The following is a 144179-nucleotide window of genomic DNA, read 5'->3' as shown; positions in this document are numbered from 1 at the left end:
CAGGAAGCAAGTGGTGTGTTAAAATAATTCAGCTGACTCCTCCATGCATGATGCTGGGGCTAAGGCATGAATAGCTGTGGAAAAGGCGCTCTGACAGCTGTGGTGGACTGCACACTAGTCTCAGCTTGGGTGATAGAGAATGAGGAGGATGAAAATGGTTTAGTAAGCCAGTCCACCCCCTCCTCTGGATGCTGTCGCAAGAGCTACATCACTAAACAGAAACAAATGTGTCCTGCCTGAGAATGGATCATGTGCACCATTGCCTGTGAACACAGATGCTGCTGGCCCCCTCATAGTGGCATGGGAATGTCTGTCTCTCATGTTGGCCTCCAAGGCATGATGGATGAGGGGGGCTTATTACCCAAACTTAAAAGATACTGGGAAATGTGTAATTGGATGCACTTTATTATGAAAGCGGTGTTTGGCGCTCTTTAAATTTAAGAATGTCGTTGACAGAAATGTAAAACCTATAAAAAAATACATTCGAAAAAGGGGGGGGGTACAAGTGTCACAGTCAGAAAAACAAAAACTGTGGCTGACAATTTGAAAAAAGGGGGCAGGCATGGGATAACCCCCTGTCCCAAAAAACGCAGCAACCAAAAAAAAAACACTGCACTACACTAACGCTACACTATATTCACACTATACCGACATTACACTATACCCAGACTATACTAACACTACACTGACACTCTACACTCACAATAACAGTCTCCCTTCTTGTCAGCCCCTGCACAGTGCTAAATTTCTCACCCTGTCGTCTTGCTCCCACTGGTTATGACTAAGGCCTTATAGGCTGAAACCCGTCAACCATTCCTATTTGCCTTTGTCCACTCTGGCTTGTTAATAAACACTACTCATTTTTAAGAGCAACGACGAGATGATGCGGGTCATCTTTTCTTCATTACTCTACTTAGCCAGCGACTGTGGTTCGAGCACCCGGGAACCTTGCTTTCTTTGTGATGTATGGACAGCAGCACTGACTTTTTTGTTTATTTCTTGCTCGCACTGCCTCCCAGGAAAGCCTCCTTCCAGCTTATTTTGTTGTAGGATCCTTCCAGGCCAGCACCCGAGCCCTGGCCCGAGGCAGAGCACCCCCCCCCCCAGGCTAGGGAGTTCACCTCAACGCCCACCAACAGCCTCCTCAGCACTGCATTTCCAGCTTCCGACTCCCTTGCTGGAATGGCCCATATCTATACTTTGGAGTCCCCTGTCAGCCCTCTCGTGGGGACTGGCTGAGGTCCCATAAGTATTAAAGGCAGCTCCTCCTCACCCCCGCCCACTAGTTCAGGAACATTCTCCAATAAAACAGTGGGAGGAACCAGAGAGCTGTCAGGATGAGTCATCCAGTCCTGAACTCTAATAACCCTGACCCAATTAACGGTAAGACTCACAAATTTACAGCATGAGTCAGAGTAGAATTTGTATACACTACATCAGCCCTCAAAATTTAAACTTGCCTGCTCGCATTTTGCGAGTAAATTTTGAGGCCTGGCGAGTGTGGGCTGCTTGGGAGCGGGGGGGGGGGCGAGCAATAAGAGGAGAGCAGAGCCGCGGCGTTCAAACCGCAGGGAACATTACAGCTTTCAAATCAATAGCTGTGTTCCCCGCAGCGTGCGTCTTATACAGCCCCTCCCCTCTTGTCCGGGAAACTTTGATAGACAGATCAAAGAGGCACTGGGACTTAGATGTGAGTTCATACAAAGTAGTTAGAGAACAGAAACTTTCAAGCAGTAGTAAAGTCCCAATAAAAAAAGTTGGGCCCTTGGGTAGTTAAATGTCATATTGTGCTAGAATGCATTGCACATTATGACAGACTTACCTTAAAACAAAGCCCTCTAGCGGTGTGCTGTCACCACTGTCAGTGCTTCCAGCTTTACCTAGTCTTTCTTCCAGGTCTGCGCTCTCTGGCCGTTTGAATGGCCATGTTACGTTGATGTCACTCCCCTTTCCAGAAGCTGCCGAAAGTCAAAAGTCAGAAAGCCTGCTTCTTTTCCTGGCTGGAGGATATCCAGCATAATCTGACTGTTTCCTCCTAAACCTTACTGTCCCTGGCCTGTCCCTTTCATTCATTGGATTTCAGTTCTGGTGTGGGTGTTACCTAGGGTAATATGTATGCAAATGCAGCCTGTCTAGGAATATCCACCCCCTCACTCCTTTTTAATTACCCAGAAATTTACTGGTACAACAGCACTGCTCATAAGGCAAGAGGGTGGAAATGTATAAACGCATTGCAGGATTATTTCATGGGACAGTTTTAGCTATAAATTTGTAAATGTAGCACTCGATACAGATATTAATATAAAATAAGGTATGGTAACAAGCATAAAATGATTTTGTATCTTTTTAAATATATTTATGTAGTGCTTGGGTATGTGCTAGAGTAAGGATTTTTGTGAGTGCAGGTAAATTTAGGCAGGCCTACCTGAAACCTAAGCCTGTTTGTTTTGATCTGTGTGGGGTGGGAGTGGCTTGTTAATAAACACTACACTCAGAGGAGGCTGGTGACTCACAGTCAGCATCACTTTTCAGTTACCCCCCTCCGGCTTCTAGAGGATTCTAGGAGAGAGGAGAAGACAGGTAGAGCTGCCTGAGGTGTTCTAAGGAGCCCTGACTAATCCCCAACTTGGATTGGCAGGGGGCAGACCTTCTTAAATACCTAGAGTCAGCGCAGCTGGGGAGGAGATGTCGGGTGGAAGAACTGAAGATGGAGTACTAGGCTTTTTGGTCTTTGAGGCCACTCACCATTATAGGGGGGTGACCTTGGGCCTAGGGTTCGGGTGCAAGACAGAGCCCTTCTGGAAAGCAAAGAGGATCTGATCAGGAGACACAGAGAGGAACCAAGGAAGACAGCAGGAGCTGGTGCTGCCGGGCAAGTCTTCAGGAGGGAACCACCGGTGCGTGCGCAGCCAGGAGGTCTGGTGAGTGACATGTGCTATCGGGAGTACTGGAGAGGGGAGAGAGGCAACAGTCAGAGCTGGGTGTAGAGCCTGTGAGCATAGCTCCCAACTGTCCCTGATTTAGAGGGACTGTCCCTGATTTGGAGCAATGTCCCTCTGTCCCTCATTATCCTTATTTGTCCCTCATTTTGGTCTGATCTATATAGATGTATATAAAATGCACTTTTTATCTATCAAAAAGTGTTTCCCAGTGCTAAACCTTTCATCTGGTTTATAAATGACTGCATTTGTAAATTCCAAAAGCCAATATAAAGGAATCATAGTGGTAAAAAAGCACTTGTGGGTTTAACCAATGGTATTTTTTGTGTACAACTCTCCTTTAAGAGAGGCGTGGCAAGGGGTGTGTCCAATGCCTGCATACTTTTGCTGATAGGTGTCCCTCATTCCCATCTCAGAAAGTTGGGAGGTATGCCTGTGAGGATTGCAATGCCACAGGCAGTGGAGTCAGGTGGCTGCAGCCAGGAAGGCTGGCAGGGCCCAAAGAGGGATTGCTGGGAGCAGTAGTCCCCTATAGGACAGCTAGCACTAAAGGACTTCCTAATCTATATTTTTGCTATAATAAAAAGGGACCTGTGATCCCTGCCTGCAAATGGCAACTTTTAGGGCCTGACTGAGTCAGTGTTGGGCCTAACCATGTGCTAGGTGTGCCTGGAGCCAAGTGTTATGCAGGAGAGAGGGAGTGATAGTCTGCAAGCAAGTGTTGTGCAGAAGGAGTTGAAGAAATGTCATGCATAAGGAGTGTACATAGTTCGGTCCCAAAATTTACTGTTCTAAAATTCTACTGGGCACCCCATAAATTCCCATCCCTATCCAAGTTCAAATCCCTCAATAAAAATACAAAAACAAACATATGGACTGTTCATTGACTCAAGGTAAATGGGAACTGAATGCCGGGCTGGGGAGGGTGACAGGTGGGCCACAACTTTAAGCAGCCCTTAGGGGGTACCGCTACATTCATATAAAAGGAGAGATAGTAACAGTGAGCATAACATGATTTCATGTAATCTAAGTTGTAAACAACAAATGCATACAGGAAAAACAAAGATGCTCTTTTTTAACAGCCAATTTCTCAATGCTGAGGACCGCTCTCCAAAACATAAACTGGGAGGAAAGATTCTCAACAAAAGACACAGGATATCAATGGCATGGCAGTGTTTCAGATTCATTTTATGTAAACACATTACAGCATTCATTTATGAGGCTGAAAAAGATAACCACGCGTGTTAAAAAGACATAAACAGTAAGAAAAGGACATTTAACCACAATTTTCCTTACTGGGAACTTAAACCCCCTTCCTGCCCAGACCAATTTTCAGCTTTCAGCACCGACGCATTTTGAATGACAATTGCGCGGTCATACAACACTGTAACCAAATATTTTTTTTCCCACAAATAGAGATTTCTTTTGGTGGTATTTGATCAACATGCCACCCAAAACAAACCAGCAGCTCCTTCGGGGGTAGTGCTACATCTGTAAACCCTAGAGATGGTTGTGTATTAAAATCCCAGTAATCCGCATTTTTTTAAATACTCAGACAAGTCTGTCTGGCACCAACAAAAATGGTTCAAAGTCACTTAAATCCCATTTCTTTCCCACTCTGATGCTCGGTTTAAACGTTAGCAAGTTGTCTTCACCACGTCTAGATCCCTAAAGAAATTGAGTTGCTGCCATGTGATTGGCTGATTAGCAATTTGGCTATTGAGTGTAGTTCAGAGCAAAAGGAGGGGCAAATGAGAAGGAAAGGGGGCAGAGGGACTTTGTTTTGAATGAGGGACAATCCCTGCAAATCAGGAACAGTTGGGAGCTATGCCTTGGATGTCAGTGGAATAAGAACTGAGAAGAAATGGAATGTACCCAGCAAGGACACAGACAGTTAAACCCTGACAGAGGATATCACCCTCCTCTAAAAGCTAGAAAAACTCATTGTTTGGAGTTCAGATTTTCCTGAAACAAATAGAGGGGCAACGACTAATCAAGCAATTTATATAACTGCATTTTGTGTTAGTCTTGTGATCTCTGTTGTGTGTTTTGTACTATGCAGTTATTTTGTGGTTTTTATTTAAGCTGCAATCTGCTGCTTCAGTCTAAAATTGTAGTTTGGTAAAGTTAAAAACACTATGAAGTTACTTCAAAATAATCTTTAACATGTGGGTTTTAGTGTGGAATCGTATGTGGTTATGTGTACAGTTACATACTTATACTGTATATGCCAAGGTTTACTGGGTAGAGAAATGGTTAGGGTTTAATAAACACTCATACACTAGCAAAACTTCACTTACTTTTAAAACAAAGACATTTAAAGTAAACTAAAAGGCACAACTTTTCATTCATATTTGATAGAATAAGGGAGGGTTATAACCCCTGTAAGATTTTTTTTCCGCCATCTTTGTCCCATTGCAGAGATTTCCCTTCACTTCCTGTCCCATAGCCAAACAGGAAGTGAGAGGAAATCCCTGCAGATTAAGGGAATGCCATGGGGACCCCCAATTTTCTCCGCTATCATTTTCCTGGGGACAACCCAAAATGTGGGATCTTCTTTCACTTTCACTTTCAATGATTTTGGAAAACAGGACAAATAAAGAGGGTGACTCTCCTTAACCACTTCATACCCTGCCCATTGTCAAATGACATCCGCAGGAGGGATCTCCCATCCTGGGTGTCATATGACGTCCTGGGCTTCCCGGCCGTCTAGGGGGCGCACGCGTGCCCGCCGTGTCACTCAGGAGTCGATTTGCGTGCCCGGGAGCCGCAATGTTCGCTGGGCACCCAGCGATTGCCCGATAACAGAGTAGGACCGTGGATCTGTGCGTGTAAACAAACAGATCTATGTCCTGTCAGGTGAGAGGAGACCGATGGTGTGTTCCCAGTACAGACGAACACAGATCGATCTCCTCCCCTTGTGAGTCCCTGCCCCCTACAGTTAGAATCACTCCCTAGGACACACAATTAACCCCTTGATCGCCCCCTAGTGTTAACCCCTTCCCTGCCAGTCACATTTACACAGTAATCAGTGCATTTTTATAGCACTGATCACTGTATAAATGCGAATAGATCCAAAATAGTGTCAAAAGTGTCAGCAATGTCCATTGCAATGTCACAGTCACAGTAAAAATCGCAGGGGCCAGATGGAAGAAAAAATCTCCTTATATGCAGATGATATATTCATATATTTAGGCGATACGGCAGCGTCGCTGCGAACAGCAATGGGGATAATAGGAGAATTTGGAAGCTTCTCTGGGTTTAATATGAACTGGTCCAAATCAATATTAATGCCCTTAGATCCATTGAGGGAGCAGTTACCGGTAGGAGCAGAGCAGATTACTATATCAAGTCGTTTTTGTTATCTGGGTGTGGTGATTTCCCCGGATACGGCTGAATATCTTCAGCTGAACCTGGGTCCACTACTGGCAAAACAAAGAGAAAAATGTGACAGCTGGTGCAAACTCCCCCTATCAGTGGTAGGGAGAGCCAATCTAATTAAAATTAAAAAGGATTAGTTTAACCACTTTACAATATGGAAAGGATAGGGGGGGACTGGCGGTACCTCACCCCAAAACGTACTTTTTAGCCTCGCAGATACAACAGCTGGCGGGATGGGAACGGGAAGAAGGGGAAGATCCCAGTAGAAATATGGTGACCGGTACTTCTCCCTCATTAAAGGCAGCCTCCCATCTTGAGATGGGCTTGCCCAGTATGCCACAGTCAGCACCCACAGGAATCCTCATCAGAAAGGTATGGGGGGAGCTACGGAAGACTTTGGGGACAGAGGGGGTGTTACCATTTACTCCAATATGGAACAATCCTAGATATGTAGAGCTACAGGATTTGGGAGGCTTTACTTCTTGGAAAAAGAGGGGAATCTGGTTCTTTTCACAGCTGTATGAGGGTGAGGTACTGAAAACTTATGAGCAGCTGTGTAAGGAATACCAATTAGCCCCATGGGGCTTCTATCAGTATCTCCAGCTCCGGCATGCTCTACAGAAACAACAACAAACACGATCACTGGTGGTAACATCACCGTCACCCTTGATGACGGTGGTTTTGCAAGCAGAAGCTCGGAGAGGACTGATAACAAAAATATATGAGGGATTGTTAGCAACAATTCAGAATCATGCCTCCCTTAGAAGTCGCAGGAGATGGGGGGAAGACATTGGGGAGAAAGACGGAGACCAGTGGGAGAGGGGGCTTGAATCTGTTCCGGTGGTATTCGTCTCCGCGTTGCATAAATTGTCGCAACTCTTTATCCTACATAGGGCTTACAGAACAGCGCCACAACTACATAGATGGGGAAGAAGGGATACTCCTATTTGCCCAAAGTTTAAGGTTCAGCAGGGGGACTTCATACATTTGATTTGGAGATGCCCAAAGCTTCATAGGTACTGGGAGGAAGTATCACAGTGTATTACTAGAGTAGCACAGGTACCAGTTCCATTAGATCCCCTAGTATACTTGTTAGAGGCCATTGACCCGGGAGAGTATACAAAAGGAAAGTATTATACTGTATGATAACAAGACTGCTGTATCTGGCAAGAAAACTCATAGCACGTTATTGGATGGCCCCTGGGGTTCCCACAGGGAAGCAATGGATTGCATATGTCAACTCCCTGTTGGGTAAAGAACACTTGGGGCCGGATTCACAAAGAGTTACGCCGGCGCATCAGTAGATACGCCGACGTAACTCGGAATCTAAGCCCGTCGTAAGTTTAAGTGTATGGTCAAACTGAGATACACTTAAAACTAGCTAAGATACGACAGCCTGCGCCGTCGTATCTTAGGGTGCAATTTTTCCGCTGGCCGCTAGGTGGCGCTTCCGTTGATTTCGGAGTAGAATATGTAAATTACTAGATACGCCGATTCACGAACGTACGCTTGCTCGTCGCAGTAAAGATACGCCGTTTCCGTAAGAGATACGCTGCGTAAAGATAAACCTGCCCCCTAGGTGGCGTAGCCAATGTTAAGTATGGCCATCATTCCTGCGTCGAAATGTGAAAAATTTACGTAGTTTGCCTAACTCGTCCGTGAATGGGGCTGGAAGTAATTTATGTTCACGGCGAAACCAATGACATCCTTGCAGCGTACTTTGGAGCAATGCACACTGGGAAATTCCACGGACGGCGCATGCGCCGTTCGGGAAAAACGTCAATCACGTCGGGTCACCAAAAATTAATAAAACACGCCCCCTCATCCTCATTTGAATTACGCGCGCTTACGCCGGCCCCATTAAGCTACGCCGCCGTAAATTAGGAGGCAAGTGCTTTGTGAATACAGCACTTGCCTCTCTGACTTATGGCGGCGTAGCGTAAATACGATACGCTGCGCCGCTGTAACAATGCGCGCCCCTACCTGAATCCGGCCCTTGGCCTACAAACGAAGAAAAGCAGAGGGTAAATTTTAGGAGATTTGGTATTCCTGGTTGAGAGATGCGAGTGTTGCACCACCAAAACTGGTGATGGATAGATTCTCTATGTAGAGTGCAGAGGACAGGGGTGGTGGGGGGGAGGGGGTGGTATATAAAAACATAGAGACGTACATTGGAATTTTATAGGAATGTAAAAATGTTGTAAAATGTATGTCATTTGAATTGCAATGGATGCCGAATAGGCATATTTATGTACAAAACAAGAAAAGAAAAATGATAAAAATAAAGTGGATTAAAAAAAAAAAAAATCGCAGATCGCCACCATTACTAGTAAAAAAAAAAATTATAAAAATTTTATAAATATATCCCCTATTTTGTAGACGCTATAACTTTTGCGCAAACCAATCAATATACGCTTATTGCGATTTTTTGCATACCAAAAATATGTACAAGAATACATATTGGCCTAAACTGGTGAAGAAATTAGTTTATTGCATATTTATGGCATTTTTATTATTTATAATTTTTTTACTAGTAATGGCGGCAATCTGAGATTTTTAGTGGGACTGTGACATTGCAGCGAACAGATCAGGCACTTATGACACTTTTTTGGGACCAGTGACATTTATACAGCGATCAGACCTAAAAATAGCCACTGATTACTGTATAAATGTCACTGGCAGGGAAGGGGGTTAACATTAGGGGGTGATCAAGGGGTTAAGAGTTCCCTAGGTGGGTGTTTCTAACTCTGGGGCAGTGTACTGACTGGAGGAGGAGAGACATTGCTGTTCCTGATCACTAAGAACAGCAAATCTCTCTCTACTCCTCTGTCAGAACAGGGATCTGTCTGTTTGCATTGATAGATCCCCGTTCTGGCTCTCTGAGGAGCGTTTGCGGGTGGCAAGCGGACATTGGGCCGCCGGCCACGCGCATTCGCGCAGGGGAGCCAACCTGCCACAGTATAATGATGGCGGCTGGTCGGCAAGCGATTAAAGAAGCCCTGTTGCCAGACCATTCATTTCAACATCAATAGTCCCATAAGATTGTATGTGCATTCAACATATTTTAGCAAATTTTTTTAATCTATAAAAGCCTCTCTTGTTTAGACATCCAAAAGCCTTGAGACTGTTGCTGGGTGCTGCCATTTTGGATGTCATGTCTGCATAATTTACCTGACCAGGACTGGAAACATTTTGAAAATCTTCCTACAACGAATAAAAATGTAAAAGTGAAGATAGGTTAAATAGAGAGTTCCCTCCAGTGGTAAAATTTCAAATCTCTATAATTTAATACAATATAAAGTAATGGATGACAAGCTTGTAAATATATGAAAGTCACATTAAAAGTAACTTTAAAGGATAAGTTCACCTTTTTGTAACATGATGTTACATGTTACACCCATATTCAGGGTCATGCGGGGCTCTGCCTGACTGGCTGCATCACTTACTCACTGTCCTCTGTGAATAAAAAACTACAAGTCCTGGCAGCCTGTCGGCTTGTAGTTCTCAATGAACTATTACGGCGCTGTGGTAGTTTATTGAGTCTTCCTGTCAGATTGTATCTGACTGACTGCATGGCACCAGCAATCTTCTGATAGCTGGTGCAATGCTTTATAGGCTCCATTTTAAAAAATAATAAATGTACATTGTTTTACCTGAAATAAATTAGATGAAATTTTCGGCTGTGTAACTTAAATCCGGCCGGCGCAAGGCGTTTCTATTCAAATGGGGCGAGTCCCATTTAAATTAGGCGCGCTCCCGCGCCGGCCGTACTGCGCATGCTCACGACGTCATTTTCCCGACATGATTAGCGCGGTTTTACGTTGCGCCAGGTTTTGAGAATCGTGACGGGCGTAAAAAAAAAAATACGAGTTGCGGCGGGAAAAAAAAAATTTGAAAAAAAAAAAGACGGCGACGCGGGATAGAAGGGTCTACTTTTACAAGGCCTAACTAGTTTAGGCCTTGTAAAAGCAGCCCTAATTTTACGATTGCAAACTAATACTTACAGAGAAAAAACGAAGCGTAAAAGCTTCGTGGATCTCCGTAAGTGCTAATTTGCATACCCGAAGCGGCATTTCGACTTGAAATGCCCCCAGCGGCGGATGCGGTACTGCATCCTAAGATCCGACAGTGTAAGTCCCTTACACATGTCGGATCTTCTGCCTATCTATGAGAAACTGATTCTGTGGATCAGTTCCATAGATAGAAACAGGGATACGACGGCGTATCAGTAGATACGCCGTCGTATCCCTTTTGTGGATCTGGCCCTAAGTCTGCCTTTCACCAAAAAAGTAAATGAATGTATATTTGCAAGAAAATAAAATTGCATTTTATTTGTTTTTTTGCAAATCAGCCTACAAAGCACTGAAACTCTGAGAAGAGGATTGTGGAGGCAATGCCAGGCTCCTGCAGACTCTTCCTCCAGCTCTCTGTTAAAACTGATGTAAAGCCCGCCCAGTGAGGTTGCTAGCATGTTAAAGCGGAGTTCCGACTTAAAAAAAAAAATAAAAGTCAGCAGCTACAAATACTGCAGCTGCTGACTTTTAATAATTGGACACTTGCCTGTCCCATGGTCCAGCGATGCGGGTGTACGAAGCTCCGCTCCTCTCCACCTCCTCTCCGTGGCGCCATTATCACTACTGCGGTGGCTTCACAGACTGGCAAGCATCTGCGCATGCGCGAGCCTCGATGCACACTGTGACTGACTGGGCAATTATCTGGTACCTGCGACATGTCCCAGATGATTGCCGAGAGGGAAGGGGGGGGGAGTGAACTTCCTTCCGGTGCCGCAGTTCCCCGATGCCGCAGTAGGAAGTGGGAGCTGAAACCCTCTAAAAAAGAGGGTTTCAGCTCTCCCCAAAAAAATTACATGCCAAACGTGACATGTCTGGGGCCACCTTCCCTTAAAGTGGAAGTTCCATTTTTTGGTAGCCGAACGTCGGTGCGCAGGCGCCGTATAGAGCCGCACCGACGTTCGGCTTCTTTCGGCAACTCGTGACGCGCTGTATGCGACGGTCGGAAGGCTATCAATCAAATAGGAATGCCCAGTCCCGAAGACCATACCCGGAAGCGGCTGAGAACATCTATCTCTAAAACGGTAAGTACTGCAATGATTTAAAAAAAAACACCCGATTCTGCTTCCCACAATTAGCCTCAATCTAATGTTAAAAAATGTTTATCGGGTGAACCCCCACTTTAAGTAGATTTTGTTCCTTTTGGCTCCACTGTAAATCAGTGAAGCAGTTGTAGTTTTCTTTTGGTTGTTCTGGATTTCACAGGCTGCAGGTTTGATTGCTCTCCCCTGTCTTCTAGAAAGTTATGGAACATAGGAGTGGAGAAAGGCAAATGGACAGCATGAAAATGTAATGTATATATAAAGGGAAAAATTGTGATCAGAATAAGAGCGCTACCTCATGCTATAATAATACTTAATTGACACAAGTAAATTCATAAAAAAACTCATAATGACAGTGTGAATGCATAAATAAAGTACATCAATATAAAATACAATAAAGTTTGTGAACTTCAAAAATTCTGTTGTGCAACTTTAAATTATTCAAATGTGCAGTATAAGGTGCCAAGTGCTGCAACAAACATCAGTGTAATTTGTGATCCCCTCTGTGTGCCCTCTCACTCACCAGAGATTTAGGACTCCCATAACAGAAATCAGATGCGCTTTGAGAGGGTGGCTGGGCTTAGTGGTGCCAACTGCGGTGTGCGTGGCCCTCAATGAGCCTTCAGAGATCCAAGACTTTCATAGGAAGGTGCACAGATGTTGGAAGGATGGCTGGGCTCTGTGGTCCCACATGCTGTATCTCCAGCTGTGATTGATGTTGTCCTCAGCAAACCACAAGCGATAGGTACAAATGACAAAGAGAGCGATATAGCGTAATTCAGTTTTTTATTGTGTAAAAAACAAAAATTTCCAGATATTCCACTCGCATGTAAAATTTTTCAAAAACAGCATAAAAACGGAATCAGAAGTGGCCAATGGCTTGTGCCTCACCACCTGTGGTCACCTGGCATGTTTCGTCCCGCCCACGAGATGCTTTCAAAAGATCCTTTGAATCACCTATGCTGGCCCACCCAACACATTTAGTCACAATAGATGTCATTAGGGGGAGTGGCCACATACCTGGTAGACAGTGGCGGCTGGTGCTCAAAATTTTTGGGGGGGCGCAAACAAAGAAAAAAAAAATCGCAGCCTCACTGTGCCCATCAAATGCAGCCACTGTTCCATCAATTCGCACCACTGTGCCATGCCATCAAACGCAGTCACTGTGCCATCATATCGCACCACTGTGTCATGCCATCAAATGCAGCCACTGTGCCATGCCATCAAACGCAGCCACTGTGCCATGCCATTAAACGCAGTCACTGTGCCTTGCCATCAAACGCAGCCACTGTGCCATCAATTGTCACCACTGTGCCATGCCATCAAACGCAGCCACTGTGCCATCAATTGTCACCACTGTACCATGCCATCAAATGCAGCCACTGTGCCATGCCATCAATTGTGTTCACTGTGCCATCAATTGTCACCACTGTGCCATGCCATCAATTGTGGTCACTGTGCCATCAATTGTCACCACTGTGCCATGCCATCAATTGTGGTCACTGTGCCATCAATTGTCACCACTGTGCCATGCCATCAAATGCAGCCACTGTGTCATGCCATCAAATGCAGCCACTGTGCCATGCCATCAAATGCAGCCACTGTACCATGCCATCAAACACAGCCACTGTGCCATGCCATCAATTGTGGTCACTGTGCCATCAATTGTCACCACTGTGCCATGCCACCAAATGCAGCCACTGTGCCATGCCATCAAACGCAGCCACTGTGCCATGCCATCAAACACAGCCACTGTGCCAATTGTCACCACTGTGCCCTTTAATTGTCGCCACTGTGCCCATTCATGCCGCTGTGCCAATTGTCCCCACTGTGTCACTGTCCAGTCATCCATCCACCTCGGAGCTTTATATTATAACCTGCTGGGACTTGTAGTTCTACATCATCTCCTGGGGCTCAGGTGCATGCAATCCACCATCTTTGTCCAGTTTTTCTCACTGCTGGGACTTGTAGTCCATAGATGGTGGATTGCATGCACCTGAGCCCCAGGAGAAGATGAACTACAAGTTGTGATACATTTGCCTATATGTCTCAGTTTACTGCTCCCTGCTAGCCATATGGGTAGAGGTAGAAAGGAATTTCATGTGATTCATTCCTCTGACAGGTTATTGACGTGCTAATGTCCCCTCACTATTTCTAAAGGTTAATTGATCTATTGTGTTGTGTGAAGGAGAGCTGTGTTTAAGTGGCTTGTGTTAATTATTCTGATTGCTTCATTGTGATAATTATCTCTCTATATGCGGGGTCTAGCGGTCTGGTTGATGTATTCAGTACAGCTAGTGCTCAGCGTCACTGATGTCATTGTCTAAAGAAAATGTGTTTTCAGCATCGGCCCCGTCGTGTCTACCTAGTCATCTGTATGGAAGCCCCAGTGTGAGGGGGGCGGAGATTTGTCATTGTAACAGTTTTGGAAATGACATATAAGCTGTGTGTGATATAACATTAAACTCAGTCTTGTTCAAGCAGTAAGCTTGTCTCATGTGTGGCTTTCTGGGCGATTCCAGGGATATCCCTCCTCGTGGAATATTGGGGTGATTTTCGTTATGGGAAGAAGGGAACGTTGACGGGGATATCATACCGATACCGTCACACAAGTCCCAGCAGGTTATACATACAATAAGGCTCTGAGGTGGATGGGTGTGGATGGCATGCACCTGAGCCCAGGAGAAGATGGGGAACTACAAGTCCCAGCAGGTTATAATATAAGACACCCATCCACCTAGGAGCCTTATATTATAACCTGCTGGGACTTGTAGTTCCCCATCTTCTCCTGGGCTCAGGTGCATGCCATCCACACCCATCCGCCTCAGAGCCTTATTGTATGTATAACCTGCTGGGACTTGTAGTTCTCCAATCTCCATCTTCTCCATGAGCCCCAGGAGAAGATGAAGAACTACAAGTCCCAGCAGTCTAAATACAATAAAAGGCTCCGAGGTGGATGGGTGGGGATCAGGCAGTGAATGTGCATTTAAAAAAAACAATAACGGGGGTAGGGGGTGCTTCCTGACGGCAGACATTTAAAAAACTTTTTCAATCAGCAGGAGGGGGGGGGGGGGGAGGTGCTTCCTGACGGCATTTTGAAGTTTCAATAAGCGGGTGGGGAGGTGTGCCGGCCGCCGATACTGTTGCTGCTGCCGCCGAAGCACAGAATAGTAGTACAAACTGGGGTGAGGGGAAGACATGGCAGGCATTGCTCAGCTTACCTGTTCCACGAACAGGCGCACTGAGCTCGATAGTGCCGACGTCACTTCCTGTTTGTCCAGTGACGTCGGAACTAGCACAGAGACGGGCGGGTGCACATGGAAAGTGCATGCACCCGCTCGGCCATGACAATACTACTGTCCATCGCGCCGGAAGCATGTGGCGTGATGGGCAGCGCCACAAAGGCATATTTTGGCTGCCAATGTAGCGCCACGTCTGCAATCCCGTGATTGCACAGACGTGGCGCTACTCCTTGTGCACTGTGCCCGGCGCCGGCGCGCGGACACAGTGCACATAAGGACCTTTTTTGGATTTGTTTTCCTTCTTAAAGGCACAGGTTTAAATAATTTGTTTTTTCTGACTGGGGGAGGGGGGGCAGCGCCCGGGCACCCCCTATGGACGGGCCACCACTGCTGGTAGAGCTGACAAAGAGGCTTACCCTACACTTCCTGTAACGTTTTCCCTGGAGTTAATGACAGGGTATAATAGGCACAGAGTGGCACAAGTGCCTGTATAAGATGCTGGCCTGAAGATGCTTTAAATAACACAGGAATTCAGTGAATTCTGATCATCCTAGGAGCTTGCAGATGACTGACTGTGTGAAAGGGGCCTATGGCAGCCCAGTAAGCACTGCAGAACAGATATGCCCATATATACACTGTGATTTTAGTAATAAACTGACCTTTAATAACAGTATTCCCAGAGCAGGAGGTCACGGGCCACATGGCCACTGGTTGGGCACCCCTGCTTTAACCACTTCCCGACCTCCTCATGTACATATACGTCAGCAGAATGGCACGGACAGGCACATGTACGTACCTGTACGTCCTCTGCTAGACGTGGGTGGGGGGTCCGATCGGGACCCCCCCCCCGGTACATGCGGAGGTCGGGTCCGCTCGGGGAGCGATCCGGGACGACGGCGCGGCTATTTGTTTTTAGCCACTCCGTCGCGATCGCTCCCCGGAGCTGAAGAACGGGGAGAGCCGTGTGTAAACACGGCTTCCCCTTGCTTCACTGTGGCGGCGCATCGATCGGGTGATTTCCTTTATAGGGAAGACCCGATTGATGATGTCATTCCTACAGCCACACCCCCCTACACTAGTAAACACACACAAAGTGAACACTAAATGTTACAGCGCCCCCTGTGTTTAACTCCCAAACTGCAACTGTCATTTTCACAATAAAGAATGCAATTTAAATGCATTTTTTGCTGTGAAAATGACAATGGTCCCAAAAATGTGTCAAAATTGTCCGAAGTGTCCGCCATAATGTCGCAGTCACGAAAAAAATCGCTGATCGCCGCCATTAGTAGTAAAAAAAAATAAAAAAAATAAAAATGCAAAAAAACTATCCCCTATTTTGTAAACGCTATAAATTTTGCGCAAACCAACCGATAAACGATTATTGCGATTTTTTACCAAAAATAGGTAGAAGAATACGTATCGGCCTAAACTGAGGAAAAAAAAAAATTATATATGTTTTTGGGGGATATTTATTACAGCAAAAAGTAAAAAATATTGCATTTTTTTCAAAATTGTCGCTCTATTTTTGTTTATAGCGCAAAAAATAAAAACCGCAGAGGTGATCAAATACCACCAAAAGAAAGCTTTATTTGTGGGGAAAAAAGGACGCCAATTTTGTTTGGGAGCCACGTCGCACAACCGCGCAATTGTCTGTTAAAGCGACGCAGTCCCGAACTGTAAAAACCCCTTGGGTCTTTAGGCAGCAATATGGTCCGGGGCTTAAGTGGTTAATGAAATAGAGTAACAGGGGTGTAACTGACAGCAATTATCCCAGTTCTGCTTTCCACTTACTGTGTAACAAGTACTTTGAAAAATGTGTTCTCTCTCTATAAACAAAGTGTTACTTTCATGGGGTTATAAGAATATACCAGGATTTAATTTTATTTTTTTGGAGGGGGGAAGGGGAGTCAATTTTTAAACACTATACAGGTCAGTATACTGTGTTGTTTAGAGGCAAATTAACCACTACAGCCCTGGAAGAATTGGCTGCTCAATGACCAGAGCATTTGCGATTCGGCACTGTGTCGCTTTAACTGACAAATGTGCGGTCGTGTGATGTTGTACCCAGTGCTTTAAGTGGGCCAAAAGAGGTGCCGGTACTCTATTAGGCGCCGGTGCTCCCCCCCCCAATACTGATCATGAAAATACCCTTAGAAAGTACCCTGAAAAAGAGCTACTGTAGTGTGTGTGTGTGATGAGGGGGGGGGGTCTGATGTGCAGGGGGGTACTGGTACAGGGAGGAACGAATGTGCGGTGGTGGGGGGGTACTGGTACATAGAGGAACTAATATATATGTGTGTGATGGGGGGGTCTGATGTGCAGGTGGGTACTGGTACAGAGAGGAACGAATGTGTGTGTGTGATGGGGGGGGGGGGGTCTGATGTGCAGGGGGGTATGTGGAGCGGTCCGGTAGAGTCACACTGTGTGACACAGTCCACCGGACTGCTCCACATGCCCAGCAAATGCAATACTGTGTACAATTAATTATATCAACTCCACCTGCCCCAGTGCCCACAGTGCCCATGCCTACTGCCCAGGCTGCTCCAGCAATACTGACATGCGGGGTGTGCCCAGGCAGCACATCCTAATTACTTGTGCTCATTGCTGTCCCTGGCACTCCCTGCTAATTCAGCCATCGATACAAAAGTCCAATTCTTTACACCCACACCCCCCAGTCTGCAGCTATTTAAAAAAAAAAAAAAAAGATTCTCTGGTACTAGGCCGCTCCCCCCCCCCCCCAGGCCCCCACTCCCCGTTACAAGCAATCCGATGCCGCTCGGCTCCTTACCTGCGCAGGGCCACGGTCGGTCGGTGCAATGCTGGTAGGTCTGCTGGTGAGGTGAGGTGACTCCGGACCGGCGGTGGATGGTGGAGCGGAGCCCCCCCAGGGGCCGGGGAGATGTCGGCGGCTGTCGGCTGAGGTGAGGAGGTGAGCCAGACTGAGACTCACTCCCTCCTCGTGACATACATTGCTGCAGCCTCAGGGCGGGCGGGACTCCAGGCCGCACTGTTCGCTCCTCACAGGCGCGCGGAAAGGAGTTGACGTCACCTAACGTGAGGTCAACTCCCTGCCTGCGCCTGCCTGAGCCGTACTCTGCACGCGACCCGCCCCCCTCCAATAGCTGCCCAGCCAATGACATTAGGGAGGAGAGACGGCCAGCTCTCTGCTGCGCTCCGGTACCGGAAACCCACGTACTGGGCGCACGGAGAGGTGCTGGTACTCTCCAGGGCAATTTTCGGAAGTGGCGGTACTGAGTACCGCCGCGTTCCGGCCCACTTAAAGCACTGGTTGTACCCCCTAAAACATTGACCTCCCTTTTTCCCCACAAATAGAGGTTTCATTTGGTGGTATTTGAGGACCTCTGCGTTTTTTTCCCCCACTATAAACAAAAAAAGAGTGACAATTTTGAAATAAACACAATATTTTGTACTTTTTGCTGTATTAAACAGCCCCAATTTGTTTTCCTCGGTTTAGGTCGATATGTATTCGTCTACATATTTTTGGTAATAAAAATTGCAAAAAACGTATATTAATTGGTTTGTGTGAAATTTATAGCGTCTACAAAATAGGGAATATATTTATTGCATTTTTATTATCATTATTTTTTTACTAGTAATGGCGGCGATCTGCGGTTTTTATCGGTACTGCGACATTATGACGGATATATTGAACACTTTTGACACATTTTTGGGACCATTGGCATTTATACAGAGATTAGTGCTATAAAAATGCACCGATTACTGTGTAAATGTCACTGGCAGGGAAGGGGTTAATACTAGGGGGCGAACAAGGGTCTAACCGTGTTCCCTAATGTGTGTTCTAACTGTAGGGGGATGGGACTCACTATAGGAGATGACAGATTGTGGTTCGCAGCTTGTAGGAACTCACGATCTGTCATCTCCTCTCCTCTCAGAACAGGGATGTGTGTGTTTACACACACACGTCCCTGTTCTTCCTCTGGTGCCCACGATCGCTCGAGCATCAGCACCTCCGCTGTGCACCAGCACGCGCTATCCCGCTTAAAGGGACCGGCGTACAGCTACGACGGTCTGCGGGAATGAGCCGACCTGCCACAGTATAATGACGGCGTCGGCTGGACGGCAAGCGGTTAAGCTTTGTAGTGTTTTTCTTTAACTCCAGACCAATAAAGAACATTTCAAAGTATTTACAGCGCCACATACTGGAAAATGTTGACCAACCAGTAATCATTCTACTTTTAGCAATTGCTAAAAAAAAATTACTCAGCTGCAGCCTCCGGAGTGCTCATCCAGATCTTGCTTTCACAATCTAGTGATTCACTGAACGTAGGCATCACTGGCTGAATGCCTGTGTTTGGGCAGGGACTACTTTGCAGTGAAGACTGGATCAAGCCTGGGCACTTGCACCCTTAGCCTGGGTTCACACTATAACGATAACAGACATTGCATGTGATTCGCACCCGAATTGCTGTGCCGATCACATGGCTAAACTTGCATTGGATTTGCACAAAAAAGATGCAAGGACTTATTTTTTTCTCTAATTCACCGTCTGAATGTCTGAATTCACTATTCGCACTGCGATCTGTGAACCGATGTGGGGGCATCATTAACATTGTATTGACACCCACAGCGGTTCGCAGAGGGCCTGTGGGAGATATGCGATGTAGGAACTGGCACTGGAATCGCGCTGACCATCACACGCAGCCACTGTGCCCATCAAACGCAGCCACTGTGCTCATCACACGCAGCCACTGTGCCCATGAAATGCAGCCACTGTGCCATCAAACACAGCCACTGTAACCATCAATTGTTGCCAGTTTGCCCCATCAATTGCTGCCAGTGTGCTACCAGTTTGTCCTATCAATTGCCACCATGTGCCCATCAAACGCAGCCACTGTGCCCATCACACGCAGTCACTGTGCCCATTAAACACAGCCACTCAGCTGTGCCCATCAAACACAGCCTCTCAGCTGTGCCCATCAAACACAGCCACTGTGCCATCAAACACAGCCACTGAGTGGCTGTGTTTGATGGCACAGTGGCTGCGTTTGATGGGCACAGTGGCTGCGTGTGATGGGCACAGTGGCTGCGTTTGATGGGCACAGTCTGTAACCATCAATTGTTGCCAGTTTGCCCCATCAATTGCCGCCAGTGTGCTGCCAGTGTGCCCATCAATTGCCGCCAGTGTGCCCATCAATTGCCGCCAGTGTGCTTTGTTCTATTGCTTTAAGTATATTCTTGTTTTGAAACAACATTGATTCTTTATTAAAAACTGGGGGGGGGGGGGGCACAGTTTGCCATCTTCGCCCTGGGCACCAAATGTCCTTGTCCCAGAACTGCTGGTGAGGCTGCATTGATGGGCGCTGGTAGGCTGCATTGACGAGCGCAGGTGAGGCTGCATTTGATGGGTGCTGGTGTGACTGCATTGATGATGGGCGCTGGTTGGCTGCATTTGATGGGCGCTGGTGGGCTGCATTTGATGAGCGCTTCATTAAAAAGGTGGGGTTTACATAGGCAAGGGAAAGAGGTTGGAGTTAGGGGTGGAGTCGGTGGGGGGCGGCAAAATGAGGTTTCGCCTAGGGTGTCAAAAATCCAGCTTATAGGACCAATTCACACTATGTGTGGTGATGGACATTTAACTGCATGATAAAACATCTGCCACCCTAGGGACACACAGGAAACAATTATGTGTCCCATTTAAACTGCAACTCAACCCAGCGCTGCTCTAAAATCCAGATGTACTGCATTTTATCACAGCGCACCGGCCCGAATTTCACTGCCAGACATTGCAGTGAATAAAGTGTACGTTTTATACACTTCAAATAAAGCTTATACAAAACAAACAAAAAAGGGAGCGGTACGATTGATCGTGCACCACACCGCCCCCTAGCACAGCTGGCAATGCAGCGCGGCCAGAGCAGGAAATCGCTCCTGCTGATTTGCATTGCAGTGTGAATTGGCCCTGAGGCCGGCCATATACAGACAGACAGTGTTGATGTGGGAATCCCTCCTACCACGCCCTTGTCTTCTCCGGGCAGAGGGAGCCGTCCCCACTGAAAGAAGACAGTGATTATTGCTAGCGGCTATAGCAACCGCTAGCAAAAAATGCAGGTAAAACCCGGTGATGTGAAATTTCCTCAAACCTGTGAAAAAATCGGACCCGCGTCACTTCCGGTGCTCGTACGTCAGAGCACAGCTGATCGCGGGTCCACGGCGCATGCGCAGCGCATGCGCAGATGGGTTTTTTGAGTCTGAAAATATCCTTGACTGGGGTAGGCGGGCAGAGGCGGATCAAGCTCAATTCAGAGACTCGGGTGGGCGGGGCGGAGGCGGTGCAACATTCTCTATTACATTATCGGCAGCACCGCCTCCAGCCCCGTCCCTAAGCAGAGTTTCTTGAGGTCCGTGAAAAATATAGATTTGGGTGGGCGGGCGGAGGCGGAGCAACATTCTCTATTACATTGCCGCCAGCACCGCCTCCAGCCCCGTCCCTTTACACACAGTAGCCTGCTTCTTCCCATACTATTTTGGTCCGAGAATTTCACAGACTCGGGTAGGCGGGACGGAGGCGGAGCAACAGTTTAATGCGCAATATTAAAGTCTGTCAAGAAAATGTCTATTTAGGTGGAGAGCTTATGAATACATGACCAACAAACACTTTTCCATTTTATTACTCATTTTAATGGGACAGTTTAAAGTGCCAAAAAGTAAAGTTCCGCTCTTCTGTATTTTTTTAGGCTCCATGTACACGGGACCATCCTCACCCCCCCCCCCCCCACCGCCATCCTCCCAGCTGCAGGGATCAACCCCCCCCCACCGCCATCCTCCCAGCTGCAGGGATCCACCCCCCCCCCCCCACCGCCATCCTCCCAGCTGTACGAATCACCCCCCCCCCCCAACATCCTCCCAGCTGTACGAATCACCCCCCCCCCCACCGCCATCCTCCCAGCTGTACGAATCACCCCCCCCCACCACCCTCCCAGCTGCAGGGATCAACCCCCCCCCCCAACATCCTCCCAGCTGTACGAATCACCCCCCCCCCCACCGCCATCCTCCCAGCTGCAGGGATCAACCCCCCCCCCCCAACATCCTCCCAGCTGTACGAATCACCCCCCCCCACCATCCTCCCAGCTGCAGGGATCAACCCCCCCCCCAACATCCTCCCAGCTGTACGAATCACCACCGCCATCCTCCCAGCTGCAGGGATCAACCCCCCCCCCCAACATCCTCCCAGCTGTACGAATCACCCCCCCCCACCGCCATCCTCCCAGCTGCAGGGATCAACCCCCCCCCACCGCCATCCTCCCAGCTGCAGGGATCAACCCCCCCCACCGCCATCCTCCCAGCTGTACGAATCACCCCCCCCCCACCGCCATCCTCCCAGCTGCAGGGATCAACCCCCCCCCACCGCCATCCTCCCAGCTGCAGGGATCCACCCCCCCCCCACCGCCATCCTCCCAGCTGTACGAATCACCCCCCCCACCACCCTCCCAGCTGCAGGGATCAACCCCCCCCCCCCAACATCCTCCCAGCTGTACGAATCACCCCCCCCCACCGCCATCCTCCCAGCTGCAGGGACCAACCCCCCCCACCGCCATCCTCCCAGCTGCAGGGATCAACCCCCCCCCCCGCCATCCTCCCAGCTGTACGAATCACCCCCCCCCCCCCCCACCGCCATCCTCCCAGCTGCAGGGATCAACCCCCCCCCACACCCATCCTCCCAGCTGCAAGGATCAACCCCCCCCCCCAACATCCTCCCAGCTGTACGAATCACCCCCCCCCCACCGCCATCCTCCCAGCTGCAGGGATCAACCCCCCCCCACCGCCATCCTCCCAGCTGCAGGGATCAACCCCCCCCCACCGCCATCCTCCCAGCTGCAGGGATCAACCCCCCCCCACCGCCATCCTCCCAGCTGTACGAATCACCCCCCCCCACCGCCATCCTCCCAGCTGCAGGGATCAACCCCCCCCCCAACATCCTCCCGGCTGCAGGGATCAACCCCCCCCCCCAACATCCTCCCAGCTGCAGGGATCTCCCCCCCCCCCACCGCCATCCTCCCAGCTGCAGGGATCAACCCCCCCCACCGCCATCCTCCCAGCTGCAGGGATCACCCCCCCCCCCACCGCCATCCTCCCAGCTGCAGGGATCAACCCCCCCCCCACCGCCATCCTCCCAGCTGCAGGGATCAACCCCCCCCCCCCACCGCCATCCTCCCAGCTGCAGGGATCAACCCCCCCCCCACCGCCATCCTCCCAGCTGTACGAATCACCCCCCCCCCACCACCATCCTCCCAGCTGTACTAACCCCCCCCACCCCACCGCCATCCTCCCAGCTGTACGAATCACCCCCCCCACCCCCATCCTCCCAGCTGTAGGGATCACCCCCCCCCATCGCCATCCTCCCAGCTGTACGAATCACCACCCCCCCCACCGCCATCCTCCCAGCTGTACGAATCACCCCCCCCCCCACCGCCATCCTCCCAGCTGTACGAATCACCCCCCCCCCACCGCCATCCTCCCAGCTGTACGAATCATGCCCCCCCCCCACCACCATCCTCGGACCTGTGAAAAAATCGGACCGCGTCACTTCCGGTGCTCGTACGTCAGGAGCACAGCTGATCGCTGGTCCAAGGCGCATGTGCAGATGCTTTTTTTTGGTCCGTGAATATCCTACACTGGGGTAGGTCACTTGTGCCCATCATACGCAGCCAGTGTGCCCACTATTTGCAGCCACTTGTGCCCATCATACGCAGCAGTTGTGCCCTCCATATGCAGTCACTTGTACCCGTCATACGCGGCACTTCCTTCTTATTCTGTAGTGGCGGCTGTGGCTCCTGCGTCCGCTTGGCTCCTCAGGCTTCCTCCGTCATGTCTCCTTTTCCGCCAAAGCGTTAGGCATCCGATAGGATAGCCTAAAGCTTTGGCCAATCGGGAGACAGGTTTTACTGACCTGCCTGCTGATTGGCAAGGAGGAACTTTGGTGTGAAAATAGCTTCTGGCTCTTATCACGTGCTTAAAGATACACACCCCTCCTATTCCCGCCATAGTAGTTCATGCGTCCGGCATCATGAATAGGGAGGGCAGCAGAGGTGACGGGGGCGGTGCCCATGCGGGGACACCATTCTCTCCCCCAGAGGACGGGGACACCATTCTCTCCCCCGGAGGACGAGGACACCATTCTCTCCCCCGGAAGACAGGGACACCATTCTCTCCCCCAGAGGACGGGGACACCATTCTCTCCCCTGGAGGACAGGGACACCATTCTCTCCCCCAGAGGACGAGGACACCATTCTCTCCCCTGGAGGACAGGGACACCATTCTCTCCCCCAGAGGACGGGGACACCATTCTCTCCCCTGGAGGACGAGGACACCATTCTCTCCCCTGGAGGACGGGGACACCATTCTCTCCCCCAGAGGACGGGGACACCATTCTCTCCCCCGGAGGACGAGGACACCATTCTCTCCCCCGAGGACGAGTACACCCTTCTCTCCCCAGAGGTAGGGAACACCATTCTCTCCCCCGGAGGACGAGGACACCATTCTCTCCCCCGGAGGACGAGGACACCCTTCTCTCCCCCGGAGGACGGGGACACCCTTCTCTCCCCCGGAGGACAGGGACACCAGGGCTGGACTGGGACAAAAATATTGCCCTGGACTTCATACACTTTGACAAGTCTCTCCCACGGCGGCCGGCCCCCATGCACCTCTGTCCCCCTCTCTGCTCCTCTGGTTCTCCCCCTGCTTCTCTGTTCCCCCACATGCTTCTCTATCCCCCCCCATGCTCCTCTTACCCTCATGCTTCTCTGGTCCCCCGTGTGCTCCACTGATACCCCCCCTGCTTCTCTGTTCCTACACATGCTTCTCTGTTCCTCTCCTATTTCTCTATACCCCCCCCCCCCATGATGCTCTGGTCCCCCATGTGCCTCTATCCCCTGTCCCTCATGATGCTCTGGTTCCCCACAGCGCTCACCTCCTCTCCCTGTCCAGCCCTGGTGTCCTCGTCCTCCGGGGGAGAGAATGGTGTCCTCGTCCTCCAGGGGAGAGAATGGTGTCCTCGTCCCAGGGATGGACTGGCCATTGGGACTACAGGGAGTTTCCCGGTGGGCCGATGACTCAGTGGGCTGGCTTCAGTGACAGCAGACTGCCACCCCCCTCTGCTCCTCTGTCTCTCCCTTCCCACAGCGCTCACCTGGGGGGAACAGAGAAGCAGGGGGAGGACCAGAGGAGCAGGGGGGATGACAGAGGAGCAAGGGGGAGGAGACAGACAGCTGACTCAACAGCTATGGCCTGGGAGTTTCTCACTTCTGCCTAATCTTGTCCCATAAGGGGGGCACGGAACTGATTCTTTGCCCCGGGTGAAATAATGTCTAGCTTCCCCACTGGTACTGCCTATAAGAGTACTAGTACCAGCCATTCTACTCTAATAAAGTAGAACGGCTAGTGGCTAGTGAAGGGGGAGAGGGGGCTTGGGTGGCTGGGGGGGGTGCGGGAGTTGTCCGGCCGCCATGGGAGAGACCTGTCAAAGTGGGCCAGTCTGGATGAAGTCCAGGGCCAAATTTCTGTCCCAGTCCAGCCCTGCCTCGTCCTCCAGGGGAGAGAATGGTGTCCCCTACATCTGGGGAGAGAAGGGTGTCCCCGTCCTCTGGGGGAGAGAATGGTGTCCTCGTCCTCCGGGGAGAGAATGGTGTCCCAGTCCTCTGGGGGAGAGAATGGTGTCCCCGTCCTCTGGGGGAGAGAATGGTGTCCTCCTCCTCCGGGGAGAGAATGGTGTCCTCGGGGGAGAGAATGGTGTCCCAGTCCTCTGGGGGAGAGAATGGTGTCCCCGTCCTCTGGGGGAGAGAATGGTGTCCCCGTCCTCCGAGGGAGAGAATGGTGTCCTCATCCTCCGGGGGAGAGAATGGTGTCCCCTACCTCTGGGGAGAGAAGGGTGTCCCCGTCCTCGGGGGAGAGAATGGTGTCTCCATCATCCAGGGGAGAGAATGGTGTCCCCTACCTCTCGGGAGAGAAGGATGTCTGTCCCCGTCCTAAGGGGAGAAGGGTGGCACCCTCTCCTCCTCCAACCACCCAAGGATCAGCTCTTCCAATTTGGCCCACACTGTGGCCCATCTCCTTCTCCTTCAAACAGCCAGGGGCCCACTCCTTCTCTGCCAACCACCCAGGCTCTCTCTCCTTCTCCCCCGGCCACGCAGGGGCCCTCTTCTTCACTAAATGGCCACCAAGGGGCCCTCTCCTCCTCCAAACACCCAGGTGCCCTCTCCTTCTCCCACGGATACCCAGGGGCCCTCTCCTCCTCCAAACACCCAGGTGCCATCTCCTTCTCCCTAAGCCACCAGTGACCCCAAAGCGGGACACACATGCGCTCTGCCTTCCCGTGACCTGATACCCACCGTCCTGGGATGCCATGATGATGGTGTGCAAGTCTCCAGTGTGAGGGCTATAGGTAAACTCGCACTCAGCTTCTTTGGCCCGATTGGAGGAAAAGCAGCGGCGGTGATCCAGACCCCAGCACTTGACAGAGATCAAAGACCAGTGGTGGCCCCTGCATGGTGGGCCCACAATGCATGGGCACCGCCCCCGTCACCTCTGCCGCCCTCCCTATTCATGTGCGTGGCCCCTTTCAGGATGCCGGATGCATGAAATACTATGGCGGGGATAGGCGGGGTGTGTATTTTGAAGCACGTGATAAGAGCCAGAAGCTATTTTCACACTAAAGTTCCTCCTTGCCAATCAGCAGGCAGGTCAGTAAAACCTGTCTCCCGATTGGCCAAAGCTTTAGGCGATCCTATTGGATGCCTAACGCTTTGGCGGAAAAGGAGACATGACGGAGGAAGCCTGAGGAGCCAAGCGGACACAGGAGCCACAGCCGCCGCTACAGAAGAAGAAGGAAGTGCCACGTATGACGGGTACAAGTGACTGCATATGGAGGGCACAACTGCTGCGTATGACGGGCACAAGTGGCTGCAAATAGTGGGCACACTGGCTGCATATGACGGGCACAAGTGACCTACCCCAGTCTAGGATATTCACGGACCAAAAAAAAAGCATCTGCGCATGCGCCTTGGACCCGCGATCAGCTGTGCTCCTGACGTACGAGCACCGGAAGTGACGCGGTCCGATTTTTTCACAGGTCCGAGGATGGTGGTGGGTGATTCGTACAGCTGGGAGGATGGCGGTGGGGGGGATGGTGATTCGTACAGCTGGGAGGATGGCGATGGGGGGGGGGGGGGGGTGATTCGTACAGCTGGGAGGATGGGGGGGGGGGGTGATCCCTACAGCTGGGAGGATGGTGGTGGGGGGGGTGATTCGTACAGCTGGGAGGATGGTGGTGGGGGGGGGTGATCCCTGCAGCTGGGAGGATGGCGGTGGGGGGGGGTGATTCGTACAGCAGGGAGGATGGCGGTGGGGGGGGGTTGATCCCTGCAGCTGGGAGGATGGCGGTGGGGGGGGGTGATTCGTACAGCTGGGAGGATGTTGGGGGGGGGGGTTGATCCCTGCAGCTGGGAGGATGGCGGTGGGGGGGGGGGGGTGATTCGTACAGCTGGGAGGATGTTGGGGGGGGGGGGTTGATCCCTGCAGCCGGGAGGATGGCGGTGGGGGGGGGGGGTGATTCGTACAGCTGGGAGGATGTTGGGGGGGGGGGGTTGATCCTTGCAGCTGGGAGGATGGCGGTGGGGGGGGGTTGATCCCTGCAGCTGGGAGGATGGCGGTGGGGGGGGGGGGGTGATTCGTACAGCTGGGAGGATGGCGGTGGGGGGGGTTGATCCCTGCAGCTGGGAGGATGGCGGTGGGGGGGGTTGATCCCTGCAGCTGGGAGGATGGCGGTGGGGGGGGGTGATTCGTACAGCTGGGAGGATGTTGGGGGGGGGGGGTTGATCCCTGCAGCTGGGAGGATGGCGGTGGGGGGGGGGGTGATTCGTACAGCTGGGAGGATGTTGGGGGGGGGGGGGTTGATCCCTGCAGCTGGGAGGATGGTGGGGGGGGGTGATTCGTACAGCTGGGAGGATGGCGGTGGGGGGGGGGTGATTCGTACAGCTGGGAGGATGTTGGGGGGGGGGGGGGATTCGTACAGCTGGGAGGATGGCGGTGGGGGGGGGGGTGGATCCCTGCAGCTGGGAGGATGGCGGTGGGGGGGGGGTTGATCCCTGCAGCTGGGAGGATGGCGGTGGGGGGGGGGGGGGGTGAGGATGGTCCCGTGTACATGGAGCCTAAAAAAATACAGAAGAGCGGAACTTTACTTTTTGGCACTTTAAACTGTCCCATTAAAATGAGTAATAAAATGGAAAAGTGTTTGTTGGTCATGTATTCATAAGCTCTCCACCTAAATAGACATTTTCTTGACAGACTTTAATATTGCGCATTAAACTGTTGCTCCGCCTCCGTCCCGCCTACCCGAGTCTGTGAAATTCTCGGACCAAAATAGTATGGGAAGAAGCAGGCTACTGTGTGTAAAGGGACGGGGCTGGAGGCGGTGCTGGCGGCAATGTAATAGAGAATGTTGCTCCGCCTCCGCCCGCCCACCCAAATCTATATTTTTCACGGACCTCAAGAAACTCTGCTTAGGGACGGGGCTGGAGGCGGTGCTGCCGATAATGTAATAGAGAATGTTGCACCGCCTCCGCCCCGCCCACCCGAGTCTCTGAATTGAGCTTGATCCGCCTCTGCCCGCCTACCCCAGTCAAGGATATTTTCAGACTCAAAAAACCCATCTGCGCATGCGCTGCGCATGCGCCGTGGACCCGCGATCAGCTGTGCTCTGACGTACGAGCACCGGAAGTGACGCGGGTCCGATTTTTTCACAGGTTTGAGGAAATTTCACATCACCGGCATGCTGGTTGTACCCAAGATAATCAATCGATCAACTTGGTACATTCAGTCTGCCCATACATGGTTTGAATCTCAGCAGGTTCCTGCTGAACTGCTCGAGATTCAAACTATGTATGGCCTGCCCTAGCGAGCTATTGCCTGCTACCAGCAGATGTCACAGAGCTGCTTTAAGCTCTGGAAGGATCCCAACCATATTGTTGGGATCTGCCCAGCTGCCTGATTGACAGCTGGCTCTGGCTCTCAGCACTTGTCTAAGTGTCAAAGTCAGCTAAGCTTGCACCTTTACCAGCCTGATACTCCAGTGAGCACTGGAGGGGAAGAGCAGAGAGCAGTGGAGCGGCAAAGAAGAGAGCAGTGACTGACGATCACCGCTGGAGGGGCAGAGCAAAGAGCAGTGAAGGACAATCACCGCTGAAGGGGCAGAGCAGAGAATAGTGGCTGACGATCACTGCTGGAGGAGCAGAGAATAGTGACTGATGATCACAGCTGGAGGGGCAGATCAGAGAATAGTGACTGACGATCACCGCTGGAGGGGCAGAGCAGAGAGCAGTGAAGGACAATCACCGCTGAAGGGGCAGAGCAGAGAACAGTGGCTGACGATCACTGCTGGAGGAGCAGAGAAAAGTGACTGATGACCACCACTGGAGGGGCAGATCAGAAAATAGTGACTGACGATCACCGCTGGAGATGAAAAGAAGAGAAAAGTGGCTGACGATCACCTCTGGAGGGGGAAAGAAGAGAGATGAGAACAGTGACTGATGACCACCGCTGGAAGGGCAGAGCAGAGAGCAGTGACTGACGATCATCGCTGGAGGGGCAGAGCAGAGAGCAGTGACTGACGATCATCGCTGGAGGGGCAGAGAGCAGTGACTGACGATCACCGCTGGAGGGGCAGAGCAGAGAGCAGTGACGGACAATCACTGCTGGAAGGGCAGAGCAGAGAGCAGTGATGGACAATCACTGCTGGAGGGGCAGAGCAGAGAGAAGTGACTGACGATCACCTCTGGAGGGGGAAAGAAGTGAGATGAGAACAGTGACTGATGACCACCGCTGGAAGGGCAGAGCAGAGAGCAGTGACTGACGATCACCGCTGGAGTGGCAGAGCAGAGAGCAGGGATTGGTGATCGCTGCTGGAGGAGCAGAGAACAGTGACAGAAGATCATCGCTGGAGGGGCAGATCAGAGAATAGTGACTGACGATCACCGCTGAAGGGGCAGAGCAGAGAGCAGTGACGGACAATCACTGCTGGAGGGGCAGAGCAGAGAACAGTGGCTGACGATCACCGCTGGAGGAGCATAGAATAGTGACTGATGATCACCGCTGGAGGAGCATAGAATAGTGACTGATGATCACCGCTGGAGGGGCAGATCAGAGAATAGTGACTGATGATCACCGCTGGAGGGGAAAAGAAGAGAGACGAGAACAGTGACTGATGACCACCGCTGGAAGGGCAGAGCAGAAAGCAGTGACTGACGATCATCGCTGGAGGTGCAGAGCAGAGAGCAGAGACTGGCGATCGCTGCTGGAGGGGCAGAGCAAAGAGCAGTGACTGATGATCTCCACTGGAGGGGCAAAGCAAAGAATAGTGACTGACGATCACTGCTAGAGAGGCAGAGCCGAGAACAGTGACTGATGATACTGCTGGAGGGGCAGAACAGAGAACAGTGACTATCACCGCTGGAGGGGCAGAGCAGAAAGAAATGACTGATGATCACCGCTAGAGGGGCAGAGAACAGTGACTGATGATCACCGCTAGAGGGGCAGAGAACAGTGACTGATGATCACCGCTAGAGGGGCAGAGAACAGTGACTGATGATCACCGCTAGAGGGGCAGAGAACAGTGACTGATGATACTGCTGGAGGGGCAGAGAACAGTGACTGATGATACTGCCCGAGGGGCAGAGAACAGTGACTGATGATACTGCAGGAGGGGCAGAGAACAGTGACTGATGATACTGCTGGAGGGGCAGAGAACAGTGACTGACGATCACCGCTGGAGGGGCAGAGGAGAGAGATGTGACTGACGATCACCGCTGGAGGGGCAGAGAACAGTGACTGATGATCACCGCTAGAGGGGCAGAGAACAGTGACTGATGATCACCGCTAGAGGGGCAGAGAACAGTGACTGATGATCACCGCTAGAGGGGCAGAGAACAGTGACTGATGATACTGCTGGAGGGGCAGAGAACAGTGACTGATGATACTGCCCGAGGGGCAGAGAACATTGACTGATGATACTGCAGGAGGGGCAGAGAACAGTGACTGATGATACTGCTGGAGGGGCAGAGAACAGTGACTGACGATCACCGCTGGAGGGGCAGAGGAGAGAGATGTGACTGACGATCACCGCTGGAGGGGCAGAGAACAGTGACTGCCGATCACCGCTGGAGGGGCAGAGGAGAAAGAAGTGACAGACGATCACCGCTGCAGACGTGGATCTCATGCAATCAATCAATATGTGTAACTGAATGATCAGCAGTCATGGAATCGCTCAGACGTGGGACGGCATCACAGCGATTGTGCAGCATAGAGGCGAGTATGAAAGTTCTTTGTGTTCCCCAAACTTCTCCTGTAAGGGTTCCTCCTGCAGGATAAATACTGCAAAGCCCAGAAAGGCAGGTCTAGAGGAAATGAGACAAACAAATGCTTGCTTTGTACCCAGGACTGAGCAGATCGAATTCATTATGCATGCAGCACAACCTCTCACCACCTACACCATATATGGAGAAGTTTTCTCTCTGGGATCCCCCCCCCCATACACACTGCAGACTTGCATCTCATGCGATCAGTCAGCACAATACACATGCAGTATGATGCCAGATGGAGCCGTCTCTTCTTATATGTACTGTGTATGGAAAGTGCTGACGTTGAAGCCCAGCCCTGTGAGCTTGCAGGAGCAAAGTTGTGCAGGGAGGGGGCGGAGACACATGGAGGGGGCGGAGACACATGGAGGGGGAGGAGACACATGGGGTGGACGCATGGAGGGGGTAGTGGGAGGGGATCAGAGGCACTTGGAGGAGCCTGATTGCTGGAGAAGAACAGTCAATCGTTTCTAGAAAGTCCCTAAGCCAACCGGCTTGCCCTAGTGAAGGAGGCACATCTGCACTCTCCCGTCTAGAGAGAGGGGGCTCTGTGCTCTGGATCCAGCACAGGGGGAGCCCAGACACTTTCAATGGAGGAGCAGCCTGGTCACCACCACCATCATCATCATCACCTCCACCACTCATCGTCCTCACACGGCACCTACTACTACTACAGCACCCCCAGCCTGCAGCATGGAGCAGAGGGCAACCTCAGATATCAGCCAAAGCCGCTAAAACATGACCACAAACACGCCCTACAGCACCAGGAAGCACACCAGAAGAAAACAGGTCCGCTTGTGGAGGATGGGAAGGAGCACTGGGGGTAAAGGGTGCTGGAGGGGGAGGGGGAGGTGGGCTGCAAGCTATGCAATGTACATGTGTGCCTATCTCTGGCCTGTGGGGCCCGTATGGGATCTACACATGTAATGGGTGGGTGGACATTGTGGTGTGAAGGTTATAGGGCCGATCAGTGTATTTCTCATTGGATCGATGGCAGTGTCTGCATGTATTTCTACTGATCGCTGAGGATCGGCCCTACAGATCTGTCCGCTACATGAGTGTTCTGATACATGGTGACAGCTCGGCCTGACATCTGCATTCTGATACATTCAGGACTTCCGCCAATGGGAGATCGTGCCCAGACTGATACATTGTCATCCTGGCTTCTGTAGCAGATGTCAAAGTTCCATGTCACATCACGAACCTCCTTCCTGAGTGCCAGATCGGTGCATTCTGCGGGGTTGGTGCTCAGTGTTCTGATGACAATTAATAGGTGACCCAATGTGTGATCGGGAATCGATAATCACTGATCTATAGGCAATACAGTGTGCATTGATGATACATTACCTATAGGCCATACAATGTGCATTGATGAGCTCTGATCTATAGGTCATACAGGGTGCATTGATGATCTATAGGCCATACAGAGTGCATTGATGATCTATAGGCCATACAGAGTGCATTGATGATCTATAGGCCATACAGAGTGCATTGATGATCTATAGGCCATACAGTGTGCATTGATGATCTATAGGCCATACAGTGTGCATTGATGATCTATAGGCCATACAGGGTGCATTGATGATCTATAGGCCATACAGGGTGCATTGATGATCTATAGGCCATACAGTGTGCATTGATGATCTATAGGCCATACAGTGTGCATTGATCTATAGGCCATACAGAGTGCATTGATGATCTATAGGCCATACAGAGTGCATTGATGATCTATAGGCCATACAGAGTGCATTGATGATCTATAGGCCATACCAAGTTAAATTGATGATCTATAGGCCATACAGTGTGCATTGATGATCACTAATCTATAGGCCATACGGGGGGAATTGATAAGTACTAACCTATGGGGTGCATTGATGATATATAGGCCATACAGAGTGCATTGATGAGCTCTGATCCATAGGCCATACAGTGTGCATTGATGAGCTCTGGTCTATAGGTTATACAGTGTGTAGTGATGATCACTAATCTATAGGCCATACATACAGTGTGCATTGATGATCTATAGGCCATACAGGGTGCATTGATGAGTACTAACCTATAGTTCATTGCTGACCTAGAGTCAATATGTGCATTGATGAGCACTGATCTATATGCCATACAGGGTGAATAATTGAGTAATGATCTATAGGCCTAGTGTACATTGATGACTGGTGAGTTGATCTATAGGCTATGCAGTGTCCATTGAGCTGGTCTACAGGTCATACAGTATACAATGTGAGTGCTGATCAATAGGCCATAGTGTGTTTATTGATGAGTAATGATCTATATAGTGATGAGTAATGATCTATAGGCCATATGATGTGCATTGGTGATCACTGATCTATAGCCCATACCGTGTGAATTTGATTATCAGCTATACAGTGTACATTGATCTGATCTATAGAGTATACATTGATGATCTATTATTGATGATTTTATCTGTAGGCCATATGCTGTGCATTGATGAGCACTGATCCATATGCCACATAGTACACATTGATGAGCACTGATCCATATGCCATAAAATGTATATTGATGATTTAATATTATTGATGATCTGATTTATAGGCTGTACGTTGATGATCAATAGAGCACAGTGTATGATGGTGACTGATCGATGATGTGGTGTTGGGTGTTTACTGTGCAGTGTTCTCCCTAAATGGCGGCGTGCAGTCACGGATCTATGCTGACAGTGAGCAGCAGGCCTCGGCCGGTGTCTGTCGCCTATGCTCGGTATGCCGGTGCGGTGTACAATTATATAAAGCTCATTGTGTGGAAGGCCGCCTGCTGTAGGGGGTTCATGAAATCCTCCTGGCCTGTTTTGTGCTTCCTCCTCCCCTTTCAGTCAGCTGGTCGGTGCGGCCTGCCCCGGGAGCTGGAGCCGGGGACTCGCCTGCCCGTCTAGACGGGGCTACAGGCAGCCCGGTGCAGGTCCATGTGAGGTGTTAATAAGGACTCGCATGACCTGCTGGTGCAGTGTGAAGCTCCCTCGGAGCAGGCTCGTCTTCACATGAATATTCTAGATGTGTGTGTTACATAACATGCCACCCTTTTCTTGCATGGATTCATACAGCAAGTCCAGAGAGTTCTATGGAAGGGGGCTGCCATTGCTGACTGCTTTCTGTCACTGACCTGGAGCAAGCATGCAGCAAATCCAGTCAGAGCCCCTAATTATTAGTGACTTGGCTGCCATCTGTGTGACTTACAGGTGTCTATGCCAGTCACACCTGAAATCACTAAAAATAGTGCAGCAACAGTGCTTTGCACTGATTTGAACAGTTCTATTGCCAACAATAGGGTTGCGACTTGTCATGCAATTTACACATGTCAAATCGCATGACAAGTCACAGCGGTGTGAACGGGGTTCAGGGAAAGGATTGATGGCAGCCAGCGCTTTCCTCTCAGCCCAGGAGTCCTGTGTAGGGGCCCATAGTAAAGGATGAATAAAGCTTTAGGCCTATTCCTGGGCAGTCACCCCCTGAACACACAGCCCCAAACATAAATACCACTCAGTTTATGGTTCAGACCGTCCAGCCACATAGTATTTTAGTCAGCCATAGACTTTGACAGGCTGTGGAGCTGGACACTGCACCTGTGCCAGGATTGAATACAGGGGAGCTAAATGCTGCACAGCGGTGTGACTGGCATCTTAAAGTAGATCTTCACCCATATACCTGCCTCTGAGAACTTCAGAAATTACACAAAAACTGTGCTTGTAGTAGGTCCTTCAACGCTGCGCCGGCAACGTCTTCTGGGTGCCAGGCTTCATTGCTTGGCACAGAATGATGTCATGCCAGCACACATGGACCATGCTGACAATCGGTGGCAGTCCATAATGCAGGGCACTGCCCCCCCTAATCTACATCTGGGGTGCCACTGCCGGACACATGGATTCCAATACTGGTGTGTGTGTGTGTGTGTGTGTGTGGTCCGTTTACATCTGCTGCTCTATAGAACTGAATGGAGGGTCAAATTGGGTCCACCTGAAAAAGACACAGGCGGACCCGATCGAACTGATCATGGGAAAGGGGCCTAAGGCTGCTTTCACACTGATGCACTGCGGTTTATCTGCACCTCAACTGACCTCAGTCTTCACTTCTTCTTTAGGATTCCTGCAGGTATCGCTGGCTGCTGCTGTTCCCCAGGCGGATATGGCTTGTGGCTGCTGCTGGCGGGTCCAAGCATCAGTGTGACAGGAGCTGGCGCTAGAGGAAGCATGTGGCTGCAGTAGAGAGCAGAGCCGATGCTTCCGGTATCGCCCCTGTCAGAAGTGGAGCACATTTGGTATTAATCCGCCTGAGACAGGAGCCGGCGCTATACAGGAAGCATCGGCTCTAGTGCCTGCTCTGTTCTTTACACTGATGCTTGGGAATAGCGGGTCGGGAACCCGCAATCTGGGCTTGCCGACACGCCATCCCAGGGCAGAAGTTGGGCACCCCTGGTCTAGGGAGTAGAGAAATAAAGTGTAATACTTGCCTTATTCATTTCTGCAGCGCTCATCTCTAAAACTTTGGATTCTGAGCGAGTCCTTTCAGTCCTCATGTGCAATGAAAGGCTGTTGGCCCTGCATTGTATGTTATGACATCAATGTGCAACCGCTTTTTGGAGCATCTTAGACAAGATTCTTTGGGGGGGGGACCAGTTGCAGAGATAAGTAAGTTTTACACCATATTTCTCATCCCCAAGCGATAACTTGCAATTAACCAGGGGCTCCCACTGCAAGGGTAGTTTTAATTCCTGGAGTTTAGCTTTTAAAAGAAAGGTGCAGGAATTTAAAAATACATACTCACCTAGATGGCTGCAACATCAATCTGATGCTACAGCTGTCCCTTGCTGGTTCCACACCGAGAACTGAGCGATCAAAGACTTCTGATCACTAAGTACAGAGGGGTGGCTGTCACTCGCTTCTCTGTGCTCTGCCCCTCCAGCACTCTCTGGAGCACCAGGCTAAGAAGAAGGTGGGAGCGGCTGACTCGGACTCTTAGCAGCACGCTGAGAGCCTGAGCCAGCTGCTGGTCAAGCATCTTGGCAGATCCTGACATTATTATCGGGATCCCTGCAGAGCCTAGACTGGCTCTGTGTTAGAAGCGTGTAGAACTAAAAGAGCTTTGGCCATACTTCTCCTTTAGACAGTGCACCTTAATACACAAGAAATGGAACTGAATTTTATATATATATTACAGACACCTCACAAAAGTGAGTACGCTCCTCACATTTTTGTAAATATTTTATTATATCCTTTCATGTGACAACACTGAAGAAATTACACTTTGCTACAATGTAAAGTAGTGAGTGTACAGCTTGTATAACAGTGTACATTTGCTGTCCCCTCAAAACTCAACACACAGCTATTAATGTCTAAAGTGCTGGCAACAAAAGTGAGTATACCTCTAAGTGAAAATGTCCAAATTGGGCCCAAATAGCCATTTTCCCTCCCTGGTGTCATGTGACTCGTTGGTGTAACAAGGTCTCGGGTGTGAATGTGCAGGTGTGTTAAATTTGGTGTTATCGCTCTCACTCTCTCAAACTGGTCATTGGAAGTTCAATATGGCATCTCATGGCAAAGAACTCTCTGAGGATATGAACATTTTTTTTTTTTTGCTCTACATAAAGATGACCTAGGCTATAAGATGATTTCCAAGACCCTGAAACTGAGCTGCAGCACGGTGGCCAAGACTAAACAGCGGTTTAAACAGGACAGGTTCCACTCGGAACATGCTTCATCATGGTCGACCAAAGAAGCTGATTGCACGTGCTCAGCATCATATCTAGAGGTTGTCTTTGGGAAATAGACATATGAGTGCTGCCAGCATTGCTGCAGAGGTTGAAGTGGTGGGGGTCAGCCTATCCATGCTCAGACCATACGGCGCACACTGCATCAAAATGGGCTTTATGGCTGTCGTTCCAGAAGGAAGCCTCTTCTAAAGATGATGCACAAGAAAGCCCGCAAACAGTTTGTTGAAGACAAGCAGACTAAGGACATGGCTTACTGGAACCACGTCCTGTCGGCTGAAAGCAAGATAAACTTGGTTCAGATGGTGTCAAGCGTGTGTGGCGGCAACCAGGTGAGGAGTACAAAGACAAGTGTGTCTTGCCTACAATCAAGCATGGTGGTGGGAGTGTCATGGTCTGGGGGCTACAGTTCATTGAGGGAACCATGAATGCCAACATGTACTGTGACATACTGAAGCAGAGCATGATCTCCTCCTTCAGAGACTGGGCTGCAGGGTCGTATTCCAACATAACGACACCAAATGCTCCTCCAAGATGGCCACTGCCTTGACAAAGAAGCTGAGGGTAAAGGTGACCGACTGGCCAAGCATGTCTCCAGACCTAAACCCCATTGAGTATATATGGGGCATCTTCAAATGGAAGGTGGAGGCGTGCAAGGTCTCTAACATCCACCAGCTCTGTGATGTCTTCATGGAGGAGTGGAAGAGGACTTCAGTGGCAAGCTGCGAAGCTCTGGAGAACTCCATGCCCAAGAGGGTTAAGGCAGTGCTGGAAAATAATGGTGGGCACACAAAATATTGACACTGGGCCCAATTTGGACATTTTCACTTAGGGGTGTACTCACTTTTGTTGCCAGCAGTTTAGACATTAATGGCTGTATGTTGAGTTATTTTGAGGGGACAGCAAACTTACACTGTTATACAAGCTGTACACTCACATGTCACATGAGAAGATATAATATACTTACAAAAATGTGAGGGGTGTACTCACTTTTGTGAGATACTGCGTGTATACATATTCTGAAATATAGAGTTATTACGAACGGAGACAGAAGTGATCATGCCACCCCTGTGATCTCCGATAAAAGGGGCATTAGGGGGCCATGGGTGTTGCACTCGGCCTCATGTTATGTTAAGCCTCTACAAGTATTTCAGGTATGTCTTGTGTTCGGTGAAAAATGTTCAAACTTTTCTGTTTTGCCACGGGGTGGGTTATTCATTCAGTCTACAGTTATCTGCAATATGAATGCTTACATGGACACTTCTGCTGCAGATTCCCAAACGTTAGTATTTCCCAATAAAGACTTCTGTACAAGCTGAATAGATCGTTATTGCTAAGAATCGATTACTTAGGCTCACATTATTACTCTTGTTTGAAGGGTACAAAGTGTGTGTGTGTTGTTGTTTTTTTTTTTTTATTTGGTATAATTGTGGATAGAGCAGGGATAGACCTAGAACTTCTGTCAAGCTTTTACTGCTGTCTGTCCCAAGATAGGTTTACCCCTCTAATAATCCTGGTGACCACTGTCACTGGGCTAGATTCAGATAGGTTAGCGCAGGGCTCGACAAATCCTGGTTGCCAGGTCAACTAGAAATAGCCTCCTTGCGACTTGGCTTGGAAGGTGGGAGCTGGCGCCATCTGGTGGTGGCCGTTGGTATTACAAGTTAAGCAGCAATTCTAATGTCATTTTTCACTATTTTCACTGCCATCTCCTTCCCTCTAATTTAGAAACCCCTAAACATTATATATATATTTTTTATCCTAACACCCTAGAGAATAAAATGACGATCATTGCAATACTTTCTGTCACGCCGTATTTGCGCAGCGGTCTTACAAGCGCACTTTTTTGGGAAAAAATTACTTTTTTTAATTAAAAAATAAGACCACAGTAAAGTTATCCCCATTTTTTTTAATATTATGAAAGATAATGTTACGCCGAGTAAATTCATACCCAACATGTCACGCTTCAAAATTGCGTCCGCTCGTGGAATGCCGACAAACTTTTACCCTTTAAAATCTTCATAGGCGACGTTTAAAAAAATCTACAGGTTGCATGTTTCGAGTTTCAGAGGAGGTCTAGGGCTAGAATTATTGCTCTCGCTCTACCAATCGCGGCGATACCTCACATGTGTGGTTTGAACACCGTTTACATATGCGGGAGCTGCTCACGTATGTGTTCGCTTCTGCGCGCAAGCTCGTCGGGACGGGGTGCGTTTTCTGGCTCCTAACTTTTTTAGCTGGCTCCTAGATTCCAAGCAAATTTGTCAAACCCTGGGTTAGCGGATCTTTACGTATCCGCGGACGACTTGCGCAAACGACTTAAAAAATTCAAAAATCAACCTGGGAACGACGGCCATACTTAACATAGGATACGCCGCATATAGCAGGGGTAACTATACCCCGGAAAAAAGCCGAACGCAAACGGCGTAAAAAAAATGTGCCGGGCAGTCGTTCGTTTATGAATCGGCGGAAATCCTCGTTTGCCATATTCGTTGCGTAAAAAACGAAACGCCACCTAGCGGCCGGCCTGGAACTGCAGCCTAAGATCCGACGGTGTAAGTCACTTACCCCTGTCGGATCTTAGGGAGATCTATGCGGAACCTGATTCTACGAATCAGGCGCATAGATACGACGGACGGAACTCAGAGATACGACGACGTATCGGGAGATACGCCGTCGTATCTCTATCTGAATCCGGGCCACTGATGAAGAAAGTAAGGCAGCGAGTAAATATCCCCTTTTTTTCCGTTCAGCCAGTTAGTTGAATGAAAAACATGACTTGCCTTCTCCCGATCCACACATTTTAATGGGGCAATCCCCCCCCCCCCCCCCCCCCCAAGCTATTGTATTCTGACATCAGTAGTGCGTGGCAACACCTTTTTTAAATGCAATGCTGTGTTGCAGAGCCATTCATTTTGAATGGCGCACCAAAGCATCATGGAAACACACAGTATTGCATTGCCAGAATGGTGCATGTTCAATTTATTTTGCATGTTAATTTCAGTGGACTGCCTTAGGCCCCTTTCACACGTGTGGACCGTATGTCTGCATTTTCACCCATCCGTTGCGGATAAAAACGGCACATGCATTGGTCCCTATGTGATTGCGGGTGTCAGCGGATAACCATCTGCTGACACCCGTAATCACCCGCCTCCGCAATGATCCGATTTTTCGGACGGAAGAAAATCCTATTTTTCTTCCGTCGATCGGATCGGGGTGAACACGGACATACGGTCCGTGTTCATCCGATCCCCCATCGGGGAGAGCGGAGGAAAGACAGGGCGGTCCCTGCACAGTGTGCGGGGACCACCCTGTCAGCCGATGGCTCAGCTGGGATTTTACGGAGCGATCCCCGCTGAGCAAAGCAGACACAGGGAGGCAGATCATTACTGATCCGCCCGTGTGAAAGGGCCCTTAATGCAATGAGCAACATGACGTTGAATAAAAGAGAAGTACTGTATGGGATTTTTTATTTATTTTCCCATAATCTTACTTACCTAGGTGGATGCAGCATCTCCCCAGTGCCTCTGCACAGAGAACTGCTGGCTGTCAATCGACGGCTCTCCTGCTCTGCTCCTCCACGTTCACTGGAGCGCCGAGCTGTGGAAGGGCGGGGAACGGCCATCTCGGCAGCTTGCTGAGAGGCTGAGACGTCTATCAGTCCAGGCACCTGGCGAATCCAGAGTCGGGATGACGCGGTGCCTGGACTGATATTGGTGACGTCAGCAGAGAACGGACTTCAGACCGCTCTCTGCTGAAAACGGGTCACAGGAGTGCCAAACAAATTTCACTCCTGTGACTCTTAGGAGAAGCCCAACCAAACAAGCTCAGGCTGGACTTCTCCTTTAACATTCTGCAAGAATGTAAATGGGCCCTTTAAGCGAATGAAATAAAAGCCCTAGTTACTCTAGTGACTTGTCCTTAAGGTTCCCCTAACGGGGAAGTTCCTTCAAGGACTGCGCAGGCGCAAACTTGCTGACGGAAATCTCCGAACCTCGCCTGGCATCCAGGCTCATTCTTTAACATCCCCGTGGATTGGAGGATGTTAAAAAAAGAGCCAGGAGGCCGAGCGAGCGGAGCGAGCCGTCCGAGCGAAGCGAGGACGTGAGGCCGATTGGCCACTTTCCTCGAAATCCACGTCGCCCTGGATGCCGGCCGAGGTTTGGAGATTTCCGTCGGCAAGTTTGCGCCTGCGCAGTCCTTGAAGGAACTGTCCTGTTAGCCGGAACCATCTCAGCAGATCAGATTGCGCCTGCACAGGAACTTTCACGATAGCCGCAACCAGCTCGGCAGATCACCGGCTCTTCAAAGAGATTTTGCAGCCGATCTGATCCAGATTTTTTTTTTCTCAAGGCATCTACAGCCCTCCGCATTGGCACCTCCAAACAGCAGCGAGGAACTCCCCCGGCCACACACATTGTGATGTGCTAGTAATAGGATCTCAGAATATATAAAACTGGCTTCTCGTGTAAATCACTGTTTCATGTCAAAGGAATTTTGCTCATCAATACGAATTCATCATTGTCCTCATTAGTCATTCCCTCATTAGTAGGCAATCTCGCAGCTCAAGGTGTTGGATGACTAAAGTATTAATTCTGGTGACTTACACATAAATCAAGTCATCAAAAGCTTTGCATATTCTAAGATTTTTCTTGCATAAGTTGTCCTCTTGTGCTCAAATCACGAGGCTTTTTCCATGACCCTAAATTATTTTCTTCTAATCCACACATCTAAAATTTGAAGGGGTTGCAAAGGTACAATTTTTTTATTTTTTTCCTAAATAGCTTCCTTTACCTTAGTGCAGTCCTCCTTCACTTACCTCATCCTTCCATTTTGCTTTTAAATGTCCTTATTTCTTCTGAGAAATCCTCACTTCTTCTGTCTGTAACTACACACAGTAATGCAAGGCTTTCTCCCTGGTGTGGAGTGTCGTGCTCGCCCCCTCCCTTGGACTACAGGAGAGTCAGGACGCCCACTAACACACAGCTCCTTTCTCTCTCTGCAACGTAGAGAGCGTCCTGACTCTCCTGTAGTCCAAGGGAGGGGACGAGCACGACACTCCACACCAGGGAGAAAGCCTCGCATTACTGTGTGTAGTTACAGACCGAAGAACAGGAAGTGAGGATTTATCAGAAGAAATAAGGACACTTGAAAGCAAAATGGAAGGATGGGGTAAGTGAAGGAGGACTGCACTAAGGTAAAGGAAGCTATTTAGGAAAAAAAAAATTGTACCTTTACAACCCCTTTAATGGACCTGTAAATTATTTTTTTATGAACACTTATTGTGTTTATTCTGCCTCCTTGTAACATCTGCAATGAGCTCCAGAACCTTTCATTTTCCCCTTCACTTCCATTCTTTTAGAATGAGCGGTGTATGTTATTTGTGGACACATGGGGCTAGATTCACATAGATTTGCCTATCTTTAGGCGGGCGTAGCGTATCGCATATACGCTACGCCGCCGTAACTTTGACAGGCAAGTGCAGTATTCTCAAAGCAAAGTTGCGGCGGCGTAGCGTAAATAGGCTGGCGTAAGCCCGCCTAATTCAAATGTGGAAGATGTGGGCGTGTTTTATGATTTATTGTGACCCCCACGTAAATTACGCTTTTTCCGAACGGTGCATGCGCCGCCCGTGAAAGTATCACAGACAGTGCGCATGCTCCAAATTAACCCGCAAAAATTCAATGCTTTCGACGTGAACGTAAATTACGCACAGTCCTATTCGCAAACGATGTAAAATTTTACGCGGTCCCGACGTCCATACTTAATATTGGCTGCGCCTTATATTGCAGGGGTAACTTTATGCCGGAAAAAGCCTTACGTAAACGGCGTATCTGTACTGCGACGGCCGGGCGTACGTTCGTGAATAGGCGTATCTAGCTGATTTACATATTCTAGGCGTAAATCAGCGTACACGCCCCTACCAGCCAGCGTAAATATGCAGTTAAGATACGACGGCGTAAGAGACTTACGCTGGTCGTATCTTAGACAAATTCTGGCGTATCTGATTCTTTGAATCAGGCGCCAGGATACGATGCCTCAGACTCAGAGATACGACGGCGTATCTGGAGATACGCCGTCGTATCTCCTACCTGAATCTGGCCTATGATCCCTAGTCCATCTTGGGAGCAAGTGAGGGAGGCTAATGCTGGCCATACACCTGCAGATTTTCTATGGTTAGATGGAAAAAGTGCAACAGATTTCTCCATCTACGCTGAACTGTGTGGAAGGAAGAATCTCCCACTGGCCCAAGCTTCCATATCTTGCTAGTCGGCCCCGCTGGCTCTCCCAATACCTGAACATTCTGGCCACATGTGGTATTGCATGCCATTGAAGTCAATGCGGAACAAATTATTTTAATTTCCATTGACTTCAATGGGGAAACTCGCTTTTGATATGCGAGTACTTTGGATTACGAGCATTCTCCTGGAACGGATTATGCTCTTAATCTGAGGTTCCACTGTAGAAATGAAAGGCAAAACATGTATTTTTTTTTTTTTTACAAATACTATTTTTTATTTTTTCCCCTTTCTCATAAGTGATCACATTCCCTCTGTTCTCAGCTGAATACGAGATGGAGGGAGGAGAAGCAGCAGTACACTGATCTTCCCAGTGACAGCTGTTTAAAAAAAAAAAAAAAACGCTGATCAGTGTTAACAGAAAAAGCAGTGTATCGGCTTTTCCTCTACGCGCACTGACAGACGCGAGTAGAGGAGAGACAATTGGCTGCTCTCCTGATTGGGGGGGGGGTTCTGAATTGATTTGTTATCGGTGCAACTCTCTGAGGATGGCCACCAGGGATTCCCACCCATGACCACCAGGTAAGCCCACCAGGGATGGCAATCATTGCCCTTTAGGGATGGCACTCTGTGCCCATCAGCGATGCCTGCCAGTGCCTCTTAGTGCCACCTATAAGTGCCCATCAGTGCTGCATATAAGTGCCACCTCATTCGTGCCAATCACTACTACCTCATCAGTGCTTGTCAGTGAAGGAAAAAACTTACTTATTTACAAAATTTTGTAACGGAAACAAAAACGTGTTTTTGTAGCACAAAACATAAAAACCCCAGAGGTGATCAAATACCACCAAAAGTAAGCTCTATTTGTGGAGAAAAAAAAATTATAAAAATTTTGTTTGGGTACAGTGTTGCATGACCGCACAATTGTCATTCAAAATGTGATAGTGCTGAAAATTGGTCTCGGCAGGAAGGTGTATAAGTGCCCTGTATTGAAGTGGTTAAAGACTGAACATTTTTCTGACACTGAAGGCAACATTTCTGCACCATTTCCACCTATGTATGCGATCTGACATGGAAGGCACTGGTGATGTACTCTTCCAGGATGTATATGTATGTTGGGGGTGCTGTTTGGGGGAAAAAATGGCAATTTACCACAACACTCAGTTGGCATGTTTGTTGGAGATTGGGGGGGCTCTAAAACTGTTCTGGTGACCACTGTAAAATGTTGACTCTTGTGGCTTTCTGTGCAGGTGACAATTGGAGATGAGTTCAGGCGTCTTTAAGAATTCACTTCTATTCGAACTTCAAAGTTGTGCTCTTTCATAGTCCAGTCAGATGTGGGTCATTCACTGTCCTGTAGTATACATAAACAATGTGGGGGGGCTTTTTTTTAGTACATTTTTACTTGATATACAAGCGATGTCTTGATATAAGAGCATTGTCATGTCACAACTGAGTATAAAAGAGAGGCGCCTCTAAAGCCCTGTACACACGGGCCAGAATCTCGTTGGGGGGGGGGGGGGGTTTATGGGGGGCGTTGTTTTTCCTGACAAGATTCTTGGCAAGAATCTCTTGCCGCCCGAGTGTACAGACACTCCATTCAAAAGAACTGCGGTTCTTTTGAATTGCAATAATGCGGTGACGTCATCGCGTACGGTGAGAATGCGCTCGTTACATTCGATGCCATCGCCGTCCTCTGTTAGCGAAATCTGGCTGTATGCAGAGCACACAGACAGATATTGTGTCTCTAAAAGTAACGCATTTCGTCTTGGTGAAATAATCCATCTTTAAGGTAAAAGTTTCACTCACCATTCATCCCCTTCCATTCATACAATAAGACACCATCACCACTAGGGCTGCGCATCTTCACCGGTCTCACGATTCGATGCGATTACGATTATCAAGTCCACGATTCGATTCGATTCGGCGATGCATCACGATGCATCACGATTGCAGCGCAAGTGCGCATGGCTCTCCCCCCAAAATACTAAAGGAGATGATCAGAGACTGCAGACATGCTACAGGAGATGATCAGAGACTGCGGACATAGTACAGGAGATGATCAGAGACTGCAGACATAGTACAGGGAGATGATCAGAGACTGCAGATATAGTACAGGAGATGATCAGAGACTGCAGATATAGTACAGGAGATGATCAGAGACTGCAGACATAGTACAGTAGATGATCAGAGACTGCAGACATAGTACAGGAGATGATCAGAGACTGCAGACATGCTACAGGAGATGATCAGAGACTGCAGACATAGTACAGTAGATGATCAGAGACTGCAGACATAGTACAGTAGATGATCAGAGACTGCAGACATAGTACAGGGAGATGATCAGAGACTGCAGACATAGTACAGGAGATGATCAGAGACTGCAGACATAGTACAGGAGATGATCAGAGACTGCAGACATAGTACAGGAGATGATCAGAGACTGCAGACATAGTACAGGAGATGATCAGAGACTGCAGACATAGTACAGGAGATGATCAGAGACTGCAGACATAGTACAGGAGATGATCAGAGACTGCAGACATAGTACAGGAGATGATCAGAGACTGCAGACATAGTACAGGGAGATGATCAGAGACTGCAGACATGGTACAGAAGATGATCAGAGACTGCAGATATAGTACAGGAGATGATCAGAGACTGCAGACATGCTACAGGAGATGATCAGAGACTGCAGACATAGTACAGTAGATGATCAGAGACTGCAGACATAGTACAGGAGATGATCAGAGACTGCAGACATAGTACAGGAGATGATCAGAGACTGCAGACATAGTACAGGGAGATGATCAGAGACTGCAGACATGGTACAGAAGATGATCAGAGACTGCAGATATAGTACAGGAGATGATCAGAGACTGCAGACATGCTACAGGAGATGATCAGAGACTGCAGACATAGTACAGTAGATGATCAGAGACTGCAGACATAGTACAGGAGATGATCAGAGACTGCAGACATGCTACAGGAGATGATCAGAGACTGCAGACATGCTACAGGAGATGATCAGAGACTGCAGACATAGTACAGGAGATGGTCAGAGACTGCAGACATGCTACAGGAGATGGTCTATATTTCTCCTCCATACAGCCCAGTCCCTGCAGTGACAATAACTTATCACAGGTGACACATCAGATTCCACTACATGCCCGTACCCTCCCTGTGTCCCCGGATAACAGCACCCCCTCCTCCTCTGTACTTACATGCTGTTCTGCGCACAGAGGATGATTGGAGGGAACAATGAGGAAAATACATGATTTTGCCTGTGCATTTTCAGTGTGTTTTTATGTGCTGACATTGTCATCAATACGCCCTTTAAAAATGCACAGATGACAATGAACCCTCAATGAAAATATCAGTACAGCGAGGACTACCGTGTTATTTATTTTCTATTACAATTGACACATTTCCAAGTCCTTGCTAATATTTTTTATTGAGGGTTCATTGTCATCTGTGCATTTTTAAAGGGTGTAAATAGGGTGAAACTCCCCTTTAAAAAGTGCACAGGAATAGCACACTAGGAGTTAACACAGTGGAATGTGCAGAGAGTCAGAGAAATGTCAGCACATGCAGAGCACGTGTAAGAGTCAGACTGCTGATAAAATATCTGTGATAATAAATGCTGTTATAGCCAGGGCTGTAATATGCTTTTTACAACATATGCAGAATCATACCTCATGTCTCCGTGTGTATATTACTTTCCCCTCATTTGACTCCATGCTCAGACTTGCCTCTCATCTCCCCTGATGTCCGTTCTCAGCCCCGCCCATCGTCTATAGCTAAAGTAACAGATCACAAGAGAGGCGGGCGGGGCTGACATCAGAAGAGACTTTGGAGTCACATGATCGCATGTACAGTTACTACACACGGAGCTACGAGGTATGAATCTACATAAATTTAAAAAAAGCACACACAGCAATTGCCAAACAATGGATTACAAACCGCATTTATTACAAATAAAACATTTTAAAAGACCTGCTCGGAGCGATCTCCCGGGAGGGGCGTGGCAAGTCGGGATGACGTCACCCGACATCGATTATTGGGGTCACATGCATCGATGCAGAATCGGGGGGCCCCGAATCGCGATGCATCGATTATATTCAACACCCCTAATCACCACCAGTTCGTTCTCATCACAAGACTGCCTGCCGACACTCACACGGAGTCCTTTTATTACAACAAAAGCCTTCACAGACCACAGCTGATTGGAGGAGATCACAGCATGTGACCATAGGAAGTGATGTCGCAGCACGTGACCTCCTCCATGGGAGGCCAGGACACAGCATTGGGGCTCCACACAGCAAATGCCCATATATGGATGGGACAATAATACAACAGCATGATACAGTAATAATAACAATACGATACAGTAATAATACAATAACCAATGAACACAGTTCCTGAGGAGGGGAGCTTATCTGCAGGTGTATGCTCACATCACAAAACCACAAAACAGTGTTGATTAGGCACCGAGAGATGACAAAAAGCATACATCCGCTAAACCAACAATGCGTTTGCAGAGTGGACGCATCCCACAGGCGAATATCTGTGCATGACACAGGGGCCCTTTCGCTGGCCAACACCCTTCTCCAAATCAGGAAGTGCATCTAAACCAGTCTCAGTCCGCCCCAGTCAGTTCTTTAGAGCGGGCTGCGGGAGAACCAACAATGGGTGACACTATGACAATACATATTAAATACATCTTCATGAAATTTCTACAACACCTCTTGCTGCACCCTACCTATGCCTAGGAAGCTACTGCGCATGCGTCAAAGTAATTTCGAGCATGCGCTGGTTTCCACGGCGACAGGTAAGTATACACACTCGGGTTTCTCGGCAGGAAAACACTGCCGAGAATCCCAACGAGAAAATAGAGAGCAAGTTCTCTATTTTTCTCATCGAGATTTTAGGCAGTTTTCTTGACGAGAAACCTGAAAGCCTCGTACACACGCTCGGTTTACTCGCCAAGAAAGCTCTGCCAGCAGTTTTCTTGCTGGTTCTTGCCGAGTAAACCGAGCGTGTGTACGAGGCTTAAGTGTAGAAATATGGTTACATTTAATGAAGGTACAACATATTGCTACACTTAGGCCTTGTACAGACGGGCAAACATGTACGATGAAAACGGTCCGCCGTACCGTTTTCAGTGTAATGTCTGCCCGGGGATTTCTGTATGATGGCTGTACACACCATCATACAGAAATCCGCGCGTACTCGGCGACGACGTGCGCGGCCCTGCCAGTTCAATGCTTCCACGCATGCGTCAAGTCATTCGACGCATGCGAGGGATGGCGGCCGCTCGGACATGTACGGTAGGTCTGTACAGACGACCGAACATGTCCGGGCAGGATTCCAGCGGGCATGTTTTAAAACATGTTCAGAAATATTTGCCCGCTGGAAAAAGGCCCGGCGGGCAAATGTACGCTGGAATCCTGTCCGCTCGGGCCTACACACGACCGAACATGTCTGCTGAAACTGGTCCGCGGACCAGTTTCAGCAGACATGTTCGTTTTGTGTGTACGGGGCCTTAGAGGTGCCTCTTTTCCTTTATACTCTAAGCAGGAGCTACAATTTTGCTCCATAGATAAAGGATCTATGAATAAATAATTGTGGAACAAATCATTTGAGTTTCCATTATTTCCTATGGGGAAATTCGCTTTGATATACAAGTGCTTTGGATTACAAGCATGTTTCTGCAACAAATTCAAGGTTTTCCTGTATGTAGCTTTGTTAGATTCCCTTTGACCACCCATTGGCTTCATAAATGATAATGAAAACCGTGCTCTGTTCTATTTTTGAGTCTTCTAGCAGGTGATGTTACAAAGAAACAGTAATGCTCCAAAAAGTCAATATTTTTCGTCTTAATAGAGATTGTTAACGATGCCCCCATATTAAAAATTCAAAGCTTTTCTTGCCTTCTTTGTCACACTAACATGACAAGCCCTGCTGTTTATTCTCCTGCTCACAGCATCCTATGTGAGTTGGTTGTCACAAAGACTACAAAGAACTTCTTCTGAACTTCTATCTTATTGTGATCTTCCCAAGGTTTGGAGGTTTAAAGCTGCTTGTCAAATAGGATTGGATGTCTTGCTGATTACAGGTATAAAACAGAACGCTTTATACAGCAGTTCCAGGCAACACGTGAAATGAATTTGAAAACGGCAAATGTTGTTCAGCTGATGCTGAAACTGTGCTCAGTTCATTCAGCGAATCTTAAAACCCAACGCCAGACGTTTTTTATGGCTTCCTAGCTGGCTTTAAAGCGGAGGTTCACCCGATTAGGTCACTTTGGATGTTTCACTAGTCCCCCCGATGTATCTAACGATTTCGCTGTTCACAAAAATTTTAAAAATCTACATACCCTGTTTGTAGCAGCTCGACCAGACACTTCCTGGTTGTAGGGTTGCGGGACTGGGCGTGTCGCTTAGCTCCGCAAAGCATTTTGGGAGCTATCAGGTGTGCCTCAGAACGATGACGAGACACTTTTCATTTCAGCAGCCAGAGGAGAAATCTCGCGATATTTCGAACGTCACATGACTGCACCCGGTCATGTGACGATCATGTGACCGGGGGCGGATACAATTCGCCCATTGTAAACACAGCGGGGAGTGTCCTTTTCAGGACGCTTCCGGCCGTTGTCCTAGCAACTCTACAGTGTTAACGGCGCGCCTCGCCGTCACACTGCGCATGCGCGGGATAGAGCGGTGAATGCTGGGACAGCATTCACCGCATCCCGGAAGATCCTACAGGAGGGCTTCAGAGTGCCCGGAGTAAAGATGGCAATGTCCATCACAATATTTTATAAAATATCTTTCTGAGGGATATCGTCCTGCTAGCGGCTGCGAGGATGAGACTGGTGAGTACTATTTTCTTTGTACCACCAGCGTTTCAAAAAGGTATTTAAAAAAAAAAAACTGTTTTGCCGCGAACTCCCGCTTTAACCACTTGCTTATTGGGCACATATACCCCCCCCCCCCCCCCCCTCCTGCCCAGGTGAAATTTCAGCTTCCGGCACTGCGTCGCTTTAACTGACAATTGCGCGGTCGTGCGACGTGGCTCCCAAACAAAATTTACGTATTTTTTTCCCCACAAGTAGAGCTTTCTTTTGGTGGTATTTGATCGCCTGTGCGGTTTTTATTTTTTGCGCTATAAACAAAGTGCGTCAATTTTGAAAAAAAAATACAATATTTTTTTCTTGTCTCTATAATAAATATGCCAATTTAAAAAAAAACAAAAAACATTTTTTTTCCTCAGTTTAGGCCGATACGTATTCTTCTACATATTTTTGGTAAAAAAAAAAAAATCGCAATAAGCGCAAAAGTTATAGCGCCTACAAAATAGGGGACAGAATTATTTTTATTTTTTTATTTTTATTTTTTTACTAGCGAGCTGCGATTTTTATTGGGACTGCGACGTTATGGCGGACACATCAAACACTTTTGACACATTTTTGGCGCCATTCACATTTATACTGCGATCAGTGCTATGAATATGCACTAATTACTGTATAAATGTGACTGGCATTGAAGGGGTTAACACTAGGGGGTGAGGAAGGGGTTAAATGTATTCCCTGCATAGTGTTCTAACTGTGGGGGAAGGGGGGTGACTGATCTGTGTCCCTATGTACAAGGGACACAGATCGGTCTCCTCTCCAGAGACAGGACGCTGTCTCTGTGTGAGCCGGCAATGAGAGATGATCTCATATGTTTACATATGAGATCATCTCTCATTGGCCGCACAGATCGCATCGCAAACGGCCACTCTGATTGGCGGCCAGCACAGAGTTAACGCCCAAAGGGGCGGACGTCAATTGACGTCTAGTTGGATTTTCAGATCCGCGCTGTAGCCGTCATTCGGCTATAGCGCGGGTCTCAGGAGGTTAAAGCAGAGCTCCACCCTAAAGTGGAACTTCCGCTCATCGGAACTCCCCCCCCCCCCCCCCCTCCGGTGTCACAATTGTGGTCTGCGCGTAGACTGGGGACAGATCCCGTCCCCCATGTTGTGTTCTGGGAAACACACCGCTCCCAGAACACAGCGGGCACCAGTGAGCATGGCGCACACGACTTGCACATGCATCGTAGGGAACCGGGCAGTGAAGCCGGAGCGCTTCACTTCCTGGTTCCCTCACCGAGGATGGCGGTGGGGGCAGCAGAGTGACGAGCGATCGCTCATCCTCTGCTGCCGATGGCGCTGGACTCCAGGACAGGTAAGTGTGCTATTTATTAAGTGCACAGTCTCGAGTTTAGTTTGAGGGTATGTACATCCAAATCTGAGGAAGGGTTTAGGAATTACAGCTCATGTGAATAGCCATCCCCTTTTTCAAGGGATCAAAAGTAATCGGACAATTGAATCAAAAGCTGTTTCATGGCCAGGTGTGGGCTACTCCATTATTTCTTCATCAATTAAGCAAGTAAAAGGTCTGGAATTGATTCTAAGTGTGGTATTTGGAATCTATTGCTGCGAACCTACATCAAGTGTTCAAAGGAGCTGTCCATACAAGTGAAACAGGCAATTGTAAGGCTTCAAAAACAAAACAAATCCATCAGAGATAGCAGCAACATTAGGAGTGGCCCAATCAACAGTTTTGTAAATTTCTGAGGAAAGAACAATGCACTGGTGAGCTCAGCAACTTGAAAAGGCCTTGAAAACCACAGAAGACAACAGTGGTGGAAAATAGCAGGATCCTATCTATGGTAAAGAAAATTCACAACATCCAGACAAGTGAAGGACACTCTCCGTGAGGTGGGCGTATCATTGTCAAAGTCTACAATCAAGAGAAGACTTGGCGAGAGCAAACACCACAAGGTGCAAACTATTCATGAGACTGAAGACTAGAAAAGCCAAATTAGACTTAAACCTCTAAAAAAGCTAGACCAGTTCCAGAGACGCATTCCTTGGACGAATGGAACGAAGATTAATCTGTACCAGAATGATGGCAATAAAAAAAGTGTAGTAAAGGCTAGGAACAGCTTGCTCATTGAAAGCACACAACGTCATCTGTTAAACATGGTGGAGGCAGTGTAATGGCATGCATGTCTTCCGGTGGCACTGGGTCATTGATGTGACAGAAGACGGCAGCAGTTGGCTGAATTCTGCAGTGTTTAGAGATATACTGTCAGCCCAGATTCAGCCAAATGCAGCAAAGTTGATTGGACGGCTCTTCACAGTACAGGTGGACGATGATCCAAAACACACTGCAAAAGCAACCCAGGAAGTTTTGAAGGAAAAGAAGTGGAATATTCTGCAATGGCCGAGTCAATCACATAATCTCTCAACCCAATTGAGCATGCATTTCACTTTCTGAAGGCAAAACTAGAGGCAGAAAGACCCACAAACAAAGAAAAACTGAAGACAGCTGCAGTTAGAGCCTGGCAAAGCGTCAGAATGGAGGAAACCCAGTCTTTGGTAATGTCCATGGGTCAGTCATTGCCAGTAAAGGATTCTCAACAAAATATTAAACGTTTTTAACATTTTATTTAGGATTATATTCACATTATATTTACATCATTTCCAATTACATTTTGAGCCCTTTAAAATGGGGGGGATTATTTTTAAAAATGGTTGGAGTTCCTAAAATTTGTACTTGAGATTTATGTATAACCCCCTTGAACTAAAGCTGAATGCCTGCATTCATTTTAGATTGTTTTCGTTTCTTTTTTTAATAGTTTTTTTATTATTTTTTTCCCCGTGGCATACAGAGCTAAAAGTAGGAAAAGTGTGCCTGTCCAAATTTAAAAAACTAAAATAATAAATGAATGTAATATGTGTATTATTATAATAATAATAATAATAATAATAATAATTATAATATTTTTTGTGTGTGATATTATATATATATATAATATATTTAGTTAGATCTATATCTGCACCAATTTTGGCAAAATGCATCCTTTTAAATTCTATGCTTGTCTTCACACTGGTCCGTTGCACTTCCGTTTTTTAAAAAATCTTGCTTGCTGGTCAGTTAAAAAAGAACAAAAGACCGCACCTTTAAAATGAGGCAAGAACACATAACGGACCTGTATTACTTTGTTGATGCAGTTTTTGAGTCGCATGACCTATGATAAGCGGCAAAGAAGTGTGCGTTTTCATTGCCTTTTTTCTCTGTTGGCAAAATGAGGATAACACCATTTTTGGCCAATATGTTTCGGCCGCCAAAATTTTGATGCATCTTTACTTGATATTTAAAATATGCAGATATAGTAGGTTACAATTTTAATCAAATCTTTCTTTATATTGATCTATTATTCCCTATACAGCAACACCCCGACTGGGAGAAGGGAGGGTCAGCATTGTAATCCATTTGGACCTTTTCTTATTTGTGGACTCTTTTAGACAGGCGATAATGCTTACACAAATACTCGCCTATATGAGTGAGTGAATAACTTGTATAGCGCTGCAATTGCGAACTACATCACCTCAAGGCGCTTTGCATCCAGTGTCATTCTGATCCTTCAGAAGAGGTGGGTCCAGGGCCGATCCTAGGCAGGGTGCATTGCACCCAGGCGCCTGCAGAGGTGGGGGCGCCATACATCTAACAGACTCTAACATAAGCCCCCTCTGTGTCCTCTTCCTGTATTTCATTTATTGTTAAGAGATCATGTAAGGATCCCATGTTAATGAAGACTTCGTGGGGGAGCATCTCTGTGTCGTTGCCATAGAAACATTTGTAAAGGGGAGGAGTTGGTAACACGACGACGCCCGTGAGGGGGCGCCAGAAATATTTCTGCACCCAGGCGCCTGTGACCCTAGGATCGCCCCTGGGTGGGTCTTTAGTTTTTTTCCTAAAAGCCTGATGTTTTTTTTCCATGCGGATGATCGTTGGTAGAGCGTTCCAGAGCCACGGTCCTTGAACTGCAAATCTTTGTTCTCCCTTGTAGCGGGATTTGGAGGAGGTTTTGGTTGGTTGACCGGAGCATGCGTTTGGTGACGTAGGGTTTTATTTTCTCGCTTAAAGCGGTGGTTCACCCTAAAAACGACTTTCCCCTATTACACTGCCCCCCGCATTACAATACGATTATGCCTTTAATTTTTTTTTTTTGCTGCTGTACATACCTGGGTACAGGTATTCACTCGTGTCCTCCGGGTTGCGAGTCCCGCGGGAGTGGGCGTTCCTAACATGGCGGTGATTGACGTTTTGACAAAAAAATGAGCTCCCCCCCCCCCCCCCATCGCGTAAGCCGCGTCACGACTGGCGAAAGGAGCCGAACGGCGATGCGCAGGCGCAGTATAGCGCCGACTCGCCGTTCGGCTCCTTCCGCCAATCGTGACGCTGCTTACGCGACGGGGGGAGCTCGTTTTTTAGTCAAAACGTCAATCACCGCCATGTTAGGAACGCCCACTCCCGCGGGACTCGCAACCCAGAGGACACGGGTGAATAGCTGTACCCAGGTATGTACAGCAGCAAAAAAAAAATTAAAGGCATAATCGTATTGTAATGCGGGGGGGCAGTGTAATAGTGGAAAGTTGTTTTTAGGGTGAACCACCGCTTTAAGTATATACCTGCAAAATCTGTATATTCTGAGCAGAGAGTGGTGACCGTCAGCCACTGGCTCTCTGCTCTGTCCCTCCAGAGGTCACTGGGCTGGGGACGAGGCAGGAGTGACTGGCTCAGGATCTCATTAGCAGGCTGAGAGGCTGAGTCAGCTGCAAATTGGGCATCTAGTTGGATCTCAACATTTTTTGTTGGGATTCTTCCAGAGCCTGGAACAGCTTGTTAACATCAGCTGGCTTTAGTTGACTCTAGGTCACAGGAGTGCATTCCTTTTTTCACATTTATGGCACATGTGATGTGCGGTTTAACAAAAAAACTGCACCAAAAAAAACACCTCACTGCAATGAATGGAAAATGCATAATAAATGCACCCGCGGTTGTGTTGTGTTTTTTGTGCATTTTATGTCCTTTTTTCACAGGTGCAAAATGCACCAGAAATTCGTCAAAAACGTATATGCACTTCCGCATTGGAGCAGCGGCCTATAAATACACACTCTGTGCCAGATTCTTGTAGATAGCCGCATCTTTGCGGCCGCGTAACGTATCTCATTTACGTTACGCCGCCGCAAGTTTTACGGGCAAGTGCTTGATTCACAAAGCACTTGCCTGTAAAGTTGCAGGGGCGTAGCGTAAATCCTCCGGCGCAAGCCCGCCTAATTCAAATGATCCGGGTAGGGGGCGTGGATCATTTAAATTAGGCGCGTTCCCGCGCCGAACGTACTGCGCATGCGCCGTCCCTAAAATTTCCCGACGTGCATTGCGCTAAATGACGTCGCAAGGACGTCATTGGTTTAGACGGAACGTAAATGGCGTCCAGCCCTATTCACGGACGACTTGCGCAAACGACGTAAATTTTTTAATTTTGACGCGGGAATGACGCGTATTTTGCTAATTTGCATACTCGATCTGGAAAACGACGTCGGAGACACCTAGCGGCGAACAAAAAAAATTGCATTTAAGATCCGACAGCGTAAGAGCCTTACGCCTGTCGGATCTAATGGTTATCTATGCGTAACTGATTCTATGAATCGGGCGCATAGATACGACGGGCAGACTCAGAGATGCAACGGCTTATCAGGCGATACGCCGGCGTATCTCTTTTGAGAATCTGGCCCTCTATATCTTTCTTGCACAGGTTAGTCAGCATAGATGTTAGGAGGGGGAGGGGTGTTTGTAAGACTAGTTGGGTCTAGCATGGAATTCCACTTTAGGTTTGCCATTTAGTTCTTATCAAGGAGTTTGTGTGGCTTTTACACTTAAAAATTAGCTGTAAAGTACTGTTCCTGGTATGTAGTGTCTGTTGTTTTCTGTGTCAGAAGCGACTCTGCTTAGTCTGCAGAAAGACTTTCCAAACTCCCTGATAGCACAAGGACAATCCAACATGTTGCAGTACTGGGGTCATCCAAGGTTCTGCTATTTATTCCATATTGTGTTTACATGTTGCATAGTCAGTGTGTATATAGATTTTTTAGAATTTTAGGCATGTGATGTGGTCTGTTTATTCTTTGTAGCATTAGCTGGCGGGGAGGCAATTCCATCTCCTCCCCCTTCTTCGTGTTTTTTTTTTATTTTTTTTGGATCTCTGATGTGGAAAATGCAGGCAACACTGTATTATTTTTTGTGTGTGGTGTTTTTTTTTTTTTTTTTTTTTTTATAGTATGTTGTGATTTGGACTAATCTAATAATCATAACAATAACTTAAAAATATATATATAAAAAAAAAAAATTATATATATATATATATATATATATATATATATATATATATATATATATATATATATATATATATATATATATATATATATTCCCCCCCCCCCCCTTAAATAAAAAGCTTTTTTTTTTTTATTTATTTTTTTTATTTACAAAAAAAAAAAAATTCTGAGATCGGACCTGAAATGGGGAATGGAGACGCACTGGACTCCTGCTGTGAGCCGCTGCATTCTCCTGTGTGAACTTTGTCATGAGAGAATCATGATGGTTACCATTGCTGCACTCTTCTTGAAATGCTAGATTCCAGGCTGTCGCATTGAGGCTTTGACTTCAATGCTGGTTGAGTCCATTTAAAGTGATGCTAAACAAATTTTGTTTGCTTAGCGACTCTTTAACCGCTTCCGGACTGCCCACCTTACATATACTGTGGCAGGGCGGCCCAGCTGCGCAAAATCGTGTACCTGTAGGTGATTTTTGTGCACGCGGTGTAGGGTGCGCGCCGCTCTTGCTGTGATTGGACACAGCGGGAGCCAATCAGCAGGTCCGGTGGCCGCGACCCACTGATCTTTCACAGGAGGCAAGGAGCAGCGGTATGCTTGTTGGTGAGGAAAAGCGCAATCTTCTGTTTCAACTAAGCTAAAACACGATCTCCGTTTTCCTCCCCACAGTTAGAAAGCACCTTCCTAGGACAAACTTAACCCCTTGATCGCCCCCCAGTGTTAACCTCTTCCCTGCCAGTGTCATTTATACAGGGATTAGTGTGTTTTTTTTTTCTTTCTTTCTTTTTTTTTTCTTTCTTGTATAGCACTGACCACTGTATTGGTGTCACTGGTCCCCAAAAAGTGTCACTTGGGGTCAGATTTGTCCACCACAATGTCGTTTTTTTTACCAAAAATATGTAGCTTGATGCCTTGTACACATGACCGGTTTTCACGACGAGCAAACTGCAATTTTTGTTATATTGGTCGTGAAAACCGGTCGTGGTGTATGCTCCCTAGCAGTTTTCTCGATGAAAAGAACTGCCCGCAAAAAAATTGTAACCAGCACTCCTTTTTTTTTTTTCGTTGTTTCCCATCAGTCTTTTTTGCGTGTGTATGCTTTTCCGAGGGGGGGGGGGGGGATGCACATGCTCAGAATCAAGTATGAGACGGGAGTGCTCGTTCTGGTAAAACTAGGGTTTGGAATGCAGATATCGCATTCGTCACGCTTTAACGGACTGAAAAGCATAAATTGTCTCTCGCCAAACTTTTACTAACACAAGGATCAGCAAAAGCAGCCCAAAGGGGGGCGCCATTTGAAAGGCACTTCCCCTTTTTATAGTCCCGTTGGACGTCACCACACTTTGGTCAGACATTTTTTTGCATGAACGTGTGTATGCAAGTCAGCCTGGAGAGCAATCACTTTGGGGAAAAACTTTTTTTTTTTTTTTTTTTTTTTTCCTGCCGAGAAAAATGGTCGTGTGTACGAGGCATAATACATATTGACCTAAACTGATGAAGAAATTAGTAAGGAATATTGTTTTGTATTCAAAATTGCTGTTGCTTTTTTATTTTTAATTTTTTTTTTTTTGTATATAGCGCAAAAAATAAAACACGCCGAGGTGATCAAATACCACCAAAAGAAAGCTCTGTTTGTGTGGGAAAATGACATACATTTTTATTATGGTACAGCGTTGCACGACTGCGCAATTGTCTGTTAAAGCTAAGCAGCGCCATATCGCACAAAAAATGGCATTGTCAGAAAGGGGGTAAAACCTTCTGGGGCTGAAGTGGATAAAGCATTTGTTAACCCAAAAAAACAGATCCTGTTTTTGTTTACAGCACTGTGCGTGTGCTGTGTAATTTAGAGCCCTGTAACACTTAAAAAAAACCTGGCTGATCCTGCCTGGCTATACCCTCCCCCCCGTACTCTGACCATGATATATCGGGGCTGATCCCTGACAGCGTGGTCAGAGTACGTGCCTACGTCAGCCGCAGACCTGCAATCTATCGCCTCTTTGCTCTCTCCTCCCTCCCTCCCTGTCTGCTCGTGTCAGCGCTGCCCCCTCCACTCCTGCTGCTTTCATATTAAATGTACAATTCTCCTATCCCTTCTGTATTATAAACAATAAGTTCCCCTGTGTCTGTGTTCATATAATAAATGTTTATCTGTACCGATAACACTGCGGCTCCCTGCGATCATGTGGCTCCTCGGTTCTCTCTCCTCTCCAGCTGACGTCAGCGACAGTGCTCGTCTCCGCCCACTGGAACTGTCAGCCGGGCAGAGCAGAGGGAAGAGGAGACACCTGGGCGATGGGAGCCTAAGTGTTAGCGGTACAGATAAGTTCCCCTGTGCCTGTGTTCTATAATAAATATGCTTATCTGTACCGCTAACACATCTGCTTACGGTGCTCAGGTGCCTCCTCTCCCCGACTGAGCACTGCTGCTAACGTCAGCTGGAGAGGAGAGAGAGCCGAGGAGCCACATGATCGCTGGGAGCCGCAGTGTTAATCGGTACAAATAAACATATTTATTATATAGAAACAGGGGAACTTATTGTTATACAGAGGGGATTGGAGCATTTTAAAGCGGATGTCCCCGGAAAAAAAATATATTAACCACTTGCCGACCGCTATACGGCGGCACTTTAAAGATGGATATCTCGGTAACGGCAGCAGCTGCTGCCACAACCGAGGTATCAATCTTTAGTGTGAGTGATCCTGTAAAAGATAACGGATTCGCCGCAAGATCATGTTATCGGCGGCGGGAGGGGGCCCCCCGCTCTCCCACGCCCTCCGCCGCTTACCGGAGCCGTCGGTAGCGGCGGAGGCGATCGGGTGCTTCAGCCTGCTCTGTGGGAATACGAGTGAGGGCAAGATGGCCCCCACCCGTCCCCATAGCATTGCTGGGCGGAAGTGACGTCAAAACGTCAGTCCCGCCCAGAGTCTTAAAGAAAATTTTTTTTTTTTTTTTTGTCATTTTTTTCAAATGACAAAATTTACTTTTTTTTTTTTTTTTTTGCTTTTAAGCCTAAATATGAGATCGGAGGTCTTTTTGACCCCATATCTCATATTTAAAGAGGACCTGTCATGTTTTTTTCTATTACAAGGGATGTTTACATTCCTTGTAATAGGAATAAAAGTGATCAATTTTTTTTTTTCCAGTGTAAAAAATAATAAAATAAATACTTTTTTTTTTTTTTTTAAATATGTTTTAAAGTGCCCTGTCCCAACGAGCTTGCGCACAGAAGCGAACGCATACGTGAGTAGCGTCCGCAGATGAAAACGGTGTTCAAACCACACAAGTGAGGTATCGCCGCGATCGTTAGAGCAATAATTCTAGCCCTATACCTCCTCTGTAGCTCAAAAAATGCAACCTATAGAATTTTTTAAACAGCGCCTATCGAGATTTTTAAGGGTAAAAGTTTGATGCCACGAGCGGGCGCAATTTTTAGGCGTGACATGTTGGGTATCATTTTACTCAGCGTAACATTATCTTTCACACTATATAAAAAAATTGGGCCAAATGTATTGCTGTCTTATTTTTTAATTCAAAAAAGTGATTTTTTTTCCAAAAGAAGTGCGCTTGTAAGACCGCTGCGCAAATGTGGTGCGATAAAAAGTATTTAAATGATCGCCATTTTATTCTCTAGGGTGTTAGAAAAATATATACATATAATGTTTGGGGGTTTTAAGTAATTTTTTAGCAAAAAAATGTTTTAGTCTTGTAAACACCAAATCTGAAAAACACCCAAAGTAGAGAAGTGGTTAAAAGCCAGCAGCTACAAATACTGCAACTGCTGACTTTTAATATCGGCACACTTGCATGTCCTGGAGTCCAGCGCCATCCGTAGCAGAGGAGGAGCAATCAAATCAAACAAAATCTCTGACGTCCTGCCCGCAGTCTACCCGCAGACTGTGTGGCCGGAAGTGGGTGCAAATACCTGGCTTTAGATAGGTATCTGCCCCCACCTCCCCCCTGAAAGGTGTCAAATGTGACACCGGAGGGGGGGAGGGTTCAGATGAGCAGGAGTGGAGGTGGAGGGTAGAGCTCCGCTTTAACAGCCACTTTAAGCTGGCCATAGATGGATCAAACAATCAGCAGGGACTGGCCAAATGTCGGTCCATCTATGGCCATTCCCACTAAATCAACTTCTCTTGAGTGGGAATGCCAAAAAAAATCTCTCTTCAATGCAGTGCTGATCAGTGTATTCTGACAGCAGAGGTGTCTTCCCACGTTCAGAATACAATAGTGCAGTAGGGAGGATTCCTCCATCCACCTCCCCAAATATGTCAATGAAGCAAATCCGTTCCATAATTGACCTGCTTTACCTAAAACCAATTTATAGAGATAAGGATTTTTTTTTTTTTTGCCAGCCTTTTATGGCATTCTGACTCAAAAATTGTCGGGCACAGCCAAGCAGCTAGCATTTTCTTCAGTGGCGGCGCATGTACTTCTCATGACTGTCACTTTTAAATACTAGATTGACTAAGGTGAAATTGTATTTATTTTTTCTCTTCCTTATGTCATGTATGCCCTCATTCAGTGCTATGTTCTAATGTTATGATTCCTTTCGGTGGATCAGGTGGAAGAAACATGGAGGCTCCAATCTTTAACCACTTCCCGACGGCCGTACGACTATTGACGGCCGCAGGGTGGTTCTACTTCTCTGAGGCGCCGTCAATTGACGTCTGCCTCTTTCCGCGTTCCCCGCGCGCGCTCGAACTGCTGTGCTGGCCGTGTCCCTTGGACACAGCCAATCGCAGATCGCCGTGAACAGCCAATCGGAGTGGCCGTTTGCTAGGCGATCTGTGCGGCCAATGAGAGATGATCTCATATGTTTACATATGAGATCATTTCTCATTGCCGGCTCTTACATACAGCGGTGCTGTCAGGGAGAGAAGAGACCGATCTGTGTCTCTTGTACATAGAGACACAGATCGGTCACCCCCCCCCTCCCCCCACACAGTTAGAACACTATATAGGACACACATTTAACCCCTTCCTCACCCCCTAGTGTTAACCCCTTCCCTGCCAGTCACATTTATACAGTAATTGGTGCATTTTTATAGCACTGATTGCAGTATAAATGTGATTGGTGCCAAAAATGTGTCAAAGGTGTCCGATGTGTCCGCCATAATGTCGCAGTCGCAATAAAAATCGCAGATCGCTGCCATTACTAGTAAAAAAAATAAAAAAATTCTGTCCCTTATTTTGTAGGCGCAAACCAAACTTTTGCGCAAACCAGTTGCTTATTGCGATATTTTTAGTAAAAAAAAAAGTAGAATACGCATCGGCCTAGACTGAGGATAAAAAAAAAATATAAAAAAAAAAAATTTAGCCATTTATTATAGCAACAAGTAAATTTTTTTTATTTATTTATTTATTTTTTTCAAAATTGTCGCTCTATTTTTGTTTATAGCGCAAAAAATAAAAACCGCAGAGGTGATCAAATACCACCAAAAGAAAGCTCTATTTGTGGGAAAAAAAGGACGCCAATTTTGTTTGGGAGCCACGTCGCACGACCGCGTAATTGTCAGTTAAAGCGACGCAGTGCCGAATCGCAAAAAGTCCTCTGGGCAGGAAGGGGGTTTAAGTGCCCAGTAAGGAAGTGGTTAATAATCCCGAGTCCTGCTTGTTTGCTTGGCACTATATTCTTGAATTGCCAAGTCTGCTGTTGGGCTTTGGCCAATGGGTCTTGCAGAGGGAAATCTGAGCTCTTACCCACCTGCTAGACCTCTGACCCTTGGAGCCATTTTCCCAGGAGAAGCTATTCACTTGTGTAGTTTTCTTCTTTCCGCCACTCATCTGTCTCTTCACACTGTCAATAAGTAGGCTTGCTTCTGTCTATATTTAGCCTACAAGCCACCTAGAAGGCTCACGCTTTCATCTTCCATAGGCGCTAGGTGAACCTAATGAATTGTTAAACATCATGGGCAATCTTTATGTGTAAAGCCAAGTGTAGAATAGATCTTGTGATATGACAGATTTGATGGACTGTCAGTTGTGGTAATCGAATATCTAGGGATCACCAAACAAGTGGAATGATTTACACGTGTTCATGACATGCACTGAATGAATGCTACCGTGTGGGGGGACGAGCAGAAAATTAAATGGCCATCGTTGAATTTTTTTTGTGTCGCACGGCACGCAGCCGTTTTTTTCAAATGCATTTTTTGGGGAAAAAATACACTTTTTAATGAATTGTATTGAAAAGAAAAAACGCAATCCTATAACCCTTCTTATTTATTTTTTTTTTATTTATTTTTTTTTAAAGACGCCCCATCCCATCATGCATGCAAGTCGCGCACGTACTGTATATGTAAACGGAGGGGCAGCTCCACGTACATCGGCGCATAAATCCGCCGGGCGTAGCGTATCTAAGATACACTACGCCGCCGTAACTTCTTTTTTCTTTCTTTCGAATCCTCAAAGAATTCGCGCCGTAAGTTACGTTGGCGTAGTGTATCTTTGGCGGCGTAAGGGCGCAGAATTCAAATGGATGTGATGGGGGCGTGTTTTTATGTAAATACGTCGTGACCCGTCGTAAACAACGTTTTTTTGAACGATGCATGCGACGTCCGTGGGGGTATCCCAGTGCGCATGCTCGAAATTAAACCGGAACAAGCCAATGCTTACGACGGTGACGTCATTCTACGCAAATCCCTATTCGCGAACGACTTGCACAAACAACGTAAAAAATTCGACGCGGGAACGACGGCCATACTTAACATTGAGTACGCCTCATAATAGCAGGGGTAACTATACGCCGGAAAAAGGCAAACGCAAACAACGTAAAAAAATGCGCCGGACGTACGTTCATGGATCGCCGTAACTAGCTAATTTGCATACTCTACGCGGAATTCGACGGAAACGCCACCTAGCGGCCTGCGGAAAAATGCATCTACGATCCGACGGCGTACTAAGACGTACGCCTGTCGGATCGACCTGAGATGCAGTCGTATCTTGTTTTGTAGATACAAAACAAAGATACGACCCGGGAAATTTTAAATTACGCGGCGTATCAATAGATACGCCGGCGTAATTCTTTTGTGGATCTGCCCCAGAGTTTGCACCTACGTGAGGTATCGCTGCCAACGTTGGAGTGACAACAATAATTCTAGTGCTAGACCTCCTCTGTAACTCTAAACGGGTAATCTGTAAAAATTGTTAAAACATCCCCTATGGAGATTTTTAAGTACCATTCTACGAGCATACACTATTTTAAAAGCGGGATATTTATTCCGCGTATCATATTTTAAAAATGATACGCGGAATAAATATCCCGCTTTTAAAATAGTGCATGCTCGTAGAATGGCGACACTCTACGTACGCTACTTAAAAATCTCCATAGGTGATACATTTAACAATTTTTACAGGTTACCTGTTTAGAGTTACAGAGGAGGTCTAGTACTAGAATTATTGCTGTCACTCCAACGTTGGCAGCAATTCCTCACGTAGGTGCAAACCCTGTTTACATATACAGTACGTGCACAACTTGCATGCATGATGGGATGGGGCGTCTATATTGTACAAAAAAAAAAAAAAGAGGGATTTGAGGTCTTTTTTAGGCCCCAGATCTCTCAGTAAAGAGGACCGTTCATCCCATATTTCTATAACAAGAGATGTTTACGTTCCTTGTAATGGGAGGGGGGAGTTCCCCATCCCTTCGTGCATGCAAGTCGCGCAACCGTTTTTTCAAATACATATTTTTTGGGGGGGGGGGGGGGGGGAATAAAACACACTTTTTAATGAATTGTATTAAAAAAAAAAAAAAAAAAAACACACAATCCTATAACCCTTTATATTTAAAAAAAAAAAAAAAAGAGTTATAGGATTGTGTGGGTTTTTTTTCCCAATACAATTCATTAAAAAGTGTGTTTTTTTTTTTTTTTTTTTCTCCACCCCACCCCCAAAAAAAATATTTAAAAACCGGTTGCGCGACTTGCATGCACGAAGGGATGGGGAACTCCCCCCTCCCATTATAAGGAACGTAAACATCTCTTGTTATAGAAATATGGGATGACCGGTCCTCTTTACTGAGAGATCTGGGGCCTAAAAAAGACCTCAAATCCCTCCCTTTTTTTTTTTTAAGCAAAAGGTTATTTTAAATTTATTTATTTTTTTAAAGAAGAAAGAATTTACTTTCCTAGATTGGGAGTGACGTGGGATCCTCCTAGATCAGTGATGGCGAAGCTTGGCACCCCAGATGTTTTGGAACTACGTTTCCCATGATCCTCGTGCACTCTGCTGTGTAGTTGAGTATCATGGGAAATGTAGTTCCAAAACATCTGGGGTGCCAAGGTTCGCCATCACTGTCCTAGATCATAGAGGTGATGAGACGTTTCTGTTTATAGCATGGCTAGCCATGTGAACCATTGCATTGTTTCCTGGGCTCGCCAGGTAAGACGGTAAGCCAGAAAAACACGGGCGGGGGGGGGGGGGGTGTTGGGCGTCCGCTTCCGCTGCTTCTAAAAGCAATCCAGCAGCTTTAATCGGCAGCTTGGATCGCTTTTATGAGAAACAATCTCCGGCTAAAAAAATAAATGGGTTTATGGCTGATGGCTTCAGCCATAACCCCGGTAAACCAGTTAAAAGCTGCAACGTATATTTACGTATTGTGATTGGCAAGTGCAAGGCATACCTGTATGTGCTTGCCTTTCCTGATTTGTGTACTACTGAATGCCATTCTGACACTGAGAAATGCCCCACGTTCTCTGGTAAACGGACACTTTCTGGAGTGTCAATCTTTGTGGCCCCCCACAGCTGTCATTTTGGTTTATCCTGCCAACCTCCCATGTCATCGCTTTGTCGTGTTGTGATGAGGTGACCGCACTCTAATGTGAACCTAGCCTAAGTTTTGGCTTTGGATATACATGAACTTGCGTGTGTGAAGCTGCCAAGGAAAATGTGAGACGCACTGATTTCTGCATTCAGTGATTGTTTGTGCATAGTTGGGCATTTGTTACCCATTTTAGCCTCATTTACACATCTTAAAAATGTGTTAGAATGTCTTGGATATTCCAGAGCAAGCAAAATATACAGTATGTTTATGACAAAGATACGATTAAAAGATTAACATTTTTCTTATTGGATCTGTCGGGTTATTTCTCAAGCTTAAAGGTATTAAGTTTTCTCCCACCAATGCCAAACGTGGAGGCACTATTCCTCCCACAGATGCCAACAATTTCTTCCCATAATTCCAAAGATGGGGCATTGTCTTCTTCCACTGGGCACAGTCTGGCTCCTCTAAAGTCTGAATGACCGTTAAAGCGGAGTTCCAGGCACAATTTCACTTTTTAAATATAAATACCCCTGTAATACACAAGCTTAATGTATTCTAGTAAAGTTAGTCTGTAAACCAAGGTCCGTTTTGTTAGGTTGTTACAGCATTTAGACACTTTATAAAATAGAAATTGACTGAGGCCATCTTAAGTGTTGGCATCATGAAGCCAGACTGTATGACTTCCTGGATTTCAGCCTTGCAGATCTCGCACATGCTCAGTGCTGCACAAGCAGTGTCAGATCAGGTTTCAGCACCTGTGCTGTCCAAGTCACATGGTTCTTTGAGACTGGGGAGTGCACAGACTCCTGGAAAGTTACACCCACTACATTCCCAGGAGTCTGTGCGGTGTAGGTTAGGAAGCATTAAGCACCTAGGTGCAGGAAGTGGGAAGATTAACTATTCTGCCTAGCAACAACACTTTGAAGGCATCTAAAAAAAATATTTTTTTTCGTAAAGGACTAATGACATTTTTTTAAAACTACTGATGTAATGTTATATTTATGGGTGGAACTCCACTTAATCTGGCCCTTTGTTTAGAAAGTTTGGAGACCCCTGACTTCTAGCATGTGCAAGATCTTTGCTGAGAAGGGTTATCTTCCTGGGATATGTGATGCCGGTATCCCAGAAGAGACTACAAACTGAAATGAAATTGTAGAGGAAAAACGTGAGGGGATATATTACGGTGCGATTGATAATGCAGTAATGATGAGACAGAGCGTATCTTAAAAAATTTACAAAAAGATTTTATTAAATACACAATATATAAAAATTTGTGATCCAAGCAGGGTCATAAATTGTAGTGGTCATCAAATTAACAAAGTTGCAGTTAAAAGCATACAGAAATCGCATATTCCTGACATGTTTCGCAATTTTCGCTTCTTCAGGGGAAAGCAATATCCATTCAAATGTTTATAACCACAAAAACTCGCCAGACCAGGCCCTCAAGAACTCCCAAGAACATAGGATGTGATTAAAAAAAAACCTTTAGATGGATCACCGGAGCGTTACGAAAAAAAAATCGCAAAAAGACGTTAAATGAGGCCAATGCACAGAAAAAAAAATTGGACGTTGCAAGAAAGGTGAAGGAGAGACGCAGAAAAGGCGTCCGTCATTCACCCACTGGTGTCTTGAAGTAGGAACAGAGGACAAAGAAAGATGTACATGAAACCTCAGTTTGCCTGCTTCCACCGCATTGCATTGGCAGCTCGCCACTCTCTGCCAAGCGTGGTACAGGGAGAGAGGCAGAGACTGGAGGCGTGGTACAGGGAGAGAGGCAGAGACTGGAGGCGTGGTACAGGGAGAGAGCCAGAGACTGGAGGCGTGGTACAGGGGGAGAGCCAGAGACTGGAGGCGTGGTACAGGGGGAGAGCCAGAGACTGGAGGCGTGGTACAGGGGGAGAGCCAGAGACTGGAGGCGTGGTACAGGGGGAGAGCCAGAGACTGGAGGCGTGGTACAGGGGGAGAGCCAGAGACTGGAGGCGTGGTACAGGGGGAGAGCCAGAGACTGGAGGCGTGGTACAGGGGGAGAGCCAGAGACTGGAGGCGTGGTACAGGGGGAGAGCCAGAGACTGGAGGCGTGGTACAGGGGGAGAGCCAGAGACTGGAGGCGTGGTACAGGGGGAGAGCCAGAGACTGGAGGCGTGGTACAGGGAGAGAGCCAGAGACTGGAGGCGTGGTACAGGGGGAGAGCCAGAGACTGGAGGCGTGGTACAGGGGGAGAGCCAGAGACTGGAGGCGTGGTACAGGGGGAGAGCCAGAGACTGGAGGCGTGGTACAGGGGGAGAGCCAGAGACTGGAGGCGTGGTACAGGGGGAGAGCCAGAGACTGGAGGCGTGGTACAGGGGGAGAGCCAGAGACTGGAGGCGTGGTACAGGGGGAGAGCCAGAGACTGGAGGCGTGGTACAGGGGGAGAGCCCGGATCCAGTGCTCTGTGTGAATGGAAGTCAGAGCTGGAGGAAAGAGGTGTGCAGCAAGGAGACAGGGTTTGTGGGCTGGTAGGCTGGGTGAGCCTGCACCTTGTGATGCCAAGGGGAGGAGGTGGGGATGGCACTGTCTGGAGGGGAGGAAGAGGCAGTCCTCTTCCAAGTGACCTCTCTTCCGGAATCGGAGCAGTACTGATACTCACGAAAATGGCTAGTTTCGGCACCGATGCCAGTATCCGTATTGGTGCATCCCTAGTTATGGGTCTCCACAGAATGGGCCAATGTCTATTCTATTTTTTTTTTTATTTGATGTGAAATTATGTAGTGAAACAAATGGATTGTGTATTGGATGTGGGTTGCCGTAATCAGATAAATAGTGCGTGTGCGCTGTCTTTATCAATGGCTCAGGGTACCCTTTTTCTACAAATTTTGTAGTCACTCTCTCTGGTACAATTTCTTTGTAAGTGTGGTTCCATCTTCAGCAGTGCCGATCCTGACCTCCCTGGGGCCTACAGTGTTCTGCAGTTAGAAATGACATCTTACATTAATGTAAGAAGGGGGGGTGCTGCCTTCTTACCTCTTCTCCCATGCAGCCAGCGAGTTGAGGGGCGGAAAATGACTTCTCACCAGACGGGGCCTCTAGTGATTTGGGGGGCCCTCCGCAGCTTTGCGGGGCCTTAAGGGGCTTACATAGTGAGCCTATAGGGCGGATCGGCCCTGATCTTCAGTGTGGGCATCTGAAGCCCCACTCGTTCCTCCTTCTGGGATATTGCGCTGCTGGTTACCCAGCATGCACCTCTCCATCTTAAACATGCACATTGCTTACAAAGTGTGGCTTTGGAAATACCGCGTCGCTAGAAGCGGAAGCTGCCCATTGACTCCTGGGATTTAAGACCCTCCTATCCCAGGAGCCAATGTGTAGGTGGCAATGACGTACCTCGCTGTGGTGAGGTACAGTGAAAGTGGAGTTTTCTCCTTTAAATTAAGGTACATGGATTACAGGGGGAAAAAAAGTGTCCAAAAATAATGTGAGGGGGGATTTTGGTGTTTTTTTTGTGTCTGCCAGACATAAAGACAGTTGTGTGAGATAATAAAGAGACATATTTCTCTGAGGTTCCCATTCCTGCTCAGGTTCTCATTCGTTACTGATTTTTAATTTATAAACACACACACCACAGCGTGTTACGCATGAGCTGCCACGTTCAAAGCTGCGCTTTCTCAGGCTGTGTGGCGTGACCTCGCACATGCGCCTTGACTCAGTCTCGCGCTCTGACCTCTCGCGTCATCGTGCAAGGTTGCGCGTGCGTACAGCGCCGGCCGGACTCTCGCGCGATGAGTAAGTTGTGGTGACGCGAGACTTCCTGGCTCCGGCACGGTGCCGCTGAATGGTGTGCGGAGGGGAGACGGTACCGTGCTGAGGCCCGCAGGAGGCAGGGCGGCTCTGGGATGAGAGGAGCGCGGCGGTGAAAGGCCGGGAGTGGGGGAGTCATTGTCCGAGCAGTATGGTCAGCACTGGAATGGCCAGCGGCGCTGCCCGCATCCACCCCGGCGCTCTGCTGCGCCTCGGACAGGGGAGTCGGCTGTCAAGGTGACCGATGGGAGCTGTGCGAGGGCGGAGAGCGAGCCTGGAGTTCAGTGTCACCGCCGTGTGCCGGCCGGGGGAAGGGCTGAGCGAGCCGTGCTGAGGTGGCATTCCTTCCATAGAGAGAGAGAGGACGGGGACAGGTGTGTGTGAGACACAGAGAGAAGACTACACCCCTATGGGAGATATACAAATATCACTGCTCAATGGGGGGGAACAATACACAGCATTCATCACTGGAACTTCACCCCCCCTCCCTTCACATCAGGGGAGTCTCCCTCACCCCCCTCCCTTCACATCAAATGAGTCTCCCTCACCCCCCTCCCTTCACATCAGGGGAGTCTCCCTCGCCCCCCCCTCCCTTCACATCAGAGGAGTCTCCCTCACCCCCCCCCCCTTCACATCAGGGGAGTCTCCCTCGCCCCCCTCCCTTCAAATCAAATGAGTCTCCCTCACCCCCCTCCCTTCACATCAGGGGAGTCTCCCTCGCCCCCCCCCCCTCCCTTCACATCAGGGGAGTCTCCCTCGCCCCCCCCTCCCTTCACATCAGGGGAGTCTCCCTCGCCCCCCCTCCCTTCACATCAGGGGAGTCTCCCTCGCCCCCCCCTCCCTTCACATCAGGGGAGTCTCCCTCGCCCCCCCCTCCCTTCACATCAGGGGAGTCTCCCTCGCCCCCCCTCCCTTCACATCAGGGGAGTCTCCTTCGCCCCCCCCCTCCCTTCACATCAGGGGAGTCTCCCTCGCCCCCCCCTCCCTTCACATCAGGGGAGTCTCCCTCGCCCCCCCCCCCCCTTCACATCAGGGGAGTCTCCCTCGCCCCCCCCCTCCCTTCACATCAGGGGAGTCTCCCTCGCCCCCCCCCTCCCTTCACATCAGGGGAGTCTCCCTCGCCCCCCCCTCCCTTCACATCAGGGGAGTCTCCCTCGCCCCCCCCCCCCTCCCTTCACATCAGGGGAGTCTCCCTCGCCCCCCCTCCCTTCACATCAGGGGAGTCTCCCTCGCCCCCCCCCCCCTCCCTTCACATCAGGGGAGTCTCCCTCGCCCCCCCCCTCCCTTCACATCAGGGGAGTCTCCCTCGCCCCCCCTCCCTTCACATCAGGGGAGTCTCCCTCGCCCCCCCTCCCTTCACATCAGGGGAGTCTCCCTCGCCCCCCCCCCTCCCTTCACATCAGGGGAGTCTCCCTCGCCCCCCCCCCCCCCCTTCACATCAGGGGAGTCTCCCTCGCCCCCCCCTCCCTTCACATCAGGGGAGTCTCCCTCACCCCCCCTCCCCTTCACATCAGGGGAGTCTCCCTCGCCCCCCCCTCCCTTCACATCAGGGGAGTCTCCCTCGCCCCCCCCTCCCTTCACATCAGGGGAGTCTCCCTCGCCCCCCCCCCCCTCCCTTCACATCAGGGGAGTCTCCCTCGCCCCCCCCCCCTCCCTTCACATCAGGGGAGTCTCCCTCGCCCCCCCCCCTCCCTCCACATCAGGGGAGTCTCCCTCGCCCCCCCCCTCCCTTCACATCAGGGGAGTCTCCCTCGCCCCCCCCTCCCTCCACATCAGGGGAGTCTCCCTCGCCCCCCCCTCCCTTCACATCAGGGGAGCCTCCCTCGCCCCCCCCTCCCTTCACATCAGGGGAGTCCCCCCTTCATATATCAGGCCCCTCCCTTACATCAGAGGATTCTCTCCTCACATCAGTGGAGTGTCTCCCCCACACTCACATCAGAGGAGTCTCCCCCCCCACCTTCACACCAGGCCCCTCCCTCACACCAGTCTTGCATCCCCCTTTCACATCAGAGGAGTCCCACCCCCCTTCACATCAGGCCCCTCCCTCACATCAGAGAATTCTCTCCCCACCCCCCTCCCTCACATTAATGGAGTGAGTCTCCCACCCCCCCCTACTTTCACACCGGGCCCCTCCCTCACACTAGTCTTGCATCCCCCCCCCCCATCAGGAGTCTCCCCCCCCCCCCCCCCTCACATCAGGATTCCCCCCTCTTCACATCAGGCCCCTCCCTCCCTCGCATCAGAGGGCCCCCCCCTTCACAGAGGAGTCTCTTCACGTCTGCCCCCCCCCCTACCTTCCATATAACAGGCCATACATGTATGACACAATGGGGCATATACAAAAAAAGGCTGATCATGTAGAAAAAAAAAAATGACCATTATTTAACCACTTCAATACAGGGCACTTTCACCCCCTTCCTTCCCAGGCCAATTTTCAGCACTGTCGCATTTTGAATGACAATTGCATGGTCATGCGATACTGTAGACAAAAGTTTTTATAATTTTCTTCCCACAAATATGTCTGGACACAGCTGCGGCCCTGGTGCCCCCATACCAAGCTGCTTGCTTGCTGTAGGGGCACTCAACAGGAGGGAGGGGCCAGGAGCACAGAAGAGGCACCTGAGAAGAGGAGGATCCGGGCTGCTCTGTGCAAAAAACACTTCACAGGGCAGGTAAGTATAACATGTTTTTTTGTTTTTAAAAGAGAAAGAAAAATACTTTTTAGTATCACTTTAACTACTTGACCTCTGTAAGATTTACCCCCCTTTCATGACCAGGCCATCCTTCTTCTTTTTTTTTTTTTTTGTATTTTTATTTTTTGCGCTACGACATTGTTTTTTTAAGTGACAATTGCACGTTCATGCGACACTGTACCCAAATAAGTTATGTCCCCCACATGGTCATATTTGCTCACCTCCACCACTTTTTTTTTTTATTTCTTCCTAAAAATATTTGCACTATAAACAAACAATGACCGTTTTGAAGACCATATACAATTTATATACATTTTTTTTTATTTCTTCCTGAGAGAATGAGCACAATTTTTTTTTTTTTTTTGCTTGGGGTAAAGATCTCGATTCTCGTGGCATATAACCTCATCTTTCACATTCCACAAAAAATAGGGGTAACTGTTTAGTTGTGTGTTTGTTTTTTGTTTTTTTCCCCAAAAAATTGTTTGAAAAACTGCTGCGTAAATACAGTGTGACATAAAATATTGCAACAACCGCTGACATCCGACCCGATCCTCTAAAGCAGGGGTCTCCAAACTGCGGCCCTGGGGCCGGATGTGGCCCATTGCTTGCCTTAATGCGGCCCTTGGGGCATTATTCCATCCAATTAAAATGGGGCATAATTCTTGTTGCTGACACCAATGGGGCACTATTTCTCCAACTGACACCATTAATTCTTTCCATTAACACCAACGATGGGGCACTAGTCCTCCCACTGTCACCAAAGATATGGAATTATTTACTCCCACTGGACATTTTTTACTCCCAATGGCCCTAGTCTGGCCCCCCTAAAGTCTGAAGGACCGTAAACTAGCCCTTTGTTTAGAAAGTTTGGAGACCCCTGCTCTAAAGTGTGACAGATGAAAACCCTATTTTTCCATCCTTCTATCGGATCGGATGAAGGCGGATTCTACGGTCCGTCTTCATCTGATCCCCCATAGTGGAGAGTGGCGCTCTGACAAGTCGGTCCCTGCACAGTGTGCAGAGATGGACCTGTCTTCTGCCTGCTAATCAGGGATCGACCGAGTGATCCCCACTGAGCAAAGTGGAGCGAGCGCGTTCATGGACATGTCTGTGTGAAAGGGCCCTAATACTAAAAACGTATTTTAAAAACAAACAAACCTGTTCTGCTTACCTAGCTTTGCACAGAGTAGCCCCAATCCTCTTCTCTTTTTTTTTTTTTTTTTTGGGTCCTGGCTCCTCCTCCATGCTGAGGGCTGCCAAAAGCAAGCCTCTTGCTATGGGGACACTTGAGCAGGCTCATTCCCGAGCCGCATTCCTGTAGATGGACATGGTCTATTCACATAGTGTGACATGGTTCCTCCCCATACTCTCTCCTCATTGGCTCACTGGCCGTGATTGACATCAGCAGGAGCCAATGAGGAGAGGGAGAGCTTCTGCTCTCATGCACATTGCTCGATTAAGATGGGGTTCAGGTAAGTATAAGGGGGGGAGCTGTACCTAGAGGTGTGTGTGTGTGTTGTGTTTTTTTTTTGCTTAATGCATAATTTTTCCCATGAACGGCTGCTCAAGATTCTCTCTGCTCCAGTTTAAAGGATTTGTAAAGGCAGAAATTATTTGATCTTAATGCATTCTATACATTAAGATTAAAACCTTTTGTGTGTAACGGCCTCCCCAGCACCCCCTAATTACTTACCTGAACCCAATATCTCTCCAGTGATGTCCACAAATGTCTAAGCCATCCGAGACACTACTCCTCCTTTCTACAATATAGAATCCTTTAGGACAGTGGTTCTCAACCTGTCTAGTGCCGTGACCCCTTGACAAAATTTCCCAAGTTGTGAGGACCCCTAACGGTAAAATTATTTTCCTATCCTAGGTTCTCCTCCAACCCCTTCCATTTCACATTCCTCACCAGTCAGCTGACTTCTAGTCCCTGCCCCCCAGCTATGCCACAAACTGAATGGGCGGCTGTGAAGAGGCTGAGTGGGCAGCCGCAGGCTTCAGGAACAGCCCAGGTTTTGGCGACCCTTGGCAAATCCTCATTTGACCCCCAGGTTGAGAACCACTGCTTTAGGATGAAACTGAGAATTGTAGTGATGACATTTTAACACTCTAGTCCTCAAAGGTATATGAGGCCAGTATGTGATTCAGTAGCAACCAAAATTTAAACATGCTTTTGGGTGGAGCTGACCTTATTGGTTGCAGTTCAAAGTAGTCTTTAAGGGCCAGATTCACAGCTGAGATACGACGCAGTATCTCAGATACGCCGTCGTATCTCTCAGAGTATCTATGCGACTGATTCATAGAATCAGTTGCGCATAGATATCCCTAAGATCCGACAGGTGTAATAGTTTTACACTGTCGGATCTTAGGATGCAATACCGCGGCCGCCGCTGGGGGGAGTTTGTGTCGTAAACCAGCGTCGGGTATGCAAATTAGGAGTTGCGGTGATTCCCGATTGATTTTCGCGTTCGCTACGTCGCCGCTAGTCTAGTTTCCCGTTGCAAAGTTAGTCGTTTTTTTTGGTGCCCTAACTTTAGTCAGCAATCGTATTGCTGTCTAAAGTATGGCCGTCGTTCCCGCGTCGAAATTTAACGTCGTTTGCGTAACACGTCCGGGAATACGGAAGTACTCTACGCGCGTCGCCGTTCGAAAAAATGACGTCACGGCGCGCAAAGCACGACGGGAATTGCGAAACTGAGCATGTGCAGTAGGTCCGGCGCGGGAGCGCGCCTAATTTAAATGGCACACGCCCATTTGAATTGGCCCGCCTTGCGCCGGAGGCCGCCGGCGTAGTTTTTATCGCAAGTGCTTTGTGAATCAGGCACTTGCGATGAAAAAATGCGGCGGTGTAACATATCTACGGTACGTTACGCCGCCGCACTTCTACCTGAATCTGGCCCTTAGTTTTCATTCAAATGAGAACTTCAGGCAAACTGCTAAACACAGTTGTGATATGCGTGTATAGTTTAACATGAATTGCACATTTTAAACTGTCTTCAGCCTAGCCAGTGCAAGGGTCTCTCCTGCATCTACAGCAGGTCAGATTTTTCTCCCACTCTGCTGATTTGCACAGAAAAGAATCAACACAACCAGCTCATCCTACGGCTCTCTCCTCAGCAGAGATGCATGCAGCAAAGCTGAAATGGCTCCAAGCCTTGGCCTTTCCTCTAGTGTTGGTGCAGCTTGCTCCTTGCAGAAGCAAGTTACATTGGGGAATTAAAAATTACATTCTTGTATGCAAGTGATTTTAAAGCTTAAAGGAGAAGTTCACCTTTGGGAACATGTTACACGGTCCACCCGTTTTTAGAGTGAGACATGTAACTTGTTCCTAATGCTGCAGCCGCTGCGTGATTTCCATCAATTGAGGAGTCCTCCCCACCGCGGCATTGTATTCTGACAGTGGGGACTCTCCACTGTCAGAATTCACTGATCGGAGCATGCTTTCACTGTTGGTTGACATTATTCTAGGGTGACCAACAATAGACTTCTGTCAAACAGGGAGGGCCAGACACTGTTGAACTGACCGCATTTCAATCCATCTGCACCCACCTGAAGTGTGTTGGGGACCTAGTGTGACATTGGAAAAGGTTGCCACTACCGCTGCATAAATCCTGAGAGCAAGGTATCGCACATTCCTGATTATATTAAAAAAAAAATCACAGCTTTTTATGATTCGTGAAAGATCTAACATTTCCCTGAGTTGTTAAGGGACATTTTCATCAAGAAGACAATTAGTTTGTTCTAGGGTTGTCCCAATGCCACTTTTTTAAGACGGAGTACAAGTACCAATGCTATTTTTCCAAGTACTTGCCGATACCGATTACCAATACTTATTTTTTTTGACAGTGGCACATGTGTCAGGTGTTTGTGTTAAAAAAAAAAAAATTTTTTTTTTTTTTTTTTTAAGGGGGTCAGTGTGTTTTTTTTTTTTTGTTTTTTTTTATTTATTGCAATTTTTTTCTTTTTATCAGCCCTGTTGGGGGGCTTTGGTGAGATATGGGGGTCTTAACAGACCTCTGACATCTCCCCTTTGAGACAGGGAAAGGGACACAGATTCCCCACTCCCTTTCTCAGCAGCCTCAGCTACGCTGAAAATGAATGGAGAGAAGACAGCGGCTCCTCTCCATTCATGAACTGAAACATTGTAAACACTGACTGTTAATTCGGAAAAGGTAGGAGCCGGATTTACCGTTGTGATATGCGTGTATAGTTTAACATGAATTGCAAATCAAATTTTAGACTGTCTTCAGCCTGATTTCACTTGTGGTGCTTGTAACTCCCTCACCGCACTGATCACCCTGACTGCCCAGGTATCGGGTGACGCATCGGATTATTTGCCCGAGAACAAGTACTCGGGCAAATGCTCGGTATCGGGACAACCCTAGTTTGTTCACCTGTGTTTGTCTAGCCTTGCGGTTTTGATTTTCATGATGTATACTTTGAATAACGACCACATACATGTTCATGCTAAGGATGAGCAGTCATTTAGCTGACATGACCAGGCAGTGTTTTATTACTGCTTGCTGCATATTGGTCTTGCTGAGTTTGACCCATTTTGCCATGTACAGTGTAAATAGGTAATCCTTCAAAACTCATTAATATTATAGCATTAGAACCAATTTAATTTAAATTGAGAAACTAGTGTAAAAACAGGAGTAGGACGATATGTCCCTAAAGTACCATGCATTTTTATCCAACCTGTGTTTACTATAAATATTTGAAACTGGTGCGAGATTCTGAAAGACAGCACATCAAAGTACCTGCACACCTCTTAATGTAGGTTCTGCATCACCCCAAAGCCCTGAGAAACCTTGGGGTATTCTGTTGTGCTTAGTTGTTCAGCTTTATTTTGAGGCTGTTGCACAAATGTCTATTATAATGTGTCATTGGAGAGGTACAAGAGCTGCCGTTTGCTGTCCTTCTGAACCTGCTGTTTGCCAGTCATGAATGAATATCAGAAAAATGTCATTCTTTATTTGATTCAGGTCAGCAACTTGGGCAACATTCTGATCAAAGCCCCAGAATGATAGCCAGTGATCTAGCATTCTAAGTAGGCGAGATCAGCAATTGCAGCCTACAATATTCTCTTGTGACATTAAACTCTGGTGTAAAAAAGTATTTATTCCCAATTTAAAAAAATTGACCACCTGTTGCGCTCCAACTTTTCCAAATCTCCACATTTATTTTTTGCTCCTGTTTGAGGATGGCTGCGGTCGATCTCCTCCATGGTCCCACTGCATGGTGGGAGAAGTTCAGGAGCTCACGAAGGACATTACAAGGAGGCAGAGAAACACAATAAGAAATAATTACTTGATTTGGTCCAATGCTTTCCAGGCTCTGGCCACAAAAGATAATAAATTAAAACAATTTTTAACCTGCAAAAACAGTTGCCTTTTTTTTTAAAAGTGACGTTTGAGTAGTGCATATGTATTGATTATATCCAGAGAATAAGAATAAGAGAATAAGAATATAGTTTTTAGTGTCGCTTTAAGATTTACCTAGCTATTTTCAAATGCATTTGTAGTCCTTACCAAGAAACCTGATTGCTTACTTTCAGTTGAGTTGAATTTCATCTAAGATTTTTTTCAATTGCTCCCCCCACCCCCCCCCTTTTTTTTGTGATTATTTTTTTTTTTTTTTTTTTTTTTTTTTTTACAGCTCAGTTAATGGAAGTGTGTGTGTGTGTGTGTGTGTGTGTGTGTGTGTGTTTTTGTTCTCCTTTTGGGGTAGCAGTTTGGTGTTTGTGGTTTTGGGATGTGGTACAAACTTGGCAGCAACAGTTTAGAAATTCTACATTTAAATCTAATGAAGTTTGAATAATTGAAAGCAAATGCATCTAAAATATAAACTAAATGTTTTTAAAATTTTGGAAAGTAGATATTCTTTGAAGTGTAAATATTGGAGTGTGTTTTTTAGTGCATTTTATTATTTGAAATATAAAATAAGAGGAATGCAGGAACAAAAAAGGTGATTTTCTTTTTTTCCAGTCAGAGCTGCTCTATGCTAGACCAGGGATATGCAATTAGCGGACCTCCAGCTGTTGCAAAACTACAAATCCCATCATGCCTCTGCCTCTGGGTGTCATTCTTGTGGCTGTCAGAGTCCTGCTATGCCTCATGGGACTTGTAGTTCTGCAACAGCTGGAGGTCCGCTAATTGCAAATCCCTGGCATAGACACTCCTCTAATGTGGAAGTACTTGGATGTGGTGTTAAGCTGCTCAGACACTGAGCTCTACATTGTAGAATGCGGGTGGTGTCATACCTATACTCCCACAACAACGAAGTTCATGGAACTTTGAGAACTAACTCCAGGGGGAAAAAAGGCTAATTTTGGTAATTTTACTTTGTAAAAATGGCTTGTATTCTTTTCACACAATACAGGATGTTCTGCAAATGGATGACAGGAGATCATGTTTATCGATCCCGTATTTCCACTTGTCCATTCACAGAATGCCATGTATCTTGTGAAACGAATACAAGATGTTTTATGAAAAGCGAGCACTATGGTCACTGAACTAGAGCTGGAACTGTGGGGTTGATTTACTAAAACTGGAGAGTGCAAAATCTAGTGCAGTTCTGCATATAAACCAATTGGCTTCTAGCTTCAGATTTTATGTACATTTTATTATTTTTTGTTTCTAGAGCCTCTAAAGCATTGGACCAGTGATCTGATCGCAGATCTGTCAGTGTATCTCTGTGCCTGTACATTGTATGGGTAGGCAGATACAATCTGACAGCACCGTGATAGTTCATTGAAATCTACAAGCCAACAGCTGCCAAGGCTGTTGGGACTTGTAGTTTTCCATTCAGAGGACTGTGAATGAATGAAAATCCCCCACTAGCTGGGGAGCGGGGGCTGGTCTGTTCATAACATGTTACACTCTGAATATGGGTGTAACATGTTATGAAAGGTGAACGTATTCTTTAAACTTTGACAAAAAAACAAACTGGAAGCTGATTGATTTCTGTGTAGAGCTGCACCAGATTTTGCACTCTCCAGTTTTAGTAACTCCACCCCTGTATATCTTGGTACGGGAGGTTTGGTGCTTACTATACTGTACCATAATGAATGAAGCGGCAGATTTTTACTTAACAGAACATCCACACATGGGACACCCATCTAAAGGGTAGTACATTTTTATTCTTTTTTTTTTTTCTTTATTAATAGTGAAATACTCCAGTGGCATGGAGCTTTTTACCTGCTGTACAGGTTTTGATGGGGCACACTTTCAATTATACCGCATAACTTTTTTTTTTTTTTTTTTGCCTTTTGTAGGACATGGAGAGATAAATGGTACTACAGGAGACCGACACAACCCTACAAGGATCCTGGGTTCTGAGAAATCTGCAAACCAGACTGCCTCTAGTGTTACGAACGGCAGCCAGCAGACCACTGCCGACCTTAACACCAATTCTAGGCACTTAGCCAAGACTATTAATTTTGGCAAAACGAGTAACAAGACTAAAACCTTGCTCCAAAAAAACAGTATGGACAAAAAGAATGACAAGACCTATGAAAGCAAACCTAAAGATATCAAATGCACAGAGAAAGTGGAGGCTGGGCTCATTCAAAATGGTTTGCTTTCAAATAACTCTGGTTTTATAACTAATGGCTATGTGAGCAAAGGTGCAGAAAATGATGGCAGTGGGTCTGAGAGTGGATATGCCACACCCAAGAAAAGGAAAGCTAAGTGTACCAATGCCAAGCCTGCTGAGAACTCCAACCTTCTGACTGGCAAAATGTCAGACCCTGAATTTAAGCTGGATTCTGACAATTTAAAATCTGATGGTTTTGCAGAGCAGAAAGGAGGGTCTCGACTGGACAATGGTAAAGCCTCTTGGAAATGCGAGTCTGGCACTGGTCGGGGAAAACCAAACTCTGGTGATCTACAGAGGAAAAACTCAGATGCCAAACCTATTGCTGGAAAAAAGTTTGATGACCGGCCCAAAGGGAAGGCTTCCCCAGTCACTTCCTCTAAAGAGGACTCCTGGACACTGTTTAAACCACCTCCTGTTTTTCCAGTTGACAATAGTAGTGCTAAAATAGTTCCCAAAATAAGTTATGCAAGCAAAGTTAAAGAAAACCTCAACAAAGCAGCCCAGAACAACTCTGTGTCACACTCTTCCCTTACTTTCTCTTCTCAAGCTGGGGAAACTCCACCTTCGAACTGCGTGTCCCAGGTTCCCATGTCTGCCATGAAGTCTGTATCTACAGTTAATTTTGCCAATGGACCCCTTTTAGTAGGAGCTGATGGGGGTTTTATGGCTGCTGCTGCTAGTACTGTATCACACACACTGCCTGGGGGAGCAGAGCCTTCGTCTACAGAATCCTCTCCTGCCTCTTCAAATCCCCCTGATCAAAAGAAATCTGGCCTTTTTACCTTTTCTTCTAATATGCAACATGCCCTGCCTGAGGTGGTGCAGGGAGAATCGTCTGGACTGTCAAATCAACACAGCTTGGGAGAAATTTTCCAGAATCAGTGGGGCTTGTCGTTTATAAATGAACCTAGTGCTGGCCCTGAGGCTGGAACAGACAAAAAAGAGGTTGGGCCTATGGTCTGGGAGAACTCTACCCCACAGGTTTCACAGGGGGCTGAAATTGTTTCCTCAGGAAATGAGTGCCCAGTTTTCCCCAAGGCCTATGAGCTGGAGAAACGGACTAGCCCTCAAGTTCCTGATGGTGCCACGCTGAAAGCGGCTCATGGGTCAGGGGGAGATGGGACTGTGTTATCTTTAGAACCACAACATTTAGGAGAGCTGCAAAAGCCTGAAGCTGCTAGCCAGGGTTCATTAGTGTTTCAGTCCAAGGTCTTGGAAATAGAATTAACTCTTCCGACCTCCCTGAAAAACACTTTACAGACCTCCGCCAAAGATAAGAGGTACCACGGAGATCTTGATTGCAAAGATAGCTGGGGTTCTTTTGACCTGAGGGCTGCTATTATCTATCACACTAAAGGTAAAGATTGTGTAAGATGTTTTGGTTCTGTGTTATCTATCACTGAAAATATGTTAAATCTTTTTGTGTGCATCTGATTTGTGTTAAGGATTGTTACGTGAAAATGTACTGCTTAGCACTTCCATATACAGAAAAGGAATTTGGCCTCTTAAAAAAAAAAAAAAAAAGTATTTATTTAAACAGGAATGGCTTCTGATAAGTAAAACATCAATTCTTCTTCTGCAGTCATTGAAGTAGAAGCAGTCTGAGGTACTGGGAACTTGGTAAATCCAATTGGGCATTAGAATATCTCGGCTTTCAGGCTGCATTCACACCTTAACGTAGGTGATTTGCGGCGACATAAAATAGGCGTTTTGTCCCACGATTTGCGGCGACAAAACGCGTAGTTTTTAGCCTTGTTTTGGAGGGGTGATTTTAACATTGTCGGCTATGCCCGAACGCCGAAGCCGCCCGAAAAAAAGGGTCCGGGACTTGTTTTGAGCTTCAGGCGTTTCGGCGTGGAGATGTGAACCATCTCCATAGCCGACAATGTAAAATCGCCCCTCCAGCGTATTGCAGGCTGTAATAGCGGCGGGCGTCTGGCGTGAAAACGCCTAGGTGTGAATGCAGCCTCAATGCCCTCATGACACAAATACAACTTTACAGCAGAACTCATCTCGATTCTCTCAATCAACAACAATTTGTAATCCTTTTGCTGCTAGCATTCGTGTATAGATTGGAAGGTATATTATATTTGTTGTGGGTAATTTTTGTATATGTATTCAGTTGCTTCCTGGTTTCTGGCCTAGGGCAAAATGTCATAAATCCCATGAGTCTTCATGGGCATTATTTTCCCTCATCTGAAGGAGGGACTTTCTCGGCTAAGCACACCCTGCTGTCTGCATGCTTGAAATAAGGACAGAGGTATTCCTGTAGGCAAATGCTACATGAATGATCTGCCTTTAATCAAGATGGCCACGACTAGAAGTGCTGGAGGGGTTCTTAAATAAAGCATGGGGCCTTGGATGGGTGAGTTTGCTTTGAATATTAAAAAGGAATTGCCCTCTTCTGCTCTAGAGCATGATTTAATTTTTGTTTGCACGCATGTAAGAATCTGCATTTTTGGTCATCAAATTACCTAAAGCAGTATTCAACCCAACGTCAAATATTTATTATATTTCAGCTTAACAATTCTTAGATGCAGTATCTTTTTTTTGCTTTTTCTCTGTTGATCCAGTCAGTTTTTTCAAAAGAACAAGCTCTCGTGCAGATGTGTACAGGGATGGAACAAATCATTTAACACCGGCAGGGGGACTTCAAGTGATCAGCTTTTAAAAACCTTAAACTCAAAAGGGAAAAAAATTCTGTAACTAACAAAATTTAAAGCCAAACACCAGCTCCCACTTTATAGTCAGTGGTATTTTAAATCTACTAGTTTCCCTCCCCTCAGACTGACAGTACTGCTGTCTGCTGTGCTTCATCCTAAGTAGGGGCACTCTAATGCAGGAGATGTGAAAGAAAAAAGCCCCCCCAAAAAAAAAAAAACATTTCAGCCACCACATGTATTGATTGGTAAGCTGCGGTTTTATAAAAAAATGTTTTTTGTTTTGGGTCTTATATCACTTTTAAAACCCCCAGAACATTATATATATTTTCTGAAAGCGGAGGCCTTTTAGAATAGAGTAGTTGCAATTTTTTTTTTGCACAATATTTGTAAACTCCTTTTTCAGGGAGAAATATATTATGTGTTTACGTGCACAAAAATTGATTTTGATACCCAATTTTTATTGAAATAAAAAGATGGGGCTGTGTCAAGTAAGCAGATACCAAACCTGTCCAAACAAGTCTTTAAAATTGTGTGCACCGTGATATCGTGAAAAACAATGGTGACTAAAAATCTTTATAGGCGGTGCTTTATAACCAGTTTCATACCTGGCCTATTCTGGCACTCCTCCCCTACATGTAAAAATCCTAATTTTTTTTTTTTTTTTTTTTTTGCAAGATTACTCAGAACCCCCAAATATTATGTTTTTTTAGCAGGGACTCTAGGGAATAAAATGGCAGATGTTGCAATTTTTTACGTCACAAGATATTTGCGCAGCATTTTTTTTAAACGCATTATTTTGGGGCGGGGGGAGTTTCATGGGGAAAAAAAAGGTAAAGTTAGCCCAATTTATTTTGTTTCTTTTTGTATAATGTGAAAGATGATGTTGCCCCGAGTAAATGGATACCTAAATATGTCATGCTTTAAAATTGCGCACACTTGTGGAATGACGCCAAACTTTGGTACTTAAAAATCTTCATAGGCGATGCTTTAAAATTTACAATTTTAGAGTTCGAGGAGGTCCTGGGCTAGAATTGTTGCTCTTGCTCAAACACACGTGACGATACCTCACATGTGTGTTTCAATGCTGTATACGTGTGTGTGTGTGTGTGTGTGTGTGTGTGTGTGTGTGTTTGTTTTTTTGTTTTGTTTTTTTAATGGAGAGTACTGAAATACTTTTTTCTTTTGTACATATTTGTACACATTTGTTTTTGGCCAGAAAAAGGAGAAATCGCTGCATCTAAGGAGTTTAAAGATGCAGTATATTCAACTTTTTTGTTTTTTTGGGTTTATTTATAACTTTTAAATGACAGTTCTGGTAAAGGATGTTTGTATGGTTTACTGTCTTGAAAATGATTGTAATGCCTCGACAGTACCTTGTTGCATATGGACACATTTCTCACATGTATATGCCTGGTAAGCAAACGTGAACAAAAATGGCTACAGATCCATGCTTTTATCCTTCTATGTGATTTGTGTACTCGCCATGCAGTCATCTAGAATTGGTTGCAGTTAGTTGCCAGAGTATGATCATTTGTGTTCAGTGTTTGCTCAGGACTATGGGGTTGATTTACTAAAGGCAAATCCACTCTGCACTACAGGTGCACTGGAAGTGCAGTCGCTGTAGATCTGAGGGGAAGCTCTGCTGAGTTTATCATCCAATCATGTAAAGGAAAAAATGCTATTTTTTTATTTTCCTTGCATGTCCCCATCTTATCTACAGGAAGTGCACAGTGGATTTGCCTTTAGTAAATAACCCCCTATGTATGCTAAACCAAATTTATTTTATCAGATTTCTAAATAAATAAGCTTGGCTTGTTTTGCCCACAGCCATGAGTGTTCATACAATGCATTTTTCTCCTAAGGGCTCTTTCAGACAGACTCCGCTATGCTCAGCGGGGGATTGATCCGCTATGCTCATCGAGGGATTAATCCGCTGAGCAGGTGGATGACAGGTTAGTTTTCGTTCACTGTACTGAGACTGATCTGTCAGATCCCTGCTCTCCTCCTCTATGGGGAGATCCAATGAAATCGGACCGTCTGGAGGATCGAATGAAAACTGACAGACGGATGGAAAATAGGGTCTCTATACGTCCTGGATTTGGCAGACCGGATTGGCTCGGAGAGCAGCGGCTGTCGGTGGAGATGTCCGCACTGACATTCGCCATTCCATAGAGCTGACTGGAGCCTCTGGTCTGCCTGAAAAAACACAGGCGAACCTGAGTGGAAAGCCTGTGTTAAAGGGGCCTAACTGAATGCCATGTTTTACTAAAACTAGAGCATTCAAAATCTGGTGCAGCTCTACATAGAAACCGGTCTGCTTCCAGGTTTTATTGCCAAAGCTTAATTGAACAAGCTGACGTTAGACGCTGACTACCATGCACAACTGCATCAGATTCTGAGTGTTTCAGTTTTAGTAAATCTCCCCCTAAGGGCTCATGCACACTGCAGCTCAAAAAAACGACTCCTGCAGGATTTTGAGCTTTTAAATGCATGAAAAAGAAAATGCCATCTAGGAGGATTTGTGAAAAAAACACTTGCTCGAAAGAAGAGCTCAATAAAAACCAGAGAGAGCACAAAAGATCAAACTTTCCTAAGCAGATATACAAGTTCGGTTTATTTTTTTTATTGACTCTACAGCCTTGAAGGACAAGGTCTATCTATTTTCTTGGCATAACATCATCTTTCACACATTACAAAAAAATTTGGGGTGTATATATTGTTTTTCTCTTATCATCCATGGACGGACTCATCTCCTTAAATCTTTACAAGTGGGTTATGTTCCCTGTTTACAATAGAGGACTAGGCAGAAACATGTTGGATAATTAAATACATGTTACATTAACGGCGTTAAACAGCCCCGCCCAGAGGGCAGTCCCTCCAGACATAACCCTCCTCACTTCAGCATGCAGCCTCAGTTTCGTTCTGCCTAGCAAAGGAGAAGGACGTATGGCTCCCTTTGGGCCCAGCGCCCTGAGGAGAATTTTTTTTTTTAAATTTTTCTTGAAGAATCTTCTTTCAACTGTCGGCTGAGACAGGCTGGATAATATAGATCCTTGTAGTCTACTCAGTCCGACCAGAAAGCGTGAGATTACCATTGCAAAAAGGCTGGGTCTGCCACGCCATACCCCATGACTCCTGGGGTGGCCAGTAAGCTTTGCTCCGAGGTCCACATATGACTGGACTGTGGTGTTGTCTCACTCACAGTGGACCGGGCCGACTACTACCTCCATTGCGGTTGTAGGTCTGTCAGGAATGCGTCAGCAAGTCCTCGCTCGGTCGGGTAAGTACAGTCCCTCCGGCTTAGGTGGGTTGGTATGGCTGGGGTTCAGGGGTCCTCTTCTCCTCCCTTCCCTGCTCCTTTCCCTCTGCTGCATTGTTAACATTTGTCAGTGGGGGGGGGGGGGGGCGGCTTCCTGAGGGGACTGTATCTGGCCTGAGTATTTTTGTACTGGGGTTTTCCTGTGAGGGGTTTTTCTTTTTTGCACTTTTAAAGCCCTAGAAGGCTTTTACTGTTTAAATGCGGCATTTTGCTGGCACAATTTTTTGGGTGGTTTTCAATTGCATTAAAAACTGCCATTGGCGGACATTTTGTCATAGCCGCGCTATGGCGCCGTTTACATTGTGGTTGGCCAATTTCATGTGCCCGCGTTCTGAATGCTCGGTGGCCATCTTTGGGTAGTCCTGACCCCTAGTGCTGAATCCTACAGCGCACACAGGTCCCTTTGGATGCCTGGGAGCTTCCGTTTTTTGTGGTGTACACTTACATGATATACCTACACACTATGTGTATGTATTACTACTATTTGGAGTCAGTATCTGGGTCCTTCCCCCAACATGCTTGTGGTGGCAGCAGGTGTTTAGTACCTGGGATTCCCACGGATGTTTTTTGTTAGTTCCTGGGCACTTTGGTGCCAGGGTGGGGGCAGGCGGGAGGGGGTTAAGAGTGCCCCCTCCCCTCCATTATCCCCTGTGGAATGCTCTGTCAAGGAGCCATGGACCAGGTACCTGGGTGTGTATGATAAGGCACTTGGGGGTGTGCTTCTCACTGCTGTAAGGGACTTTCTTTAGCTGGATAATGCAGCTGGGTTTCCGCTGAGGGCTCGGTCTTTTTTGGATCACACAAATCAGACCGCTCTGTGTAGGTTTTTTTGTTTTCCTTCTGTGCCCTTCTTCGCTAATTTCTAAGATGCAGAATGAGAAAAGCCGGTGAGGGCTTTTGTAGTCCCTCACCACCTGGCGGTTCAGTGCCCCTTGAGGAGAGTCTTTTTTAGGAGAGTGGGCTTCTTCTCCGGTGGTGGACCCTCCGGTTGTCATGTATAGGTGACCACCCTCCCTATTGCGGGAACCCCCGCTTGTATGTATCTGACTGATAGAAGATCCAAAGTACTGACCCGTTCCATGCTGGGGTCTGCCTTGCGGACTATTGTGGCCACTATTCTGGGGTCCCAGTCACTCACCGAGTGAGCATTTTGCACCAGACGGAGGAGCACCGACTCTCTCCCGAAGCTCGTGTCTCGAGCGTGCGTTCCACGTCCGCGATGTTGGGAACCAGCGATGCTGGTGGTGGTGATGCATCGCTGGTTCCCAACATCGCGGACGTGGAACACACGCTCGAGACACGAGCAGAGCATACAGCGCCCAGGATCTTACATTTGACCCAATGCAACTGAGCCTCAGTGCCGGGTTTGAGGCACCTCAAAAAGTAAGCGGCCACTTGGCTCCCTCTGTATATATTTTTTAAATTTCAATTAAACAAGTTACACTATGTTTGGCCATATTTTATCTTGCATGCATTTATCGGGATACCATTGATTGCAACAACTACTACAGCCAGGACGTATCTTACACTACAGGTGATCCTGTTATAAGCGTTAAATGTCCTCCTTTTTGGTATAAAAATAGGGGGCATTTTAATCTGGTAAGGAGACAATTTATCCATTCACTTTTGGGTGTTTGTCAGCAATATGGTGAAGGTGGACCATTAATCTGATTGGAAGCACGCAACTTTCTTCAATTGAGGACCACTCTTAGGAATTTTTTTCCAACCTTATATGTTTGAACTGGACTTCTTTTATATTGTTTTTTTCACGTTTTGGCACATTTATGTTTGAGCATTATTGTTCACAGCAATACTGCATTCTAGGACTTTTCTACTAGATCATCTAGTACACTAGGTGTCGTAGTATCACATTATTCATTCATTTATATTTAAGTATGTATCACTACTAATTGTTTAGCGCACCCACCCACACATTTTTCACTGTATAATCATCTGGTTATTTTGGGTAGCAGCTTTTATTTATTTAATTTTTTATATTGGTGCGAGATACCACAAATACAGTCTTCAGTCTGCGGTGAAGGTATTGGCATCACGCAATCGGTCTTCTCTCCGTTTGTATGCAAATCCTAGGTCTGTCGATGGCCTCCTTCGAGGCGGTACCGTATGCCCAGTTCCACACGTGTTTTTCCAGAGGGAAATACTGTTCCAGTGGTACAAATCTCTTGTGTCTGAATCATCAGATTCAGGTGCGCCACCTAGTCAGTGTCTCTCTGAATTGGTGGCTGAGACCCCCGACTCTTCGGTCCGGGAAGTAGTTTCTTCCTTTCTGTGGACGGTGATTACAACGGACGCCAACCTCGGGTTGTGGGGGCGCCTGGGGGGTCCAGTCGGCCCAGAGTCGCTGGACTTGAGTGGACCTACGGCCACGCCTCCCTGTATGCGCCCGCTCTCGTCTGATCTCGGTAGCTACCCAGAGTCGGGCCTGGTTAGTACCTGGGTGGGAGACAGCCTGGGAATACCAGGTGCTGTGGACCCTGTCTACAGTTCATTGTCCTACTATTTTGGGCGATCAGGCTATGCTTCTCCTCGTGGTCGAGGAGGTTGCAAGGTCGTCCGATCTGCATTCAGCTGGACAACGCCACGGCCGTGGTTTCGGTCTTCCATCGGGTATACCGGCAGGCGGACTACTGGAGTCGCCAGAAGCTGGACCAGGGCGACTGGTCTTTGTGCTTGGGGTTGTTTAAGCTTCCTTGCAGGAGCTGAGTCTCACAGGGCATGGATCTCCTGGCCGCTCGTCTCTACCGCAAGGGTGTCAGTTAGTGGCCAGGTCTAGTGATCTTGTACAGACGCGTCAGTCGCGATTTGGGGTCTATATCGGCGGCTTTATTCCGTTCCTCTATCGTAGTTGCTTCTTCGGCTGCTCCACAGAGGTGAAGGCTGAGGGGATTCCAATGATTCTAATCGATCCAGATTGGCCTCGGCGTCCTTGGTACGCCGATATCGGGGCGGTGGCCAGGAGGTCCTTCTGTCTTGAGGTCCCATACTTCCTCCTGTTGTACAGTCACTGACTTGCTCAACATGGCTATTGGAAGCCAGGATTTAAGAGACCGGGGTCTGTCTGATTCGGTCATCTTGACCATGCTGAGGGCACCGTAGCCTTCTTCCGGAGGATCTACCATCGCACCTGGAAGGCCTACCTCTCTTGGTGCGAAGAGATGGAGTGACGTACTTGGTGTCCAGGGTCCTGCTGTTTTTACAGCTTGGAGTGGATCTCGACACCATCTCAGAAGGTGACCCCTTTAGTGGCCTTTACCTCTGTTAGAAGGGTTTCTGAATTGGCGGTCTTGTCTTGCAAGCCCCGCCATGCTTGATTCTCCATAAGGATTAGGTGGTGGTGCGCCCGTGACCTTCCCTTCTTCCGTTCAGGTGGTTTCGTTCATTTCACCTTAAAGCGGTAGTTCACCCCCCCCCCCGACACATTTTACCATCGAGACAGGCATTGTAGCGCGAGCTACAGTATGCCTGTCCCGATTTTTTTAACCCCGTACTCACCTTGTAGTCGTCCATCGTAGATTTCGGCTCCCGCGGGGAATGGGCGTGCCTATGGAGAGGGAGGATGATTGACGGCCGGCCCTGGCACGTCACTCTCCCCGAAGACAGCCGGAGTAGGTCTCGGCTCTTCACGGCGCCTGCGCACAGGCTATGCGCACGCGTCGGGAAGACCAAGCCTATTTCGGCTAAATTTTTTTTTTTTTTCCCAGTCGATAGGGTGAACCCCCGCTTTAACGAGGACATTGTACTTCCATCCTTGTGTCCTCGGCCGGCGCATCCTAAGGAGGTTGCGCTACATACTTTGGACGTGGTACGCGCTTTGCGGGTGTACCTGCCTGCTATGGCTCCGTTTCGGAGATCTGACTCTTTTGTGTCGGTGTCTGGTCCACAAAAGGGCCTGGCAGTCTCGTCGACCACCATTTCTCGGTGGATCAGGCAGACCGTCATACAGGCCTATGCTCTTAGGGGATGGGGCCCACCTTTCCGGTCACGGCACTTTCGACCAGGGCAATTGGTGCTTCCTGTTTTATTTTTATTTTTTTTCGACATAATGCGTCGGTCTCCACAGGTGTGCGAGGCGGCAACTTGGTCGTCCGTTCACGTTTTTCCAGAATTGACATGGTTGCTGTGAGTGCATCTTCTGATGCTTCTTTCGCCCGCTAAGTTTTGCAGGCGGCTGTTTAAAGTTGCACCTCCTCTGTTGAGGAGCTCTGCTTGTTTTGGGGTGAAGTTAAAATTGGTTTTACTGATATGTTTCCCACCCCTCGTTTTTGACTTGGGGACCTCCCACTTGTCGAGATTTAAGGAGCTGTGTCCGTCCATGGACGATAAGAGAAAATAGGATTTTTTGTACTTGCCGTAAAATCCGTTCCATGGACGGACACAGCAACTACTCCTCCTTTTTTAGGTTTGTACTGCTTGTTATGAACTGAGGCTGCATGCTGCAGTGAGGAGGGTTATGTCTGGAGGGACCGCCCCCTGGGCGGGGCTGTTCAACTTGTCAACCCACTTGTCAAGATTTAAGGAGCTGTGTCCGTCCATGGACTCAAAGAAAAGGATTTTACGGTGAGCACGAAAAATCCTATTTTTTATTTTTTTTCCAATTCGCTAAAAAAAAAAATTTTCCCAAAAAATTGTGTTTGGAAAAACCGCTGCGCAAATACCGTGTGACAAAAAAATTGCAACAGTCGCCATTTTATTCCTTCGGGTCTCTGCTAAAAAAATCATTTTCTAGCAAAAAATACTGGTATAAACTTGTAAACAAAGTGCAAAAAAAGCTTGGTTGGCAAGTGGTCAAAAAGTGAACTTTTTAAAATCAGCATTTTATGTATTTATGTTAAATCTTTATCCCAAAAGGGGAAAAAGCAGCTGTAACCGAATATAAAGTATTAGCTGGAGTTTCAATTTGGTACTGTAATTAAATCCGCTAGTACAGCTAACACTCGGCAACCCCCCCTGACTGACAATGCTGCTTTCCAAATCTACCCCCTGTGCGCCTTCATCCAGAGTGGTTTCTATCTAAAGCCTTGTACAATCGGATTTCCATTGGAAAAATCCATGGAATTTTGTGCAAAAGGTGTTGCCCGTGAATTTGTTCTGCATACAGACAGCAGAACTTTTTCAGCCAACATACACGAAATAATGTGGTTTTTCTGCTCTTTAGCCCCACCCTTTGGGCAAACTTCTGCTAATGTTTTATGGTTGCCATTGGTTCAGAGCATGCGTGTTTGTACTTTTGGATTTTAGTCCGGACTTGTGTACACACGATCAGATAATCAGACGGCACACATTTTGTTGTCGGAAAATTTGAGAGCATGCTATCCCACATTTGTTGTTGGAAATTCCGACAACAATTGTCCGATGGAGAGTACAAATGGTCGGATTATGCGACAAAAACCCAGACTATTCATACTAAAGAAACTGAAGGCTTTATTCTTTCTGTTTTAAAAAAAAAAATATTTACAGGGCCAGGAATCCAAATCGATTAAGGATAAACTGGAGGCAAACCTGCAGGACTGAAAAATGCTAGGTAGCCAAGGCTGCCCAATGTTTATAGGAGCACATATTCATTGGCTGTGAACTTGTACCTAATGTGTCCTAGATTGAAATTTACAAGCTTTAATTCAGCTTGGCTTTATCTGCATCTGTTTCCCTGTCAGCAATGGCAGCCTTGTGTTTCTCTTATGAGAGGGTTCTTGTAGCGTACTAATGGACATGGAAAGACCAACACCCTGTCTTATTTTGGGCAAGGTCAGGTGATGGTCTCCTTTTTTGTGGAAGTGAACAAATGGACTCCACCACTTCTTGGCTCCAGCAGCACCTGCTGTTAGTTTTTCCCTTTGTAACCACTTAAGACCCAGACCTTTAGGCAGCTAAAGGACCTGGCCAGTTTTTGCGATTCGGCACTGCGTCGCTTTAACTGACAATTGCGCGGTCGTGCGACGTGGCTCCCAAACAAAATTGGCGTCCTTTATTTGCCCACAAATGGAGCTTTCTTTTGGTGGTATTTGATCACCTGCGGTTTTTATTTTTTGCGCTATAAACAAAAATAGAGCGACAATTTTGAAAAAAATTGTAATTTTTTACTTTTTTGCTATAATATCCCCCCAAATAAAAAAAAAAATATATATATATATATATATATATATTCCCTTAGTTTAGGCCGATACATATTCTTCTACCTATTTTTTATCGGTTGGTTTGCGCAAAATTTATAGCGTTTACAAAATATGGGATAGTTTTATTGCATTTTTATTTAAAAAAAACTTTTCGTGACTGCGACATTATGGCGGACACTTCGGACAATTTTGACACATTTTTGGGACCATTGTCATTTTCACAGCAAAAAATGCATTTTAAAATGCATTGTTTTTACTGTGAAAATGACAATTGCAGTTTGGGAATTAACCACAAGGGGGCGCTGAAGGGGTTATGTATGACCTCATCTGTGTTTCTAACTGTAGGGGGGTGTGACGTCATCGATAGTTTGCGATTCCCTAGATAGGGATGCAACTATTATTTTCATAATCGATTAGTTGCTTCGATTAATCGGATAATAGCCTTAATAAAATGTAAAAAATAAAAATTAGCATTTAAAAAAAATTTTGGGACAATTTGTTGGGCAGATTACAAAACACAAATTGCCGCAAAAACACATTAAAATCGCACCGTTTTGCGTTAAGTCCCCGCCCCTTTCCAAATTCGCAGAAGCTGAAGAAAAATCATGGATGTGAACGTGTCCCATAGGAAAACATGGAAATTAACTGTAGTGTGTTTCTGCAAAAAGCACCAAAACACACAGAGGTGTGACCCCGGCCTGAGATGTTTAGCAACATAATGGGGGGTAAAAAAACTAAAATAAGTACAAAAAACAGCAAATAATTGCTACTGTAAGGGGTTATTTTTTTTTACTGTGGGACAGTGAAAGTGATATTAAGTCCCCTTTCACACATATACGACTTGTCTCACGATTTTGGACTGCAAAATCGTATGACAAGTCATTCTCCATTATTTTCAATGACTACTATTCATACTGGCACGACTTTAAGTTGTGCCTACTTCAGAGTAGTCCTTGCAGTACTTTGGTCCGATTTTGATGCCACTTACACAGGCATTCATTGAATTTGCGGCCGCGAAATCGCACGACTTTGAAGTCGTACAAGTGTGAAAGGGGGCTTACAGTAGCAATTTGCTTTTTTGTACTATAAAGGGCTAATTTTTTTTAACTCCATTATGTTACTGGCCGATTAATCGATTATGAAAATTAAAATCGATTAATTTCATAATCGATTAGTTGTTTCGGCCCTATCCCTATATAAGGGAACACACTGTGGATCGATGACAGCGCCACAGTGAGGAACAGGGAAGCTGTGTTTACACACAGCTCTCCCCGTTCTTCAGCTCCGGGGATCGATCGCGGGACTCCAGCGGCGATCGGGTCCGCGAGTCCCACGGAGCTTCGGACCGAGTCGCGCGGGCACGCGACGCCACGGCTGGGCTTGGTACGTTGATGTGCCATTCTGCCAACGTATATCGGCGTGGAGAGGTCCTTAAGTGGTTAAAAATGGAATCAGGGCAAAAATCTATACACAGATTAAATGCAAATATGGGGACTGTTCTATCCATCAAATGATTTGCATTGTGTTCTGTGTGGGAGTACACCTGGAAGACTGGAAAGGGGGTTTGTACTGGTAGCCAGACCTTTAAAAATTTCACATATTATACTGAGTGTTTTAAGAATTGTTTCTTCAGGTATAATTTGTTGAATCGCTTGAATGCAACGCATTCAGTAATTGGACAAGGTGGCGTGTGTGACGTCACCGCCCACCTCTCCATATCCAACCTGAGAAAGCTTTGCATTAGGAAGGTGCAAAGCATTCTCTGAATGGCACCTGTGCTGAACTGTTGACTGCCTGTATTCACAGTGCATCAAGATGGCCACTCAGCACGGGACCCAGAAGCAAGCTGAGATGATTGAAGTTGTGGTGATTGTGATTTCCAGCGTCATTGGCATTGGCCAGGTATGTCCAATGCATAGTTACATTGGTCCAAGCTGAGCCAGTGCAATTTTGTATAACATGCCAGTGTCTGGAATTGTTGTTTTAATACACTGAGAGATATTTAGAAAAAAAATAAAAATTTGATGGCTGCCTCACCAAGGTATTGATTCCCCTTTTCAATAAAAATTATTACTATTGGAACAGGTTGTATTTGGCCGTTTTAGGCTTGGATCACACCAGTGCGGCTTTACAATCGCACTTCTTTAGCACAAATTCAAAGCTGCAGATTAGTGGGATTTGCACCTCCTTGATTTCATTGCGACTTCATTTAACAGAAGTCTAATGCAGGTCGTAATGAAATTGGGGATACAAGTAATGCAGGAACCTTTTTTCAAAGTTGTTGTGACATAAGTCGTGCCTATTTGATCGGTTCCATTCCTGGGAATAGGATGTGACTTGTCATGTGATTTTGTAACCATCAAATCGCATGACCAATGTGAACCAGGGCTCAACTATCTTTTCTGTGTTACACCTAATATAAAAATGGAGAAAGTGATGACTGTTTATGCATAAAGCTTAGTGGTTGTCTCACAGGAACACACTAGCTCAATCTGTTTTATTTGGACTTTGTACATGAATATAGCACTTCCTAGTATCATGCATGTACTTTTCTCCCACCTTTACAGTATAACGTTTACCTCTGTGAAACAATACTTGCTATGTCCATTTAACGTGGATGTAAACTTTATGAAATCTGACCTGGCACAAATCTCTGTAGTGTTTACTTATCTCTCTCCAACATATGTGCTGTGTCTTTCTGCTGCTCCGTTCCTCTGTTATCAGCATAACTTCTGACAAGTTCTCTTACACATGAGATGAAAGCAGCTGGAAATGTGTCAGGCTGGATTCACACCTTTTTTGCATTTTTAGTGCTATTTGCAGATTTGCCCTATAGAACGTGTTTAATGGGAAACCATGTTAAATGGACTGTAGTGCAAATCTGCAAAAAGCACTAAAACTGCATAGGTGTGAATCCAGCCTCATGGAGGGAACTTTGCAATAGATAAGCAGAGAGCTTGTCTATTCAGAGTACAGCTCTGCATGTTTCTTCATTCCTCTGCATATGTGGAGGGGGTGTATGCCACAGTGTAAGCCCAGACTACCCTCCCACTGCTGAAACAGGAAGAAAAATTTCTAACGCAAGCTGCTCTTTCTAAAGAATATAGAAAGGGAAATACAGCAGATATACATGTAAAACTTATGTAGGGAGATTTTGTTTCATCCATGTGTAATTATATGAGGCTCTTCACTTCACTGGGTATTTGTGAGCATTTACATCCACTGAATATTACTGTATTTCCGTGAATGTTTAAAAAATCTTTTCAATGAGCGTATGCAAACACAATATAGTACCTATTTTTTTTTGGCAAGATATAGATGAGGTTGCGTCAGGTAGATGGATACCAAACATTTCAAGCCTGAAAAAAAGTGCGTGACTGTGTAACAATGGTACCCAATATTATCTATAGGCGACACTTTAAAAGCCCGTCTAGGTTATCAATTTAGCATTATCAGTGAATGATGGCCCAGAATTATCGCTCTCAATCCAACATTAGTGGTGATGCCTGACACTGTTTACATAAAGGGGTCCACCCAATGCACGTGTTTGCTTGTGTGTGTGTGTGTGTGTGTGTGTGTGTGTGTGTGTGTGTATGTGGGATGATGGGGTTGTTTAAAAAAAAAAAATTGCTTTTATATTAGAGCTGCACGATTGCAGAGAGAATCGCGATCTCGATTCTCCCCGCCCGCGATCCTTTTGTGTCACCGCCAGTTCCACGTAACCAGCGTGGAACGCAAATGGCGCCGATATCAGAAAACCGATGTCAGCAGCCTGCGCCGCTGGATGGATGCCTGGGCTTCCCACAGTTCTGTACTGTACAACTGTAGTGTGTATCCATGCGCCACCCAGTGGTTGCCGGCGGTACTGCTTCTGATGTATTAATCTTTCTCACAGTTCTGTACAACTGTGTGTATCCATGCGCCACCCACTAGTTGCTGGCGGTACTGCTTCTGATGTATAAAAGAGACCAGTGATATGTCTATAATGTTAAAGACCATATAACTCCTATGAAAAAAGCAGATTCAAAGTTTTTGATTCTGCTTTTTTCATAGGAGTTATATGGTCTTTAACATTATAGACAAATAACTGTTCTCTTTTTTTTTTTTTTTTTTTATATTTTCAGATAAATCGCAGGTTTATTTATTTGGGGGGGGGGGGTTCTGGCATTCAGTTTTTGAGAATCGGGATCTTTAGTCTAAGCAAAAGAATCGTGATTCTCATTTTGACCAGAATCGTGCAGCTCTAATTTATATTTTTGTTTTGTATCATTTTGATATAACACTCTCCCCCCATTTAACAGTATTGCGCCTACAAGGGGGATGTGTGATAGCATGGGCAGCGCACAGGTCCTCTTTATGGGGACATCAGGGCTGTGGCGAACCTGTAATGTCCCCCTTGCCGTCCACTGCAACTAATCAAGCACAAATTGGCCAGCTTTTCACAGTATAGTAAAAAGGATCAGGCAGCTTTACAGCTGCCTGGATCAATTTTACTTAAAAAGAAAACAAAAAAAAGAAAACGGGCCAATCTCTCGACTGCAGTCGTGAGTTTGTTTTAACCACTTGCCCACCGGCCCATAGTCAAAAGACGTCCTGTTTTTAAAGATGTATATCTTGGTAACGGCAGCAGCTGCTGCCACAACCAAGGTATCCATCTTTAGTGCCTACGGTCCTGTAAACGATAACGGCGGTCTCCGCGGCGGATTCGCCGTTATCGGTGGCGGGAGAGGGGCTCTCCCGCGCCCTCCGCCGCTTACCGGAGCCGTCGGTAGCGGCAGAGGCGATCGGGTCCGTTCGGCACCTGTGTGGGGATGCGACTGAGGGAAAAATCGCCCCCACCCGTCCCCATAGCTCTGCTGGTCGGAAGTGACGTCAAAAACGTCAGTCCCGCCCAGCGTCTTAAAGCAACATTTTTTTTTCTGTCATTTGAAAAAATGACAGTTTAATTTTTTTTTCTTTTTTTTTGCATTTAAGCCTAAATATGAGATCTGAGGTCTTTTTGACCCCAGATCTCATTCTTAAGAGGACCTGTCATGCTTTTTTCTATTACAAGGGATGTTTACATTCCTTGTAATAGGAATAAAAGTGATATATATATATTTTTTTTTTTATTTCAGTGTAAAAAAAATAAATAAAACAAAAAACATTTTTTTTAAAAACGCCCCGTCCCGACGAGCTCTCGCACAGAAGCGAACGCATACGCGAGTAGCGCCCGCATATGAAAACGGTGTTCAAACCACACAAGTGAGGTATCGCCGCGATCGTTAGAGCGAGAGCAATAATTCTAGCTCTAGACCTACTCAGTAGCTCAAAAAATGCAATCTGTAGAATTTTTTTAAACGTCGCCTATCGAGATTTTTAAGGGTAAAAGTTTGACGCCATGCCACGAGCGGGCGCAATTTTTAAGCGTGTCATGTTGGGTATCCTTTTACTCGGCGTAACATTATCTTTCACAATGTATAAGAAAATTGGGCAAAAATTGTCTTATTTTTTAATTCAAAAAAGTGTTTTTTTTTCCCAAAAAAAGTGCGCTTGTAAGACCGCTGCGCAAATACGGTGTGACAAAAAGTATTGCAATGACTGCCATTTTATTCCCTAGGATGTCTGCTAAAAAAAAATATATAATGTTTGTGGGTTCTGATTAATTTTCTAGCAAAAAAATTGTGATTTTTACATGGAGAGAAGTGCCAGAATAGGCCCGGTGGGCAAGTGGTTAACCAGGTCCAGGCCATTTATTAATGGCTTGTCAATGGCAAGCGTTTTTAAAGGTTCTTAATGGCCTTTTTAGCTTCAGATAGTGCGGGTTAAAATGAATGTCAAGGTTTTTTTTTTTTTTTTTTTTTTTTTTTTTTTATCTGAGGAGTTTTCCTCTTTCTGTTACGAGGATGAAAATTTAGCAGTCGGAAAGTGAGGGGAAATATGAAACGGGGAAATAGATGACCGTGATGCATCTTTTCCCATCCTTTAAAGGATAAGTTCACCTTTACAGAAAAATCTGTCAGGTGAACTTACACAGGACCCCCTCCAGGTCTTGCTGACCTGGATCGTGGCAATCTCCCATTTTTTATATCCACATCAGGAGTCCAGGGCTTCGAAATTTGTGTTCTTCCCAGCTGACGGGATGGGCTACGTGGCTTCTGATTGGTTGGCGCTGCCCATGTGATGGCGCCAACCAATTAGAATGCTCCTAAACTTCTCTCCTGGCTGGGTACGTTTTTGAGATTTCAGCTGCAGGGCTTTCTAAGCCTTGGACTCCTGATGCATATATACCGGGGCTCAGAACGGGAGATTGCTGTGATCCAGGTCAGCAGGACTGGGGAGATGAGGAGGAAGGAGGTCCTGTGTAAGTTCACCTTTTTTATAGATTTTTCTGTAAAGGCAAGCTTGCCCTTTTTAAAAGCATTTTTTTTTCTTCTGCTATCGTAGCATTCTTTTTACCTACTTGATGATGAAAAGGTTGTCACTGAGGCAGCGAGTGTGGGGGGTAGAAGGGGGCGGCATGATCGTTTTCTGGGACATTTTTAATATGTAACATTTGACAATTCTGCTGTAGTTGGAAGCAGCATGCCAAACCAACTCCTAGATATTTTTCTGTCACTATGCTGGTTAGTCTTGCTGGCCAGTGGGGAAACAAATACTAATCAACCATGTTGAAATTTGCATATCATTATACAGGATTTGTATAGTCCCAACAGTTTACACAGTGCTTTACAATATAAAGGGTGATGGCACAATTACAATGCAGTTCAATAAAGAAGGAATTGGGTGGCATATTAAATGGCTTCTGGATTTGGGGCACTCTGGGTAAAGCAAGGGCGGATCCAGAGTCTAGTCTCGGGAGGGGCACTGCCAGAAAATAAGGTGTTGCTTACAGAACTCAATTAGGTGTCCGATGTGTCCGCTGCAATGTTGCAGTACCGCTAAAAAATCAATGATCGCCGCCATCACTAGTAAAAAATATTTAAATATAAATGCCATAAATCTATCCCATAGTTTGTAGACGATTGTCAGGGACTGCAGACATGGCACAAGAGATGGTCAGAGACTGCAGACATAGTACAAGAGATGGTCAGAGACTGCAGACATGGTACAAAAGATGGTCAGAGACTGCAGACATGGTACAAGAGATGGTCAGAGACTGCAGACATGGTACAAAAGATGGTCAGAGACTGCAGACATGGTACAAGAGATAGTCAGAGAATGCAGACATGATACAAGAGATGGTCAGAGACTGCAGACATGGTACAAGAGATGGTCAGAGACTGCAGACGTGGTACAGGAGATGGTCAGAGACTGCAGATGTGGTACAAGGGATGGTCAGAGACTGCAGGCATGGTACAAGGGATGGTCAGAGACTGCAGAAGTGGTATAAGAGATGGTCAGAGACTGCAGACGTGGTACAGGAGATGGTCAGAGACTGCAGACGTGGTACAAGGGATAGTCAGAGACTGCAGACGTGGTACAAGGGATGGTCAGAGACTGCAGACGTGGTACAAGGGATGGTCAGAGACTGCAGACGTGGTATAAGAGATGGTCAGAGACTGCAGGCATGGTACAAGGGATGGTCAGAGACTGCAGACGTGGTATAAAAGATGGTCAGAGACTGCAGGCATGGTAAAAGGGATGGTCAGAGACTGAAGACGTGGTATAGGAGATGGTCAGAGACTGCAGGCATGGTACAAGGGATGGTCAGAGACTGCAGACGTGGTATAAGAGATGGTCAGAGACTGCAGGCATGGTACAAGAGATCAATGCAGCCTCATCAGTGCCCACCATTGCAGCCTCACTGTGCATATGAATGCAGCCCCACCTTTGTGTATAAATTCAGTCCCACTTTTGTGTATAAATTCAGTCCCACTTTTGTATATCAATGCAGACCCACTTTTGTATATCAATGCAGACCCACTTTTGTATATCAATGCAGACCCACTTTTGTATATCAATGCAGACCCACTTTTGTATATCAATGCAGACCCACTTTTGTATATAAATGCAGCCCCACTTTTGTCTATGAATGCAGCCCCACTTGTGTCTATGAATGCAGCCCCACTTGTGTCTATGAATGCAGCCCCACTTTTGTCTATGAATGCAGCCCCACTTGTGTCTATGAATGCAGTCCCACTTTTGTATATGAATGCAGTCCCACTTTTGTATATGAATGCAGTCCCACTTTTGTATATACATGCAGTCCCACTTTTGTATATACATGCAGTCCCACTTTTGTATATACATGCAGTCCCACTTCTGTATATGAATGCAGCCCCACTTTTGTCTATTAATGCAGCCACACTGTGCATGGCACTCACCATGGCATTGCCTTGATCACACACAGCAGGTATCTCCTCTCCCGACGTGTGTCATGGAACAAACAGGAGCTGTAGGTCTGTGTTCTGCTCTAGCAAAGTCCCACCCTAGACGGGCTTGTGTGATAGACAAAACGCTGATTCAATCAGTGTTCCATCTCCATCTACTATCACACGAGCAGGTCTAGCACTGGCAGCACAGCCGAACACAGATCCAGCTCTCACACACAGCCAGAGATGCCCGATGTCATACACGCAGGAGAGAGGGGAGTGCTGCAGTCAGCTACAGCTCAAAGCAGCCTACCAGCCCTGGTGATGAGAGAGGGAGAGAGAGTTAGAGACTCGGCAGCGGGAGCTGCAGGCACCGCAAAGCAGTTTAAAAGCCAATGTGACATGATTGCCTCGGGGGGGAGAGCAATTGCCATGTTTCCATGTTGCCCCCCCCCCCCCCCCTGGATCCGCCGTTGCCACAAAGCAGTTTAAAAAAAAATTGTAAAAAAAAAACATTTTTTTTTTTTTTTTTTTTTAAAGCCAATGTGACATGATTGCCTCGGGGGGGAGCAATTGCCATGTTGCCCCTCCCTGGATCCGCCGTTGGGGTAAAGGGTATGTACAGTCACTGCTGGGTTCCTCTTTTGTAGGACTTTAGCATGATTCTGAGCCTTCATTTTAAAGCAAGCCTCTACTTTGATCATTAATGTGCTGAGCAAGGTAAAATTTACCTAGGTTTGTGCTCTTTATCGATATAGGCTGGCAGTGGGATGCACATGGACCAGACGTTGCATTGTGGGGAGGCAGGAAGGAGTGTCACCCAATATCTGAAAGTACTGGGTGTAGCAGAGGCGTACAGGAATAGCGACAAAATGTTCCGTAGGGCCCTTTTCACACGGAGGTGTCCATGCAGAGGCTCCGTTTTTTTCTCAGCTGAGCAGGCAGATGACGGGTATGCTTCTGCACACTGTGCAGGGTACCAACCTGTCAGAGCGCCACTCTGCTCTATGGGGGATCGGATGAAGACGGACCGTAGAGTCCGTTTTCATCTGATCCGCCAGACGGATAGAAAATGGACTTTCCATACGTCGCACTTTGGCGGGTCGGATGTCAACGGACATGTCACCGCTGACATCCGTCGCTCCATAGAGGTGCACGGAGCGTCAGGTAAGCCTAAAAAACTGACAGGCGGACCTGAACGCCCATGTGAAAGGGGCCTTGGGGGTCATAAAAGCCAATTGGATTCACAATTTTCTTTTTGTGAATCCATGCTTGCTGCTGTGTGTGTGTGTGTGTGTGTGTGTGTGTGTGTTTGTGTGTTCGTTCCCAAACCGGCTCTGTGTGCCCGTTGACAGCTCCCTTTCTCTTCTCACTGGCTGTGATTGACAGATTGCTGTGCATCTGTCCAATGAAAAGAGCCACTGCTGAATCAAGATGGAATCGGGTAAGTATCGGGGGGGAAATGCATGCCTGCAAAAGATTTTTTTTTTTCAAAGGTTAAAAAAGAAACGGCAGCCTTTTTAGAACCACTTTAATTTCCCAAGTAGAAGTAAACTCCTGTTTCACTTGTGCACGTTTTTGATTTCATGCTGGTAGGCGATCTCGGCAATCCTTTTTTATCCTCTGTATACATTGTTTCGATCTGTGGAATGTAGCCAGTCCTGAACAAAGTTCATGTAACTATCTTTCTTGTCCTTGCACCAATATCCTTTCTAAATCGATTTAAAAGGGTTTGTGTGTTTCGAATGGAGGTACAGATGACCTCTTTATAAAGGATTCTTGATAAGGAGCAATTGTATTCTGTCAATCTGCTATAGTGATCTATTCTAGCTTCCTCCTATTAACCTGAATAAACTACTATTTACCACACGCTTTGCAGTTTAATGTGGCGAGGAAATAATTGTCAGAAGGAATGTCCTTCCTGAGTGTTTTCTCTTTCCTCATTCCAGCATCCTGACCTGTTATTTTATGTTTGCTTTACAGAAATGGAATCTATTTTCAACTTGCAAAAACAAGGTAAGGACTTCTGTTTATAAACATAATTTGAATGATTTGCCTTGGATAACTTGGTTTCAACCTTCATGTAGCACTCCAGCAAAAACTCTCACTATTTTTAGAAAAGGGTTAGGTTGTGAAAGGGTCTCCTTCTCCTGGTGGTCATTGTGACTGGAATAGAAAAAAAAAGGAAACAGATTTTTTTTATAGTTCTAACTGGAACCTGAGTAGAGGGGAAATGTCCCAGTGGGGACAGCTGTCTGGTGACAACTGTTAGAGATGGGGTAAGTTCTCTGACTTTGGTGAGGTTTTAAGTTACTTTCTGCCATATCTTCAAGACAAAGTCAAATCTACCCAGTCAAGATGTAGCAGTGAGAACTTGGCAGGGGTTGTAACCTTTTCATATTGGGAATAAATTAACAATTAAGAATTGTTTTTTTTTAGCTGGTGTTCCGCTCGAATTGGCGTTGAGTTCTACTTGAGTTGCAAATGCATATGATTTAAAGAATGCTTCCACTTCCCAAAACCCATATGAAGGGGAGCTGAATGGGTTGTGTCAAATCCTTTTTGCCCTGTATAATGCTTACCCCTGTGTACTGGCTGGCTGCTAGTAAGCCTGATTTATGTCTGCCTGTCCAGATGAGTCTTTTTGCAGTTCCCTGGTATTGAATCAGTATTTTTTTTCTCCTTTTTAACCACTTCTATACAGTGCACTTATACACCTTCCTGCCCAGACCAATTTTCAGCTTTCAGCGCTGTTGCACTTTGAATGACAATTGCGCGGTCATGCTACACTGTACTCAAACTAAATTTGTATAATTTTGTTCCCACAAATAGAGCTTTCTTTTGGTGGTATTAGATCACCTCTGGGAATTTTATTTTTTGCTAAAAAAAAATGAAGACCGAAAATTTTGAAAAACAAATGCTTTTTTTTTGTTTTGCTTTTTTTTCGTTACAAAACTTTGTAAATAAGTATGTTTTCTCCTTCACTGATGGGGCTGCACTGACGGGCACTGATAAGGGGGCACTGATGAGGTGGAATTGATGGGCACTTATATGCAGCACTGATGGGGCACTGATAGGTGGCATGGGTGGGCACTGATGGGTGGCACGGATGTACTGTCTTATATTGTACTTATGGATGCCAAACAATGCCTGCCAATCAGTGATGCCCATTGTGGGCACTGGCCTCCATTGTGGGCACTGGCATCCCTGGTGGTCTGGTGTGGGCATCCTCGGGGAGGGGGGGCTGTGTTGATAATCGATCAGCACAAACCCCCCCTGTCAGAGGAGCAGCCGATCGGCTCTCCTCTACTCGCATCTGACAGACGCGAGTGAGGAAAAGCCGATAACCGGCTCTTCTTGTTTACATCGTGATCAGCCGTGATTGGACACGGCTGATCACGTGGTAAAGAGTCTCCGTCAGACTCTTTACCTAGATCAGTGTTGCGGGGTGTCAGACTGACACCCTGCAACAACGATAGCCGCGATGCGCTCCTCGGGGGGCGCAGCGGCTCAATATCCTGAGGACATGACGTCCATACAGGATATTGGAACCACTTCTCCGCCGTCATTTTGTAATAGGGCGGGCGGCAAGTGGTTAAATGTCCAGGTCACCTTTTTTATAAAGAGAATATTTAAAAGCATTTATTTTTTTTCAGGATAAAAAAATGTGCATTACATTTTTTTCTTCGAAGGACCCTACAGAGCAATACATATGATCAGCGGTTAACTGGTGCAATGTTCAGCTCATGCAGACTCGCTGTCTGTTTGTTTTTTTTACTAGTAATGGTGGCGATCTGCGTTTTTTTTTTTTTTATTATTGTGACTGTGACATTGCAGCGAACACATCGGACACTTTTGACAAGTTTTTGGGACCAATCACATTTATACAGCGATTAGTGCTATAAATATGCATTGATTACTGTGTAAATGTGACTGGCAGGCAAGGGGTTAACCACTAGGGGGCGCTGAAGGGGTTAAAATGTTTCCTAAAGTGTGTTCTAACTGTAAGGGGGAGGGGACTCACAAGGGGAGGAGACAGATGTGTGTTCCTCCATACTGGGAACACAGCATTGGTCTCCTCACCTCTGACAGGAGGTGGACCTGTGTGTTTACACACACCGATCCACACTCCTGCCGTAATCACTGGCAATCGCAGGTGCCCGGCGGCAATCGCGGCCGCTGGGCACGCACGCCGGGTCATGAGCGATGCCGCGCGCGCCCTAGATCGCCGGGAACAAAGGACGTCATATGACTTCCACCCGGATCGAGGAAGGGTTCCTGCCGGCGTCATTTTACAATGCGCCGGTAAGGAAGGGGTTAACCATTTCCCGCAATTGCAAATCTGGGAATGCCCAGGAGGGCAGAAAGAATCAATGATAATGTGACTCCTGTCAGTGGTCATTTGATCAGAAGCTGATCCTTTTGGGTGCAGATTTACCCCTGAGCACACTTCATGCATGATAAAAAGCTGCACTCTACACTACAGGAAGTGTCCATTCTGGCAGTGCACTTGTAAGGTGCAGACCACTGTTTTAAAAATGCTAAGTGAATTGGAGATGTGGATGAGCGGAGTTGCTCACCTTGAGGGCTTAGTTCAAATGTCTGTCATCTTTATGCATTATTGATGGAAACTTCAAAGGAAATTGTAAGTTTATGGCTTTACACATGTTCGCTAGCACAACACAGGGGATATGTGGCGCATACTAAGCCTCTGGTTTACTTTCACCTGGTACTGTAGCTCTGCACTTTTTCACACTGCTTGATCTTCAATGGTCAGAATAAATATGGAAGTTTAGGCCTGTCAAACATTATTGATTTTATTTATACAAGAAAGTATGTTGTTTATTTTTTTGTTTCTTTTTCAGATCCCAATAGGATAATCACTTATAATGAAGCCATGGACCACCCTGATCTCTGAGACTACTGCCTTGGGATTGCTGGCTTTTTTTTCCTAAGTCATTTCATCAGTGCATGAGAGACGATATCTGGCTATCATGCCCCGTTCTTTAATGTGCGCTTAACCACAAGGGAGAGAACAAACACAAAAGGAACCTAAAAAAAAACATCAGGACATTGGATATATAATTATATAAATATATATACACATGCAAATATATTTTGTTTAGATAACTATGTATACAAAATTCTATATATATATAAATATATAGTTATTTAAACAAATTAAAGTAGCAATGATATTCAAAAATCTTTGATCCAATCAGGAAGCAAAACATATTTTTCCCAAAGGGGGAATAGAAAATTATTTAATCACTGGTACATGTTTTACTTTCTCACTTTAAACCATACTTTTTTTTTGCATTCATTTTTTTTTTTTTTTTTCATCATCTTCAAAACTAAGTGAATAAAGTTGAAAAGTATCTTCGCAGACATGCTCTTACCATTGGGATAACTTGTGCGGAGTCTCATGAAGAAGAAAATAAATATTGCTTATCTGCTTAATTTGCCAACAACCAGAGAGAGCACATCGTGTTTGAGGAATATTCCAACAGCCACAGTCTTATACTTCACTTTCTATGTATCTTTATGTTACTGGCTTCTACATACAACACGTATCCCTGCTTAAAAAATATTTAAAAAAAGAAGAAAAAAAAAACATTTTTAGGTTTGAAAATAACAGTTTATATATAATTTTTTTAATTACTTTTCTGTTTTCTTCTGAGACTTCAAAAGTAACGACTATAAAAGGAAAAAATAAAATAAAAAAAGCTGTCTTAACACAATTTTTCACGATTTTTTGGAACTGGAGACGCACTTTTTGAATTCTGGAAAACAATTCGGACAAGCAGGTTTCTTAAGTTTGACCGTTTGGAATTTGTCCCATCCATTGAAGACTAGTAAACAGAAATGCTTTAAATGTAAAGAACAAAAAGCAAAAAAAAATAGATTTAAAAAAAATAGCGAACTCAAAATAAAGTAATCTATTTAGGCATTTAATATATTTAAAAGATATATAAAGAGTAAAATCTGTTCCCTGTTTGATGTCATTGTATAAAACGGGAGCAAGTTGAGTGAGGCAGCTCTGCACTATGGCTGCTTCATCCCACTGTGTGTTGAAAATATCTGTTTGATTTTGTTTTCTGCTTTTATGTTTCCTTGGATTTCATGATATCCACCAACTACAGCAACATTTGTGGCGACATGGATTTTCCATTTTAGTTTTTTTCCTTTTTAACTGTATGCTACAAATGTCTTTAATGATTTTCAAAAAATATTGGCCGTTCCCCCTTCACTTGAGGGACAATATTGGAAGCAGGACTTGAGCAATAAAGGTATTGACCCTTTCCTTTAGAGTGGCCTGCAGTGCATTGGTTACTAGAAGAGTTGTAACGGAATGGGTGCAGGTTTAGAGAAACTTTTTTTTTTTTTTTGCCTTCTTTTAAGGGCATTTTTGCTTTATAACTGTTGCTTTGTCTTTGGGCAGTGTCCTTACCTGTTTACTTTTATCTTGATCAGCCTTGCGGAGCACCCTGGGATTGCACAGAGCTGGGCTTCTATGCAAGCAATAGTTGTGAGTGCCTCTGCAAATGAAACACAAACCGTCTTTTGGAATTGAATGGTGCTATATACATAGAATATTTTTTCATGTTGCGGGCCCCTCCAATATTTGAAGGGGTTAATCTCTTGGTTGCAAGAAGTCCCCTAAACACCAATTGTAGAGATGATGCTGTGTACCAGTTTACTATTGAATTTATCAGGTTAAAGTGTAGCTCTGCCTTTTTTGCACTTTTATTTTGAGAGAGAGAAATCTTATATAACAGAACAGTGAGATGGCAAATATTAACATGAATTTAAAAATGACTCCTCACCTGTGTTCTTGTATGTCCTGTAAGTATCCATTTTGCCCAATAGGAGGTGTTCATAGTCTACCCTTAATGTAAACCTTTCCCCGGGATAAATGAGCTTTTAAAAGCCCTTTCTGACCTCCTGTAACCCCAGGTACTGTAGAGAAATTAGTCCTCAAGGTTCTCAACTGAGGCATTGGAATTTCAGCTCATGTCCCCTTGCTTCCTCTAGCAGCCTTGACAAGACAGTCTTCTAATGTGAACACTTCTGCAACTGGGCTTCACACATTTTGTGTTCTTTTAAGGATGAAATGCTTCACAGTACCTGTGGCTACAGAGGTTATTAACAACTTGTTTTAAAGCTCATTTACTGATAATTGTTAGGCATAAGTAAAACGTCCATAGTCTGGGCACAGTGACATTAGAAAATGGTTCCAGTAGCAAAGATTGTTAGTGCTATTCCTTGCCTGTTTTCTTCTGTTATACTATTACAAGCTGTGAAGTGTCCATTATGCCAGTGGGACGTGTTCAAAATTTGAACAGATTACAGCTGTCTTCACTTAAAAGGAAATATTTTCTAAGTAAAAGCTGTCACTGCTGAAAAATCATTCTGAACATTATTTGCCTGTCATGCAAACCCTTTTGCTTCCATACTTTCAGCCACTAATTCAGAATTGGTAATGCAGGGCTTTTGACACTCCTCATGCATACTTGTTCCAGTAAAGTAGCTCAAAAGATATTAAAGTCAGGGGGTCAGCGCAGCAGCCAGCCAGTTGTTTGTTTTTCCTAGATCATCAGCGACAGCCCCCACCATTTCACCAAAGGTTTACATTGGTGTATAATAGTAATTTAATGTGCGTATTTTTTTTTTTTTTTATTCCTTTTCGGCACAATGGATACTTTTAATAATGGACTTAACAAAGATATTTTTTAAATTTTTTTTTTTTTTTATGTTTTTGGTGAATGCAGACTAGGTAATGTGTAATTGCAAAACTTACAAATGGCATTCCTTTAACAAAGTTCACGGCACCCCATGACAATGCCTTCATCTGCTTATCTCTTCCGAAGGCTGGCACCATCTTTGTGCCTGTGCAGCACTTTGTTGTGCTCAGAAATGTTAGACACGGATCTCTCCCCTATTGCTGTCTCTCACCTTGTGGCTTTCTATAATATGGCAGTTTGATTATTGGGGTAGAGGAGATGTTTCCCCCTGCCTGTAGAAAGCTGATGATGTTTCAGCCTAGGCAAAATGCCTTTTCTAGCGTTCAAATGCTGCTTTTTAAAGCAGGCTATGCAATAAAAGGGTCCACTTATCACATCATGGCCCCCACCCGTATACAAAATTGTAGTGGTAAAGTGTAATATAAAGCCCCTGTTTAAAAAAAGCCACTCCTAGTGGCTAGGCAAGGGTGACATCACGATCCTTGCAGTAAGATTCTGATCAGTGCTGAGCATCTAATCTGCCCAGGTTGACATTCCAGCACAGTGGCAGGATTTGAGATCCTCCCTTATTCCCAGACTCATACTGGAAGTATTAGGATGTCATCTTGCCTAGGTAAAAGGAGTAAGGCAGGTATGTGTTTTTTTTTTGTTTTTTTTTTTTTACCTTGTTTTTCCTTTTGCATATGTTTTTACTGTGATAAGCCTTGATGTAATAAGTGGTTTTAGTGCAAGGTCTGCATAAAAGGTAGAGCTTTTTTGAAAAATGATACTGTTGTTTGTTGTAACAGGTAATTTCTCTGTAGATTTATTGAAAGGTCCACTTTAACAGTGAATAAAGGAATAAAGTAACCAAACTGGTAAATAATAGATTTCACAAGGTTGATTATACTACTGGCCTGACTTGTAGTATAAAATGTTGTCAATGTGATAAAAGATGGCATTACACTTTAAAAAAAAAAAAAAGGTTTTGCTGCACATTGCTCTTGGCAAGCATTTGTCACTGACACACATTTCATTATAAATGTTGCTGGCTCCATTCACCTCCAACATTTTTTGTTTTTAAACACCTAGAATTTAGTTTTCAGTTATTTATTTTAGCACAGGAAACATGCACAGAATCCTTAGTGTTTGATAACAACAGTACTGTACCTGTGCCTTGTTTCCTTTTTGCTATATTTTAGTTTTAACAATGATTTTTTTTTTCCTAGTTTAGTAGAAACACCAGTTTATGCAACAAGTGTAAAGGTGGGTGACATCCAAAACATTGTTCACCAGTTTAAAATACAATTTTAGGTTGCCTATGCACTTAATTTATATTTTTTTTGTCCTTTTTGAAGTGGGACAACATCTTAATGCTCAAATACACAGTGCCTGTAAATGGCGACAAATGTCTATCAATGTTTCTTATTTGGCAACATACTAAAGCTAGTTTTGGCTCTGCCATATGAAACAATGACGTTTTACTTTGTCTTGTCTGCAACATAGTCTGTATATTTATGGTCTCATACATCATAATGAAATTTGGGAATCTCATATGTCAGCCACTAAACCTAAAATACATGTTAAAGGGACAAAAAAAAAGTTTCCAGATGAAAAAGGTTTATTGATGAGTGCATAGGGGGGTCAGAAGAAAATGTTACCTCTGCTCCCAATCCAGCGAAGCACTCCTCAAAATGGTCCAGGCACAACCCTCCAGGTGTTGCAGCACCTAACACTTTATCCTAATGTGAAGATTTCCAATACAAATCACTGAAAAGCTTTCTGATGCCGTGTCCATAGAGTGCCATCAAACTGATTAGGGGGCACACCTCCATATATTATATAATAAAACATTTTGGCCTTGTCCCCTGAGGGCCCATTCACACTATTCTATTGTAATGAGCGTCAACGAACATTGCTTGCATTTGTGCAGAGTGCCATTAATTCTTAAATGAATTTAGAATGAATGGCAACTCAATGCACTTTACCAATGGATGTGTGCTGCAGTGCGCTGCCAGAGATGATACATGAAACTTTTTTTTGTGCGTTTCTATTCAAATTGGTTGCCTTAATGCAACACATGTTGACCTGTGGCATAATGTATGTAAGTGCACCACAACAGAGTGAATGGGCCATTTATGCTGTATACCTTTTTGTATACCTTTTTGCATTACAGCTAAATATTTGCTCAGCTCTAGTCCGATTTAGTAAGTTGAGCCCACTCCTCCGCTAATCTAGACCAAAAACAATGTTTTAACCTGCATGATTTTTATTTTGGGTAAGTGACTGACTAAAGTGTGTGCAAGTCGGGGGCTCCATCATTACAAACTAGTCTGTAGCTCACTGGATAAATAAAACTGGCAGCGTTTTGCTTTTTTAAATTGCCAAGCAGCAGTTTTACGATACGTAGGCTAAGCCATTTAATATTAAGAAATGCTCATGCCCAGGAAAACTAACACTAGATAATGATATATGCAGCTGCTATGTGTTGTGTCAAAAATGGTTAACCAATAATCAATTTCAGATAGCACTTACTGTACCATAAACTAATAATACCCAAACAATTGTGACATGCTGTGAATGCAGCTGCAGTGATGAGTACCAAACAATGATGCAAATAAAAACAAAAATTATTTTAAATTATGAATTGGAGCCATAGTGCAAACAGTCCTTAATGCAATCTGGAGTGCTCGGTGTCTCGTATCCAGGGTTCCCTCTGTGTGTTCCACCACATGTAATATGTTCACACCACACGCACCAGATGTTGATGACTTCCTGGCCTTATAGCAAGGAAAGTCGTCAAGGCTTGTAGGTCTTTAGGGGGATCTGTCCCACAATTCCTGGTATCTCGTTTCCCCAAATTCAGCGTTCCTGTTGCAATCCAAGGGGTTCTCCCGCACAGTTATTTGGCAGATGAGAAATAAATGGGAGAGATGGCCTCCCATAGTATAAAATGCTTTGGTTTATTCTTATAAAATTACACTGTATAAAATCGGCAATATATAAATACAAAACGACCCTCTGGTAGTGTGCAGAGATGGACACTGCCTAGAGCTTGGCTTGTGTTCCACTCACTGGGCCGGAGATGTCTCACTGGAGCATCAGCAAGACTAGTTTTGCCATCATCAAGAAATGTCAAAAGCAGCTGCTTTTTGACAACGTCGCCTGTTGACGAAACATGTCAAGATGCTCCTATGCCTTATCTCCGGCCCAGTGAGTGGAACGCAAGCCAGGCTATAAGCAGCATCCATCTCTGCACACTACCAGAGGGCCGTTTTGTATTTATATATCGCGATTTTATACATTGTAATTTTAGAAGAATAAACCTAAGTATTTTATACTATGGGAGACTATCTCTCCATTTATTTCTAATCTGCCAAATAACCGTGTGGGAGAACCCCTTGGATTGCCACAGGGAGGAACACTGAATTAGTGGAAACAAGACACCAGGAATTGTGTCCTACAAGCCTTGCTGACTTTCCTTGCTATAAGTCTAGAAAGTCACCTAATTCTGGTGAGTGCGGTGTGTATATACTACAGTGTACGAGCACGGTGCACTCAAGATTGCATTAAGGACTGTTTAATTCATAATTATATCCATTTTTGTATATATATATATATATATATATATATATATATATATAATATAATGTGTATTTTTTCTATTTCTTACCACTGCAGCGGTATTCACAGCATGTCACAATTGTTTGGGTATTATTAGTTTTATGGTATAGCAAGAGCTATCTGAAATGTATTGATTATCAGCTAGGCAATTGGCATTGCAAAGAGGCGAAGAATAGCAGCACAGTATTTCTTTCATGACAGGTTATTGGAGGAGAAGAACCTTGCTTCCTGTAAGTAAATAAAAAAATAAGCTTCTATGCCTTCATCTTGGAACAATATCCAGGACGTGCATACTTCACTTTTCTGCCAGTAACCATAGGCTGACAGAGACCACCTGCACATGTGCAGGGGGGAGTTGTGTTTGCATGTCTGAGATTAGTGCTGAAACATCAACATGCTGCATCCCGAGATGTGACATAGATGTCCCAGGAGACAGCAAGTTGGTGAACACATCAACCTTGCCTAGGTGAGGATTCAGGATCCATGCAAATATGAAAAAGAAAAACACTTTCTTGTTAAATACTACTTCTTTATTATTATTTTTTATTGTGTGAGAGGGAAGGAAGCAGAGAAAAGGAAGTGCCTCTTGTTTTTTAATTTAGGCTACATTCACACAGCAGTTAGGGGTGGTCACTGGCAAAAATCAATAACTCCATGCTGGTGGTTGTACAAGCTGCGCAAGCAGCTGCGGCTGACGGCACTACTGCTCATCTGAGCAATAGAGTCTCCAACTGACCCTGGAAGCAAAAATGTGTCCAGGGTCAGTGTTTCTATGGAGTTTTAACTGCAACAAACTTGTTGCAAGTAATCGGCCAGTTTGTATGCGGTTATAGCACATAGATGCCTCTGACCGCAGCAAACTATCCGCTGCTAATGTGCCACACGATGGCCTTCATTTTATTTAGGGTTTGTGTTCCTGTGTTACAAAGTTAAGATTGCTGCTTGTAGGTTCATTGTATTTTAGATGGGATGTTTGGCCAGAGTGAAGTCCATACAGGCTCTCAAAAGTTATTTTTCAGTCACCACGGGATTCAGTCTTATATTCACAGTTGGCCAAGGTCTATTCTATTCTGTAACCTTGATGGCAACTCCAGTGCAGACACAGTATGCCCAGACTCTTGGGCTCCTTTAGCCCTGGCGTCAGATCCTTAGGACTTGATCTTTATGTCTATCCTATTCAGATGGCAATGGTTGTCTGCAACACAATGAAACCTCTGTAAAGTTCTTTCGGGAATGGAGGTTGATGTATACTTGCAAAACGGTTCTAAAACTGATCTAACGGGCACAGTAACACAACTGAAGTGTGCAGTTTGTCCATTGAAGTGAATTTAGGTCCATAGGATGGGTATAACAGGTGTCAATGGAGTGTTGGGTTCTCCTGCACCTTTTTGTGTGGATTGTAAGATGTACCAAGGAAAAAAAATAATAACCTGTTCCTAAAATCTTCACAAAGATGAAAGTGATTGCAAATTCTTGACTGGTCTGTAAGACGACTTGTATTCTAGGTTTAGTGGTTCATTTAAAGGCCAGTAATACAAAAATTGATCACCTGCTAATCAAATAGAACATACGTCCTTTTTGGTTCTTTTAAATGTCGTGTAATCGATCTAAAATTTCTGTTTTAATCAGGAAGACCTTTTATTAAGTAGAAAATCGTTTCAGTTTTGCCAATTCTCAATTTTGCCCTTTTTATTGTCTCTATACTGTGTTTTATTTGATAAGAAGTTGTTGTTCTACATTTTTTGTTGTTACTGGGCCTTTAATGCAGGAAATGTTTTATTGTTTGTGCAATTTAAAAACCTATAATGTGCAACAGAGGGATCACTCTGCTGTAAGGCAGGGTGGAGACTTCTCTAGTTTTTATTGGTTGAAATAAGGCATGTACATCACTGTTAATACATACTGTTCAGTATTATGTTCTAAATCAATAACTTGTTAATAAAACATTTCTCTGCAGCGGATTGAAGGTTGTGTTCCATATTGTGCCTGTAAAATGTAAAAGAAAAAATTATTTTATTTTTTGCATCCCAGAATATGATTTCCACAGAGGATGTGGCTTATTGTAAAATGATTTCATAGCACACAAATGCGAAATGTTGTGTTTCAGTGCATATGGCACATAGTATGACAAGGTTGTGAACAACTGGTTGGAAAACCACGAACTGTGCACATTTTTTAAAGGGCCAGTTGTTGACTCTGCCACTGATCTTCTCGCCTTTTTGTTGATTTCTGGCGGCAAAAATGTTTATCAATTTGAGGTCCTTATTAATGTAACCGCTTGCCATCCGCCCACAGCAGTTGTACTACAAGCAAGCCCCACGCCGGGCAATGGACCTGTACATTGCAGCCTTTGTTCCAGGTTCAGGGCATGCTTGTACCCTATGCTGACCTGTGATTTGATGTGATTGGACACGGCACGAGTTTGGCAGCAAAATCATTGGCTGATGTCGGCTGTGGCCAATCACACACACGCTGTGTACTGTGAACAGCAGTCTGACTTTCTTCTCCCTGCAAATAAGAGGGAAAAAAGCCAGTAAGCCCAGGTTCGCACTGGGTACGATGTCAAATCGGCGGCAATTGTCGGCAATGACACCGTCCTAATCGGTGCGGAGCTGCACCGATTTCAAAAAGTAGTTCCTGTACTACTTTTTGTGATTTCGGGCTGCGATTTACATTGACATCTGTGCAGAAAACGGGACCTTAAATCGCGGCTGAAATCGGGACTACCAGCAGGAGTGAAATCGTGCGAGGTCAGCTGAACTCTCACGGCTTCACTCCCGCAGCCCAGTGTGAACCTGGGCTAAAGGAAAAGCAGAACACATTGTTAGGCTTAGTTAACCCTTTGATTGCCCACTTCCCAGCCAGAGTATAGTATTGGTACTGATCACTGTATTAGTGTCACTATTGCTGTCAATGTACCTCCCAGCCAGTGCCAGATTGTCCGTCACATTATCATGGTTCACTAGAAGCTGCTGATCACCATTAAAAGTATGGTGTCATAGCTGTAAAAAGTTCAGTATATATCCCATAATTTGTAGACACTGTCACACAAACCAGTTAGAATAAACTTATTGGGAGTGTTTTTTTTTTTTTTTTTTTTTTTACCAAACACATGTAGTAGAATACAGTTTGACCTTTAATTTATAAAGAAATCTGATTTTTTTTTATTTTTTTTTATTGGATATGTTTTATAGCAAAGTAAAAAATATTGGGTAAGTAAATTTTTTTGTTTTATAGCACAAAAAAAACCCATCCGAAACTCAAGTGGTTAAAAAGGATTAGGGCACACCAAAAACAAATCCATAATTTAATATTTTGGTGTGCAATAAATGCACTATGTGGCCATATATAGCCACCCTTAGGCCTGATTCATACCTAATGCAGGTTGCAGTTTGCATGTTGCCGGGTGCATTTTGCAATACACATTTTTGATCTATTGAAGTTCATGGAACCAAAAAAGTCCCCGGCCCTTTCCGTAAAATGCACAGATGTGAACTACATCCATGTTAAATGGACTGTAGTGCGTTTCTGCAAAACTGAAAATGCACTAAAAAAATGCATAAATGTGAATCGGGCCTTACCTCTGCACTGTATGGCAGTTTGACCTGTCTGGTTGATTGCAGAAGGTTCCAATATCTTTCTATTATGCATTTTAATTTCCTATAATCTTTGCATTTGAATGTACTAATTTAAAGCTAAACCTGAGCCAGATTGGAAAAATTACAATAAAACGGCTATGTAGTCATTTAAAAAAGAGTAATAATTTTGTGATGTAGGTCAATGATCTTCCTGTCTGCTGCTGCTACTTTGCTGTCCAATCGCAGACTGAGGGCAGGGACATAACATACCTATATTTTCCTAACTGCGGTAGAGAAAAGTTTGGTCACCAGCATAACTTTACTGTCGAGCAGGGCTATATAACGCTGAGGGCTGGATGAGAAGAAATACTTTGGCAGGTACAATATACATACTGTCTGCATTTTAATTGGGCATTTACAGCCGTGCACAAATTTAGTGGGTACTCTTCCGACCCCAAAAATATATTTTCTCTGAAAAACCTGAAACTGACAAGTAGTTGGAATCCTTGTTTATTCCACAGTTATGAAAATCGGACTTTTGATATAACAGAATATTTTACAATATAAAACACATGAAAATTGTATGTACTAAACTGATGGGGCCCTTAACCACTTGCCTTATGCAAAAAGACGTCGGCAAAGTGTTTTTTTTTTTTTTAATATCCTGACTGGACGTCTTATGACGTCCTCAGGATATTGAGCCAATGTGCGCCCCCGGGGGCAAGCATCGCGGCGATCGTTGTTGTAGGGTGTCAGTCTGACACCCTGCAACACCGATCTAGGCTGATCACGTTGTCCAATCACGGCTGATCACGATGTAAACAGGAAAAGCCGGTAATCGGCTTTTCCTCACTCGTGTCTGTCAGACGCGAGTAGAGGAGAGCGGATTGGCTTCTCCTCTGACGGGGGGTTTGTGCTGATCAATTATCAGCACAGCTCCCCCGAGGATGCCCACACTGGACCACCAGGGATGCCCACCACAGGACCGCCACCCTAGACCACCAGGGATGACCATCACAAATAATGGATACTATTCAGTGCCCACAATGGGCATCACTGATTGGCAGGCATTGTTTGGCACTGATTGGCATCCATTAGTATGTTAGTGCCACCTATCAGTGCCCATCCATGCCACCTATCAGTGCCCATCTGTGCCGCATATTAGTGCCCATCATCAGTGCCCATCCGTGAAGGAGAAAACCTACTTATTTACAATGTTTTATAACTGAAACAAAAAAAACTTAATTTTCCGAGAATACATTGCAATATGGCTACCTGGAGTGTGTAATGACCACTCCCCAGAAACATAATTTCCTGCTTGTGTGATTGGCTCACCAATTTTCCCAGAAGTCTGCCTAAGATGCAAGTCAGATTTTAGGCATCCCCAGCAACGAAAATGTTTTTTTTTTTTTGAGAGAACCGCCATCTAAAGGTATGCAGGCCCAGCAGATTTCCTCATTGGTGCCTGGTAGCTCCACACCTGACAGTTAATTATAAAACCACTCCCATTAGACCCACTCAGAACAGAGGCACAGAGAAACGCACATGGATTCCTTCATAATAACAAAAGGTAGGAATCTGCAACAAAGTTTGTTATAATCCTTGCAATGTACATCGATCACCCAGAGGGGGATGTTTTTTTTTTTTTTTTTTTTCCTTTAACAAAAGTGGCGTTGCGCTTTAATATTTTGTTGCACAATCACTGTAAAGCAGCGATGCCTTTTGACTTTCAGGGGAATTTCTGCACCTGTCAACGGGTAGTTTGGCCCACTTTTCTTGAAAAAAGGGCTTCAACAGCCCTTGTTCACACCAGTGCGATTTGACTGTTCCAAATTGCATGTCAAGTCGCACCCCATTGCCAGCAATAGAACGGTTTTATATTGGCTCAACTCGTGTCATAGCGATTATGAAAGGTTCCTGCACTACTTTTTCCCGAGTTTCATTACAACTTGCATAGACTTCTGTTAAATGAAGTCGCAAGCAGCAATGAAATCTGCATTGAAAATCGCACTGACGTGTGTGTCTTGGAAATCACGCTGAAGTAGTGCGATTTATCAACGCCGCACCAACGTGATACAGGGTTGAAAGTAAATAGTCCAGTGTTTTTGTTCTTGGCCATTCTTGAATGCTTTGGCCTGTGTGTTTTGGGTCATATCCTTTTGGAGGTCCCATGACTTCTGACGGAGACAGATTTCTAACACTGGGCCGCAGTATATTTCCTCCCAGAATTCCTGTATAGTTTTGAGATTTCTTTGTGCCTTTCACACATTCTAGGCACACCCCATACCAGGGGTAGTAAAGCGGCCCCAAAACATAATTGAGTCTCCATAAAATTTGCAGTAGGCACTGTTTTCTTTAAAAGCAACTTTTTTTTTTTCTTTTTTTTGCCTGTCCTGGGTTTTCGTCTTAAATCCACTGGCATGCAAAAAGTGAAGGATGGTGCGATTCAACAGTAATGTACCTTGCAATTCAGTTTGTATCCTTTTTTTGGAAGCTGTCCTTGGTTCATTGGTTACCATTCACACTATCCCTTCTGTTCAATCTGGGTACATTTTCCCCTTCTGACAATGTCTGTGTAGGTTGGCTACACTTTGATGGACCTTTTTTTAAAATTAATATTTGCAGCTGTAGTCCGAGGAACGTAAAGTGTAATGGTTTAATTTACCTTTGACATGCTATATGAACATTTCTATAATTTTTTTTCCTATTTTCCTTGGACAACTTTCCTGTGCTTTCTCTGTTCTATGGTATCATTGTGTGCATCAGAGTAGGCAAACCACTTGCTATTTTCTTCTTGTCCATAGGTTGACTTGGCTGAAGATATTGGACACTCATTACAGAAGTTAAGTCCCTTTTCACATGTGCATTCTGATCAGGTCTGCCTGTCAGTTTTATCAGGTGGGCTGATTGGAAGGTCCAATTTATATCCGTCAACTCATGAATTTGTCCAAGTGTGGAAAAACAGTCCTGTTCCTTTTTTGAGGCCCTGATTGGAGGTAGCCTGGTGTAAATGAACAGCAGAGTCCTTTTTTTTTTTTTTTTTTAAACCGACCTGCCACCCATAGAGCCAACAGGGATCTACCTGTGTCAGCTGGGCCAAAACTAAATGGGCATGGATGTGGCCTTTTATATCATTCAGCTCCTGATAAGCTCACAAATCGAAATTGACTCCACTCCGCATGAAAGGAGCTTACATTTTTGTAATATCACTATGATCATATTAACAATATTATTTTCTAGGGGTACCTACAAATCTGGCCAGACCATTTTTAAAATATCTTTGTAGTATAAGTAAACATTTCTTATTTCACGCTTTCTTTGCTTTACCCTATGTCATAGCAAAGGCATGCAGGTATACATGAGACAATTTAATTGCTTTTTGGGAGGAATAAAGCATACTTAAAGGAGTTCCAGCCAATATTTATGTTTATTAAAAGTCAGCAGCTACAAAAAGCTGGCTTTTAATAAACAGACACTTACTTGTTCCAGCGATGCGCCAGGCCGGGGCTCCGCTCCTCTTCCCCCCCCTACCCGGCCGGCGTCTTCATTGTCACTGTGGGCACCGGGCCGTGACCGCTTTCGGCTTCACGGCCGGGCACCCACTGCGCATGCGCGAGTGGCCCGGCGCTGCGCTGTTTGATTGGACAGGCGATCGCCTAGGACCTGTCACGTGTCCTAGGCGATCGCCTACAGGGAGGGGCTGCCAAAAGGCGATTAAGCTTAATCGCCTTTGCAGCCCCTCCGCGGAAGGAGGAAGTGGGACAGGAAGTCCCCTTCTCCTGAAGCCCCCACTCCCCCCCCCCCCCCCCCAAAAAATTACATGCTAAATGTGGCATGTGAGGAGTGGGATAAGCGGAAGTTCCATTTTTGGGTGGAACTCCGCTTTAAAGGGGTTGTAAAGACAAAAATATTTTCCTCTTAAATTAAAGTCTGACAGTTGCTGATTAAGTAAAAAGTAATGTTTTGCATTATAACTAGTTTGATACCTGTTAAAATCGAGCTGTTTCATTCACCTCCCATTAGGCTTAGCCTCCATGCCTGTGAGGGATAAGAGAGCATCTTCACGCAGGGCTGTAGTCCTAGGGAGGGGGTGAGCACATTCTGCTTTCCACCATGCAAAACGGCTCAGATGCTGGTGGAAAGCAAGAAGAGGAGTGACAGGAAATTGCATTTTCAAACCTGGATTACTGTATTTTGGAGGTCAAAAGGAAAAACGAGGTAAGTGATATTTTAATGCTCTAGCTTACAGCAATCAATTGATCTAATAAACAAACATTTAGTGTTCCTTTAATGAGCTGTAATGCCGTGTACACTTGTTTGGACATTCCGACAACAAATGTTCGATATGAGCTTGTTGTCGGAAAATCCGACCGTGTGTATGCTCCATCGGATTTTTGCTGTCGGACATTCCGACAACAAATGTTTAAGAGCTGTTTTGTTTTTTTTCAATTTTTCCCACAACAAAAGTTCTTGTCGGAAAGTCCGACCGTGTGTACACAATTCAACGCAAAAAAAATCCTACGCATACTCAATCATTGAGCTTCATTTTTCTCGGCTCATCATAGTGTTGTACCTCACCACGGTCTCGACGTTCGCAATTTCAGACAACATTTGAGTGACTGTGTGTACGAAAATCTGTCGGAAAAAAATCCAAAGTTTTCTTGTCGGAATGTACGATCATGTGTACGCGGCATTAGGGTGGGTACCAACATGTTGTCCACGTCTGTAGCACATATAGAAGAGGTTTATATTCTTTTTATGTTAAGAGCTGCAAATCTTAAAGCTCTCTGTACTAATGTGAACTTCTTCTTCTACCTTTAAAGGAAATCTGTACTGAGACTATATTGAGCATGCCATTGCTGACCTTATTCTTCTGAATATACTAGTTACCTGGCTGTTGAGTGGTTACTATAAACTGGAAGATGTATGTAGTTGTGTAGTTCAGGCTTTGCAGGTCAGTGACTCAAGGTATTGAAGCCACAGACAGCCAGGTAACTAGTATTGATACAAAGTCAGCAATGGCAGAGCCCTTATTTCTCTCAATGTACATCTCCTTTAAAGCTCTGCCAGTTATATCTGCCTAAACTGTAGTTTGGTTAAAAACATTCTGGCTACCAAGCTGGACTCAAGGCAATTGTCAATTTTAGCTATATCCTGCTTTTAGATACCATCCCACATCATGGGGCTGTTTTCCTGAAGGTAAATAGAATGTGCAGATGCAGTTACACTAATTTTCCTGAGCTTAGTGAATGTGGCGCAGTTCTGCTTATTTACATTATCCAATTATGTTCAAGCAAGCGTGCTGTGCCCCCCCCCCCCCCATTTTCATTGACCCGGATTGTGAATGTGGTGAAGTATCACTGTGTAAAGAATACCCAAAGAGTGAAAGGTGTGCACAGTCTACCTACCTAGTTTACCTTTTGTAAATCAACCCCCTTGCATCATGTTGCAGTCACTGTTACAGCATTTACAGTTGCCCTGATTTTGTAGTGTGTGCATTGCAAATTGTTACTATAGCCTAAAAATGTCCATAGACTACCTATTTTGATTGATTGTAAGGCCCCTTTCACATGGGGCGGATCAGTAATGAATGAATGAATGAAAAACTTATATAGCGCGGCACATGCGAACTGAATCGCCTCAGTAATGATCCGCCCCGTGAACCTCCGCTTGCTCAGCTGAGCCGGCAGATGACGGGGTGGTCCCCGCACACTGTGAAGGGACCTCCCTGTCTTTTCTCCGCTCTCCCCTATGGGGGGATCGGATGAACACGGACCATCTGTCCATGTTCATCCGATCCGCCAGATGGATGGAAAAGTAGGCTTTTCCTCCGTCACACTTTGGCGGATCAGAGTGGGTATGTCACTGTTGACATCCGCGGCTCCATAGAGGAGCACGGAGCGCCCGTTCAGGTCTGCCTAAAAAACTGGCAGGTGGACCTGAACGGGCCGCCCGTGTGAAAGAGCCCTATATGTACTCTACAGATGGTCAAAGCTCCTGTTGGCCTCTAAACCTATTCCTATATATTTTCCCCAACTCATTGCTGTGTAAAGTTTGGAATATTCTGCACACATGCTAATGGAGGGAAAAAAATTAAATAATTAAAATCCTGATTCTATTCAAAGGTGACAATTTATATTTTCTTATTGCTTTTGACAGGTACATGTTTTTATAAAAACTGAATGATGCAACAAAATAAATGCACACCCCCCCTTATTTTTAAAGCAAATTTTGAATGGACAATTTATGCTGCTCTATTCGTGATTCGGAGGTGAAATCGGGCAAAGTGCAGCATAATGAAAAGCCATTACATTGTCTTTATAACTATGCCTCATATGTTACGCCAATGCTGCATTTATGCAAATAAACGCCTGTAAAAGGCAGGATAATTCGAAGAGGTTACCCTCATCTAAATGTCAAGGACACAATAATGTTAAGTTCTAAATTGGCTCATTCACATCAAGCTTTATTGCCTACCTCTGCCCCCCCACCTGTAGTTTCTAAAGAAGCAAAATAGATGTTTATATAATCCTGAATATTTTCCTTTGTACCAAGTTGTTCTGTTTTATGTGCCCTTAAAAGGAAAGTTCACCTTTTACAAAAAAAATCTGTAAGGTAAACATACACAGGATGCCAGATTTTCTGTAAAGGTGAACTTGCACTTTAAAGTGGTTGTAAAGGCAGAAGGTTTTTATCCTAATGGATTAAGATAAAAAGCCTTCTGTGTACAGCAGCCCCCCTAATACTTACCTGAGCCTCATCTCGATCCAGTGATGTCTACGAGTGCCTCGGCTGTGTGGCACTCTCCCTCCTGATTGGCTGAGACACAGCAGCAGTGCCATTGGTAATGATTAAACACAAGATGCATGTGTGAAACACGTCTACGTGACCTTATGTTGGTATATTTGGTGTTATCACTTTGAACAATAAAAGACAATCGGAATTCCTTGGTGTGCAGCCATTTCTTTTCTTACAAGTTTCCCACGAAGGCGGGCTGTGGCTGGCACTCTACTATATTCCACCGCAGGTTGTCATCGTACACCTTGAGCAGCGGTTCTTTTTTCTTTTTATAGTGCCATTGGCTCCCACTGCTGTCAGTCAGCCAATGAGGAGAGAGAGGGGGTGGGCCAAACCGCGGATTTGTGTTGGAATGGGTACACAAAGCTGTGGCTCAGCTCGGATGCCCCCATAGCAAGCTGCTTGCTGTTGGAGGTACGCAACAGGAGGGGGGGCAGGAGCACTGAAGAGGCACCTGAGAAGAGGAGGATCAGGGCTGCTTTGTGCAAAACCACTGCATAGAGCAGGTAAATATAAAATGTTATTTTTATAGAAAAAAAAACAAGACTTTACAATCACTTAAGAAATTGGGCAAAAAAAATAAAGCACTTGACGTTCAGAGGGCAGACTTTTCATAGACAAAATTTAGCTTAAAAATGTGCACTGGGTATTACTGGTGTCCACGAAGCACTTAATGACTACATTTTTGTGGCAGAAGGTCTTAGCTGAGCTGCATTCTCATTTGGGTCCTCTTCACTATGTGGTGGCAAGGATACACGCATTATAGTGATGGTATTGTTTGGGTATGTAGAATGCTTTCTTAGGGGGTCCTACTATTGTAAACACAGGGTGAAGTGCACACTACTACATTTATATTGACCCGTCCTCCAGGTTGGAGCAAAGCACCAATACTTCTTTTAATGTGGTAAGGCTGGTTTCAAAGTCTTTTGAAGGGCATTAAACTGTCGATTTTAAGAAATAAACCTGAAGGCAACCTGCACATGTTTAATCCGAATCAAGTAAAATTGGGTAGCAACTACGTCTCCATTTACATTGCATATTAATTCTCTAAAGTGATCTTCTACAAGCATGCGCAAATGCAGTCCAGTCCCTGGTGTGCGTCTACATTGCTCTTTAAGCACGCATGATGTTGACCCTCTACTATGATAATGTTGGAGGCCCTCTTTTTTTTTTTTTTTCCTTAATGATGTCGCTGGACAGTGTGCTCCCTTTTTTTTTTTTTTAATATGGGTGTTTGAAGTGACTGAGAAGTAACGTTACATTACATTTTATAGTTGTATGTTTGCATTTTAGACTGGCAACCTAAGATTTATGTTTCCATAGATGTCTATATGTATTTCTTTTCAATGCTTAAATGGGGTTGACTAAGTAGATCTAATAAATTTTGATTTACCCTTTTTGCTACATGTGTGGTTTGATATTGTTACAGAAGCTCATAATGGTTGTTTCAATTTTAAAATGCCTCCTGGTTGGTTTATGTTCGTTTTTGCACCATTGCTGTCATGTGTTCTGAGTTCAGCATCTTCCCCCTCTCAGCCACCCGTCCTGTGCATGCAGTTACCTTCAGACATTAAAAAATATTAGTGTTTTTTTTGCCAATAATCTCTACCTCCTAAAAAATAAATTATTCAATTTTTAACTTTAGTTCCTTTTTTAAGCTGAAACTCCAGCCATAGACTCATCCCCTTCATCCCGGAAGAGGACAGAGCAGTAGTGGTTGGAACTATCATCAACTCACGACTCGACTACGCAAATTCCCTCTATTTAGGACTACCGAAATACCAGATTTCACGTCTACAAGTCGTCCAGAACACGGCGGCCAGACTGGTAACGGGTAAAAAGTCGTGGGAATCAGTCTCCCCGGTCTTGAGGTCCCTCCACTGGCTGCCCGTACAGGACCGGGTGACATTCAAGACACTGTGTGAAAAATATAAAAAATGGTACTACAGCGCTAATTAAATATTTAAAAAATTATGACATTAACAAAATTACCAAATAATAAGCGCAGCAATAAGTGATGTATGTCAAACGAATAGTGCAAAATTATATATATAGTATATTGCGCTGAATATTAACTAAGATAATGTGAAAACCAAAATACAAGTGCTTCAAGTGCTTCAAGTGCTTCATGACTAAGTCACGTGTCTAGTGACGTAACGCGTGGGGGAGGAGTTACAAGCGGGACGGATCGCAGATCCGAATGAGGAGAGTGCATCAGACACGCTGAGCGGCTACAATTGGAGGATTGGTGCTTTGTTGTCCTAAATGCTGTTTAAACTCTGTGGATTCGTGAGTGAGACCTTGTCAGAAATCATTTATCCCAATTGGTTTGTTCATGCTATTTGCGCTATGAGATCTCTTCTCTTGTTTTCTATGAGCTGTATCAGTGTGGAGGAAGCGCTGCATATATGAAACAGACGTCTACATAGTGTGATTAGATTCCACATCTTTCAATCATTTCACAGGGTGTTGTCCACGGAAGAAGCACTGGTGTATCCATGCAATTGGACTAATTGTTTGTGGATCTGTTTATATACATTATTGGTTTTTTGAAGCACTTGTATTTTGGTTTTCACATTATCTTAGTTAATATTCAGCGCAATATACTATATATATAATTCAAGACACTCTGCCTCACCCACAAATGTATACAGGGGAATGCTCCCCAATACTTAAGCGAGAAAATAAAACCCTACGTCACCAAGCGCGTGCTCCGGTCAACCAACCAAAACCTTCTCCAAATTCCTAAATCCCGCTACAAATCGAAGGGAGAACGCAGATATTCGGTCCAAGGACCTCGGCTCTGGAATGCTCTACCCTCTACCATCCGCTTGGAGGAAAACCATCGGGCCTTTAGGAAAAAACTAAAGACCCACCTCTTCTAAAGGACTGGTACGACTCTGGATGCCTAGCGCCTTGAGGCGATTAAGTTCGCATTTGTTGCGCTATACAAGTTACTTACTCACTCACTCATATGACCTAGTTATAAGGGCCATCTCCTTCTTATGTTATGTGCTGTCTTTTAGGAATATGCAGTTCTTCTGACTCCATGGTTTCACCTCCCTGTCATTCTGGCAACGTCCATCCTGATCTCTGTATCTCTTCTGTAAGCCCTGCCAAGAACCTCCCATCAGCTTCATTTGTTTGCAAAACTATTGCAAGATACATTTTAGGTAGGACTAGCTACATTGAAGATAACGGTTCTGAAGAATTGAAGATAAATAACGGCTTGACTACGTGTAAATTTGAAGCGAGGAATCAAAGTATTTTGCAGGACAGGTAAACGTAAAATGCAAAGGGGATAAAGTGAAGCGGCAATAAAAAATAAAAATAAAAAAATCTGTATGCATTGAAAGAATGTTAGTATGTTTCACTGCATTTATTTTTTATCTTTTTGGGTGGATACTTACATGTGTACTCTAGTTACTTCCTGTTACAACAAAAAAAGCAATCCAATCAGAAAAGTAAAAAAAAAAAAGAAATGGCAGCAGTCACCAATAAGTGGTCCACGGGAAAATTTTAGTGGTCCCCAGAGATTCTGCCGCAAATCAACATTGTGGCGAATATATACCGCTTAATGCTGTTTCCTCAATGCGCGCTGACAATACTGTCACAGGACATTGATACCCGATGCCTCATCTAGTTTTGGCCCCTGTGAACTCAGGAAGGTGTCAGGAGAAGTGCAGAGAGCTGGAGGTGAAGGAGGGGACTTCCAATGGCAGTGCTGATCAGACTGTGGGAGTAAGCACGGAGCTCAAGCACATGGCTGAATAAGGTGAGATCCAATGATAGGTCTGTGTGATGCAGGGGTGGGGGGACAGATCCAGAGAATTGTGTGTGTTTATGTAAGGCAGCAGTGTGATCCAGAGAGAGGGGGCAGAGAGCCGGAACATTGTGTGTATAATGCCCTGTACACACAACCGTTTTTTTCTGTCGGAATAAACTTGGATGTTTTTTCCGACGGAATTCCACTCAAGCTGCCTTGCATACACACGGTCACACCAAATTCCGACCGTCAAGAACACAGTGGCGTACAACACTACGACGAGCCGAGAAAAATTAAGTTCAATGCTTCCGAGGATGCTTCGACTTGATTCCGAGCATGTGTGTTTTTTAGTGCGTCGGAATTCCATACAGACGAACGGATTTTCCAATAGGATTTTTTTCCGGTCGGAATATCGGATGAAAAGCTCCCATCGGAAATTCCGACTGTGTGTACGCGGCATTAGGCATGTCAAAGTCATGTTGGGGGTTTGAAAGGTTGGCTACCACTATTGTATAGAAAACCCTCACTGCTGCCATGGATTTAAGAAAATGTTATAGCTATTTTATAAAGTAGGATTTTTTTTTTTGGATGCTCAGGAGTAAAAAAAATTATAATTGGTTAAATAAATGTGAAATACTGCCTATTATGTATTCTTACATCTAGCCAGCAGATGGAGCTTTAGGGTCATTTTCACATGTTATTCAGTTTCTCCTGTTTAAAATGACTGTTTACATTTTACAATTTCACATAAGGTAACCAATTGGAGTGGGGTTTCCTCATTGCCCAACCTGCATATGGCTTCTCCAAGGGTTCAGACAAACTCCTCCTAAAGCCATGTAGCTTCTGCCACATTTCCATAGTGCTTCCAAAACCCTGTGCCAAGTAAAGCTTGTACGTGCTAAAAAAATATAATATACTTAAAAAATTCCACTATAGATTCAAAGAAATTAAAATGCCCCATAAGTGTTTGGTTTACTTTTTTTTTTTTTTAGGAAAAGTGGTGGTTTTCCTCCTAATCTCGAGGCTCTGAAAACAAAATTTCTAGTGTAAGCTTTGTGATTTATCAAAAGCAAATTTTTCTGTGAGGAGCTCTTAATAGACAGTGATGCTGGCCTGAGTGACCGCAGCACCAGTAGTCTATATGTGTCCCTAATCCAATATGTCATCACACATTTGTATGTGAGCGCTCTCATCGACCAGCATGGTACTTTAATGGTGCATGGGGTTAGTAAATGGGCAGAGGTAAATGCCAGGATGGGTAATAAGCCTGGAGTTAAGACCTTCCTTGAAGGCAATCTGTCAGGACACTGAATAGGCTTTTTTGGACACTGAAGGTTATGACAGGTTTTAAGGAGTTTTAGTTTCAGTCAGTCAGAATGGAAGGCATTCACTTTAATGGTCAACTATTAAGTACAGTTAAACCTTGGATTACGAGCATAATCCGTTCCAGGAGTATGCTAGTAATCCAAAGTACTCGCATATCAAAGCGAGTTTTCCTATTGAAGTCAATGGAAACGAAAATAATTTGTTCTGCATTGACTTCAATGAGATGCAATACCAAATGCGGCCAGAGGTGGGGGGTGCCAGAGAGCGTAAAAAACAGGCAAAAAGGCCCAAGGACACTTTCCTGCATTTTCAGGCCAAATTGGGTACTGCAGGCTAATGTTTGGCTTTTTTTGGCTTCTGTGCCCCCGTACCTCAGGCCATATGAGTTACTGCAGGCCTATTCAGCTTGAATTCTGCTCATCTTGGGAGTCAACACTCGCAAACCGAGTCAGATTTTTTTTTTTTAAGTTGCTCGCAAATCAAAATGCTCTCAAACCAAGTTACTCTTAAACCGAGGTTCCACTGTAGTTCAATGTCTGCATAATCCTGGTGTAGTGTATGGTTTCCTGGGAGTTGAGACCAATTAGTCATGTAACGTTTTTGAAGCATTTTAGTGCTTTTATCCTAACATCATAACAGTTTACGCATTCAAGGCATGCCTATTATATGCTGGAGATACCAAACCCGACAAAACGGAAAAAAGGGTCATGTTTTTATTGCCAAGTCATAAAGGGGTTAATATTTCAAAGTATTCTAAATCTTTCCATTGTTTTCATGTCTAAACTGTGCCATTCATTTCCGCTGTTTTTCCCCTTCCTCATTGTCCCACCAGTGAGTTACAAGGTTCAGCAGACTCTGGAGAAAAGACCTTGTGCAATTTGCTTAGAAAGCACTTCGCGTTTGTTCAAAACAACAATTTAAAAGAGGTCAGCAAAGATAAGGTATTTCAAGAGTTCAGAGAAGGCATACGTTACCTGATGTGAAATAACTATTGTATATTAACACCTTCAATTTTTTATTTATTTTTTATAATAGAAGTATTGAACATGTCACCATTTTTCTGGGTAAATATACACTATGGGCCAGATTCACATACAATTGCGGCCCTGTAACGTAACTCGTTTTACGTTACACCGCCGCAAATTTACAGTGTTGGTGCCCGATCCACAAAGCACTTACCTGTAAACTTGCGGCGGTGTATCGTAAAGCCCGCCCAATTCAAATGAATGTGAATCGCGACGTGCGTAACGTACTTACGCCGGGAAAAAAAAAATTCAAAAGCGACGCGGGAACGATGGGCATACTTTAACATGGTGGAGTAATTTTACACCATGTTAATAGCAGCCCTAAATTTGCGACTTGAAACTAAGACTTGCGCCGACGTAACGACGGGAAAAACCTTTGTGGATCGCCGTAACTGCTAATTTGCATACCCAACGCTGGAATACGACGCAAACTCCACCCAGCGGCGGCCGAGGTACTGCATCCTAAGATCCGACGGTGTAAGTCCATTACACCTGTCGGATCTAAGGGCTATCTATGCGTAACTGATTCTATGAATCGGTCGCATAGATACTCAGAGATACGACGGCGTTTCAGAGAAACGCCGTCGTATCTCTTCTGTGAATCTGGCCCTATATTGCCAAAAGTATTGGGATGCCTGCCTTTACACATACAGGAATTTGAATGACATCCCAGTCTTAGTCCGTAGGGTTCAATATTGAATTGGCCCACCCTTTGCAGCTATAACAGCTTCAACTCTTCTGGGAAGACCGTCCACAAGGTTTAGGAGTGTCTATGGCAGGGGTCTCAAACTCAAATTACCTGAGGGCCACAAGACAAGTTTTCATATGCCATGGGGGGCCGAATGCAAACTTTCAAACTTCAAAAACAACAGTACTGGTGTCAGCGAACACATTATTAACCCCCAGCACTGGTGTCAGCGAGCGCATTATTACCACCTGCACTGGTGTAAGTCAGGGTTTGACAAATTTGCTTGGAATCTAGGAGCCAGCTAAAAAAGTTAGGAGCCAGAAAACGCACCCTGTCCCGACGAGCTTGCGCGCAGAAGCGAACACATACGTGAGCAGCGCCCGCATATGTAAACGGTGTTCAAACCACACATGTGAGGTATCGCCATGATTGGTAGAGTGAGAGCAATAATTCTAGCTCCTCTGTAACTTAAAACATGCAACCTGTAGATTTTTTTAAACGTCGCCTATGAAGATTTTAAAGGGTAAAAAAGTTTGTCGGCATTCCACAAGCAGACACAATTTTGAAGCGTGACATGTTGGGTATGAATTTACTCGGCGTAACATTTTCTTTCATAATATTAAAAAAAATGGGGATAACTTTACTGTTGTCTTATTTTTTAATTAAAAAAAGTGTAATTTTTTTCCCAAAAAAGTGCGCTTGTAAGACCGCTGCGCAAATACGGCGTAACAGAAAGTATTGCAACGATCGCTATTTTATTCTCTAGGGTGTTAGGATAAAAAATATATATAATGTTTGGGGGTTCTAATTAGAGGGAAGAATATGGCAGTGAAAATAGTGTAAAATGACATTAGAATTGCTGTTTAACTTGTAATGCTTAACTTGTAATACCAACGGCCACCACCAGATGGCGCCAGCTCACATCTGGTGGTAATAACTTGTAATACCAACGGTTCACCACCAGATGGCACCAGCTCAAAAAAAAAAAAAAAAAAATTTTTTTTTTTTTTTTTGTTTTTTTTGCTCCCCTCACTTCCACCCTGCCTGAGGGCCATTTATAACTGGTCCGCGGGCCGCAAATGGCCCGCGGGCCGGTACTTTGAGACCACTGGTCTATGGGAATGTTTGACCATTCTTCCAGAAGTGCATTTGTGAGGCACTGATGTGAACTAGAAGGCCTGGCTTGCAGTCTCTGCTCTAATTCATACTAAAGGTGTTCTATCGTGTTGGGGTCAGGGCTCTGTGCAGGCCAGTGAAGTTCCTCCACCCCAAACTTGCTCATCTATGTCTTTATGGTCCTTGCTTTGTGCACTGGTCCAAATCATTGGGGGGAGGGGGGGGGGTTGTTTTTCAGGGGTTGGCCCCTTAGTTCCAGTGAAGGAAACTCTTAAAGCGGGGGTTCACCCAAAAAAAAAATTCTAGCCGAGTTGTGAGAATGACATTATGCTGTTTTTTTTTTTTTATTTCATTGCCGTACATACCGTTTTATCTATATTTTCACCGCCGCTTCCGGGTATGTAATCTGCGGTACTGGGCGTTCCTATTCACATGCTAATTGATTGACATGCTTCTGACCAGCGCATACAGCGCGTCACGAGTTGCCGAAAGAAGCCGGACTGCGAGTCGGCTCTATACGGCGCCTGCGCACCGACGTTCGGCTTCTTTCGACAACTCGTGACGCGCTGTATGCGCCGGTCGGAAGCATGTCAATCAATTAGCATGTGAATAGGAACGCCCAGTCCCGCAGATTACATACCCGGAAGCCGCGGTGAAAATATAGATAAAACGGTATGTACGGCAAGGAAAAAAAAAACAGCATAATGTCATTCTCACAACTCGGCTCAATGTAATGTTAGATTTTTTTTATTTTTTTTGGGTGAACCCCCGCTTTAAGGCGTCAGCAGATCAAGACATTTTGGACAATTTTATGCTTCTAACTTTGTGGGAACAGTTGGGGGATGGCCCCTTGCTGTTCTAACATGACTGCTCAATGTCCATAAAGACATGGATGAGCGAGTTTGGGGTGGAGGAACTTGACTGGGGCCTGCACTGGGATGAATTAGAGTGGAGACTGTGAGCCAGGCCTTCTCATTCACATCAGGCCTAACTTCACAAATGCGCTTCTGGAAGAATGGTCAAACATTCCCATAGACACACTCCTTAACCTTGTGGAAACCCTTCCCAAAAGAGTTAAAGTGGTTATAGCTGAAAACACAGACTAAGACTGGGATGCCATTAACGTTCATGTGTGTAATGGCAGGCGTCCCAATACTTTTGGTAATACAGTGTATATGAACCCAGCCTTAAACATGGAATCAAACCAGAGGAGAAAACATAACGCACCATTTAAAAAAGAAAAAAAAAATGCTCATACATTTCAAAATGTTATTGCTGTGATATGAAGTTACACTTAGACTTACACTATTATAGCTGGATTCAGGTAGATTGCCGCAACTTTAAGGCGGCGTAGCGTATCGTATTTACGCTACGCCGCCTTAAGTCTGAGAGGCAAGTACTGTATTCACAAAGTACTTGCCTCCTAACTTGCGGCTGCGTAGCGTAAATGGGGCCGGCGTAAGCGCGCCTAATTCAAATTAGGCTGAGGGGGCGTGTTTTATGTGAATGGGGGGTGACCTGACGTGATTGATGATTTTTTTTTTTACGAACGGCGCATGCGCCGTCCGTGTACATATCCCAGTGTGCATTGCTCCAAAGTATGCCGCAAGGACGTATTGTTTCGACGTGAACGTAAATTATGTCCAGCCCTATTCACGGACGACTTACGCAAACGACGTAAAATTTTCACATTTCGACGCGGGAACGACGGCCATACTTAAAATTGACTAGTCCAGCTATTTGATGGATTAACTTTACGCTTCAAAACACCTTACGTAAACGGCGTATCTTTACTGCGACGGGAGCACGTACGTTCGTGAATAGGCGTATCTAGTCATTTAGACCTTCTACGCCAAACTCAACGGAAGCGCCACCTAGCGGCCAGCCTAAATATTGCACCCTAAGATACGACGGCGCAGGCTGTCATATCTTGGCTAGGTTTAAGTGTATCTCGGTTTGAGAATACACTTAAACTTAGGACGGCGCAGTTTCTGAGTTAGGTCGGCGTATAGATACGCCGACCTAACTGTCTCTGAATCTAGCTATTCTTTTTCTGGAAGCATTGTTTCACCCCATCTCAAGTGGATTCAGGCTGGGTTCACGCATATGCGGCAACTGTTTCAGTGCGGCAGTCCGGTGTGGTCCTGTTCACCTGTTCAGTTGTGAATTTTTACCTGAATTTGCACCTGAACCAGACCCAAAAATGCACAGGACCCGTTTTAAAATTGCATCGTGGCTGCCCCGCACATGTGTGTTGGGAGTGTGTTTTATTTATCAAAACATGTATTTCTGATTTGGTATACAGTTGAACCTTGGATTACAAGAATAATCCGTTCCAGGAGTATGCTTGTAATCCAAAGTACTCGCATATCAAATCCCATTTGATTTGAGTTTGAGTTTTCCCATTGCAGTCAATCGAAACGAAAATAATTTGTTCCGCATTGACTTCAATGGGATGCAATACTGAATGCAGGCAGAGGTTGGGAGCGCTAGAGAGCACCGAAAAGGCCTGAGGACACTTTGGCTCGTTTCCTGCTCCCCCGTACCTCAGGCCAAATGAGGTACTGCAGGCCAATGTTCAGCTTTTCTTGGCTCCCGCGTCCCCGTACCTCAGGCCAAATTAGGTACTGCAGGCCTATTTTCGGCTCTGCTCGGCTTCTGCGCCCCATACCTCAAGCCAAATTAGGTACTGCAGGTTCTCTAGCTTGAATTTTGCTCGTCTTTCCAGTCAACACTCGCAAACTGAGTCAGAATTTTTTTTAAAAGTTGCTCGCAAATCAAAATGCTCTCAAACCAAGGTTCCACTGTATATACAGTGGGTACGGAAAGTATTCAGACCCCCTTAAATTTTTCACTCTTTGTTATATTGCAGCCATTTGCTAAAATCATTTAAGTTCATTTTTTTCCTCATTAATGTACACACAGCACCCCATATTGACAGAAAAAACACAGAATTGTTGACATTTTTGCAGATTTATTAAAAAAGAAAAACTGAAATATCACAGGGTCCTAAGTATTCAGACCCTTTGCTGTTACACTCATATATTTAACTCGGGTGCTGTCCATTTCTTCTGATCATCCTTGAGATCCTTTAAACCTTCATTTGAGTCCAGCTGTGTTTTATTATACTAAGTGGACGCGATTAGGAAAGCCGCACACCTATCTATATTAGACCTTACAGCTCACAGTGCATGTCAGAGCAAATGAGAATCCTGAGGTCAAAGGGACTGCCTGAAGAGCTCAGACAGAATTGTGGCAAGGCACAGATCTGCCCATGGTTACAAAAAAAATTGCTGCACTTAAGGTTCCTAAGAGCACAGTGGCCTCCATAATCCTTAAATGGAAGACGTTTGGGACGACCAGACCCCTTCCTAGAGCTGGCCGTCCGGCCAAACTCAGTTATCGGGGGAGAAGAGCTTTGGTGAGAGAGGTAAAGAAGAACCCAAAGATCACTGTGGCTGAGATCCAGAGATGCAGTTGGGGGAAAGATGTAGAAAGTCAACCATCGCTGCAGCCCCACCTCCATTCGTGGCTTAATGGAAGAGTGGCCCAACGGAAGCCTCTCCTCAGTGCAAGTCACATGAAAGCTTGCATGGCGTTTGCTAAAAAAAACACATGAAGGACTCCAAGATGGTGAGAAATAAGATTCTCTGGTCTGATGAGACCAAGATAGAACTTTTTGGCCTTAATTCTAAGCGGTATGTGTGGAGAAAACCAGGCACTGCTCATCACCTGTCCAATACAGTCCCAACAGTGAAGCATGGTGGTGGCAGCATCATGCTGTGGGGGTGTTTTTCAGCTGCAGTAACAGGACGACTGGCTGCAATCGAGGGAAAGATGAATGCGGCCAAGTACAGGGATATCCTGGACGAAAACCTTCTCCAGAGTGCTCAGGACCTCAGACTGGGCCGAAGGTTTACCTTCCAACAAGACAATGACCCTAAGCACACAGCTAAAATAGCGGAGTGGCTTCACAACAACTCCGTGACTGTTCTTGAATGGCCCAGCCAGAGCCCTGACTTAAACCCAATTGAGCATCTCTGAAGAGACCTAAAAATGTCTGTCCACCAACATTTACCATCCAACCTGACAGAACTGGAGAGGATCTGCAAGGAGGAAAGGCAGAGGATCCCCAAATCCAGGTGTGAAAAACTTGTTGCATCTTTCCCAAAAAGACTCATGGCTGTATTAGATCAAAAGGGTGCTTCTTCTAAATACTGAGCAAAGGGTCTGAATACTTAGGACCATGTGATATTTCAGTTTTTCTTCTTTAATAAATCTGCGAACAATTCTGTGTTTTTCTGTCAATATGGGGTGCTGTGTGTACATTAAAGGGGTTGTAAAGGTACACTTTTTTTCCCTAAATAGCTTCCTTTACCTTAATGCAGTCCTCCTTCACTTACCTCATCCGTCGATTTTGCTTTTAAATGTCCTTATTTCTTCTGAGAAATCCTCACCTCCTGTTTTTCTGTTTGTAACTCCACACAGTAATGCAAGGCTTTCTCCCTGGTGTGGAGTGTCGTGCTCGCCCCCCTCCCTTGGACTACAGGAGAGTCAGAACGCTCTCTATGTTGCAGATAGAGAAAGGAGCTGTGTGTTAGTGGGTGTCCTGACTCTCCTGTAGCCCAAGGGAGGGGGGCGAGCACGACACTCCACACCAGGGAGAAAGCCTTGCATTACTGTGTGGAGTTACAGACAGGAGAACAGGAAGTGAGGATTTCTCAGAAGAAATAAGGACAGTTAAAAGCAAAATGGAAGGATGAGGTAAGTGAAGGAGGACTGCACTAAGGTAAAGGAAGGTATTTAAGAAAAAAATTACCTTTACAACCCCATTAATGAGGTAACAATTTGACTTAAATGATTTTAGCAAATGGCTGCAATATAACAAAGAGTGAAAAATTTAAGGGGGTCTGAATACTGTCCGTACCCACTGTGTGTGTGTGTGTGTGTGTGTATATGTATGTATGTATGTGTGTGTGTGTGTATATGTGTATATATATATATATATATATATATATATATATATATATATATATATATATATATATATATATATATATATATATATATATATATATATATATATATATATATATACAGAGAGATTATATATACTGTGTGTGTATGTGTATGTATGTATGTATGTATGTATATATATATATATATATATATATATATATATATATACACACACATATACATTGGTTGTATATTCTGTTCGAAGTCATATTGTGTAACAATTGTCTTGATTGTGTTCAAAGGCTATATTTACACCTGACAACTATGTAAACAAGTATTTTGCATTTCAATCAAGATTTGACTTCAAAGACACTTTAGCTAGCTAGTTCCCACCCTTTTAGTAAAACATATAAATTGAATGGTCTCCCTAGCTACTCAGAGAAATTATTTTTGAAAGTGTCGCCATGTACAGAATTTGTTTGCTCCCTTGCTTATGGCTAAAACTATAGGCTTGAATATTAAATACAGATCTTATTGAATGTGGTTCAGCAGTCAACATGTTATTGGAAACCCCTGGGATTTCCCTATCAGGTGTGATGTCATTGTACTAATGCTTGTTGTTTAACAATTGTTGAGTGCACAACTCTTTTTTTTTTTTTTGTATACTGCGTTGAACCTAACGTTTTTCTATGTTTGTTTTTCTTTAAAACTAATAAACATGTCTTAAAAAAAAAAAAAAGTAAGATTTCCGTCTAGGTACAATCTGGTCGTAATTTTAAGCAATGCTTTATATACACAAGGGATGCAGACACAAGACTATGGGCAGTAGACGTTAGGTAGGTAGTAGACGTAGACAGTGTGGACTGCTCTTTGGCCGCGGAACCTACAAACTATACCAATAAGTTCCTCTTGGGACATCTAGTGGTTATTGTGGAAAACACAACACACTATTTCAGTAATACGTAGAGTTAGGGCTTTCATTTTAATTGTCAATTGTGTCAGAAAAAAAATCTTTATTACAGCGGTGGTAAAAGACAAACCAAGAAAGAAAAATTTATTTCATAAATTATAAACCCAGATCTGAACATAATTCTGACATTCAAATGAAAGCCATTGACATCAGTCTTGTGCAGCTATATTATGTTTTCTTGGATATTACTTAAAGCGGATGTCCGCTGAAAATATTAAAAGTCAGCAGCTACAAATACTGCAGCTGCTGACTTTTAATATCGGCACACTTACCTGTCCTGGAGTCCAGCGCCGTCCGCAGCAGAGGATGAACGATCGCTCGTCAATCTGCTGCCCCCCCCCCCCCGCCATCCTCGTGAGGGAACCAGGAAGTGAAGCTCTCCGGCAAATGTGACACCGGAGGGGGGAGGGTTCCGATCAGCGGGTTTTCCATATTAGGGTGGAGCTCCGCTTTAAAGCAGAACTGCAGCCAAACAAAACAAGATAAATATGAACAGCCCATCAAAAGATACAATAACAAAACCAGGTTTGGCTGCAAAATGCAGCATTAATCCAGAAAATTCCCCCGCAGTTCATTTTTCTGTCGCTAGTCTGACGGCCTAAATCATTTAACCCCAGCCTGTAACTGGACAGTGAAAAGAGAAACAGCCAAGTGATGGGCTCATCTCTCTGACCCTCTGCTCTCTCCTTCTATTAGCATGCTTCTTGTCAGCACAGGAACTGGTTGGCTCCTTGTACTGCTTCTTCCATTTGTAATCCAGCCCTGCCTTACAGGGACTATAAGAGGCTGATACTAGGTTAAATTTTTGGATTTACACGTCTTACAATTAATAAAAATGCCTTTAATGATATATTACTGATTACAGAGCTGCATTAATCTGTGTCTTTTATATCTGCCTAGAATCTGAGCATATACAGTGATAGAAAAAAAATGCAAAACCTATATGAAGTTTACAGATTTTTGTTATGCCCTGTACACACGTGTGAAATTTCCGTCGGAAGAAAGTTGGATGGTTTATCTGACGGAATTCCGCTCAAGCTTGGCTTGCATACACACGGTCACACAAAAGTTCTCTGAACTTTCAAGCGTTAAGAACGCGGTGGCGTACAACACTATGACGAGGCGAGAAAAAGTTCAATGCTTTCGAGCATGTGTCGAATTGTTTCTGAGCATGCGTGTTTTTTTTCCCGTCAGAATTCCATACAGACAAATGGATTTTCCGAAAATTTCCGGAAAAATTGAGAACCTGCTCTCTATCTAAGTCCATCGGAAATTCTGACGAAGTCCGATGGGGCATACACATGGTCAGAATATCCAATGAAAAGCTCCCATCTGACTTTTCCCATCGGAAATTCCGACCATGTGAACGTGGCATAAAACTGTAAAATAGTTATGTGTAGTGCCCCCTTACTTTCAGTATGGGCACTACGCTAAAGTTAATGGGAATGGGAGAGTTAGTTTACTTCCATTCACAATTTATTGAAATTTGGGCTGTTGTCAATTCAGAACTGTCCTGTAGGTCAGTCTGCACTCCAGGGTTACCACCCCTGGGCGACAGTTGGCACTAGAGGGGTCCTGACAGACCCACCTTCCCCAGCAGCCAATCAGAGGAGTGTTTCCCTCTTTGGGCATTCTGGGGGGTATATCTGTGGCAACCACCATGTTCTGTTCTGTGCGGGGCCCGAGTTCCAGGTGCGGTATCCACCTTCAGGGTACGCGCATCCATGGGCCCCGCCACCCTGGTCTACTTGACCGAAGTTGCGCACCATACAGAGCTTCACCCTGACATTGAGAGGGGCCACAACGACTTGCTGGGTGCCAGACCTTCATTGAGGGGATCCTAAGCTGAGAGCTGCACAGTGGGGGAATGGCTCGGAGGGACCTAGAGATAGAGGTTGTCCGGGAGGCCTAGACGAACCATCGGGGATCCGGTCATCACGTTGCATGACAGGTACACTAAAGCTGTCAATTGGTGACCCTTATTTAAATTAACTGGGAGGATTAGCTCCATTCATTCCTTCATATCCAAAATTGTTAAGCCTGTGGCAGAGGCCTTGAGTCGGGCCTGTGGCAGAGGTCTGTTCCTCCCAGTGATTTGCAAGTGGCGCTTCGGCTGCCAGGCCAGTGACAACCGCCTGTCCAGGGGCACTTTACCCACTCTAGTTGGAGTGGCGACGAGCTGAGCTAAATTATTGCCGAGAGCAGGCTTGCTCTCCTTCATATCCAGGGCCTGATACTAAAGTTCTCTATGCTCATCAACCTTTCTCTATTGTGTGCCATGTTGATGTTGGCCTTGTTGGGCCTTGGAATAAAGCATTTAAAACTTAATTGATGTCTGGACACTCGCTCTATACCTACACTCACAAGTGTCACCCCTAGACTAAAAGAAAGAGGGTAACTCAATACGCCGATCCCAAACTATCCAGCGGCTCCTTCGGGGGTGAGCGATACATATGTATAGTACCTAAAATAAGCAAATGCATTTTGAAGTATTATTTTAATATTTTGAACCATTATTTTGTTGAGCAGAAAACTGAACACAAATCTAACCCTACTGATGATGATATAATTTTCAATTGTGTTTACAGAGTAGTATGGTATTTATGGTTTATTGCTCTATTAATATTCTGGCTGGGGGCGTGGCTGAGCAGCGGATGTAATCGGACGTCTCTCTCTTCCTCTCCGTCAAGACTCCATACTCTGATCCTGTGGGTGACTCCTGTACTGATCGCATTGGCTATCAAAAGACACAGAGGGCTTCCTGACTACCTGGGCTACCTTACTTATAGGTCCTGTCAGTCCTTCGAACATGTCCAAACAGCTTAAAGACAGATGTTCCTCGGCCGAGGATGTGGGCCAAGATGGCGCTCTGCAGCAGCGTTCCACGAGGGAGAGGTATAAGGAGGCGGCTCAAAAGCTGTTCTCCCCGACCTTAACGAAAGATTCAGTTACCCCTCACATCCCCCCAGACTAATGGGAGGCGGCAGTCAGAGGCGGATGACACGGTTACCCTGGAGGACACAGCCGGCTCCTCTCTGGAGTGGAATGCTGTAAGTACACCTGTGGACATTTTTGCACTTCCTGCTGATGTAGATGACTCAGAGCCTACACTTCAAGACATCTTCTCTGCTGTTACCTCCCGTAACACTTTTATAACATCTCTGACAAATGAGCTGAAGGGAGTTAAAGCTGAACTAACGTACGTTAGACATACAGAAAGTTAGGGAACGAACGTCTGCTGTGAAAGGTTGCATTAGCGCCATTGAAGATAATATGGCACCCCTCCAGAGAGATGTTAAAGGGGTTGTAAAGGTACAATTTTTTCCCCCTAAATAGCTTCCTTTACCTTAGTGCAGTCCTCCTTCACTTACCTCATCCTTCGATTTTGCTTTTAAATGTCCTTATTTCTTATGAGAAATCCTCACTTCCTGTTCTTCTGTCTGTAACTCCACACAGTAATGCAAGGCTTTCTCCCTGGTGTGGAGTGTCATGCTCGCTCCCTCCCTTGGACTACAGGAGAGTCAGGACGCCCACTAACACACAGCTCTTTTCTCTATCTGCAATGTAGAGAGCGTCCTGACTTTCCTGTAGTCCAAGAGAGGGGGCGAGCATGACACTCCACACCAGGGAGAAAGCCTTGCATTACTGTGTGGAGTTACAGACAGAAGAACAGGAAGTGAGGATTTTTCAGAAGAAATAAGGACATTTAAAAGCAAAATCAAAGGATGAGGTAAGTGGAGGACTGCACTGAGGTAAAGGAAGCTATTTAGCGAAAAGAAATTGTACTTTTACAACCCCTTTAAATATCATAATCATATGATGGCTCAACATGCTGCCCGCTTGAATGACCTGGAGAACAGGATGCATTGCAACAATGTGCGTGCCATTGGTATTCCCAAGAAGGCTGAAGGAAAGAATCCTTTGGCCTTCATTGAGCAATGGCGGCTATTGATTTTTGCAAAGGAGGCTTTCTCGCCTATGTTTGCTATTGAGGGCACACAGGGTTCCAGCTCATCCATTATAAAGATAGAGATGTTATTTTCTCTAAAGCCTGGCAATTGAAAGATGCACTGGTTATTGATAACTCAAAGGTTGTCCCTGAATTAATACAGATCTAAAAATATTAACGAAAGTCTTGGCCCTTAGATTGAACACTTTTCTTCCACTTTACATTCATCCAGACCAGGCCGGGTTTGTTTCCGAACAGGCAGGCTTCAGATCAGACTCACAGGGTAATAGATTTAATTTCCGCAGTACAGTCTGACTGGGACCGCAAGGGTCCCAGACAAGGGATGTTGCTTTTGTTGGATATTCAGAAGGCGTTTGATTCCCTCTCCTGGGATTACCTATTTAACGTGTTGTGTCGCTTTGGTTTTGGCAAGGGCTTTCTGGCCCTCTTTCGAACGCTGTATGATACTCCATCGGCCTCATGCTTAAAGGGTATTCCTTCCAATCGTTTATTATTGGGAGGGGTACTAGGCAGGGCTGCCCCTTATCCCCGCTATTGTTTGTTCTAGCAATAGAGCCACCGGCCATTAGGATTCGTACATGTCTGGATATCCGGGGGATAGTCTGCGGAGATTGCGAACATAAATGCCTTTTATTTGCTGATGACCTCCTGTTGACTTTGACATCACCAATCACTTCCCTTCCCAATTTACATGCCATTTTGAAGCCGTTTTCTGATATCTCCGAGTTGAAAATTAACCATAGCAAATCTAGGGCTCTAAATCTCTCATTGCAGAGAGCTACTCAGGAAACTCTGAAACAGACCTACCAATTTTCATGGGAACAGGAGGCACTTCCGTATTTAGGGATACATCTCACCTCCTCGATCCAAACACTATATAGAATGAATTACCCTGTCCTTTTTAAGAGGTTGACCGATAATTTAGCTAAATGGCAAATTCACCCCCCATCGTGGTTTGGCAGACTACACTCAATAAAAATGAACGTGTTACCGAGGTTATTATATCTTTTTCTCACCATACCTGTGCCACTGGTCAGACATGACCTTCAAACGTTCCAAAATAGGGTTCTTAAATTTGTATGCAGAGATAAAAGGCCTAGGGTGAATGTATACTCCAAGGTGTAAAGGGGGACTTGGTCTGCCTGATCTACAGAAGTATTTCTATGCTGCCCAGTTGGCCCATCTTTCTAGGTTTAACTCCCAGCAAACCCAAGCCATATGGATGACCATGGAATCGTATTCCTGTAGTCCTGAACCAATCTCTCATTTGATGTGGCACCCAATGAAAGAGAGACCGATTATTCTATGTCCTACCCTCTCGTTCTCTTTAGAAGTCTGGGATAGACTCTCCAGAACGCAGAAATTTAAGTCACCCCATAATCCGTTAGCACCGCTATTGAAAAATAGAGACTTCACCCCGGGCCTTACTCCCCTAGCGTTCGGTTGGTGGACAAATAAAGGCCTCATACGCATAGCGGATCTGTGTGACCATAGGGGCGTGTTATCTGAACAATTTTTAGTAGATAAATACCAAATGCCACCCACCGAGCGCTTTAGGTATATTCAAATGAGCTATTTTCTACTATCTCTAGCCTGCAAGGGTGACTTACTGACGTTAACACCTATGGAACATTTATGTAGTCAATATGACCAAACTCAAGGCCACATTTCGGCCATATATACAATTTTGATGTATGCTTCGAAAAAACTAAGTTATATGCTTCAATGGGAAAGAGACCTTCAAGAAACTCTTGACCTTAAGAAATGGCATAAGATATCAGCGGAGACAGCTTCCCGATCGCTTATTAATACCTCTATTATAGAGGCTAACTATAAGGTGTAGGGACAGTAATTTTGTGCAGGGGCAGTTCTAAACACAGGAAACGTGTGCTACTTTACAGGCATACTATACACACCCCCTAGGTACGAAATTTAAAGGAATATTTCACTTTTATTGTTTTACTTTAAGCATTATTAAAATCACTGCTCCCAAAAAAATTCAGTTTTTAAAACTTTTTTTTGCATTAATACATGTCCCCTAGGGCAGGACCCAGGCCCCCAAACACTTTTTAGGACAATAACTTGCATATTAACCTTTAAAATTAGAACTTTAGAATTCTCCCATAGACTTTTACAGGGTGTTCCGCGGCTTTTCGAATTTGCCGCGAACACCCCAAATTGATCGCTGTTCGCCGAACGAGCGAACAGCCAATGTTCGAGTCGAACTCATAGCTCATCTTTACTATATAGGATTCTGAGGGCACTAGCAATATAAAAATGAATCTGTACAACATGAGTGTATGAATTTTGTGCTGGACTCAAAGGAGAAGTACAGCCAAACCTTGTTTGGCTGTACTTCTCCTGTGGATCACAGAAACACAGATCATTCTGCACTCCTGTGATTTGTTTTCAGCAGACAGCAGGCTGAAGTCCGTTGTTGGCTGAAGTCACAGAGCCGGTCCAGGCTTGCAAAAGCTTGCGACCATGTGGGCAGGATCCTGCCTGGACCGGCACCTGTCTCAGCCTCTCAGCGAGCCACTGAGAGGCTGAGCCAGCTGCTCCTGCCCCCCTCCACAGCCTAGTGCTCCAGTGAGTGTGGGGGGGGGGGGGAGAGAGCAGAGTCACCGGTGACTGGCAGTCACTAGCTCTCTGCATAGGTAGCACTAAGAACCAAGCGATCAGCGGTGTTTGATTGCTCGCTCGGTTCTCAGCCTTAGAACCTTTCAAAGAAAACCATACTTCTCTTTTAAAACATCATACGGAAAAATTGCACTGCACAGTATATTTTTATTCTTTTTATTTGTACATTTAATATTATTTTAGGGCTCCAGTATTGTCCTTCCAAACAAATCATCTTTAACTTTAAAGAATCCTTTTTTTATTGCCAGTGTTTACAGGAACCTCTGCCAAAAAGAACTTTCCAGGTTATGAACATTGTACCGATGCATATTCAGATAAAAAAAAACAACTGCACAAGACTTTCCCCAGAGAACAAGTTATTCCCTTTTGTGTCTCTTGCACAGTGCAGAGAAGAAACAGCCAGGCTGTGAATAACAAAATGCATGTCAAAGACACCTATCGTGATAGTCATGTGTCACTGCTTTATGCATAATTGATCATCCCGGACAAGTGGTTCAAGATGGAAATTGGGCCCCGTACAGACGCCGGACCGTTTTCATCGGACATGTCCGCTGGGAGATTTCGGTCTGATGGCTGTACACACCATCAAACCGAAATCCGCGTGGACAGAGAACGCGGTGACGTAGACGACACCAACATTCTCTATCGCGCGAGTTAAATGCTTTCACGCATGCGTCGAATCAATTCGACGCATGCGCGGGATTTCTGTCCGCTGGTTAGATGTACTAACCAGTGGACATGTCCGCCGGACAGCTTCCCAGCGGACATGTTTCTTAGCATGCTAAGAAACATTTGTCCGCTGGAAATCTGTCCGCTAGCCTGTACACACGATCGGATCTGTCCGCTGACACTGGTCGGCGGACCAGTTTCAGCGGACATGTCCGGTCGTGTGTACGAGGCCTTAGAATTTTACTTTTGATAAAAAGTCGATATTTGCATATCACTAACAGCACAGTTTAGTCTGCTTAGGCTGTGGTTTTGAAACTGATGAAGCTAATAATGAAGGTGTCAGTAAACTTGGATTTTTACATATGAACTGTAACAGTAATTGGTACAAGGGTACTGCAAAGGTGAACACAATTATCTAAAGATTGTGAAATACTGCTTTATTGATTAGGAGAGGTACAAGCTATCCAGAACTGTATGTAACAGTGGTTACAAAAGGCAACCTTAGCATCTAGCGTCTCATTTAGGTTAGACATATACAGTGGCTTGAAAAAGTATTCATACCCCTAGAAATGTTTCATATTTTGTCATGTTACAACCAAAAATGTAAATGTATTTTATTGGGATTTTATGTGATAGACCAACACAAAGTGGCACATAATTGTGACGTGGAAGGAAAATTATTAATGGTTTTCCAAATTTATTACAAATAAATATCTGAAAAGTGTGGCCTGCATTTGTATTCAGCCGCTTTTGCTCTGATACCCCTAACTAAAATGTAGTGGAGCCCATTGCCTTCAGAAGTCACCCAACTAGAAAATAGAGTCCACCTGTGTGTAATTTAATCTCAGTATAAATAAAGCTGTTCTGTGAAGCCCTCAGAGGTTTGTTAGAGAACCTTAGTGAACAATTCAGCATCATGATGGTCAAGGAACACACCAGACAGGTCATAGATAAAGTTGTGGAGAAGTTTAAAGCAGGGTTAGGTTATAAAAAAAATCCCAAGCTTTGAACATCTCACGGAGCACTGTTCAATCCATCATCTGAAAAACGTAAATAGTATGCAACAACTGCAAACCTTCCAAGACATGGCAGTCCACCTTAACCTGAGAGGCCGGACAAGGAGAGCATTAATCAGAGAAGCAGCCAAGAGGCCCATGGTAACTCTGGAGGAGCTGCAGAGATCCACAGCTCAGGTGGGAGAATCTGTCCACAGGACAACTATTAGTCGTGCACTCCACAAATCTGGCCTTTATGGAAGAGTGGCAAGAAGAAAGCCATTGTTGAAAGAAAGCCATAAGAAGTCCCATTTGCAGTTTGCGAGAACTTAGAAGCCAAAAATGTTTTTATTTATTTTATTTTATTTTTTCTATAGATAGTAAGGCTACCCCCTCGCCCCTTATGTTGTGTCTCTTTTTTAATATTGAGACATATTTTTCTAGTGGGTTTTTTCTGGCTGATTCTCTCCTTTGATACACGGACGTGTTCACGTCTGTTGTTTTCATTGACGATCACGTGACGTGTTCGCATTGAGAGCGTGACGTGGTCTGTGTGATACAGGCTTCCTGACGCTTTGACGTCCAACGCTGCGCTCCAGCTTCCTCTTCGTGTTGAGGCTTGGAGCGCACGCCGGCGTCATCATGATCCTATCAACCTGGGAAGTGGTTGGTTTACGACGCAGCAAGTCACCTGATTTTCTGACGTTCGGTGTTGCGCTCCAGTTCTTTCCTCGTTATGAGGCTTGGAGCGCACGCTGACGCCATCTTGACACACATACCCGGAAGTAAGTAATCAGCGTTTGCAATTCTTCCACCTGGAGCCATTATTGAGGTA

The 144179-nt window shown here is 45.4% G+C and overlaps 1 protein-coding gene and 1 pseudogene across 1 annotated transcript; both read left to right on the top strand.

Moving 5' to 3' along the window:
* Window positions 1-31483: 31483 nt before the first annotated feature.
* On the top strand, window positions 31484-108204 carry NUFIP2 (nuclear FMR1 interacting protein 2). The gene is made up of 4 exons (XM_040338554.1): window positions 31484-31849; window positions 78767-80446; window positions 101480-101512; window positions 104362-108204. Exons 1-4 carry the CDS (start codon window positions 31651-31653, stop codon window positions 104412-104414), a joined length of 1965 nt encoding a protein of 654 aa, XP_040194488.1. The 5' UTR covers window positions 31484-31650; the 3' UTR covers window positions 104415-108204.
* LOC120929821 lies at window positions 87448-87566 on the top strand (annotated as a pseudogene).
* Window positions 108205-144179: the final 35975 nt, after the last annotated feature.

The sequence above is a fragment of the Rana temporaria genome, chromosome 2 (assembly GCF_905171775.1).
Source record: "Rana temporaria chromosome 2, aRanTem1.1, whole genome shotgun sequence".
NCBI classification, from domain to species: domain Eukaryota; kingdom Metazoa; phylum Chordata; class Amphibia; order Anura; family Ranidae; genus Rana; species Rana temporaria.
This window is presented reverse-complemented; position numbering and strand designations above follow the sequence as displayed.

What these genes read in the sequence shown, in the direction of transcription:
- NUFIP2 (XM_040338554.1), top strand. Translation starts at nt 31,651, where the DNA reads ATGGAGGAGCAGCCTGGTCACCACCACCATCATCATCATCACCTCCAC. An exon ending in AGCACACCAGAAGAAAACAG is followed by an intron (nt 31,850 to 78,766) that starts GTCCGCTTGTGG and finishes TGCCTTTTGTAG; the next exon opens with GACATGGAGAGATAAATGGT. An exon ending in TATTATCTATCACACTAAAG is followed by an intron (nt 80,447 to 101,479) that starts GTAAAGATTGTG and finishes TTTGCTTTACAG; the next exon opens with AAATGGAATCTATTTTCAAC.